Genomic DNA, 140,282 nt, shown 5'->3' with positions numbered 1-140,282 from the left:
CACTCTAAAAACATGTAACAGCACTCATTACATATATTTTGCAGACTATATGTTCATAGACAGGTCTATAGATGTATTATACTAGAAAGTAGAGCGAGTAGTTGTAGATCTTACTCCTCTCTGGAGGGTTGAATCCAGGCCTAAGGCAGTTCAAGAACTCATCAAAGCTCAGTTTCCAGTCTGCATTCTCATCAGAAAGCTCAATGAGGGCATCCACACACAGACTCCTGCAGAACACATATTTGATTGCATTTTTCAGTGCAATATTTTTCTTATATCATTCTGTTAATATCAAAATCATTTGCATGGACGCACGCAATCATCCAAAATTGTTACTGGAATAACTAGTTACCATTTAAAATAAAATTAAGTTTCGTATAATAGCTCTCTGTGGTTCTTTTTCATGTTAAAGGACATTACAGAATGTACAGTAAACCCTTATGCTTGGGATCAGTTTGCATACAGTGATGGCAAAGCTGAATTCAGAGCAGCCTTCAGTATCACATGATCCTAATATGCGAATTTGCTGCTTAAGGAAAATTTCCATTATTTACACATTTTGATATTTTTATGAATTTTGCTTAATGTTTGTTGAAACTGCGATACTTTGGTTCTTTGATGAATACAAAGTTCAAATATATATTTGAAATGGGAATCTTTTGTAACCATATAAATGTCTTTACTATTACTTTTGATCAATTTCATGCATCCTTGTTGAATAAAAGTAAACATTTCCATAAAAAATCATACTACCCCCAAACTTTTGGACAGCAGTATAACAGTGGTTTGCAGCATGTCTGCATTAACAAAATTAAAAGAATAAGCTCCAATTAATGTTCCTCTCTATTAAGCGTTCTACATTCAATCCTAATTCAATTAAAATTCTGAAGCATTACAATGCCTATGAAATATCTCACAGAGAGAGCTTACAAAGGAAGAAGGACTTCCATGTTAAAATGTGTTACAGATTGGACAGCAATGGACTATGTACTGAAATATTGTGTTTAACAGCCAAGCAATTCTGCATTTGTATTGCAACCTACAAACAGTGTTACGTATAGCCTATACATTGGCCATTGAACACCCTCATCTAGATATCAGTATCAGCACTGACCTTCTGAAGAACTCGTATCTGTCAGAAGACCACTAGAACAGCCACAGCGGTGAATCTCATGGGGTCTTTATCAGATTTACTAAATGATGGATTTTGTGCCCATTTTATTTGACCAAAATAAAATGCAACTTAAATGCTGAATGCATAGAGTAAAAACAAGCTGTATATGATACCAATATTTTGTTTTGTCTTTGTGAGATTAAATTGTAAGCTACTGAAAGACTTGCTTTCTGCTGCGGTCAGAGGACAGTGAGGTCATAATCATCAAGTTTTATAGACTAGCCCAGAGATATATCGGTTATCAAAAAGATTTTCAAAATCTTCAGATAGAAATTATCAGAAGCGGCTGTAAAGAAGAACTGATAAAAGTATTGACACAGATAGTGAGGAGTATAAAGAAAGTGTTCATAATAAACCTCACAAATGTAAACTGCAGGTCAAATGATTTGAAATAAAAAAAAAACATGACTGTGAGTCATATAAGATGAAGATGAACCAACAAGGGCAAGAGGACATTATAAATTTGATAAATTTGAGTATGCCTATTATGAAAATTATATTTGAATGAATGTTAGATTTTTTTTATAGATGTATTATTAAACTAATCTAAAATGAAGGTACACTTTTTCCACCATAAAAGCAATAATAAAAAAAAAAGTTTAAAAAAAGTTGATCAAAACTCACATAGGACTTAATGAAAAACCAAATACTACTCACTTTATTTTGGCTACCAAAATCAATAAGCATATTATAGTATGATTTCTTAAAGGGTTAGTTCGCCCAATTTGCAAAATTATGTAATTAATAACTTACATAAGTCCGGCGCCCCAGTCCGGCGCCCCTGTTCACAGCAGTTCAGTCAGTGTACTGTTTGAGTAAATGAATTAATCCGGGATATTGGTTTGTTTTAACTTAGAGGGAGTGTCAGCCATGTTAAAAAAGTTAACAGCTTAAGTCATTTGTGGATTAATGCGTATTGGAGACGCGAGCCATTTAAAACGATTCAGTTCGATTTGGTGAACTGGTTCAAAAAGATCCGGTTACATCGAATGATTTGTTCGCGAACCGGATATCACAAACTGCTTTGTTTTGAACTGTCTTACAACAGACACGGAAGAGAAGACAATGCTGAATAAAGTCATAGTTTTTGCTATTTTTGGACCAAAATATATTTTTTAAATGCTTCAAAAAATTCTAACTGACCCTCTGATGTCACATGGACTACTTTGATGATGTTTTTCTTACCTTTCTGGACATGGACAGTATACCGTACACACAGCTTCAATGGAGAGACTGAGACTAAATCTAAAATATCTTAAACTGTGTTCCAAAGATAAACGGAGGTCTTACTGGTTTGGAACGACATGACATTGGGTGAGTTATTAATGACATAATTTTCATTTTGTCTATCCCTTTAAGCATTATGCAACAAAAATATAAAATATAAAAAATAAATGCAATTTAAAAAAAATATTGAAGCAGAAAACGGGTATTTTAAATTGCAAAAGTCTTTGACAATATTACTGTTTTTACTGCATTTATGATCAAATGAATTGTAGCAGAAATGACTCGACTTTTGTACATATATATGGACCAGAATGAACTCAAAAAGACTTATAAATTAATCAGTCCATCGCTTCACTCCATATTCATTTATGTGTAACCCACACATTTGACTATCATGTTATAATCACTTATTGTGTACGTCTTTTAATAACTATGGGATAGCTTAAGGATACATAGTCATGTCTAGTATCTATGTAATCGAATCTGCTTGCTTGAATTAGTCCTGACAATCAAATATTTCTCAAATGTATCATAAATATGTTATCGGAATCATGTCCAAAATTATACCCTGCAAGAGCGGGTAATGCTTGGTAAAACATATGATTTATGATACCCCCGAGCCAAGACTATATCTGATTGGTCAAGACAACTTTTGAGGTGTGGCCAACAGGCCAGTTTAAATACTCAGGACACCATAAAATATTGCTTTTAGTTGTTAGGTTTGCTTCCTCTACTAGTCATGCCAGCTTTTAGTCTCTAGCTATGCTTCTGCTATTAGTCATGTGGCTTTTAGTCTCTAGCTATGCTTCTGCTATTAGTCATGTCTGCTTTTAGTTCTAGCCTTGCTTTTGCTACTAGTCATGCCAGCTTTTAGCTTTTAGCTTTGTTTCTTAGCTTTAGCTTTTAGCCATGTTGTTTGTCATCACTGTTCTTTGAGCCTGCACGCCTGCTGCTACTTAGCCACGATGAGAAGAAACACCACATAGTCTTGTCAAACTTTATTTCTTTTCTTTTCCGTTTGAGAGTTTCGTGTTCTGAGTTAAGTTTTGTAACGCCGTCTGAACTCGTCTGCACGACGTTCAACTTCAACCAGTGCACACAACTCCACAACTCTGCACCTTCAGCCAACAACAACCAACCAGCAGAGGTGGAAAGAGTACAAAAATATTCTACTCAAGTAAAAGTACCATTACATTAATGAAATTTTACTTAAGTACAAGTAAAAGTACCAGTCTAAAAATCAACTCAAGTAAAAGTAAAAAGTAGCTCATTTAAAGTTTACTCAGAGTAAAAATTACTTAGTTATATTTTAACAGTGGGAGGGAGTCAAAAATGGGACAGGCCAAGGGTGTCGAACTCAGTTCCTGGAGGGCCACAGTCCTGCACAGTTTAGATTTAACCCTAATTAAACACACCTGATCCAGCTAATCTAATCATTTAGGTTTATTTGAAAACTACATGATATGTGTGCTGGAGCAGGGTTAGAACTAAACTCTGCAGGGCTACGGCCCTCCAGGAACTGAGTTTGACACCCCTGGGATAGGATCTATTGAAAGTGAAAGTGAAAGTGACGTGACGTGACATTCAGCCAAGTATGGTGACCCATACTCAGAATTTGTGCTCTACATTTAACCCATCCGAAGTGCACACACACAGAGCAGTGAACACACACACACACACTGTGAGCACACACCCGGAGCAGTGGGCAGCCATTTATGCTGCGGCGCCCGGGAGCAGTTGGGGGTTCGATGCCTTGCTCAAGGGCACCTAAGTCGTGGTATTGAAGGTGGAGAGAGAACTGTACATGCACTCCCCCCACCCACAATTCCTGCCGGCCCGGGACTCGAACTCACAACCTTTCGATTGGGAGTCCGACTCTCTAACCATTAGGCCACGACTTCCCCCTAATCTCAAACTAGTTGTTTTTAATTAAAGGAATCAGTTATTTAGAATGATAAAACATTTGGGCTGTTACCAGGCAAATCAGTATCAACAAACTCATCTTTTAATGCAGAGGAAATGCAGAAGATTCATTGGAAGTGGCATTTAGATGTATTACACTGTTTAGTGCAGGACAAGAATGCATTTAACCTGCAGTTACAAATGCATGAATAATGTTTTGATATACAAGACATAAAATGTTGAATACTCATTTGAAATGATAAGAAATTAATTATTTAAAAAAAATCAAAAGATACTTTAAATGTGAAATTAAAATGGCCAGTATGTGTCAGCAAGTCACTGTTAATAAGGGAGTCATTGCGACTGAACCGAATCATTTAAACGGTTGATTCATTCAGGAACGAAACACTGTCACGTTGCTCAGAGACGCAAAACTTTGCTTTGGTGGCTGTGTTTGGAATTATTTTCTGTTGTAGAAATAGAGCTAAAAAGGCAATATGGTGTCTAAAACGCAAGTCTCTTAATTAACTTGTTTACTGAACTGTTATATATATGTATGTATATATTCATGATGATTTTTGGTGGAAAAGACGGCATTCTTTGTGTGATTTTGATTTAATATATGAAATTATATAAATATGTGAATTTTCTGCCCCTATATCTTCAATTTTGTGATCATTCTAAATGCACTTTAGGAGACTGAATCACACAGTGAAAGAACGCACTATAAATGCGCGCGCACATCATTAAAACAAAAAATATGATATTATCGCAGACGATATATATAGCACACTCCTCACCACTGTCTTTTTGGCTAATTTGTGCAAAACCTCTTGCTAAAATGTCAAAGCTTCATTTTAACCACCAATGTAACGATGCAATTATTTAGCTTACCTCTACATTCTTGCGAAGGATTTTATAAGCTGCTAGTTTGGTCTTCCTAGGCAAGTACAGCTTACACTGCATAATAGAGCATACATATGGCCAGGGGTTCACTTCATTCCCTTCGAGTTCAACTTCAGAATATGACGGGGTTTCGTTTTCAGCGGTGTCTGCACCACTAACGCCTGTTTTGACCGTCTGCATCTGTCTTGTGATTTTAGCGCCAGTTTGCCCTCCTGCCCATTATTTACTGACGTAGTTTCCAGGGAGCGATTTATTTTTATATTTTTATATTTTTTTTACTCAGTAATTAATGTGTTTTAAAATGTAGCGAAGTACAATACTTTAAACAAAATATACTTAAGTAAAAGTAAAATTACAGATTTATAAAATTACTTTAAAAAGTATTAGTACACAAAAAAGCTACTCAATTACAGTAACGCGAGTAAATGTAATTCGTTACTTTCCACCTCTGCCAACCAGGGCTTCCCAAGACATCACTTCAGCGACTACTGAACTTCCAGCCAATCAGCGACAACTTTACACAGGCAATGTACCTTCAGACATTTGTGCTGGTGTATCTAATATAATTTTAACCTCATTGAGGAACTCAATTCGAGGGTTAATTAAGTGATTGATGGTTGTTCATGTCTATGCAATTTAACGTATTGCTGTAAACTTGGGATTCCATATTTCCATTCTCTTAAACTCATCTTTCCCTAACTTTTGATCTTCCTGCAACTTGTATGAATGTGTGAGTGCGTGTTTATGTGTTAGATTAGTTTATATGTCTTAGATTTATCTAATAAAGCCTTATTCATATTGAAAAGAGAAGTATCTTGTGTTTTGTGCTTACAAGTTAATGTCTTAAACTGCCGATCTTGTTACTGTGCTAATTAATAGTGTTTTCACTATAGTTTGCATATTAATATCCAGTGCAGATTCGATGTTAAACGGCTCGTTCAGTGAATCGCAGGGCGTCTCAGTGATCAGCCGTGAAACAGTGATTCTGTTCAAATTCCCTTTAAAATCTTAAATGATTCCCTTTGAGCTAAATTGACCTGTTTCCCTTACAAAATGCAGCCTTGGTGAGCAGAAGAGGCTTTCGAAAATCTTACATAGCCCAAATCTTTTAACTGGAGTGTACATTATTATTTTATTTCAAGAGACTTTGTATTGGTGTGTGTGTGTGTCTGTGACCTGAGTAGGCGGTTGTTCTCCTCCTCAGCATAAGGAAACGTGACATTTATTGCAGTCTCATTATGTTGAATGAACTTCAAGAACTCTGTTGAATCCAGCTGAGCATCTCCGTTATCATAGTTCTGTTGAAACACGAACAGCATTAAATAAAAGTGTGAGACAGACCAGCATTTCTGAAGACAAATGCATTGTGTTCAATGAATCAATATGTTGACACACACACACACACACACACACACACAAACCTGGAAGTATTTGAGGAGGACATCTGAGAAGTTGGATCCTTTAGAAAACCAGCGGTCAGGCTCCACCTCAGACTGCAACCATTCAATCACATGACTTCTCAACTCATTGCGGTCCGTAAGGTAACAAACAACTAAATAATCAAAGAAACAGGACAAATAGGCACAACATGTTACAATTGCACTATACATCTGAAATCTAGGTAACTTTATGCCTTTTCAAAACATATTGACCACCATCTTTAGCCCAGTCAGACCCTATTAAAATAGATAATGAATAAAATGAAAATATAATCATTTGTTTTTCTTTAATGACTATATTCTATTAGTAATTTTAAGTCCTATATCACATATTTCATTCTGTCCAAACAAAACTGCTCTGTAAAAAAAAACTTGAGTATTGAATGTTATATGGTAGACTAACTATAAAAAGGCATAATTCTACCTTTTTCACAAAATATTGAATAATACACAACCTAACAGATGTGTGTTTACTCACTTGGGCTGTTGGTGGCTTTTTCCATTTTTTTCTCTAAACGAGAAGAGACAGAAACCAGGTCAGTGAGTTTCATCAACAACTGAAAACAAGATGCTTTTTCTGCAAAGTTCTTAAAATATCTTGCATATTTATGTATTCAAATGTGGCCAATTGTAGTGACATTTCTGAGAGGAAATGGCTGCAATTATCTAGGGTACAATGACATTTCCTGTTATAATCTGTGAGAGTGGTTTGTGGTGAAGCAGCTACACAGGTTATTTAAATGGAAAGGTCTGTTATATGTATTATGGTATTCCATGACTGTAACTATGCTTTTTAGACTTTATCTATTAAAGAAAACGCTATAAACTTGTTAAATGGAAAGCACATACACACTTACCTTCACAATGTCCATCATGGGCAATCTGGACTTTGAGTCCGGTGAGACAGGCATCACGATGCAGCTCACAGTGATTACGGTACGTCTTCCCATTATGGCCACAAACTGGACGCTTATGGGGTTTGCATTGCTGATCAAGACACACATAGACACACACTGAAATAAGTGTACATTTAAGATATCCATGTCATTTATTTGAGTTGTTCTCAACTAGTGGATATTGAATAAAACAAATTGGGTCACAGGTCTGTTTTAACAGAAAAAGTCCAAAAATGCAAATATGATAATTAACGATGTGCATATTTGGATAGCAAATAAATAAGCTTACAATATCTGATACGGTGTTTGTTGCAGGATGGTAAATTACAATTCTGCTTTTATTTATATACTTAAGTTTAAAATACTGTAGAAATGAAGCTTAACTGAATCGCCTGCAATGAAAAACGTATTCGGTATTGTGTATGTTTTTTGACAAAGAAGTTCAAGGGTAAAATATATATGAGAGTTGCCTTTAGAGTAAACTTGGTAGTTGGTTTTGATTGATCATTGGGTTACTTTAGTAGGCTACTAGTCTTGTAAAGCAGATTTGGCAACCCTGGTGTGAAAGAGCAGCATGTGTGGCTGAATACAACGACTCGCCTCGATACACAGACAGCTTGGCTCTCCTTTCTCTGTCACAGCACATTCTCTCCCAGCTCCACAGAACACATTGGCACAAACTTTACTTTTACTCCTTACCTCCTGCACAAAACACGCAGAGAAACAACAAAATGTAAGTAGGCCTACGATATTATATCACATCAAACAGCGTATGTAGTGACATTTAGTGTTGTACTTTGGCTCCAGCTAATGGTGAAGAAGGGGAAACGTCTCAGAAATTATATAATTTATTATAAGGACCTATAAATTCAGTACTTTTTATTACTTGCTTTTAAAGGGATACGTCATGTAGTCCAATTACTAAACGCCAAAGTCTTTACTAATCCCATTTTTCGGTAAAAACAAACCTGTATATTTGAGAAGTAACCACAAGATGGCAGGCTATACTTAATAAACAAAACCCGAACACTTATCTACTAATAAATGACAATCAAGTTGCTGTTTTTTTTTAATGATTTCTCAAATGATGCAGTTACACAGACCCTAGCCATACAAAAGTTAACGTTATGTATTCTTATCCACTGTGTTTTTACCTAGATAAACAGGACTTGCTCATTCACTCTCTTCAGACATGTGCTGCTCTTTTGTTGTGGCGTCTGATTGGTGCAGATGAGAGCCAGACCTGTTGACCTTTGCCATCTAATAGTGAGAGTGAGTAACAAAGAGTCTAACCACCACGACAATACACCAGCACATGCTGTCACTCACTAAACACACAAATAAAAGCAGCACCACAAACACACATATACAAACCAACTGCAACATCCGAATGTGCTCTGATCCTTCTTCAGGAAAAGCATGTCTACTAGTATACTAGTGAAAAACAGACGTTTTTGAGCTAACTCTTTGCAGACTTTCACCTCTGGCCAAAATGTTTTTATTTTATTGTTTAATTTATTTTATTTTATTTAAAGTGCAACCAAAAATTTATTAAATTAAAATTAATTAACCATTTTATTTTATTATATTATATCTTTTAGCCAAGCAAAGCACAATCAACATTACATATGTACTGTATTTTTAGTAAAAAGGGCTGTCAAACTTTTTTTTATTTGTTTCAATTAAAGTGCAACAAAAAAGAAAGAAAATTTTATATACGTTTTAATATAATATAATATTAAAACTAGTGATTCAGCATATATTCTACTATATATGCTGGCCTAGCATAGCACATTGTACATGACATATATGCTGTATTTTTAGTGAAAGAGTGGCATTACCTTTTCAAAACCCCCAGAGGAGGTACTCACCAGTGCAAGTGCTTACTTGCTGGCTCAGGACAGACAAATGTCCAGGAAGCTCCAGTACATGTATAGTTGGATACACGTTTACATACAAGCCTGGGGACATCTGTCCATCTCTACATGCCCTGTGACCCCTCAACTCTGACCTTTAACTTCTCACTGGGAAGACTCTGGGACACAATAGAATGGTAACCCAAGAAAGTGAGGAAAAGGGATTATGTTTTAGGGATCATGTAGGGTGGAGCAGCAAAATGTGAGCTCGCAGATGCTTCTCTCTCTCTCTCTATCTCTCTCTCTCTCTCTCTAACAAGACTAACATAGTTGCAATGAATATTTTACATAGAAGAAAAAAAAAAAAAAAAGAGAGAGTGAAGTGAGAGAGAGTGAAGTGACATTCAGCCAAGTATGGTGACCCATACTCAGAATTTGTGCTCTGCATTTAACCCATCCGAAATGCACACACACAGAGCAGTGAACACACACACACACACACACACACACTGTGAACACACACCCGGAGCAGTGGGCAGCCATTTATGCTGCGGCGCCCGGGGAGCAGTTGGGGGTTCAGTGCCTTGCTCAAGGGCACCTAAGTCGTGGTATTGAAGGTGGAGAGAGAACTGTACATGCACTCCCCCCACCCACAATTCCTGCCGGCCCAGGACTCGAACTCACAACCTTTCGATTGGGAGTCCGACTCTCTAACAATTAGGCCACGACTTCCCCAAAAAATAATAATTCTGGTTTTGTTCTTGTGTTTGTTTGTTTAGGATGCTCATAGAATGTACATTGGGTGCCAATAATATGCTCTCACTTTGGGAATGTGTCAGAGATTTCCAGTGGTTAGTGTGTGTGTATGTATGTGTGTGTGTGTGTGTGTGTGTGTGAAAGAGAGAGAGAGAGAGAGTAAATGTGTTTTCCAGTGATGACTCATAGTACCAAATATATGTACACCGAGAAAAACAAAAAACAAACAGACCTGTCCATTTATTTTGATCTGTTAACCGACCACAAAACCTTTATTTTTTTAGTTGAAATTGTATTTAAGTTTCTTGACCGGGGCAGATTTAAGATATTTCAACATCGCTGCATGGTTATTCTAAAATATGAAAAGTGGCATATTCAATTAATCTATTATTCTCATATGAGCATCCTAAACAAACAAACACAAGAACAAAACCAGAATTATTAAGCAGCACAACTATTTTCAGCATTGATAACGATAAATGTTTCTTGAGCAGCAAATCAGCATATAAGATCATGTGACACTGAAGACTGGAGTAATGATGCTGAAAATTCAGCGTTGCATCATTGGAATAAATTACATTTTAATATATAGTCAAATTAATAAAAAAGCACAATTTGTCAATTATTATTATTATGATTTTAATATAATTTATATTTACAGTATTTTAATCACCAGTTAACCTTGGTGAGCATAAGAAATGTCTTTTCCAAAACACTTACAGTATGAATGAGGAAATTAAATCCATAGTTTAGCATATTAATATTAAATAAAACATTAAAGAGCGATGCTGCCTAAAGTGCAGACACCGGAAGAGTCTGCCACTGATTCAACAGAACATTAACACCAATAAACTGAGATGAGTGGAAACCCCTTTCACACACATCACACAACTCCTGACAGGCTGTATAAAGCACACACACACCGAGCACTGACCTAAAACCAGAGGGCAGACGGCACATTCCTCACATTCCCGAGTGTGTCAGCTGAGATCGTTTGATGGAGCTCAGAACAGACAGACTCTGTAAGACGACACCACATTATTAGCGAACCGAAGTCTGTGTAGAATCACTGTACTGATCCTATCTTAAAAAAACACTGACAGCATTGCCTGTTCTCATTCTGGTTTATGTTTTGGTGCAGACTCAGATACACCAGCCCTTCACTCATGTGGATAAGCTGAACTGTGAGCACACGTTTGACATTCTTTAACACTTATGAGGGAACCACAATAAAACACTGCTCTAAATAAAACAAACATTTAACTACTTTGATTCTGACATGCTAGAAGTATGCAACAATAACAACGTGTAAGAGAAGATATGGCACTTTGTTAATGATAGACATTTTTCAGATCTGTAATATTCTGTGCCTCTGCAGAACTACACTAATATTTCATTGCAACATGCTTCAGTAAGTGCTAAAACACAGTGTGTGTGTTGCAGTAGTAGTCAGAAACATACTCAAATGTGTCAAAAACACAGGCACCACTGAAAACAATGAAATTACTCCATTCCCAAAACACATTTTTGAGAACAACATCCATATTTTCATCCTCTCAGACTTCCATACTTATTGATTAATGCTACTCGATTTTAATAGAGGAGAGTAGTGCACCATCTAGTAGAACACACAAGTCTGTGGTAAACGTGTGAAGAATTCTTAAAAAGTTAATGGACTCTTTGCACAGACTGTGATGACTCATTATGGTTGCTGTATTTTTTAGCAAAGCATTTCAATTCTTGCAGGGGGTCTAGGTCTCATACTTCTGTCTGCCTCATGTTTGTTCATGCACACGCACATGCAAGAGTAAATGTGTTTTTGATGTTGGGAGAATTGGCAAATGTATAAAGTATAAGCTGCAAAATGTCTGTTAATACAGTTTATGCTCAAGTAAAATAGGCCCTTTTCCGATATTGATGTGACTGTCAGAAGTAGCCCAATTGATCTGAAATCACCTTACCTTCAATACGATAATATAAACATGCTCATCCCTAACTTTTCTTAAGCATGCATAGTGGAAACAACCGATGAAAAATTTACAGAGATGGAAAAGTGGATTACAATATACAAAACTTACACTACCATAATGTTGAGAAGCAAATCAGCATATTAGAATGATTTCTAAAGGATAGTGTGACATTGAAGACTGGAGTAATGATGCTGGAAATTCAGGTTTGCATCACAGGAATAAATAACATTTTAAAAGAAATTCAAATAGAAAACAGTTATTTTAAATTGCAATAGTATTTCACAAAATTATTATATATTTTTTCTGTATTTTTGATCAAATAGATACAGCATTGATGAGCATAAGAAACATTACAATTCTTACTGATCCCAGACTTTTCAACAGCAGTGTACTTTACAGAGCACCTTAAAGGGACCTTTGCAAAAATAAAAAATCCATTGATTGTTGCATGCAAAACTGCTAGCATGAAAAATTTATTTTGTGCGCATGAAAATTTCACATAAGCATGCAAATGTTTCACATAAGTATTAAGTAGCTTCACATGCTCATGCTCATGAAATCTTTTGCTTATTTGCATGCAAAAGTCAGATTTTTTTATTTTTGCAAAGTTCCCTTTTGGTTTGTCACACTAATCTTTTCTGTGTAAAGTTGTAAGACTGTTTCAGACATAGTCCAAGCACTTGTGCTACTTCCGACAAACAGAAATAATGGATTTGGAAAGCCTGCTTTGAAGCATCCAGTGTAGACAGACAAAATTCAGCTTTCCATTACATAAATAAATTCCATTTTAAAATATATTGAAATATTTAATTTTATTTAATTAAGATTTTATATTTTTTATTTCATTTCAAATTGTAGTAATATTTTATAATGTTGTTGATTTTACTGTATTTTTGATCAAATAAATGCAGCCTTGGTGAGCATAAGAAACTTTTACATGATGTGTAGTTTTTTCATATTAGTTTCTTAGACTTAGTTACCACATTCCTACATAAAAAAGATCAATCTCTTCTGTAACTCTTTAACCATCTCATCATCACGCAGATGACACATGTAAAGTCACCTCTAAATATATACCCTCCACACAACTGCTTTTACTGAACACAGGAGCTTCATTGTGTGAGCCCTGTTGTTTGGTTCCTAATGAAAAGGCATGAGGTGGTTCATCATTGTGATGTGCAGATGTAAACAGGCCTGCAGGCACACACATGAAAAGACCAGCACATCTGCCGTGTCTAACTATGTGTCAGCACCTGAACACCACACAAGACCAGCAGAGTGATCACATGCCAGACTTCTGCACACGCACACAACACAGAACGGCTGTGCTTGTGCATCTGTGTGAAGTGTGAAGTGTTCAGAGTGAGTGTTAAAATGCCCTTATCCTGCCCGTATTTTAACGTCTGCTGTTGTTTTACTTTCCATTACTTCACATACCAATTACTTTGCTTTTACCTGCTAAAATAAACAACAGCTGCTTATTCATCTGCTAAGCCAAGACACCAGCTCACATCTGGCACCTGCAAATGCTGGGCTTACACTTCTTAAAAATGTGCTTCGGGGCTTCTGAGGTTACACTGAGTTCAAATGGTAACACTTTAGTATAAGGACCAATTCTCACTGTTAATTATAGTTGCTTAGTAGCATGCCTATTATTAACATTTTAGCTGTTTATTAATGCTTATAAAGCACATAATGTGCATGACCATATTATACATCCCTAATCCCACTCAATACCTAAATTTAACAAGTACCTTACTAACTATTAATAAGCAAACAGTTAGGAGTTTATTGAGGGAAAAGTTGTAGTTAATGGTTTGTTATCAGCAAGAATTGAACCTTAAAACCTGAAATGATGGTGTGACCATTCAAACTATTACCGTGAGAAAACAATCTATAGATAAATGGAAAAGGTGGTAATTTTCAGCCAGAACATTGTCCACACAGCACAAAATGCAATGCATAACTCAAAACATGGGTCAAATGCCTATTAAAAATGTATATGAAAACTCCTTCATATTAACGCAGTACACTTGGCCCTAATTACGTAAGTAACTCTCTCTCGAAATAGTAACCCTTTAATAAAATCTAAATTAATGAGAAAAAAAAACTATTAACATTAAAGCATTAAAAATGATATATGATTCTTGAAATTAATTTAGTGTTTTAATATCAGACATGCCAAATGAAATTCTCTGATGTCTTCATTCCTGGAATTATGGCTGTAATTATATGCAGTTATTCAGACTGACAATATGCAAAATTGAAAATAATGAGAAGTGCTCTGTTCAACTCCCCAAGAGACTTTTCCCTCTATTAGAGACCTTTATCCAAAGAACTCCGAAAGCTTTCTGTCTTACCTCTGCATAACAGCAGACAACGGAGAGGAGAATGAATGGAGAGAGTGTCCTAATAATCTGCAGAAATAAGTACGGAAGAAGATATATAAATGTGAAAACAATATAGAGTAGAAAGATATCAGATGTATTAGTGCACATATAAGGTCTGTCTCATGAAGCATGATGACTTACCATTATCAAGAAGTGAGTGAAGAAAGGAGAGATGTGAGGATCTGCTACACAGACAGAGAGAGAACTAAAGGACAACATTACAGAGTTCTGGAGAGATCCAGTGATTCACCCTCCCCCACACCCCAAACACACACACACACACACACACATTCCATACACTTGTATTGTTTTTATATACAGCAAGTTATAAATACTCACATTAAGCTACATGCACCCTAAACCCCCTTAACTCTATTTACTTTATTTTTATACTGTTTTTACAAATGATGAAGTCCCCAAAGGAGGTTGTAGGAGGTTTGTTAGATCTAGTTCACTTCTGAGTATAAATTTGTCCCCAAAAAGTAGGCACACAGAGACGGGCTATTCAGAGTCAGTAAAGCTTTATTGGCATGATTCATATGGATTATAATTGCCTACCCATTCAAATTCTTATGTAACAGGTTAAATTAAGTATAATGAATGGAATAAAAACAGAAATTCTATGTACATTTGAGTAACTCTGTCTTTCATTAAATTTCATAAACAAACATAATACTGCATTGTCATATTTAAAATCAATGATTCAAAGAAGAAAAAACGGGGGATGGGGGGGGGGGGGGTTCAGTCACCCTCTCTTTATAGTTATTTATTTGCATAATTTTCAAAAATGTTCAAAAACATGTTTTTTCTTTTCTTTTTATTGTGCATTCCAATTCATCTCAATCAAACTGCAGTCTGGTTATTTTAATTAGGTAAAAAAAAAAATAATAATAATACCATAAAACAATAAAAACTTGATTACAATAAAAAAACATGACTTTTGAAGATTAAAAAACAGTTACCTGTTTTTGCAAATAAACTTTTTGTATATTCAAATACATAAATTGGTTTTTATTGTAATATATTATAATAATGTAACTTTTGGCTAGCCGTCTAATAATTGTGGAATATATAAACTTATATATAAACTTGAATCTGTCCGGTATAGGAATAGTTCGCCCAGAATGTGAAAACATGGACATAAAACACTAAAAACAAAGAATAAAACACAGAACACGTTAGAAAAAATGTTATACGGGTTTGGAATGACACACGAATTTTTTAACTTGTAACTATTCCTTTAATATTCGTTATTTATGAAGCTCACCTTTTTAGGTGATGTGGTGCAACAGCGCCCTCTTATGGCCCTCTTATCGTGACCAATGAAAACAAACGGTGTTTTTGCACTGAGAACTCACTATAATGCGTTATTAAGACATTTCTTATTACTGAAACAAGATTAAAGTTACTTGTTTTAGACTAGTACAATCCTGTACAATACTGTACAATCTGATGTGGATGGTTTCCTCTGTGGTCGGTGATCTGTAAACCACTCATAGTACACTGAGTTTACCCGCTCTTTGTAACTTTTATTTTTTTCTCTTTTCTTCATCTTTTCAGAGACCTAAAAATAAAGACAGAGCTAGAATGACCTTTGGCATAAACACAGAGGCTTGAGGTTTGACAGCAAAACTGAGAAGTGTGAATCTGCTAAATTCATACCTCATTTAAAGAAACATCCACATCTGTGACCTTTCAAAACATAACCAATGAATAATCAATAATCAAGCTATCTGCATGTCTTTCTCTTTGTCAACGCACTGCTGTTCTTTTTATTTGCTAGAGCGATAATGTAGTAAAATAGGAAAATATTTTACCTCCTCTCCGTTCGGTTGTGATTTTTGCCTGTGTAATTGAAGAAGGAACCATTTTTCATTTTTGTAATGTTAAAGTGTTACATGTTGATTAAGCTGAATGAAGATTATGTTGGAAGATATGACTTACTTTTTGTTCTGCCGAATATAAAAAAAAAACAAGCAGATACTGAATACCAGGAAAAAAACAAAACTACAAAAGATGGACAACACGGCCAATAATGAAAAGTTGGTTAGATTGAGTCTATGAGAAGTACCTAGAAAGAAAGAAAGAAATAATTTCTAATAATGTCTATTCTCCACATGTAGCTTTTTTTCATCATTTTCATGCTATGACATTTATAAGAGCACTGAAAATTTTAAAGTTCAGTGTTAATGCAGTCATTTAATAAATGTCGGTCTTGTCTTCTGTCTCGGTTTAGTTCACAATGATATACATCAAGTCTCAGCTCACCCTCAGACTGATTGAAACCCATTGTAATTCATTCATCTGCTGAATTCAAAATGACATCCTACAAAGTAGCACGAGATTAGTAAAAAAAAATATTCTGCATTAATGTTTTCCTCTTATAGAAAAATAGGCTAAAACGCTTCTGCGGTGTAAATCGATGAAGACTGATATTAAAACTCACCCTCTGGTATCTGCTGCTTGCAGCTGTTAATACAGTGTGTGAGCGAGTTCTGCACGTCATGTTGCACTGTGGTTGGCTAAACTCACATTTCCTATCAGCAGCCTCACATAGGAAGTCCTCTTTATTTCACACCCTTTCAGAATTTTAATCTGAAAAGCTTTATAATAAACAAAACAAGACTTGAAAAGAAAATCCATAATGCTAAAACATAAAAGTAACATCAAATGGCTTTAAGTGTCACACCAAAAAATGGATCTGTTATAGTTGCAGTGAGCATCTTATCTTTATCATTTAATCCGTTAGCATCAGTATAGTTTTCACCTGTCTGTCCATAATGGCATCTTTACCCACGCAAATTGTTCTCAGACTGCTTTGCTTTGTGTAAGTTTTGTAACAGAAATGTTTTAGTAGAAATACAATAATTCACCAAATGACCACAAGAGACCAGCAAAGAGTCTCAGCTTAACCTTGCGAAATGGACTTTGGCAATACTATGGTACAATGATGCATCAGGAGGTAGTACCCTGGTGATTAACTAGTAGCATGGTTTCGATATTTTAAATATTTATTTATTTATTTTTATTTTTTTGCAAAAACATGATTTCGGTAAAAATTAAATAAAAATAAAATTACAACAATTACGTCAATTAAAACAAATTGTTTTATAAATAATTTATATGCATATTAATTCATATTAATAGATTTCATAAGCATAATGCATTTTCTACAAATTTAGAAATGTGGTTTAATATATCTTTTTTTTTTTTTTGTTAGATGTGTATGTGTGGGTAATCTGTATATGTAAACTCGCTTGTGTTGGAAAGACTTATTTTTCACGTTGTGATATTAATAAATACTGTCAGACAGACTTGTTGACCACACATTAACTTTTATTGACTATTTCCACAGGTTTCAACTGACAGTCATTTCTGTATAGGTGCGATAAAGGACTACAAGTTTGTCAAAAACAAGTGTTTTTTTTCTTCTTGTTGTTGTTAAAGAAATCATAAAGTGAAGTGAAGTGACATTCAGCCAAGTATAGTGACCCATACTCAGAATTTGTGCTCTGCATTTAACCCATCCGAAATGCACACACACACAGAGCAGTGAACACACACACACACTGTGAGCATACACCCGGAGCAGTGGGCAGCCATTTATGCTGCGGCGCCCAGGGAGCAGTTGGGGGTTCGATGCCTTGCTCAAGGGCACCTAAGTCGTGGTATTGAAGGTGGAGAGAGAACTGTACATGCCGGCCCGGGACTCGAACTCACAACCTTTCGATTGGGAGTCCGACTCTCTAACCATTAGGCCACAACTTCCCCCGTAAATGATGTGGGGAAAAAAGGCAGAAGGCATTAAGCAAAGTGACGTCTCAATACAATTTGCCATTGAAACTCAGTTAAGAACCAATGATCAGATTTATACTCGTCAACTCAGGATCTGATGTGTGCTTTTATGATTCGTCTGTGACCACAGCAAACTGTAGAATGAGTCCTCTGCTGCAAACTCTGTGGTAAAATGTGTCACAGTGGCTGTATCTTTTGCATTTCACAGCTCATGAAACACAAGCTTCTCTAAGAACAATCTCATGCTCTTATCTTATCAGTAACAGCCCTCTGTGTTTTATTGATGTTTCTGCTAACCAGTTCTGAGAAAAGACACAGTGAAGAAATGTTTATCACAGACACAATCAGAGAAGATAAACCCTTTAATAACTGCTTGAAAAACAATCTACTTTGAGGCTTTTTAAAAAGACATTAGTATAGTAGCTAAAGAGATGAAATTATCACTATTCCTCTGTTTATGTTTATGGATTTCTTTTTTTTTTTTAATTCTTCAATTTTATTTGACTTACTTGATGATAATTGTGCTATTTAGTATGGGTCTAATATTTCATCACCTCATGCAGTCTGCCCAAGCATCATGTGTGTTTTTGTCATTAAATAATATCATCCACATACAACATATAGTACAGAATATTGGCCTTTCAATTTTAGTTTCATAAAATTTTGTAGGTTCTGGAAAGGTTTACTTCATGGCAGCAACATGAAATAAAACTATTTTACATTCAGTCTTAACTAATATGAAACCACTGGCAGAGTAGAGAGGAAAAGAAAAAATTATGTTGACATACCTGTTTTCATAAACACTCATTTGACATGAATTTATACATTTCAGTAAATTCAGTGTTATGACTTTGGTAGCACTGTGAGAATGTTACAAACAAAGGGACAATTTAATTGGTCATAAGTAATCATTCAATAATATAATCAAATAAACAATCAAAAACCTAAGCTTATATTATTATTATTTTTTTTCTCTCCAAATGTAATACTTAATTTTAAGGCATGGTTTAACATATAAGACATGTCTCTGCTGAAAATGAAAAGTCAATAAGGGGTGAAACCCTTTAAAACATTTAGAATTTTGAAATATCATGGAGGACCAAAGTATGAAAATGTTGTTTCCAAAACATGAAGGATGTCAGACTGTCTGCGGTGACATGTCATGCAATGTTGTTTTATTGTCTCTTGCTGAACAATACTTTGTGCTGATTGGGCGTGATCTTTATCATCATCATCATGGCTGTATGTGCAGAGATACAAGAAAGAATGTGGCCTACAATCTTTTCTATGGCTAATGTAATTATTACAGTTATCGCTAGATACGCTCTACCCTACAGTTTATGAAATCCAGAGACTCTTAATGTAAGTCCAGAAATAAGGTGTTATGTTAAACGTATATCTTTTAATAAATACTTTATATTTTGCTACTATGAACGACATGTGCAACTATCAGCATTTGTTTCACCTCAAACATATCCATTACAGTACTATTCACATACAAATCAATAAGCTTGATTGAGTATTTATCATCATGTATGGTTGAACTTATTGAGGTGAAAAGGATGATGCCCTGATAGTTTTCTTATCTTAATAATAACAAAATATCACATATAACATTCAGCTAATGGCTAGTCCGAAAATGTAAACATCAGAATCTTACCTTCGAGTAAAATTCTGGATAGAAAAGACAGCACATATTTTGCTAAATCCCAACTCCTCCCCTACGCAGATCTAGCTGCTGCAGATGTCTAACTTTGGTTTGTTAACTTTTTGATAAAAACAGTACAAAAAATACTGCTGTATTAAAAAAAAAAAACTAATCAAGCTCTCAGGTTTCCGAATGAAAATTGCACAGCATTATTTTTTTTAAATCGTGTTCTTGCTCGAAATAAAGAGCTGGTATTATAAGCGTCGCCGCAGTTGCAGAGAGGCTCTCGTTTTTACTTTCTATGCTTTTTCCAATACTACAGTTGGTACTGCGGCACTTCTAATCCAGTTCTATATTATTTATACCGTCAAGTCATCTGACCTTGCCCGACTGCTGGCCTTGCTCAGGCTGCTGAGCGGCCGCGTGTCTTCTATCGTCTCGCTGGCTTCCACATCTGCTTCAACGGCCAACTCATCCTCGTATTCATCCCTGCGTACAACTCCTGCCGCAGCGCTTGGTCCTATCACAGTTGTCTGGGCGTAGGAAGGCAGCGTTTCGTCATACACCTTAGACACTTCTTTCTTAGGTGCGGTCGACTCGTCCGTTTTCTCCTCAAATGGCTTGTACGGAGCCGGAAGCCGGCCAGCCTCCATTCCCCCTAACTCAGTCAAGGGGAAGAAGTGTGACGTGGCTCTGTCCTCCTCCAGCAACTTGTAGCCTTTGGCTTTCTGGATTGAGGAGGAAGCTATGGAAGGCAAGGCCTTCTCGGCCGCCCCTGGACCCTCAACTTGCGGCCCCACTGGTTTACGGAACACAAAGTGGATCTTTTTCAGGCCCAAATGGCTGATTTCCACAAAGTTGAGGAAAAGCGAGACGCAGGCCACGGCTAACATGAAGATAATGAACACTGTTTTCTCTGTAGGCCTCGAGACAAAGCAGTCGACTGTGTTTGGGCACGGCCAACGGCTGCACTTGTAGAGCGGCAGGATTCGGAAGCCGTACAAGAAATACTGGCCCACCACAAAGCCTACCTCAAAGAGAGTCTTGAAGATAATGTGGCAGATATAGGTCCTCAAGAGAGTGCCCTCCAGACGAAACTTCTTGCTGCCTTTTGTGCTCGTCTCCTTGGCCGTGCGGACGCTTCCCTGATCGGGCGCGATCGGCAGCCTCTCCTCATTTATCTCTTGCTGCCTGTTGAGCTCAGCCTCCTCCCGTTCCTTTCGCTTCTCCTCCATGTGTACATGGTGGACAGCATGGCCCACGTACACCAAAGAAGGCGTGGAAACGAAGATGATCTGGAGCACCCACAGACGAATGTGCGAGATGGGGAAGGCCTCGTCGTAGCAAACATTCTCGCAACCCGGCTGCTGCGTGTTGCACACGTAATCCGATTGCTCGTCACCCCACACGAACTCGGCGGCCGTGCCCAGGATGAGGATTCGGAAGATGAAGAGGACCGTGAGCCACACCCTACCGATTACCGTTGAATGCTCATTTACTTCTTCAAGGATGTTGCCCAAAAAGCTCCAGTCACCCATGGTTGACTGTCAGCACTGCGGAGCAAACAAAAGAAAGGTTTGAAAGCGGGCAGAAATGCAAAAAAAAATAATAAATCTTTTGTATTGAGAATTTGGGAGTATACTTGATGTAGACTGTCCCAAGGAATATACTGTTGGAAATGTGTTGATAGAATTATTAAAAAAAATCACATTTGCAGCATTAGTTCTATCAGATCTAGAGATCCAGATCAGATCCAGGCATCTAGAGTTCAAAAGATAATCAAAACGAGACATGGCTTTTTATATCTTTTTCACTCAGTCTAAAAATGTCACAAATTCTTACATTTCACGCCGACTCTTTATAAAAAAAAAAAAAAAAAAAAAAAAAAAAAAACACCTCAAATTCTCTACAACAGAATCAAATGCAAAGTCAATGGTGCTCTATAAAGAACAAACAGCAATACAGATAAAGAGTATAAAATGGGCAACTTGCCACAGTAAGAGCTCCAGAGTATGTGTGTTCCCCTTCTCTTGGCACACTGTGGTGTGAAGTGAACTTTTTGCTCTCTGGTTCCCACCTATGGCCTCCAATCCTTGTCGCCCGAGTGAGCAGAAGTGAATCAATCCAGTCTGATGGTTGGTTTTTAGTTTGCTGCAATATTTAAGCTGGAAGCCAGACAGCCTTTATTCAGAGGGCGACACATGGTGACGCATAGCACAATAGGATTCACAAACACAAATGGGAATGTATGTGACACTGGTATTGGGAAAATTGTCATTTTAAAAGTGTAAACTTGACATGGTGCATGATTCTGAACATACATTTTTAGATTCAGTACATTGTCACTCGAGTTTGAACATTATCAATTAGATATTAGAAACTCTTGGTTAGTTTTTCCAGAAACATTTGTGCTTTGACTCACAGAAAGTGGTAAGGTTGACTTTATTCAAATTTGTTCATGTAAATTTTTATGGACATATGCTAAACCCATTACAGAAAGTGGTCACATCAAAATTATTTTTTTTAATATATATATAAATCCCAATAAAGCAAACATTTAAACATTTTTTATTTTATCATACATGGATAATAACACTGCAATCTGGCAAGAGGCCTTTATTTGTGACAAAAAAATGCATCAGGACATGACTATAAAAGGCACCATGTTATCATGAAGCCAATGTACACTGAAACCAGTTTTTTCCCCCTCATACATTACAATACTAGTCATCAAAAGCACATTACTAGTAATGTAAATATATAACAATTAACATTTAAATTTACATTTGAATAGTCAAATTTTACACATGCTTTTATAGCAATATAAAGCCAAAATAGTCTAATTAGTCAAAACCACAAGCAATAATCCCTCTCTGGACAATGCTTTGGCCTGTGTGGACCACATTTCATCCAACTGGAACGTGCTTTAGAAATAACATCATGGAGAAAGTGTTGCCATTTGTTGATAATGAAGAATGATGTTCAGCGGGTGGTTATGTGAGTGTTTGGTGGGTGGAGAATATTCTTTATATTAAACACTAGCAATTCGTCTTCAATATATCACAAGTCAGTATTAAAAATTTTATAGCTACTATAGACTAAGATTGACCTGATAAACCCAATGACCCTATTGCATTTAATATAGACAGAATGAAATACAGGAGCAGGAGGATCACCTAAAATATCTCTCCACTCCGTAATTGTTTCCAAAATTGTGTTCAGCTTCGTTTTTGCTGGTTTTAGAGGGGTTCTGGACACTAATCAGATCGGAAGACTAGCTGGCCAATTACTGGTAGATCAGCTTGGCCAGCCGTGTAGACCAGATTAAACCAGCTAAAACATACGGTTGCCATAAGCAGGGGTGTTCATTCCTGCTCCACGAGGGCCACTGTCCTGCAGAGCTAAGCCCCCTATCCTAATTACTAACATCTGAACCAGCTAATCAAGGTCATCCCTTAACTTAAAACTTCCAGTATAATTTGTTGGAGCTGGTTGAATCTGAAACCTGCAGGATATTGACCCATCTGGAGCAGGATTGGACACCCCTTCTTAAGACCATTCTAAAAATATAAACTAGTTTATGCTGGTCCATATGGTTGGCCAAGCTAGTCTCACAGTCTCCTCTAAAACCATCAAAAACCAGGCTGAGAGAAAAGAAGAGACCAGCAGGCCATCTTAAGCTGTTTGTTTTAGTAATCAACTGAACTTTTTGGCAACCAATATAGCCTGACAATAAATAAACCAGATATTCTATCCTATCCTAGTTCTCTTGCATAGACTTTTAGTCCTACACAAGTATCTCAACATCCTCTCCATTATGCATCTGAGTATGCTGGAGCAAACAGTCCTCATGTTAGCTTGACCCTGAAGCCTTCATTTAAAGGTGCTACTTGTTGATATTGCCAGCGCTGGCAGCCTAAGCCAGCAGCAGAGTGGTGAATGTGTGTTGGGATTTCAAACAAAGGCATGATGTCATGATGAAGTCCGCTGTGTCCATTAAACGTGCGCACTGAGCCATGAGCCCAGATTGTGCAAATGAAGCAGGCCCCAGGCTATGGCTAATCATAGGACCATCTCTCAAACAAAGTTATCTTACGCCGATCTGCCTACATGCTGTTGCGCCACGTTTCCTGCTCCTGTGGGACGATTTAGCTGACAGACATAAAACTACATAGGATACAGTGAAAGGCTAGCATTAGCATACAGGTAGCATTAGCCATTTCAGGGAAAGAGAAAAGGGGACACATCTCCTGTGCTCTCACTCTGTACACAAAAAAATGGAGTTGTCGCATAACTAAGGCAAGTTTAGTGAGACATTGTAGCTTTGCTTTGAATGACTGGGACTTAATCTCACTTGGGATGTGTAAACTACTAAATAACAGTAGCTTTTGCAAGGATAGTATTTTATATCAAAGAACCCTTGCTGAAACTCTGGTCTAAGCTGGTTTATACTTGATAGTGTTGGTCTAGTTGGTGGACTTCCGTAGCCAAATGGTTTACATGATATTTCCATTGGTTTATTATGGGAGTTTGTGCTATTTAAGTTAGTTTAGAATCCTGCAGGGAAAACTAATACACCATTCTAGAGAGCAACATCCAAAACTGAACAATGACTGGTCTTTCCTGATGACATGTTAAGTATTTTTACTGGTTGTACACTTAAAGGGATAGTTCTTCCAAAAATAAAAATTCTGTAATTAATTACTCACCCTCGTGTCATTCTAAACCTGTCAGACCTTCATTCATCTTCAGAACACAAATTAAGATAATTTTGATGAATTCCAGGAGCTCTATGACCCTCCCATAGACAGCAAGGGTATTGCCACAAACAAGGCTCAGAAACTTAGCCAGGACATCATTAAAATAATCCATGTGACATCAAGGGTTTTTAACTGTAGTTTTACGAGCTACGATTTGGGATACTATCACATAAGTAAACAACGTATGCAATGTATATACATGGATACATTGTTTACGTTCAGATCAAAGCACAAACAATGTAAAAACAGCGTATCTGTGTACAGTGCTGCTGACACAGAACAGCATGCGGAATGGTGCTGGGTGACTTGGAGGAGACAAATTGTTGAATAAAGTCGTTATTTTTGCTTTCTTTGTGCACAAAAAGTATTCTCGTAGCTTCGTAAAATTACAGTTGAACCATCGTAGCATGATATCCTTGAGCTCATCGGAATTCATCAAAAATGTCTTAATTTTTGATTCAAAGATAAGCAAAGTTATTACGGGTTTGGAACAACATGAGTAATTAATGGCAGAATTTTCCTTTTTGGGTGAACTATCCCTTTAATGTGTTTGTGAGCAATACCAACTGAATGTACCACATTCTCTCTATAAATCTGTAAAATGTGGATTTACTTTCTAAATATTTTTCCAGACTCACACTGAACTCCTGCATGGTTTGACAGTGGTTCCCATCCTCTTGTTCTTCCATGGTAATCCCCATTAATCTCTATTCTAGCGCCAGCCATTTGATGGATCCAATGTGGGTCTCTCTTCTCTGTTCTTTGTGCATGCCAGAGATACCAGCTACAATAAGGAGGATTTACCTGATTCAGTTCACTTCCATTCCACGTTGGAGACTAAAGAGTGAATGAAGCCTCACTGCAGACTTGTGATACTGTGAATGAGGTTATTAAACTATCCTTAATGTATCTCTGTACGCCACTTTCTAAAGTAGCACCACCACATGGAATACAATGGAGAACCCTCTTGGCTAACACCTTAACTACTGGGTTTGGTTGAGCCTTTGTTGTGGATAACAAACAACTTCGATGGGACAATGTCCAGTCTTTCTTGGTTTCTGGATGGAGCATTTCTAACAAAGGGCTAAACATCCATTAGTGTGGCTAAATGATTACCTCCAAGAGTCGGAATGACCCGAAAAAAAAGAAAAGAAAAAAAAAAAAAAGTCCACATACTTAGCATTGGGGTTTTAAATAGTTAATTTCACGGAAGCATGGTGACAAACAACCATCTAACCACACCCTGACCAAGAGCTCCAGCTTTCCATGGGCTTTTATGCATCACCTACAATACTGAATTGGCAGGAAAAAGGGTGGAGAAAAGGTGATCAATTGTTCTGTCCAAACTCAAAGGATATGGATATGGGACTTCCTGTGCATGTACACGTTGGTTAGGGTACAGCAAGAGGAAAGAATGGCCCATGGCAATACAATAGAAAAACGGAAGGCAGAGTGGTCACAAGTCACAAAGAGAGGCTAGAAGACTGGAGTCTAGTGGCCCTGATAAAGTAAAGGAGGTTAAAATGGGGCGAGGAGATCATCTTGACAATCAATCATGTTCATCAGCTCAAACCAGAGTTCACCGAGTTCAGAGAGCCTTGTTCTTCACAAGTCGCATGAAGTTGGCATGAAATGGAAATTCACAAAATTAAGTGGGATTTTGGGATGGAAGAGGGGCAGGGGTTTACAAATCAAATCTATTGCAAAAATTGTCTTTATCCAAGAATCACCCAGTAGATAGAACGGAGTACCTGCCCTACTCCTCTTTTACATTTCTATCTCACAAAATAGAAGAAAATATCTGTCGCTACTTACGTTGCATCACGGTTTTTACCTAACACAACATAAAATTATGTTGCAGGTCTTCTAATTCTGCTATTGCTAATTCAGTTGGCAGTTACATTACTTAAAAAAAAAAAGAACTTTACTCTTGAATTTCAGCAGGTTTTACATAAGATGTGCTCAAAAATGAGTTAAGGGCCTGGTAGATATGTCTTAATTTCAGAATGTTCTAAACTATAAAAGAAAATTCCAATTGAAAACGACCTAGGATCAATAAAACGGTCTAGAATGTTATTAATGCAATTCTTTAGCTAATGTAAATGTACAGATTGTGCTGCAGTCATTAGTAGTTAAATCCAGTTAATGTGGAATACAAAGAACAGTGCAGCAGAGTATTACCAGTAACTTTCTTACAGATTTGCCAGATTTTTTCTCACATTGCATGCAACAGTCGTTGCCATCTTTGAACGTGTGGCTGTTTGGCTCTTTTTCTCAGCCAGGATTCTGTCAGGGTCGAGTCAGATCTCTCTTTAGCACCAGGTTGTAGAAGGGTCCAATCTCTCTCAGGTGGTAACCCTGATGCAAGGGTGTCTCTATCACTTGGTAGCATTATGCAGCCTTTACGGTGTCCAGTATAAATAGATAGTTTAACACTCCCACATAGCAGATGTGCAAAAATAAAACTCAAACAATAAAATATAATAATAATCATTCTACCATAAGTTTGTGTCCATTGTCCATTAACAACAACAACAAAGTTTATTTTACATAAAAAAAACACACAAAAGAATGATCTGTGTTAATGAGATGAATTTATGTGAACTTACAAAAACTATTTATTCATCTATTAAAAATAGCTCGGTTCTTAGAAAGACTATCATCATTTGTTCACAGAAGGCTATATGTTTTTGTTTCTAATGCAAAGACATTCCTTTTAAAAAATGGCTATGGCATCTTAATACTTTTTGTTCAAGATTAACTGGACAATTCAACAGCCACTAAGTAACCCAGCAAAAAATGCATAAATAAATAAATTCACCTTTGCCCCTATAATCCTGAAGGTGAGTCTGAATGTCATATGTGAAAGAGTCTAAGGTATCAGCACAACCATTGTGATGGATAAGAATTTCAATAAAGATATTTGCTGAGTGTGGAAAGCTGCCATCTTTTCTCCATTGTTTTCCAAAAGGTGAATGCGAAAATAAACGTTGACACCAGAACACAAGAGCAGATGGAGACAGACACCAAGAGGTTATTCTGCTTTTTTTTTTGTCCGTTTCAGAAAAAGCCAACAATATCAATCTGAACACTGCCAATGATTTGTTTGCCGTTTGCAAAAGCCTTTTAAGTAATAATCCGCTTGGCTGTTAGGACAACAATAAAGGTCAAAATGAGGCATAGAAGTATGAAAACGAAAAATAAAAGAAAAGTTTGTCTTTTCATGCACGGTCATCAAGTGGATTAACACTGTCTAGGTTTCTAAAATGTGAGGGGTCAGAGCAGGTCACTATCCTTACAATGGTCCTCGCATTGACTTCAGGGTATAAATAAAGGATGGCTGAAATTCAACTGATATGACTATCACTTTTAAGTGCTGTTATCTTCTTAAATTTAATGAACATGTAAAGTGTGAGCAGAGCTGAGAAGAACTACCTTTGACCTTTAGCCGTTTGAGCAATATATAGTGATCTACATTATCATTTACTCCCCACACTGACCTTGTTTCAGGCTTATAGGTGGTGTAGTGTGGTTTGGGGACACTGTGCCAGAGCTAAATGAAGAGAAAGGCATTTTATCGCTGTCCGTATGACCAGAGCTGATGAGAGAGAGTGCTGTTAGTCACAGCAGTGTTGATGACAACTTCAAGTGCCACAGTCACACGTTTCCTTTAGTGGTTCCAGCAGCTCTGGAGACCCATTAAAGGAACAGAAGCAACATTCATTAGTTCTGTTAGTTATACTGATAATTCCAGGTTTTTTAATTGATCAGAGATCTTGAGACTGGTGTCAGAAACCGAAACAAAGGAAGCAAACTCCAGACTGATATAACTGAACAGTGGCCCAAAGCTAGACCGGTCACATGGTGGATCTCTTCAATACATCATGTGCCTGCATCACTCATATAAAAGTGAAGGATTATAAAAGAGATATTTGTTGTCGAGTTGGTAGTGTGGCAAGTTACTTTTTAAAAGATTGTGGGAAAAACATTGTAATCAAAGGGCTTTGTTGGATGAGTACGTCTTTGTTCTTATAGAGACCCAAAGGCACTTTTAATAGTTTGGCAGACATTGAAGTATCATGTTGATATTTGTAACAAATTTCTTAGTCTTGATTATATTGATGATACACTGATTATAAACAAAATATCAATTTAATAATATGAGTCAAATGATCCCCATGCAAAATGGTTTATCTCCAATAGTGTTCAAAAGCTTGGGGTCAGTTTTGTTCTGCAAGGATGGCTTAAACTGATCAAAATTGACAGTAAATACATTTATGAGTATTCATTTTTAAAATTTATTTTAATTCTTTACAATTTCTGTTTCTTTTTAAATTTTCTATTCATTAAAGAACACAGAAAAATGCATCATGGTTTTCACAAAAATATTAAGCAGCTTACCTGTTTTCCACAATAATAAGAAGAAATGTATTAACTTGCTTATGACTAGAAGCATATTAGAATGTTTTCTGAAGGATCATGTAACACTGAAGACTGGAGTAATGATGCTGAAAATTCAGCTTTGCATCACAGGAATAGATTACAGGTACTTCTCAATAAATTAAAATATTGTGGAAAAGTTCATTTCAGTAATTCAACTCAAATTGTGAAACTCGTGTATTAGATAAATTCAATGCACACAGACTGAAGTAGTTTAAGTTTTTGGTTCTTTTAATTTTGATGATTTTTGCTCACATTTAACAAAAACTCACCAATTCAATCTCAATAAATTAGAATATGGTGAGATGCCAATCAGCTAATCAACTCAAAACACCTGCAAAGGTTTCCTGAGCCTTCAAAATGGTCTCAGTTTGGTTCACTAGGCTACACAAGGGGAAGACTGCAGATCTGACAGCTGTCCAGAAGACAATCCTTGACACCCTTTACAAGGAGAGTAAGCTACGGACATTCATTGCCAAAGAAGCTGGCTGATCACAGAGTGCTGTATCCAAGCATGTTAACAGAAAGTTGAGTGGAAGGAAAAAGTGTGGAAGAAAAAGATGCACAACCAACCGAGAGAACCGCAGCCTTATGAGGATTGTCAAACAAACTTGATTCAAGAATTTGAGTGAACTTCACAAGGAATGGACTGAGGCTGGGGTCAAGGCATCAAGATCCACCACACACAGACGTGTCAAGGAATTTGCTGAACCACAGACAGCTGCAGAGGTATCTTACCTGGGCTAAGGAGAAGAAGAACTGTACTGTTGCTAGTGGTCCAAAGTCCTCTTTTCAGATGATATCAAGTTTTGTATTTCATTTGGAAAGCAAGGTCCTAGAGTCTGGAGGAAGGGTGGAGAAGCTCATAGCCCAAGTTGCTTGAAGTCCAGTGTTAAGTTTCCACAGTCTGTGATGATTTGGGGTGCAGTTATCTGCTGGTGTTGGTCCATTGTGTTTTTTGAAAACCAAAGTCACTGCACCCGTTTACCAAGAAATCTTGGAGCACTTCATGCTTCCTTCTGCTGACCAGCTTTTTGAAGATGCTGATTTCATTTTCCAGCAGGATTTGTCACCTACCCACACTGCCAAAAGCACCAAAAGTTGATTAAAATGACCATGGTGTTGGTGTGCTTGACTGGCCAGCAAGCTCACCAGACCTGAACCCCAGAGGGAATCTATGGAGTATTGTCAAGAGGAAAATAAGAAACAAGAGACCAAACAATGCAGATGAGTTGAAGGCCACTGTCAAAGAAACCTGGGCTTCCACCACCTCAGCAGTGCCACAAACTGATCACCTCCATGCCACGCCGAATTGAGGCAGTAATTAAAGCAAAAGGAGCCCCTTCCAAGTATTGAGTACATGTACAGTAAATGAACATACTTTCCAGAAGGCCAACAATTCACTAAAATATTTTATTTAATTTTTATTTTTTTGTATTGGTATTCTAATTTGTTGAGATTGTGAATTGGTGGGTTTTTGTTAAATGTGAGCCAAAATCATCACAATTAAAAGACTTAGACTACTTCAGTCTGTGTTTCACAATTTGAGTTGAATTACTGAAATAAATGAACTTTTCCATGACATTCAAATTTATTGAGATGCACCTGTATGTTTTAAAATATATTCAAACATAAAACAATTTTAAATTGTAATAATATTTCACAATTGTTTTCACTGTATTTTTCATAAATAAATGCAGCCTTGCTGGGAATAAGAGACTTTTTTTAAACTTTAGAAACCACAGATATAAAACAAATAAACGCAATTAATTTTTTAACATCGGTGTTTTGAGAGATGCCGATCTCAAGGGATTTCTATGAATTGTATCACATTAATTTTAAATGTTAAGATTTCTGAACCTAAAAAAATGTGTTGCTATAAGATACTGTGTAATGGATTAATACCATCCTTCTATAGGGGTGCATGATGCTAGTTTATAATAAAACAGGCTTAAAGCATTAATAATACCTGCCTATTAGGTTTTGATGGAGTTAGAGTTACATACTTGTGTAAAAAAAAAAAAAAGAGAAGAAAATTAACAACATTAAACCCCTGGAGAGCAAAATAAGTTCGCTTTTCAGTTGAGTCGTATGAACCTTCTAGAGCTCAAAATAATAATCAGGAGACCACAAGCCTGAGTCGAGTCCCTATTGTTTCCCAATACAATCTCACTTTCCTTCCTGATGAGGAGATATTCCTCCAACTAAAATAGAGTGGCAGTCCGGCATTGTGAGAGGAGATGAGGAGGAGGAGTAGAAGGAGGTGACCAAGGAAAGGGAGGGAAAAGGAGGTGGTACTGCTCTGGTGGCATTTCTTAACATGTCCTTTGAGTATTAGGGCACTTCCAGATCATCCATGACTTTGGTCGGCCTGCTATCAGCTGTTTCTGATTATCAGCAAGTCCGTAATCGGACGTTCCCTGACACTGAGAGGACAAGGACTGAATTGAAGACTGAATAGATAGGATTATTTTACACTAGATGTATCTGAAGAGTCATTCTGGGGTGAAACACCAGAGGTGAGCTTCTATAAAGACATTCATTTTCCATTCTCAAACCCAGAGACTGTGGACAGCTACAAAAACAACCACAGCGAGCCATTCATCAATTCCAGCTTTATCTTTGAAAGGAGACGACATACGTTTTGTCATCCGGCTTATTAAAGGGTCCATTTTCAGCATCAGTCTATGGAATATACAGATTGTGACAAGTGAACAAGATTCAATCTGTCTGCAAACAGCTTCGTGTCCACAACTCGACCTCTGTTAGGAAGATACAACAGGAGCTGCAGTTCAGTCACCTTATTTTCCACTGAGGTGTCAACATACCTTCAGCTCTTCAGAATCCTTACCAATAGGACAGCATCAACAGTCTGACTCCATTCCAGATCGTTCATCTGAAACACACACAATAATCACAGAACCATATATCAACGTAAAGCTTCGGCTGAAGTGTGAAGGCCTCTGAGGCTGGGTGACTGTCAGCCCGCCAAGAAGTTCTGGCAACTAATCACACATCCTAAAAGCAGAAGAGACAGGAAGTGTTCTCAGGTAAAGCGGCAGAGCGATCAAGAACCTGTCAAGCATCATCACTAAACTGCCAGCTGTTTACCCATCAGTTGATAGAGAGACAAACACACACCTGTCGGATCTTTATCAGACACCCATTGGTCCACAACCATTAAAGGTACGTAAACAATTATGTACAAACATTTAGTTTTAAAATATTATTAAATGAATGGAAATGCCTTCAATATTCCTGAAATTGAATGTATGTGACCCTGGACCACAAAAGCAGTCATAAGTTGCACAGGTATATTTATAGAAATAGCTGACAATACAATGTATAGGTCAAAATTATTTAATTTGCATATTATGTAAAGATCATGTTCCATGAAGATATTTTGTTTACCAGAAATACATCAAAAATTAATTTTTGGTTAGTAATCCCTAATCAATGCACCCTCAGATTCCAGATTTTCAAATAGTTGTCTCTCAGCCAAATATTATCAGACCTAACAAACCATACATCAATGGAAAGCTTATTTATTCAGCTTTAATTATGTATAGTTTAAAAAAAATTTTTTCCTCAGACATACATTCAAATAAACTCCTAACCCTTATTGAATCACGATTTGTTTAGAATCTTAACTTTCTGACATTAATCAGATTTTAAGGAGCTGAGGAATATTTTTGGCACCCAGTAAAATTCTGAATATGAAATTCAGTAGGTGTTTCACTTTTCTAATTTAATCTAACCTTGCAGACTTTGGCTGTGAATCAATATTAGGTCTCTCTATTCAATTAATATGCTGGGAACTAATAGGAAAAGCCTGATGAATAAACGGTTATGATGGTTCCCAGGAGAGCGTCTTTGAATACATCGACACACAATGGGAGCCTTGAACAGATGGAGGAGTATTCTGAAGGAGTATCCTATGACAAAACTCAATCTCTAAAGCTTAGCCTTGGTGCTCCTTTTGCTGTTTTTAGTTTTCAGATGTCATCAAGTTATTTCAGCCACGCTGTCAGCTGCATTAGATTGCTGATCACACTCTTATGCATACCCATTCTTCTGGAATAGCACCCGCATCTCATCTTCTGATTCTTGACTTTAAACCAAACTTGTCCATCTGTTCAGGGGATATACGAGCAGATAGCCAATTTTATTAATACATTTTTTGGAGAACCCATTTAGTGTAAGAGACCAATCCATCAGTGCCGATTTATCTTCAGGATTTTAAATCTAACTCTAAAAAGTCAATTTTTTTTAGATTTTCTGTTTGCATTGCTACTGACTCTGAATTCCATATCTATGTAGCTAGCAGGCTTTCTTGATTGTGCCGTCTGTCACAGTGCTGACCCAAACAGACAGGACAAGAGGCCGGAAGAGCATGGTTCTCTTCTTGATTGCTGTTTGTGCGGCTGTTTAGCAGCCCCCTATCTATCTCCAGATGCCCCTGCCACAAAAAAAGAAAAAAAACTCCCACATTGTTCTCCTTTCCTGGGGTAAACAAGTGGAGAAGGGAGTAGGTCTCACCACCTTCCTCCTGAAAGGTTCACTGACACAGAAATAGCGCTGAGAAATGTTCACATACAGTTAGACTGCTGATGTACAGTTTGCTGACCCATGACACACTTTTTGTAGCGACTTAAAATCCCTACAGCAACCCCCCCCCCCAAAAAAAAAAAACAGGTAAATGTTTATTTAAGCTCAAGATAGAATGAGATGAACAAATCATCAGTTATTTTACTGAATTACATTAGAATTAAGGCTCAACCAACTCATTAAAAAAACTTGGCCAAGTACATTCAGATCACATTATAGCACCTTTCCCGTGCTAAAAAACAAGACACTGAGCAAATTAAATGTATGAGCAATATCACACTCATAACAGAGCAATATGACTACATATGGACTTGGTTGTGATTTGGCCATAAAAAAATCACAGCGTGCCGATATACAGCCATATCTCATGGCTACGAGTATGATATTGCGTTTATGCAACAGTTTGATGATACGTGTGTGTAAATACATATGAAACCACAACGGAGTGTCTTTAAAACCCCTCTTTTGTGCAGAACTACTTCCTTCTGCCACAGATTCCAATCTCAGTTTGACAGTTTAACAGCTGAGCCCAAGCCTCTGTTATTAATTCGCAAACATCACTTTAGAAATAGTAACAAAAGAACATTCAATTGCTTCATTGCAAGCTTATTGTATAACTGTATTAAAAGCTCATTGTATTATGTAGATAGTATTGTGAAAGAAAGATGGACTGAGCGAGTCTGATTAATGTACCTGCATCTGACACAGCATTCATTCTTCAGCTCAATCTCATATTCACAATAAAACATTCATTTAAATAGCTGAGGGAAGTCTGCTCTCTTTCAAAGACATTTTATTAACAAACCACATATTTTAAGTCTAAAGTACATTCTTGTCAAAAAAAAAGAAAAAAAAAACTCTTAAAACTACATTCTGTGACACACACAAAAAAATATTATTTATAAAATGAAAGTGGATTTGCACATCCGCATGAAATTTCACTGTGAGAAATACGGCAAGAGGAGTGATACAAATGGTATGTGTCCCAAATATCACACTCCTCTCAGCCAATCTGATTCTAGGGCCAGAAAGAACAATATATAATAATATAATTGTGACGAGTGGGGCGGGGCCGAGGGACGTGGGAGCGAGTCCGGTGGAGTGATTGGAGATGAGCTACACCTGTTCGACCCACCGGTCTCGAGGCCCACGGAGGAGATGGAAGGATATAAAACTGGAGCGACGACAGTGAAGGACGAGAGAGGACCAGGCCTGGGCTTTATTTTAGGTTTTGGTTTTATTTTGTGCGCATCAGTCATCCGTGAGGGGCTGGTGCGCTGTTTTGTGTTTATTTTATTATTAAAGTTTCATTTGATTGTCCGCCGGTTCCCGCCTCCTTCTTCCCGAAGATTACGAAGGTTTAATGCATTACAGTGGTGCCGAAACCCGGGAGAAGGAGGGACGCGCTGCTGAAGATCCCTCGCCGCTGTGGTGAATCCGCGGTGTCATCGAGCAGACGAGGAGGATGCCGCCATGGACGCTCGAGGCGGTGGACTGGAGCGAGTTGCCGGGGACGGGCGAGCTCGCTGCCGGCCGCCCGCGTTGTGGAGGGACGGCTGCCGTCCATGAGGGAGCGGAGGAGTCGGCGCCGTTTGCCAGGGGGCCGGAGCCTGCTGCGTCCGTGAAGGAATCCGGAGGAGCAGGGAACGGGGGACTCCTGCCGGTTGCCCAAAACCGGAGGAGCCGTCACCGTCCACCAGGCGGCGGCGGAGTGTCGTGCCGTCCGCCGAGGGCCGTCCAGTGCCACCGCCACGCACCGCGGAGGAGATCACCCAGCTGGTGGAGGGCCGAGCAGCAGTGCATCTGGGAACCGGAATTTTTTATTTTTTTTCTCTCTCTCGTCTCTGTCGCTCCTCCTTCCATCTCCTTTTCTCTCGCCTCGTCTGTCCTACCCCCAGGTTCCCGCAGGTCCCCGTGAGCAGTCCCCCCCAGAGGGAGGGGGGGGGTGGGGGTGAGTAGAGCGCAGTCTCAGGAGTACCCCCCGGCCTGCGAGGGGCGATGGGGGTATGTGACGAGTGGGGCGGGGCCGAGGGATGTGGGAGCGAGGCCGGTGGAGTGATTGGAGATGAGCTACACCTGTTCGACCCACCGGTCTCGAGGCCCACGGAGGAGATGGAAGGATATAAAACTGGAGCGACGACCGTGACGGACGAGAGAGGACCAGGCCTGGGCTTTATTTTAGGTTTTGGTTTTATTTTGTGCGCATCAGTCGTCTGTGAGGGGCTGGTGCGCTGTTTTGTGTTTATTTTATTATTAAAGTTTCATTTGATTGTCCGCCGGTTCCCGCCTCCTTCTTCCCGAAGATTATGAAGGTTTAATTCATTACAATAATATAATATAATATAATATAATATAATATAATATAATATAATATAATATAATATAGCTCATTTATCAGCACGACTGAGATTCGACTTTAGGCACAAGGTAGTCTCAGCCAATACGTCAAGGCCACGGACCGTTGGCTAAACATCTGAAGCATATGGGACACAAAAGTGGAAACACTTCAGGAGTGTCAAAGTCGTCATCAGATTGGCTGAATTCTACAGGATTTTCACGAGACGTGTGTGTCGCGCTCTTTAACGTTCCACCTCGAAACAAAGATACCATGATGCCAAACTCACTCACGAAATAAGAAAGCTGTTGTGTTTACAACTGTGACGACTAGCGCTTATCAGGATCAACTAAATGCTGGATTTACAAAAGTATGTGAAATAATGTTCACGGCATAGAATCTTTAAAATAGTCTGAAAGTTCTTACACACAGGTCTGTTATTGTGGAAACATTTCCACACTTCGAAAAGTGACGATGAATGAAACGAACTGTGATTGGTTGTTTGACATGTCTGTCAAACGGCCTCATGGGTGGGCCTTGGCCAATGAAAGCATCCATAGATTCCAGACCTTCAGTCTGAAGGTCTGACTATGCGAGACTAGGCACAAGGCTGCAGGCTGTGGCCATGAATGCTGAACGGTCACTGACCCTTTGGATGCTAGTTTACACAACAACATTCTCACCTACAAACTCTTAAACCTACATTCTTTGCCACGACAGCGGTAGTATAGCGAGACAGAATTCACAGCACAGCACAAAAGTCTTTTAAGTGTGCCAATAACCTCTTTGGCCTCAGTGTCTTGAACCCAGCCAGTTTCCTTTCAAGTGCCTTGTAAGAGGGAAATTATATTGTTTAAGATTGTTTCCTTAAAGGGAAATGGAGCGAGACACACTTATATAGAGACTCTGCCACATTCAGTCTGTCTTTAAAGATGTGGTTCCCACATCTCATGCCAAAATATCATTTTGACCCTTCCCAGTCATTTTTGCCATCATATGTATATAGAGAGCGATTGAATTCACAGGATAACAGTAACAATAAAGCAATTTTTGTTGCAAATAATATTATAGGAATCAAGTTGTGTGTAAAAAATAATGAATAGTCATTTGGTCATTACCGTATGAAATCAGTTATGAAGCAATGAGCCTATTCTTCTGTATGTGACCTTTAGAGGAGGAAGTTGATAAAGGCTAAAAACCTCCCTCCTTGCTGAAATGTACTCTTAAAATAATGCTGGTGGGGCATCAAGGTCCAGACTGATAAACTTCTGGCAGATTGGATCTGAATAAGGTCTGTTTACACAGTGCATTTCTACAGTTAAATTTACATCTAAATATTTGTTCAATACTTCCCACAGACAAACTGTTCTTTAAACACACAGTCTAGCCCAGGTTCTCACGTTAAAGAGCTGAGAGTATTCTGGGCTAGCTCTTGCCATAAACTCCCTTGAGGACTGAGACTCTGATGCTAAACTTTGCATTAATCCAGAGGGAGAGTGAGCCAGACCAATAAAGAACATCATGCAGTGTAATTTGTACATATGTACCAACAAAAAAAATTAAAAAAAGTAAAATATCATACACATGATGTTTATCCAGCATCACCTTGTCCTAAAGGACAAATAGTTGTTGGATACTCATTGACTTCCATAGCATATAAAGAAATGCTATGCAAGTCAGTGGAGACCATGAACTCTTTGATTACCAGCATTCTTCAAAATATTTTTTATGTTCAACATAAGAGAAATTCAAACAGGTGTGGAACAACATGAGGGTGAGTAAATAATGACAAAAACTGTGCTATTTTAAAATATTGTGTGCCGAAGTCTTTAAAAAATGTAAATATAATGCAGCACCATGTTGCATTGCTTCGTTTTAAACACATTTAATGGATTATCATACACCAAAATGCTTAAACTTTATTGATGGGCGATGTTACTTTGTTAAAATATTCACAGTTGCTTTAAAACGATAACAGGAAATGATCAGCCATCAAATAGCCAGAAAATACAAATGCCACTGAATATGTACTTTGCTTATTTTTAGCTGTAGGTTCCTCAAATTCTTCCGTCTCCTTTTCCCAGACTCCCAGTACTTGAGTGTGTGGGAAAAGCATTGAATAACAGAAATCTACACGAGCACAGCCCAAATATACAGTCACTGCATGTTCGACATCTTTGTCCTTGTTTTATAAGAGCATGAGAAGGCACTAGGCAGTGCAGTATATGACTATACAGTCGTGGCCAAAAGTTTTGAGAATTACATAAATATTGGAAATTGGAAACGTTGCTGCTTAAGTTTTTATAATAGCATTTTGCATATACTCCAGAATGTTATGAAGAGTGATCAGATGAATTGCGTAGTCCTTCTTTGCCATGAAAATTAACTTAATCCCAAAAAAACCTTTGCACTGCATTTCATTGCTGTCATTAAAGGACCTGCTGAGATCATTTCAGTAATCGTCTTGTTAACTCAGGTGAGAATGTTGACGAGCACAAGGCTGGAGATCATTATGTCAGGCTGATTGGGTTAGAATGGCAGACTTGACATGTTAAAAGGAGGGTGATGCTTGAAATCATTGTTCGTCCATTGTTAACCATGGTGACCTGCAAAGAAACGCGTGCAGCCATCATTGCGTTGCATAAAAATGGCTTCACAGGCAAGGATATTGTGGCTACTAAGATTGCACCTAAATCAACAATTTGTAGGATCATCAAGAACTTCAAGGAAAGAGGTTCAATTCTTGTTAAGAAGGCTTCAGGGCGTCCAAGAAAGTCCAGCAAGCGCCAGGATCGTCTCCTACAGAGGATTCAGCTGCGGGATCGGAGTGCCACCAGTGCAGAGCTTGCTCAGGAATGGCAGCAGGCAGGTGTGAGCGCATCTGCACGCACAGTGAGGCCAAGACTTTTGGAAGATGGCCTGGTGTCAAGAAGGGCAGCAAAGAAGCCACTTCTCTCCAAAAAAAACATCAGGGACAGATTGATCTTCTGCAGAAAGTATAGTGAATGGACTGCTGAGGACTGGGGCAAAGTCATATTCTCCGATGAAGCCCCTTTCCGATTGTTTGGGGAATCTGGAAAAAGGCTTGCACTGAGAAGAAAAGGTGAGCGCTACCATCAGTCCTGTGTCATGCCAACACTAAAGCATCCTGACACCATTCATGTGTGGGGTTGCTTCTCATCCAAGGGAGTGGGCTCACTCACAATTCTGCCCAAAAACACAGCCATGAATAAAGAATGGTACCAAAACACCCTCCAACAGCAACTTCTTCCAACAATCCAACAACAGTTTGGTGAAGAACAATGAATTTTCCAGCACGATGGAGCACCGTGCCATAAGGCAAAAGTGATAATAAATGTCATGTAATTGTCGATAAAAGCCTTTGAAACGTATGAAGTGCTTGTAATTATATTTCAGTACATCACAGAAACAACTGAAACAAAGATCTTAAAGCAGTTTAGCAGCAAACTTTTTGAAAACTAATATTTATGTAATTCTCAAAACTTTTGGCCACGACTGTACTATCTAGGGCAGAGTTCGAAATAGCATACAACTAGCATTATTTCCCCCATACCTTAATGTGGCATTAAGTGGATATTCTGAATGCAGCCTGGGAGTCACAAAGTTACACTGTCTTCTATGAAAAATCAGGTTGAAATTGGGTCAAAGTCCAGCCACAGTGCAAAAGGCACTTAAACAGGCCTTAAATATGGTAACATTTTCAGTACGTTCCTAAATTTTACTACACTATATTATTTCTAAATAACATAGAAGAAACTAGCATGAACTTTTAGGGGATTTTCATTGGTCAATAAGACTTCACACTGACACATACTGGTGTGGATGCAATCTAACACAAAAACAAACAATTGGTTAACAATGTAGTATGCAATTATTGAAACGCCATATTTGCAGTTGTGTTAGAGCAGATAATTGATAAAGTGAGTAGAATTTGAGTGGTCATGTGACCCAACATGGCAGTCACCATGAAGATGGACCACCCTAACATATAATAAAGTAGCTTTTGTAATCGACGCATATGACTTGAATTACACTTCATCGAAAGTACTATTTATTTTATTTTGGAAAAAATTGTTAAAGTGGTTTAGAGCACCTCTAAGTCATTTACACCTTTTAGCTGTTCTTCAGCACACGACTTTCTCATGGATAACAGTATTTAGGCCAATGCTAATGAGAAAAGGCCAATGCAAGTAAACGCAAACCCTTCTATGACTGATGGCTGTGTATGACTGATTTCACACATAGTTAAAAAAAAGTGCCAGTGTACAAATTTTGGTGAAGTGTTAGCATATTAGCATTGACTTAAACTACTTCTATGGCAATTATTCAATTTCAGGTCATGGAGAATACTAGTCAATTTTAGTGTAGTTAGTTTAACCAAAAGTCATGTACTAAAACGTGGACAAGATTTCCGATTTTGTTCCCTTGATTTATAAAGTGTGCACACAGTTTATAAATCAAGAGAACGAATTAGTAAATTGTGCACATGATTTAGCAAATTGAGGGAATGAAAATGTACTCGTGTGCACATTTTAGTACATTGAGGGAATGAATTAATAAATAATTCGCCCGATAGTAGTCTTCGTAGTTTTCCATTTTATAGACGAAAAAAAATGCAGACATTTCTCAAAGTATCTTTATATTCCACAGAAAAAAAGTCACAGGTTTGCAATGGCATGAGAAAAAAAAATCCTTTTTAGGTTAAATGTTCCTTTTAAGTTGACATGTTTAATTCTTGACACCTCAATAACTATACTTTTGCCTCCTTTTGTACTAAGGTATAGCACAACAAGTATGCACAAACAGAAGACATCTACTGTTACAGCATACTTTACAGAATGTAAATGAGTAAACTATAAGGTTTCCCTTCATTCACAATATCGTTTATTTTTTCAGGCTCTTCGGACTAGTCATGGCTGACTGGAGTCTACTTGGGAACTTTCTAGAAGAAGTCCAGGAACATTCCACCTCAGTGGGAAAGGTGTGGCTCACCATTCTTTTCATCTTCCGGATCCTGGTCCTGGGCACGGCCGCCGAGTCCTCGTGGGGCGACGAGCAGGAAGACTTCACCTGCGACACGGAGCAGCCCGGTTGTGAGAACGTTTGTTACGATCGAGCCTTTCCCATCGCGCATATCCGCTTCTGGGTGCTCCAGATTGTATTCGTGTCCACACCTTCTCTCATCTACATGGGACACGCGATGCACATTGTCCGCAGAGAGGAGAAGAGGAGGAAAGAGCAGGAAGAAGAAGGAGCGCAAGGAGACAGAGATGGAGAGAAGTACCCAGAGGAAGACAAGAACTGTGGGAAGGAGGATGAAGGTGGAGGTGGGAAGGTGCAATTGAAAGGAGCTTTGCTACAAACATACGTACTCAGCATCCTCATCCGCTCTGTAATGGAAGTGATCTTCATCATAGTCCAGTACATGATCTATGGAGTCTTCCTCAATGCGCTCTACGTGTGTAAGGCACTTCCGTGTCCGCATCCGGTCAACTGCTACATCTCGAGACCTACGGAGAAGAACGTGTTTATTGTGTTTATGCTGGTGGTAGGGGCTGTATCGTTGTTGCTAAGTATCGTAGAACTGTATCATTTGGCGTGGAAGCAGTTTAAGGGTTGTTTGCAAGGATACAAGGCTTCCAAACAGCGACCGAATACACCTTCAACCGTGGCTGCAGTCTCGCCAAACCAGTCCACACCCAACCGAGCCTGCACTCCACCTCCCGACTTCAACCAGTGCTTGACATCTCCACCATCTTCGCCTACCATACAGACACACACACACTCGCTTTTACACCCAACCTGCCCGCCTTTTCACGACCGACTGGAGCACCAGCAAAATTCGGTGAACATGGTCACTGAACGCCATCGAGGTCAAGACTACCTAGGGGTCAACTTCTTCAGCTTTTCACATACACCTACAGAGAAGCCCAACTCATGCGCCTCGCCTTCGTTTCTAAGCGGTGATTTTGTTGAGGACAAGAGAAGGTTTAGTAAGAGCAGCGGGACCAGCAGCCGCATGAGACCGGACGACCTTGCAGTGTAGCACTAAACGGTCACATCTGGAAAAGGGTCTTCTAGTGCGACTAGTCATAAATCTGCGATATGATTTTGCACTTGACCTAACATATTTACTTTATTGCTGTCTGATAGACTGAGCCAGAAAATTCACAGATGCACAAATGTGAGTGAGTGATGCATAAGGAAAACCATAAAAAAAAAAAAAAAAAAATATATATATATATATATATATAGAGAGAGAGAGAGAGAGAGAGAGAGAGAGAGAGAGAATCTGGAGTGAGGAGCTCTTGAACTTAGCCCAACTGTGTATACTTAGCCTGAAAATATGAAAGAAAAAAGGAATGTAAACCAATGTTGTTGTTTTAACCTTTTGCGGTCATATTTCGAAATCTTTTTGTTAAAACAGATATGTTTGTTCTTAATTTTATGAATCAGATTTTTTAAATGTTAGTTAAGTTTTACATACTCCAGTAAAGATAAAATAAAAAACTAAGAATGTCAGAATACATCTATACACACACACACACACACACACACACACACAAAACCCCCTACCACTTTAATGTCAAATCTAACCAATCACGTCACTACTACCACTAGATGGCGCAATCATTCTCCACTACAATACCATGCTAGCCAGTAGATTAAAACATACATTCATCAGAATGCTCTGTGTAAGTCATATGTTGTTGTTATCCTGACACTTAAGTGCTTTACATTTTGTGCTGGTGGATAAATGGGGACCAAATTGAACTAGTCTCCTTGCAGATGGAAAGCACTCTTCACTGTCAGTTCAAGAGCAACATGCTGAATCATTATTGCACCACAGCAAACATGCATTTTGAAAGAATTTGATGAAAGACACTGAGGTTGGAATAGGACTGGTCCCCTTCCAAGAGAATGCAGCCATGGTCGGCCAAGCATGAACTCACTAGATAAACAAATGAACAACTATCATCAAAAACCGTAAGTGTAACTGAAAATATTCATAACTTAAAGCTGCTAATATCTGAAGTGAGAATAATACACACTGAGGTATGCCATTTTTTATGTACTTTGCCTGTAATTCTGCCATATGCATAAGCAGACTATATAGAATCTGAAAACGTAATTTCTTACATTTTACATTTAATAATTTGTTAATAATTTTGATTTAAATTACCAATAAGAGAGTAGTCCAAAGATTTTGCATAACAATAATAATAATAGCAAAATGGAGATTCTCCATAAATCCAAAGTACTCCCATATTTGTGATTTACATGATAATTTTATGCAAAGCAAATTGCAATACAGGTAAAATGCATTGCTCAAAAATGCCCAAGATTGATCATCTTGTGGAATGTACATTACATTACAATTCTAGTGCCAAATTATATCTTTAAAAACTTAATACAAAACCAGATTTAATATGTGAAACACTGCCAGTATACCAATAATAACGGATTCCAAATAATCATATGTCTAGGTAGCTAAAAAAAAAGTTTTTTTAAAGGAAAACATAACCTGCCACTAGGAGGCAGAGGAAGACCATTAGTAGCCACGCGATACACACAAAGGCATTGACACGCTTTATACCAAACAATATATTTTATTTGTCGTCCAACACCACAGCCCAGCCTTAGGAAGTGGTTCAGTACCAAATTCAATGGAGTTACACATGACGAGCATCAACACAGGAGGGGCAGGGACAAGAGGACAACCTATTAGCTTTTTTGTTTTAATAATCATTTGTTTTCTACAAAAAAAAAAAAAAGTAGGTATAGAAAGAGCCCACCCTCTAGCAGCTCAGCTGTTGTCAGCGCTGCACTGTATAGCTGTACACAGCTAAGCAATTAAACAAAAAACAAAAAAAATATTTTCAATGTATTCCGCAGTGGTGGCAAATAGCGACAGCATGAATGCCTGAAAGACACGGATATGCAGACGGCAGCCTGAGCGTCACTGCAGAACAGAGTGGTGCTGGTTTATGGGGTTCAAAAATGCCCCTCCACAGTCACCCTCACCTGTACCCACACCAGCTTACAGAGTTTTCTAAAACAGGAACGGGAGACCACACTGCATACATCTGATTTCTGCTCCTACTTTACAGTTAATTCTTGTTTGTGCTTTTTTAATAATACTATGATCTGTACGAGGTCTTAGTTTGGTTTTATCATACACTGGAGTAGCAAAAAAAAATTCAATTTAAAATATTCTGTACGCCCCACAGTACACAGTATTTTGTGGTGCTGTTATATCACCTACTGTCCACGCACAACCACCTCAATCCCCCCTTTACAAAAGAAGATGAAAAAAAAACTATAGAAATCACTGGTAGAATCCCTTTAACAACACAAGTACAGTACACACATACAAAGAGCATTTCCTGTTTGGAGGGAAGTGATGCGATAAGATGTAAACATATAGCCAAGACGGTGCACCTTGTGACAAAATGTTCCTTAACTTTTCCACTTTTATGTCTATTCTTTCAGTTCTTGGACTTTTTTTTTTTTTTCAACAATCTTTCCTGGTTTCCAACTATGTATAAAAGTACAATGAAGCCCCTAAACGTTCATACTTGGTTTGCTGTTGACTTTATATGTGGCATCTTGTCCACAGTGTCAAACAAATATTCTCGTCACGAGTCGGTCTTGTAAATTCCATATACATTCCCAAGTTATTGAAAAAAAGTCCCTTCCAAACAGTGCCGGACCTGAGCCCAACTTTGAGGAAAGCACAATTAGCTTCTCGCACTTCCACCTGTTAAAATGACATTACCATTGTAGAAGATTCCCTGTGAACACATCCATGTGTATGTGATGGATACCCATCACTTTGCAACCTATAGACCTTGTTCTAACCAGGTGTCAGGGTGTTTATGTGCACAGAAAATGTCCCATTTTCCACACGTATCTGCTTGATAACAGAGTTTCTTTTTGTCTTTCATTAGGAAGGTTTTTATTTCACTGGTTACACAGTTTCCCGACTGTTCATAACCGTAGTGGAGGCTCAAAACATTATATTCCCAGGGTTTCCTGGTCCAGGGTTAAATCCCATGCCCATGTCTGCTGCCATTCCTCGAGGCCTCATCTGAGAGGGCATCATCATAGTCTGCTGAGGACCACTCATCCCTTGTAGTGACATCATCATGTTAGGAGAGCCCACAGGGCCAGGGTGGTTGTACATTGGCCGTTCCTTTCCTTGCATCATTCCAGGGCCTCCCATCATTCCTTGCTGCTGACCAGGAGACAACATTCTGTGCTGTGGCCCCATCATGCCCTGACCCATGAAACCTGGGGCTCTCATGGGGTTGTGGCCAAGATTGCCCATGGGCATGTCCTGTGGTCCCATATGTCCAGGACCAGGAGGACCACCCATTCCCTGCATGGGGAGGCCCATCCTTGGATTGCCCTCACCCATCATCCCCTGCATGTGGGGAAAGCCAGGTGGGCCAGACGGGTGTGGTGGCTTCCCACCAGGGGCGTCTCCACCACGAGGGAAGTAGGACAGTGTCTGGCTAGGCTTCTCAGAGGGGATAATTCGAGAAAGGTCAAACTCTGGGATACCTGACGCACCTGGTCGCATTACCTCATGTAGATCAGAGTCATTAAAGACACCCGGCATGTTATTAAACTCCTGGCCTCCTGGAGTGTTAGGTTTACACATAACTGGCTCACCACCAGGTCCATGAGGCATATTGGCCATCCTGCCCAGCGGGCCCCCTTCTCCCTGGAAACCCATCCCATGAGGGAAGCCACCCTGGTGCCCGGGACCATTGTGAGGAAAGGGGACATGCTGTGGAGGTGACTGTCCTGGAGGGAAACCCTGTCCTCGGTGAGGAAGACCCATACGCCCCTGTGGCATCATCTGGTTGTTGCCCATGCCAGGGTCTTGGGAGACTGGGTTCATCATCATACCATGAGACATCATGCCTGGAACCATAGGCCCAGAGTGAGGAGGCATATTGGGGCCCATGGGATTGGGCGATGGCATCTGGTTTGGCATGCCATGCGAAAGTGGCTGGGAGACCATAGTGTTCATCCCCATTGGACTGAGGGAAGGCATGGGGCCAGAAGAGTTGGGTGTCATCATTCGAGGATGACCTGGGTGATGGTTCACACCCATACCTACAAAGAGAACCAAATGATTTTGAATTAGTGGAAAAGACCTCCATTAAATGCCACCATAACCAAATCCTACTGCATTTTCATTAACTCTTATAGACTTTACCGGGCATGCTGTTGTTCATAGATGGCAGGTTTGGCGATCGAGCAGGTGGCGAGTCATCGTCGGAGCTAGCCACAGTTTTGATCGCATCATGGTAGAGGGGCGTAGAACTGGGCATTGCGAACTTGGACATGCGGGACATCATGATGGAAAGAGGATTTTGAGATAATGTTGGCTCTGGGGGCATTGTATAGGGGCTGCTGGATGGAAGACTTCCTGGCACATTCATGCCACCTGGCTGACCGGAAGAACTGTTGGAGGGAGGAGCTGAGGGAGGAGGATTACCACCTGAGAACAGAAGACAGAGGATGTGTAGGATGATGGAAGAAAAGCTTTTACCAATGACATTTTGTTTGACACCTCTAAGGTCAATAGCTGCTAAACTAAAAAGGTACTGCTGTATCAGTATAATTAGCAGGAATAATTCAGAGCACATGAAAAGTGCCACTAAATATATTCTTGGACCATGTTCTCAAGAGCTTAGCTGAGCTAAGAAATGATTCTACGATCTACTTGGGTGTAAAATGCATTTGGGAAACAGAGCCCTGGTTATTTAGATGATCCCTTAAGACCAGGGGTAACCAACCCTGCTCCTGGCGATCGACTGTCCTGTAAAGTTTAGCTCCAACCCTAATCAAACACACCTGCCTTTAATTTTTAAGTAATCCCGAAGACCTTAATTAGTTGTTTCAGGTGTGTCTGATTAGGATTGGAGCTGAACTTTGCAGGACAGTCGATCGCCAGGAGCAGGGTTGGTTACCCCTGGTCTAAAGGGATCATCTAAATAACCAGGGACTATCCACACAAAAAAAAAATGCTACATACACTAGTGGTGGGAGAAAAAACAGAATACCGCAATTCTTTTAAAATGATTTTAAAAAAATCGATTGGTTTACCCGAGAATCAATTTATATTGAATTATTTAACTTTTCCTAAGAGGTAGTGGGGAAAAGTTACAGCTTTTATTCCAACAGAGGGAGAAATGTATAGGCTGGTTTGACTTGAAGCTGCAGTACGCAGAACGATCGGCATATGACATCAAAGCACTGCAAAAAAAGATCTGAAAGCATGCGGAGCCGTCTGCGTGTGCAGTGCCGCTGCATTATTATGTCATATCCATTTCAAGCCAGCATGAGATAGCAAAACCATGACGGAGACCAAGGATCAAACCTCTTATTTCTGCACCTTCACATTTAAATCCCAAGTGTGGAAACACTTTGGATTTTACACACTGCTGGGAAAACATGACTATGCAAAGTAACATAGCACTTTATTAATTTAAAACTTAATTTTTTTCTACTCATTTTGGTGAACATTTGACTGTTATATTCAAGTGCAAGTTCAGGGTTTTGGCACTTGAAAGTTTTATAGTTTAAGGTTCTTTAAAATATACACAGTGTATGCTCCTGAAATAAAAGTTCAGAAAGATGTGATGCATTGTTTTTGTTAATATGACTCATATACTGTCTCTTTTAAGGGTATTATCAAGTATTTTCGATTGTCTAGTCTTTAATTAGCAAACAGAAATCACAATAAATTGTAATATCGAATCGCAATAGTTATATAATCGCAATACTTAATCGCAATTTATATTGAATCTGCACACAAGTATCGGGATAGTGTTAAAGCGGTAGATTAGTGTATTGTCCTAGCCCTAATGTACACTGCCTAAAAAGTAATTTTGTATAACATACATAATGAGTAATAAAGACCTCCGTTTAGGCAGGAATTTGTATTTTACCTTGCTCTACATTGCCCATCATATTTGGTGACGTCATACTAAGGGGAGGCTTGTTGTTCTGAGGGATTCCCGGGCTTTGCATGGGTGGCTTGGGTGATGACGTCCAGCCAGGGGAGGGGACAGGAAGTGAAGGAGATTTCATATGGACGGGTGATGCCCCTGCTGAGCCCATCATGGGAGGAGACTTAATGGCTGCTGCTGCTACTGCTGCCGCAGATGGTCCGCTTAGCATACCAGCCAGCTGGGATGGCGTCTGTGGAGACTTGAGGTTACCTGATGGTGAGCCCAGCATTGGCGACTGGACCTGCCGCAGTGTTGGTGACTTTAGCGGGTTGACATTGATGTTGGGCGAATTAGCCGGGCCAGACTGAACATTCAGGTCTGAGGGCTTGCGACTCATATTTCTCTGGCCAGGCAGAAGCCCTGAGCTGTTGGGAGCTTGGTTCGGTGGTAAAGGAGGCATGTGACTAAGACGACCATTTCCACCCATACTGCCTCCTCTTTGGTCAGGTCCAAAGGGTGGCTCGCCTCTGGGACCTCTTGGATTTCCAGGGCCTTGGGGACCCATGCCAGGGAATTGTCGGTTGGGACCCATGTTGAGGTCTCCTGCATGGGGCTGGTCAGGGAAAGGAGGCCCCTGCATTATTCTCTGTGAAGGAACAACACTGTCAGGCATTGGCCCTCCACCTTGCCTCATCTTCATAATTTCCTCTGGACTAAGGTTCATTGACGGATCTCTCATCTTAGGGGGCATCATCTGAGGGCTAGGACCCATGTTTACATTGAGGTTTCCAGGTCCCATACCAAATTCATTCATGTCTCGACCAAGACCTTTCACAAACTCCATTCTTGATGAGGGGCTCATGGGACCATCACCTGGCATTCTGGGAAACATCATGCCACCTCCATTTCCAGGTTCCATGGGTCTTTGATTACCCATCATTCGATTCATCTCCATCATCATACCAGGCGTCAGACCCATGCCTTGTTTATCACCCATACCTTGATGGAACATGGCTTCCTGTACAGACTGAGGATTAGGGAATCTTTCCACCCTCCCACCTGGACTTCCAAACATACCTTGCCCAGGAGGGAATCCCCTACCATCCCCCATTTTTGGCATATCATCAGGCCAGTTCATTCCAGGTCTGGGCATAGTATTAGGCCCTCCCTCCATGTCAGGGTTCATCATGCCAGGGAAGCCAGGCATCCTCTGCATGTGTGGATGCATCCCTCTGGGGCCCATGTTCATCTGGTCAGGGAATGGTTCAGGGCCACCAGGGCCCCACACCTCTCCAGGATTCATCTGGTAGGGTGGTGGTGGACCTCGCATCATTCCTCTAGGTCCACCCTGATGAAGCATCATGTCTCCTATTGGCCTATGCTGCATTTGTTCCTGTTTGCGCTTCTTCTCCTCATAGAAGTCTTGCTGCAGTTTTAGCCAGGCCATCTGCTCTGGGGTCATATGGTCTCCATGCTCTCCACCAGGACCTGGATGCAAGTTCATAGGTCCTGGACCTGGTGGAGGGGGTCCAAGATCATCTGGAGAAAAGGGCATGTCTCTAGGACCAGGCGGACCAAAGGGAGGCCCATCTGGACGTGGGCCTCCTGGACCACCTGGCTTCCCAAGGCTTTTTGACTGAGCCATCATGGCTTGGAGAGGACCTTGTTCCATTTTCTTGGGTCCTCCTTCCATCATTGCAGAATTGGGCAGGAGTCCACCCAAGTTCCCTTGGCCCATGGCAGCCATGTCCTTATCATCTGGGAAGAGCATACGCTGTATATCACGTAAAGTCTGTAAGGAACGTTCCCTGTGTTCAAGTTGCTCTTGGGAAAGGCCCTCAGGGTTTTCCCCCATGCTAGACATGATTTCATGAGCCAGCTGCTGGTGATGTTGAGCTGTGAGCTTGGCATCTACCCCTTTAGGTAAATCTAGGGATGGAAAGCTCTGTTGAGAGCCAGAATTGGGAGGCTGTTTGGAGGCCTGGCTACCAGGTGTCCCTGCAGAGTTGCTACCATCGTGGGATCCAGCACCATCCTGTGGGCTACTGCTGGGGAGGCTCTTAGAGTCCATACCAGCTGAAGGTGCATTGTCTGGAGGCAGGCTAGTTGGTTTTGCCCCCTGGCTTGGTTGCTGAGGTTGGGTGGGTTGCGCTTGAGGTTGTTGCTGCTGGCCCGGCTGCGTTACTTTAGAGGCTGCTTGGTGGTTCTGATCACTGGCGAGAGATGAGGGCTGTTGCTGGGACGGAACTCCTTGCTGTTTAGTGTCACTTCTGAGGGATCCAATCTGATTGTTCTAAAACGGACACAATAAAATAGACATTTTTAATGTGTCTGTGAAAATCTTGACATTTAGTAGGAAACATTCTTAACATTTAGTGTAATCACAGTTCAGTGATACCCTTTCTTACCAGGGGGAGCTGGGGCTTTCCACCCTTGCCATTAGAGATATTATTTGTGTGGTAAGTGATGATGTTGTCTACATGTCCCGTTATGACTGCATCTGCTGCCCTGAGATGGGAAGAAAATAGTCAGAGTCAAAGCTTTGCATAACTCTTCTGACCAAATACAGTATTCGCTTTAATTTCTAATTTAAAGCTGAAGTGTGCATTTATTTTTCACGTAAAACACTTTTGCCAATCCCAGTTTAATATGTAGAAGAACAGTTTATTTTCTTGTAAGCAATCTGTATCTATGGCACTACTGTAAAATTGCTGTTTGTTTGAGCATGCTAAATAGACAGACAAAGCAACACTGGCTCAAGCAATTTAAAAACTTTTTAGCAATCCTGTTCAGTGATGATAATGGTTCAGCTTTATTACCAAACATATTTATTTCACTCCCATTACTTTAAACACTAATAATGAGTACTGTGACTGTCCATGCAGCGGGCCATAGCCACATTCACACCATTGCTAGAAAAGGATTGACAAATAGTCATACAAAAAATTGACACTGGGCTCATTCCGATCTATTGTGATTGGCAGAGCAATTATGGCACTGTTCTGTGGGAGACTTTCGTTATGGTCACAACATCTGACAAAGTTTCTGACACATCCTGTCACTAACATTTGGCATTCTAATATCTGCCATCTAAGGGTCTAGTTTAAGCAAACATGTTGCTGTCAGTGCTCTTTCATCTTTTGCCATTACTACTTTTAGACATTTCTTAGCTCAGCAAAAAGGAAATGTGAAAGAGAGAGATAGTGATAGAGGGATTTGTTTCTTTGAACTGACAAAATCCTGGCACTATGATTTAACAGAACAACTGCATTTTGCAAAACATTAGCACACATTCACAATTATATTGTGACAAGCACCATTTATTAAGAACAATCGGGAAATCTTTACTTGTTGGCCATCTCTGTGGTGAAGACGTAAACAACCTTTGACCCTGGTTTCTGCCCACTCCCCAATTCAGACGCTGTGCTCTGTCCTCCAACTGTATTATGAGTAGGTGTAGAAGCAGAAAGAGCAACTGGATCTGGCTTTATGTCAGCAGAGTTACAGTCTGTGCAAAACATAAGAATCATTACAGATATAAAGCACATAGCATAAGCAACAAGATAACATTTTGGCAATCACTATTAAGTGACGCTTTTTTGCATTAAGACAATGTACATAATGTCAGTAGTTTGTAAAATGAACTAAATCACAAATGCATTTCTTATCATTACATAATAAATCTGTGCTGCCAGGTGACAATAATTACCATTTCATACATAAATTTAAAATTTAAATTAGTTTTATTATAAATGAAAAACTAGATACTGAAATCACATACTGAAGAATCCTGCGTCGTCGTCTTCACTCTCTCCCCCAGAACACCAATCTGCACCGCTGTATGGCAACCGTCGCTCTCCAACGCATAACCTTTTCGCTCTACTGCCCATTTCTTTAGAGAGACAGAAGAGTAGGATTACCATGACGTTCATGAAACAGTCATACAATTTCTATTGCTGGGAAGTCAATTACTAATAAATTGTAGAGTTCTTTCTCAAACACAACGGTGGATAGAAAATGCAACAAAATCACCAAAGGCAGTGTACTGCAGTACCAGGCTAGGTTTAGTCTTTGTGAACAACAGTCCTCTTAAAATTTTACATCAACATGAATACAATGTGCATTTCTATTCATTATAAATTCCACATTTGTCTGGAAAGTGCTGTGCTTTCCTTTGGCATCCTCTCCTCATGCCATGTTGACTAATCTAGGCTGTCCTGAAACTTTTAAAGGTGTCCCAGATGGCTTAAAATGAGCTTTGGACAACAAGAGCTTTGGAATGCACACAGTGCTCTCTCAAGAAAAAAATTTATAAAACAACATAGAAAATTCTTAGTCACCATTAAATGTCATGAAACCACAGGCCAGTTCTCAAAGTTTTAGAGAAGTGAAAGTACAATAATTGTATGCAACCCATCCACACACACGTTTCACCAATTATGTGGTTAAAAGTTTCAAAAATTCAAATGCACACAGAAATGTACAGTTAAATAAAATCCAAGACAATGCACATATAGCACTTTGTAGGTTTAATGCTCAAAAACACAAGCAATTTTATATCTACAACCTAAAACACAAGAGTTATAAATACATTTTTTTAAATGAAAAAAAAAAAAAAAAAAAAGTCTTATTTTCTACTGCAAATGCTTGTCATATTTGGTCAGGTTTTCAACATTTATGGCCAGTTGTGCAGCCCACCAATAACATTATGGCATCCAGGAGTTAAAAGGAACACCTACAACAAACAAAACAGCTGACCTCCAGTGAGGAGGAAGAAAGAAAATAATCACTGACAGTGTGAACAAGGTTTGAAAGAGACAATACAGTAGCACTATTGTTACTGTCTATCCAGCTGGTTAGTTCCCAGACCACAATATCTCACTGAAACTAGGACACAGTCGGGACTCAGGTCAAAAGGAGAGATATAAGACTTCCTGTGTACAGACAACACACGCTGCTCAAACGGCAAGAGCAAACTCTCGACAGCTTGAACAAACACAAACACGCATGCCAAACAGACTTACAAGCTGTCTCCCTGTGAACATACAAGAACATTGGTACACAAAGAAAACCAAACAGGTTGCTACTGAACAAGCCTTGTCTGACTTGGACAACAACATCAGCATTTAAAAAATTTTAACATAGACTGACAGATTTTAAAGTTGCACATCAAGAATTATCAATGAAGAAAATTAAATGGGGAAAAGCTGGTTTAACAAATAGAATCTAAAACAAAAGAACAATAAAATGCCTGAGGCTCACAATGAAATATGTTTATGCAGAGGCATTAACAACCAGCAGGGGGACCTTCAGATTGTCAGGAACACCAACCTTAAAAAAAGCAAGGTGCCCCCCCCCCCCACTCAGCAAACCAAATGGTTTGTTCCCTGGTGTTCTTAAACCAGGCCTATCCTGTGATGCTGCAACTAGAAAACATACAGGGGTGTGAATGTCTTCATGCACCACTACAGCCCTGCCAAACAAACAATTGCATACATGTGACAAGAAACCCAGCGAAAATGTGTGGCCCTTGGGATAAGGTGTGTGTTGGCATCATGGGTCATTAAAAGGTCATTCACAATAGAGCTTTGTCATATTCTATATACGGACACAAGACCGAATATGCATCCAGAGTAATCCACCTTTTCATTTAAATTTCTAACATGTATTTTCCATTGCATCTTATTGAAAGTTGCATCTTTTTGACCATCATGTGTTATATAATAAAAAAAACAAAACAAAACAAACAAACAAACAAAAAAGACCATCTTGCATTCTTGATACGGATTTTAATCTCATTTATTTGGACTTGCCCCATCAAACAAAGACATAATTATTAAGTTTAATAATTTTTCCTCTAAGGTATTGTAAATTCATCCAATTATAATAACAAAATAACCAGATACTGCCAAACTTGTAAGTAAAAGAATTCCCTACTGTGGGAGGGCTGCATAATGTAACCAAGTGCTTAAGGGTTTAGCGACAATAAATTAAAAACTACTGTACTTTGCAATGCTGTAACCACATTTTAAGCATTGGAGGCAGTACTTTGAAATTTGGCCATTAAATAATAATAACAACAACTATTTGGTTGACCGCTAGTCTCTGTGTTATGCAGGTTACAGTGCTACAGTACATGGACCTGATGTGAGACAAATATTCTTACTTGGAAGTTCAGCCATAACATTTTTTATTTTTTTTGGAATAAATTAATTAATTAAACAGAAAGGGGGAAAAAAAATGTTTCCTGAGAATGGGCCTAATGCAGAAAACTGATGTCCATTCAATGTCAAAGCAAGGTGGTAACAGTATCACTCTGTACCACAAGATGATCGTAATATTCAAGACATACAAAAATAACTGCACATCATGAAACCGCTCAATATAATTACCTGACCAATATAGTAATGCAAGATACTGGAGATGCCTAAAACCACACTAGATGTCATCTAAAACCATAGTGGTAAATGATCCCTTTAATGAATGATACATTATGAAATCAAAGGTCTCTGAACCAGCTTCATAATTCAAAATGCGTATGAAAAACAAACAAAAAACACATTTTATTTTACCTTTTTGGTCCCCTTCATTGTTTGGCGTTCCTGTATCCCTTTGTTCGAATGACTCCACTGAAGTGCTTCTCTCTCTTTTAATCTTGCCTTTTGCCCCATTGCCTGAACTCAGGCCTTGTCCATTTTTGAGTCCCATACTCCCAATGGAGCCTTGGGGACCTTTGGGTGTGTGGCTTCCACTCAGCGACTTGGGCTCACAAGGAGAAGGCTGTGATTGGCTGCCGGCACCCCCTTGCTTTCCCTGGTTGGGCAGTTTGGAGTCCATCTGTGCGGCGCTGGAGGGCGACATCACGGGTGGCGACCTCACCATGGCCTCCTGCTTGGATTTCGGACTGCTGAGAAAAGCAAAAGGAAAAATGGGTGAGATTGACCAAGGGCACACAGTTTGGATGGTCAAGATCAATGAGGTCAGCACTAATAAAACATTGGCACTGCTGAACAAAGACAACAATTATCATCTAAATATATATATTTTTTAAATCAGACAATTTTTTTAATTTTAAAAGTCATCAATAATATCCAAATTTGAGAGAGTCTGGGGCCTATTAATGGTTACGTAATTTGCCTTATTGTCACTACATCATGCATTTGTTTATTAGGTACAATGGTGTTATCATGCGTTTACGTGTTACAAGCTTTAATGTGTAATTTTACGTGATAATTTGAGCATTAGTATTGCAAACTTTATTGAAAAGGTTTTATACATTTCAATATTTGTTGAATATTTAACAAAATTTACACTACCATTCAAAAAGGTTAAATAATTTTTAATCAGTACTTAATTCTTTTGAAAAAGTTTCTTATGCTCACTAAAGTGCATTTATTTAATCAAAAATACAGTGAAAACAGTAATGCTCTAAAATGATATTAAATTTAAACAATTAAACTGATATATTTAATAAATCAATTTAAAATGCAATTTATTCCTGTGATGCAAAGCTAAATTTTTTGCATCTTTACTCCAGTCTTCAATGTCACATGATCCTTCAGAAATCATTCTGATATTCTGATTTGGTGCTTAAGGCTCATTTTTTAATATTTTGCTGCCTAATATTTTTGTGAAAACCCTGATAGATTTGAGAAAACAATGTTTCTGCCATTTCCACTTTGACGGTGGAAAACCAGCGGAATCCTATTAACTTCCCTTTCTTTGGTAAAGAATACCAGAAGGCCAGAATAAAAAAGCGGAGACGACCAAGTCATACCTTAGCAGCTGACTGACCGATTGCAGCCACCACACCCTAAAAACATGCCAGTTGATAATAGGAGGGAAATCTTGACGTCTACAGGTGACGCAATTACAGTACTCTCAGCGACCTTCTGTCCTATCCTTGTTCTTTGTTGGAAGACTGCCGGATTAATATTTAATCAAAACTCGTCAAACCAGATCCCCCCACTAGCCTCCATCTATACTCAAAGCAATGTGTCCTGCGCCTGGATACTGGGGAAACCAGTTACACGCCAACGGTAAGGGCTGGTCATTGTTGGACACCTTTGAGTTTGGCAGTAAAACTCATATTCTTGTCTATTTTGCTTGAATATTGGATACTTATGTCAGCCTTAAAGCACAAACTGCTTTCCAAAAGTGAGGTACTGGTTTCACAGGCCATGGCCATGTTTCAGAGCTCTGTGCACAATGTAAAATATTTTCCAGCATTCAGAGAACATCCAAACGCGTTGGACAGCAGCCGCAAACATACACAGAATGGGTTGTGATTAGGCCATGGGCCACAGCATTCACTGAAGGACTCCCAGGAGCATCACTGCCGACTCCTTAACCAATTCCAGATCTGTGAATCAGCAAGAGCAGCCATTTTGGAACCAACGTCCAGAGGGCGGGATGTACATGCTCTGGCTGAGCTCAAGTGGGTCAGTTTCTCAAATGCTCAATAAGGTTCTGGATGCTTTCCATGTTCACCGCTGCCTTTAGGGCACACTTTGCCCTGCACTTATGCCACAGTTACTTCAGCTTGCACTAGTTTGCTGTCTATAAGAGACAGCTCAATGGCCATAAGGAGGATGGGAATTGCGATTAAGTGGGCAGAAAGTTATTTGCTGGTGTGGTGCATCTCCATTTGGGAGAAATTAAAACAACAATTACTCCTCATACACTTAAGAACAGTTTAATATAAGATAGTGGTGAATTAATAATATCCACAATTGTTTCTGACTGCATTAAAACTGTTTGTTTAGGCACTTACCCAGGGAAATAAAACTAGGGATGAAAAAGACAATACCGTTAATTTTATTAAAATTAGGGATATGCAATACTACATGAAATAAGAGAGCTTAGACATCAATGCAACTGACATGTTCAAGGCCCAGAAAGGTAGTAAGGATATCATTAAAGTGGCCAATGTGATAACAGTGGTTCAAATGTAATGTCATTTCATGCTAAGCTGAATTTTCAGGATCATTAATCCAGTCTTCAGTGTCACACGATCCCTCAGAAATCATTCCAAGATGCTGATTTGCTGGTCAACAAATATTTCTAATTATTCCCAATGTTGAAAAGAGCTGCTTCATATTTTTTATAAAAACCATGATACATTTTTATATGAATGAATAGTTTAAAAGGAGAGCCTTTATTTGAAACATACATTTTGTAACATTATGAATGTCTTTACGGTCACGTTCAATTAATTTAATGCATCCTTGATAAATAAAAATATACATTTCTTTCAAACTGTAGCGTATGTATAGACATACAGCAGTACAAAATAATAAAACTTTGGTTTCAAGGAATAGCTTGTGCACATGTACAGTTCTCTCACCTCTGAGTGTTAGCCGATGGAGAGTTCCTCACTTTGGGGTTGCTGGAATGCATTGACGTCAGTCCCAGTGCGACAGAGGCAGGAGCAGTAGAGTGCTGGTGGGGACTGGGGGTGTGTGTATGTGTGTGGGAGTGTGTGTGTGTAGTGCTGGGCGTAGCTTTGGCCCGGGTGCTCCGGGGCCCAGTATTGGGGGTTGCGACAGGGCTGCTGCAGTCCTGTCCCTCCTCTTGCCGTTCTTTGGCCCTCTCCTTCTTGCCCGAAGCGTTTCCTGTGGTTCCGGTAGCTGCGGTGTTTGCCGTGGCTGCTGCTGCTGGTCTCTCCTCCTGCACCTCCAGCATTCTCTGTGTGGGCTTGTCTGGAGTCTCCCCGAGGAGCCCTCACAGCCCCTGGCCACACTAAACACAAACAAAAAAAGCAAAGAACAGTTAGTTTAGTCAGATTTGTTTTTTTTTATGTTTTTGAAATATGTCTATTTTGCTCACTAAGGCTGCATTTATTCAATTAAGAGATACAGTAATATTGTGAAATATTAGTACATTTTAAAATATCTGTTTTCTATTTGAATACGTTTTAAAAAGTAATTTATTATTGTGTTGCAAAGCTGAATTTTCATAAGGATATAAAGTTCAAAAGAACAGAATTTATTTGAAATGTAAATCTTCTGCAAAATTATAAATGCCTTTGTCACTTTTGATCAATTTTATGTACCCTTGCTGAATAAAAATTATAATTTCTTGCAAAAACAAGTAAATGGCAGTGTATATTAAAGTCTACTTTTCTCCTTGCATTGCCACACCTACATTAGCTCTGAAGCAACTAACTCCAAGTCACATTTACTTGTTTGTCCACCTGTGCAGACATGTTCCATAACTGTCTGAATAACTAGAAGTGGCTATTAACATTCAAACCGAGTTACAGCACCATGAAAACCAAGCAAAATTACCAACACGTCCAAGTCAAATTACTCAAAATAAATAAATAAATAAATACCAGTCACGCCAAGAATATAATCAAATTTCAAGTCACTGCATATTCTCCAAAACACTGAAGTTCAAGGTGAGAAAATGTGGAGCTGTGAATCTGCCAGGCAGTGGCCATCATCCAAAACTCACTGAAGAGTCAAACTGAAGGCCACCAAAAGAATGAGTTGTTGAAAACAAGTGGCCGTGTAACATCTCAGGATGGAGGCGTGTGATAGACTGAAAAGAGTTAACTGGTGGATTTTGTTGTTTTCAAAAGAACATCATGCTGAAAACACGGTTAAAGTGAGGAGAACCATCATGCAAGGCTCTGTAATAGGACCGGAAAACTTGGAAATCCAAGCATGGAATGGATGGAACCAAGAGTGGAAAATGGACAATACTTTGAAAACATTTGGCAAAAGTCAGTCTCATGACATACTTGGATTTGTTATACATTGACTTGCTGATCTTGGTCCGAACTGTTGCGCTTTCCAGTTTACCATTTCCTCCCTCACTGCTCTCAAACTAGGATGAATAATCACCTTTTTGCATGAAAGCTACATAGCACATAAACGGTTAAAAAGTTTAAGGTCAGTATATTTTTTTTTTACACTTTACAGTATGCATAACCAAGAAAGGTATTATAAATATTGTAATAGGATTTCTATGGTAGTATTAAATAGGTATTGGGTAGTATAAGATAACTACAAAGGTTAAGGTTATGTTAAGTAGCTGGTTATTACCGAATTACTGTAGCTGCTATAAGAACTGTAAAATACCAAGAAACCGTTTGTGACAATATAGGCCTAGGTTTATTTACCATTTCAAATCAATGCTTTTCTTTTGAACTTTCTAGTCGTTAAAAAATATATATATATATTTTGCACAAAAAATATTAAGCAGCAAGACAGTTTTCACCATTGATAATAATAATAATAATAATAAGTTTCTTGAGCAGCAAATCAGCATGTCAGAATGGTTTCTGAAGGATCATGTGACACTGAAGACTGGAGTAATGATGTTGAAAATTCAGCTTTGCATAACAGGAATAAATTGCATTTGAAAAATATATTCAAATAGAAAACAGTTATTTGAATTAGTAATACGGAGATAAACTTTTTGATCAAATAAATGCAGACTTGGTGAGCATAAGAGACTTTTTTCAAAAAAACCTTACCAACCCCAAACCTTCGAATGGTAGTGTATATGATTACCAAAGCCCACATCTGATGTTAAATCAGACAGTATATCATAAATGTAAAATAAATTCAGATTACATGTGTAGAAAGAGACAGAAAGAGAGCACAAGAAGCACATAATATGCACCACCTTGTAACCCAGATCTCTCTAACAGAAACAGCTGTGGTTGAGTCGACAACTCAACTGATAAGTGACTAGAATTCTTTACACTTGACAGTAATGTACAAAAATCACAGGTGTGGGAATGATTAAGTTTGTCTTTCAGGGTGTGCTAGTGCTTCCGTGTGTACATTAAATTGTGTTAACATGTGGGGAGATTCGGTCTTTGTGCAAGGTCTAGCTTTCATAAGATATGAGAACCCTCTCAAAAGCTGCAGTGTCAGACTGCGTTGTCATCCAGAAAATATTCAGGACAGCTTCCAAAACACTCAAGTGATGTCAGCATCTCGCATATTCCCTCTTAGCCTAACAGTGAGCACTGAAAGACAGTGCTACCTCAACACCAAGACTCCATTTTGGGGATTTAATATAATTGTACACTTAACCCATAAGCGCTTTCATAAAGTGTTTCAGAAAAAAAAAAAAAAAAGGCTGGTTTGAATTAAATAAGGTAAACAATCATTAACAAAACCCACCATCTTAACCCAAATGCAATCCAACTTAAAAAACATCAACATCAAAGCATATTGCTCACACAATTAAAACAATATCAGCAGAATAAAAACTCCTTAAATCAACTAACAACACAAATTGCGTTTCATACTGTGATTTGCGGCTTATATGCAAAACAGAATTTTTCGTATCATTTCTCCAGTCTCCTTTGTCACATGATCCTTCAGAAATCATTCTGATATGCTGATTTGAATATCATCAATATTGGAAACCCTGGAAATACTGTGGTAGCATTTTATTTTCAGGATTTCTTGATGAATTAAAAACACTTTAAACCACCACATCTATTTAAAAAAGAAATTCTAACATTACAAATGTTTTTGTCACATTTCATTTCTTTCTTAAAAAAAAATTGTACCAAACTCAAACCTTTGTAAGCTAGCGTAGCTGTTTAATATCACAAAAAGGAAAAGGCAAAGGGAAAAGGTAAAGAGAAACGAGCATGTCAACTGAGGCAGCCATTTCATTTTTTGGTCATTTAAAGCGTGGTTTCCTTGCATGGCCCCTCTCTCCTCCTGAACCCACACTTGCATTCTGACATTCTCAGATTTCAGCGTTCTCCGTGTGAGAGGCCGGTGCGCTGCTCCGGTGCCGAGCTCTAATGGCGTACAGCGGCAGCAGCATGGCCGACCGTCAAGCCTTCTTCAGCCCGCCACAGACATTTCTCTTCATGCACGCACACCCACAAACACCGTTGCCAAGGCAACCCGACCAGCAGGCCCTGGATCTACAACAGCCTCAAAAACACACCCGCACCCACCGATCTGTGCCAGGATTTACAATGCATGTGCACTTAAAGCTACAGTGTCGTTAATGTAGTTTACTACATTTCCAATGACACAGAGGGCTGGAATCCCAAGATCTACTAGAATGGTATAAAAGGGTCAACATGGATTGGCTTTTGAAAAAAAGTTCTTCCTTTGAAGCATGCACTTTAAAATTCCAAAAAATTCCAAATGATTTGGGTCTATATCGATCTCACGTTGACTTGAAAACAAAATAAACAAAAAAGATAAATTAACATTCGATTCTGACTCCAAGAAGCCTGGAACAACTAAAGGGAGAAAGAACGCACGTGCATTCAAGCACAGACATTTCCACTTCCTTCTTAGAAATGGACAAACATTCCAGAACGCTCTTAACTTCCTGTCCAGCCTTGAGCGAGCGGGACAAGAAAAATGTGAAAACAGTGGCCAGTTTGACAAGATACCCAGTGAGATCTGGGATAGACCGAGGAAATAAATACTTATTTAAATTGGCGTATAAATATGAAATGTCAAATAACTATTTAAACCACAGCTTTAACAATGCAGTCTGGGAATATTCAAAACAAAACAAAACACAAAGCAAAACAAGATAATTAACAGAAAAGTGTTACTGTTTCAATAAATAAAAGCAAAAAGTACCTACAAATATATTTTTGTATGTTTAATTATTAGTTAACATAAAAGTTTGGAGGTAGAGAAAGAAAAGACTGGATATATTCACACTAATGTTTTGAAAATAAAATAAAATGTGCTTATGTTTTAATAGATAAACGCAAAACGTAACATCTTTTTCAATGTATTATTGTTATTAGTCAACATAGATATTTTAAAAGCTGCAGACAGAGAAAGAAAAGACTGGGAATACTGACACTATAATGTTTCGAAAATGAAATAAAAAATTAAATTTAACTGAAAAATAAAAAAGTACAAAGATATTTGTATTATTGTATGTAATAATATGTATTATATTACTATGTATCATGCTATATTGTCAAAAGGCTGGAGAAAGAGAAAGAGGAAAGAGCTTCAAGTGCTTGCTTCAAGAAGCTTCACAAGTGGATCAAGTCTGTTCACTATGGATTTGCACAATCCATTACCACCAAACTGGTGCATCAGTATCAAGGTGCTCGGGATGCGGCCGGCCGTCAGTGCTGCTAAAGGGGATCATCAGGAACGCAAACAGGAAAATAGAAAAATAGCAGGAGGTGTGTGGTGCACGCAAACAGCCGCGCTGGACGCCACAGAGCCGTGAGGCTTAAATGACTATATGAACTGTGTAATGGGCTGTTTACGGCAGAGGTCCTGCCACCCTTATTCAGTTAAAGCAAAGCTTCCTAAACTCCATTTCCATTTTGCATGGCTCAGGGGCTGTATACTCCCACTTATAAATCCTAAAGACAGTGTGCATGTGTGTAGGAGACGTGTGGGCCCAAACACACACGCGTGCAGCATCATGATGAAAAGGATTTCTCATATTTTTCCTCACACAGACAAAAAGAGCTGCTATAACCTTGTAAAGCCATTGCCTTTTGGTGGAAAAAATAAATAAATAAGCATGCACACACTAAAGTTGTCGTTTAATGCAAGCTGTGGTTTTCCGTCCCCAAATCCTAGTCTTTACCAAAAAAGACAACATATGAAACTGGTATTATATTGCTATTAGATGTAGCTTCTGTTAATACAATAAAGACAGCTAAAGAGACAGCTAGCATGATTTACGGCTGGATATAGCAGCCAGAACAAACAGTCGACATAAAATCCATCAATCTGAACCACTCCGAGTTAGATGGTTACACAGAAATGTCTTCATTCCTTTGTATAAAAAAATAAAAAAGGCCAGACATATGCATATCCAATTTATAGTGCACAAATAATCGATAGGAAACAAGTCTAAACTGACCGTCTGCTTTGGCCGAGTGCCTGCAGTGACAAAGACACAAACAAGCAGATCTGCCTGTCATTTGTAGAATATAAAACAGCAGCAGGGCTGTCGCAGACCGACTAGGCATCCAGATATTCAAGCATTCGGCGAACGCTTTTACATAAAACAATCAGCAATGCATTCAAACTATACACAGCGTTGCTTGAATCAAACTCATGACCTTCGCATTGCCATCTCCAGATTTGAGCTTCACGAATGTGTCTTCATGTATAGACGCTTCTCAGACAAACCAGCAAACATCATATTGTAGTATGCGTAAAGGCAAACAAGGTGAATACATAACGCTCTCTGCGTACACCGTGATACGAGGCAAGTGTCCAGTAATATGTCCACACTGAAAGCATGCAACAAAAATCACCAGGCAAATCTGATGTGTAAAATATGGGCTAAACTGTGTGAACAACAAAATGTCCCTGTTTTAAGCAGTGATGACAGTAATGAAAGGCTGTGTTGTTATTGTAAAGGGATAGTTCACCCAAAAATGACCAAAGAGTTCATGGTAGCCATTGACTTTAACAGTATGGGAAAAAATTACTCTGTAGGTCAATGACTAACGTGAAATGTTGTTTACCAACATTCTTCAAAATATCTTGTCTTGTGTTCAACGGGAAAAAAAACTGCAGATTTGAAATAACTTGAGGGTGAATACAAATTAAACAAACATTAGATGAAAAACCTGAACTTAAATGAAAATGTGAAATTTTGCATTGGCAACTAACTGAAAATTAGGAAGTACTAAAATTACTAAAACTGAATTTAAAATAAAAATAAGTGACAAAGAATTTAATAATTAAATTCAGAAAATATTAATGTTAATTAAATGTTAATGAAAATGTTAATTCAAAATATTAATAAATATTCTAACAGTTCATAAAGTTTAAATAACACTGCCTAGCATTAGTAAATTGAAATTTATAAAAAATAAAACAAAGTGATAAAAATGACATTACAACAAACTAAAAAAATTCTAAAATGACCAAATTACTGACTGAACTACTAAAAGTACTAAAACCAAAATTAAAGTGAAAATAAAGTGAAATTTGAAATTTAGCAACATTAAATATAACTACATTTCTCAGCAGCATTATAGTAACAGCTTCAAAATAGTGGTGTGTGTTTTTAACCACATTAAAAGTATAGCTTGCCACACTGGTTCACACTCTGATTGACACTGACACTCAAAAGTTGAAAAGACAGGGTTTATCACATCATGCCTTGTTCTGAAATGGTTTTACACCAAAGAGATGCTGCAGAGACTGGTTCACCATAAACACGGCACACTTATGAACTGATAATTAGTCTATTTATCAGCTAGAAGGACTCAGTCCTGCACCTGCAGATTTTTCTTCTAGCAGAGATGTCTAACACACCTGACTGTAATTTGTAAGTGAACCAAAGACCCTGATTAGCTCCTTCAGGTGCACGTTTAATTCAGTCACAGCTCAAGACTGAAGAGGGCAGATCTATCACATCTATTCTATGCACATCATAACACCTGTATTTTAAGAATTTAACTATACTTAATAAAAAAAAAAACTAAAGTGAGCAATATGCACAAGTAAGGATGTCAAACATACTTGTATCTGGGTAACATGCTGATACCAAAAAATATCTACAATATCTGTAGTAGGCAGATAAAAGTAAACGGGTAACTTAGATTGAATAAGTCCTCTACGTTATAAAGAAAAGGAAGAACTTTTTTAATAACATGGCCTTTCTCAGTCAAACCAATCAATATGACCTTAATAAATTATTTATAGCTAATAATCATCCAGTAAATACTATTCTAGTCATTTAATTATTGCTTGAATTACATTGGTTTAACTTAAATTAGTCTTTAAAGAGCAGTATACATTTATCATTTAGCATTTTACTTTGTGTTATCAGAATCAAATTTACCCACAGATGTAAAAAAATAAATAAAAAATACAAATTCACTACAATTTAAGCTGATGACAGAAGCAATGGACATCATCCAAGTAATCACTTTTTACAAAGAGAGATTGCACTGCTAAAGTAAAGCTGTAAACAATTCAGTTCAATCACTTCAAGCTCAGTGCATTCTGGGAGAAAAATAAATCAAAGGTTGAGTGCTGAAATGTGCGTGCCATCAGTCAAACCAGTCATAACCCAGCATTATTAGTTCAAAGTAAATTAATTATGGGCAGAGTTTTATTTCTCTTAAAGACAAAAACTCTCTCAATTGATAAGAGTGAACGCTGAAACAAAGGACCAAAACAACTTCCACTAAATCTCTTCAGAGCCCAAAAATAAATTCTGGACTATAATTATTGATTTTAGGATCCATAAAGAGGTCCAGAACATTTTTGATCATAACCACTAAGTTTCACAGAGAGCCAGGAGGACTCATCAATCCAAGTTTCTGTCCTGAACCTATTTCATTGTAATGGTCATTGCAATTTTAATACAACTCCTGTTCAAAAGCTTGAGCAAAGTACACTTTAATTCAGCAAAGATGGTTTAAACTGATTCAAAATGATAATAAACACATGGGTAATTTTCCAAAAAAACATATCACAATGATAAGCACACGTTTTCAATAATGATAATCATAAGAAATGTTTCTTGAGCACCAAATCATGATAGTAGAATGATTTCTGAAGGATCATGTGACAATGAATTGTAGTGTATGTCACACATAAATACATCGCAGCTGCTGTTTGACATGAATGCATTAACAAAGGCATAAAAATAAGCCATGGAAGATGCACTCACCATGTCCCTCTGTGTCACGATATAGCTGTGGCCATGACTGCACTGACTGCAACAGAACTACGATCTGAGAGAGACAGAAAATACACATTTATTAAACACACTCTGAGGGCCAATGTAACACTGCCAATGAAATGCTTTAAGAGGCAAGAGCAGTGTGTTAAAGCCAGATCTGCAGAATAGACTGAGGTAATGGCTTGATTAATAATAAATGGGTGAAGCAGGTTTTGATTGAATGACACTTGTTTGAGAAGTGTATCATTATAAAGAATTTTCAAGCTTGTCAAACCCGCTCCCACGCTCACACTATATGCTGCAATGTACCACAATGAAACCTGTGAAAGAAACCGCTCAACCAAATCACCATTTATATCATTTAATACCTGTATGATTCCCCTTTTTTCATTTAAAACTAGCATTCAGCAGCAGCTTTGAAATGTCAATTGCATCAGCACATTTTCAAACTTAGCGGTCTGATGTCAATGACAGCAAATGCATTTGGTCTTGTGTTTTTAAATGTGAATTTGAAAGTGGACACCAAGAATTTCTGAGGTACCTATATTTTCATACTTTTTTTCTCTCGTTTCTTTATTTTAATGTATTTCCTACTGTTTAAAGCCTTTGGGGGCTGTGAGATTTTTGTTAATCTTTTTTTTTATCCTTTTTAGTATTTTTTGTTAAAATTACTTTTAATTAATACACTTTTTTTGGCAATGGTGCATTAGATCAATATAAAGTGACAGCAAATTTCTCAATGTTACAATGTTATTGCAAATAAATGTCCATCAAGAAAATAAATATTCAATAAAGGATATCTGAAAATATAGCTTTGCATCACAGGAACAAATTAAATTAAAATAAATTAAATTATATATAATATATAAGACCATTTTAAACTGAAATAATATTTCACAATTGTACCCTTTTTTCTGTACTTTTGATTAAATAAATGCAGCCTGGTTATTGTTCAAAATCTTTCGATCCGGTGCCAATTTCGATACCTCAGTTTCGATACCAGTTCCTAACGATACTTTTTTCGATACCATATGTTTTTAAATCCATTTCAACATCAACACAAATACATTAAACACAAAACTTTTTTTTTCGCCTTAAAACAAATTCTGGTAACACTTCACACTCAGGATAACATTATTAATACAACTGGTTGTGCTTTTTGGATAGGGGTGTGCCAGCAGACACTCAGGATTGGTATAAATCCTTACTTGGCCAAAATTAACAAAAAAAAAGAGAAACCTTTTTGCCATAACATGAACATATTATAAATAAATAAATAAACAAATGATATTGTGTACAGGCTAATATTAAACCAACTAAAATGCAAAGGAATGTAAAAAAAACCTTTTTAATGCAAAATCAAACTGTATTTGTAGCAAACCCTTAACAATAAACCCTGTGACTGCTCTGTGGCACTCATCTCATCTTTGCGTGGACATTTTCCCTCTAGCTGCCAGTGTGAAGGGATTGGCACCTGCTGGTATTGTCTTCCTATTCCTAACATCAGGGTAGACCGGTGCAGAGGCTATTGTGAAGGGGGAAATAACAGCGCTAACGCTACAGCAACCGACTAGCAGCACAAGCTAACATACAAAAAGTGCTGGTAACATACATAACTGCTGGTTATATATGCTATATATAATTTTGTATGTGACGAATAAAAATCTTGAATCTTGAATCTTGGTAGTCAACGTCATGGGGATGCATTCGATTTAAGTAGTGAAATTTCAAGTATATAAAAAAAAGCTTCAAGTATAACTCGTTTGAAGTAATGGTGCTTCATATAACATTATCCAGAGAAACAAATGTTAATGATAAATCCCCTGTTATGTTTGTACTGGCTACTGTATACAGGCAACCAGGGCACCATACAGACTTTATTAAAGAGTTTGGTGATTTTACATCCGAGTTAGTTCTGGCTGCCGATAAAGTTTTAATAGTTTGTGATTTTAATATCCATGTTGATAATGAAAAAGATGCATTGGGATCAGCATTTATAGACATTCTGAACTCTATTGGGGTTAGACAACACGTTTCAGGACCTACTCATTGTCAAAATCATACTCTAGATTTAATACGGTCACATGAAATTGATGTTGATAGTGTTGAAACTTCATATAACCAAAATTGTAAATTCTACTTCTTGTTACAAGTATGGAAGAACCATCACTTCTACCACAAAAGACTGCTTTTTAAGTTATCTTCCTGATGTATCCAAATTCCTTAGCATATCCAAAACCTCAGAACAACTTGATGTATATGGACTCTTATATCTCTAAAAATATCTCTTTTCTAGCACTTTAAATACAGTTGCTCCTTTACGCTTAAGGAAGGTTAAGGAAAACAGTTTGACACCATGGTATAATGAGCATACTCGCACCCTAAAGAGAGCAGCCCGAAAAATGGAGCGCAGCTGGAGGAAAACAAACTATAGGTATTTCGTATTGCTTGGCGGGAAAGTGACCTATCCTACAGAAAAGCATTAAAAACTGCTAGATCCGATTACTTTTCTTCTCTTTTAGAAGAAAACAAACATAACCCCAGATATTTATTCAATACAGTGGCTAAATTAACGAAAAATAAAGCCTCAACAAGTGTTGACATTTCCCAACACCACAGCAGTAATGACTTTATGAACTACTTTACTTCTAAAATCGATACTATTAAAGATAAAATTGCAACCATTCAGCCGTCAGCTACAGTATCGCATCAGACAGTGCACTATAGACCCCCTGAGTAACAGAGGAACACTAATTCTCTACTATAGGAGAGGAAGAATTGTATAAACTTGTTAATTATAGACCAATCTTGAATCTCCCTTTTCTGTCCAAGATACTAGAAAAGGTGGTATCCTCACAATTATATTCCTTCCAAGAGAAAAATGGTATATGTGAGGATTTCCAGTCAGGATTTAGACCGTATCATAGTACTGAGACTGCCCTCCTTAGAGTTACAAATGATCTGCTCTTATCATCTGATCGTGGGTGTATCTCTCTATTAGTTCTATTGGATCTTAGTGCTGCGTTTGACACAATTGACCACAACATTCTTTTGCATAGACTTGAACACTTTGTTGGCATTAATGGAAGTGCATTAGCATGGTTTAAATCGTACTTATATGACCGCCATCAGTTCGTAGCAGTGAATGAAGATGTATCATATCGATCACAAGTGCAGTATGGAGTACCTCAAGGCTCAGTACTAGGGCCGCTACTCTTCACGCTTTATATGTTACCCTTGGGAGATATCATCAGGAAACATGGTGTTAGCTTTCACAGTTATACTGATGATACTCCGCTCTATATTTCTTCGCGGCCTGGTGAAACACACCAATTTGAAAAACTAATGGAATGCATAGTCGATATAAAAAACTGGATGACGAGTAATTTCTTACTGCTAAATTCTGAAAAAACAGAGGTGTTAATTATAGGACCTAAAAACTCTGCTTGTAATAACCTAGAACACTGTCTAAGACTTGATGGTTGCTCTGTCAATTCTTCGTCATCAGTTAGGATCCTAGGTGTGCTATTTGATCACAATCTTTCCTTAGAAAGCCACGTTTCTAGCATTTGTAAAACTGCATTTTTCCATCTCAAAAATATATCTAAATTACGGCCTATAATCTCAATGTCAAATGCAGAAATGTTAATCCATGCATTTATGAGCTCAAGGTTAGATTATTGTAATGCCTTATTGGGTGGTTGTTCTGCACGCTTAGTAAACAAACTACAGCTAGTCCAAAATGCAGCAGCAAGAGTTCTTACTAGAACCAGGAAGTATGACCATATTAGCCCGGTCCTGTCAACACTGCACTTGCTCCCTATCAAACATTGTATAGATTTTAAAATATTGCTTATTACTTATAAAGCTTTGAATGGTTTAGCACCTCAGTATTTGAATGAGCTCCTTTTACATTATAATCCTCTACGTCCGCTACGTTCTCAAAACTCAGGCAATTTGATAATACCTAGAATACCAAAATCAACTGCGGGCGGCAGATCCTTTTCAGATTTGGCGCCTAAACTCTGGAATAACCTACCTAACATTGTTCGGGAGGCAGACACACTCTTGCAGTTTAAATCTAGATTAAAGACCCATCTCTTTAACCTGGCTTACACATAACATACTAATATGCTTTTAATATCCAAATCCGTTAAAGGATTTTTAGGCTGCATTAATTAGGTAAACCGGAACCGGGAACAGTTCCCATAACACCCTATATACTTGCTACATCATTAGAAAGAATGGCATCTATGCTAATATTTGTCTGTTTTCTCTTATTCCGAGGTCACCGTAGCCACCAGATCCAGTCTGTATCCAGATCAGAGGGTCACTGCAGTCACCTGGATCCAGTACGTATCCAGACCAGATGGTGGATCAGCACCTAGAAAGGAACTCTACAGCCCTGAAAGACAGTGGGGACCAGGACAACTAGAGCCCCAGATACAGATCCCCTGTAAAGACCTTGTCTCAGAGAACCACCAGGACAAGACCACAGGAAACAGATGATTCTTCTGCACAATCTGACTTTGCTTCAGCCTGGAATTGAACTACTGGTTTCGTCTGGTCAGAGGAGAACTGGCCCCCCAACTGAGCCTGGTTTTTTTTCTCCATTCGGTCACCGATGGAGTTCGGGTTCCTTGCCGCTGTCGCCTCTGGCTTGCTTAGTTGGGGTCACTTCATCTACAGCAATATCGCCGACTTGATTGCACATAAATGCACAGACACTATTTAACTGAACAGAGATGACATCACTGAATTCAATGATGAATTGCCTTTAACTATCATTTTGCATTATTGACACACTGTTTTCCTAAAGAATTTTGTTCAGTTGCTTTGACGCAATGTATTTTGTTTAAAGCGCTATATAAATAAAGGTGACTTTACTTGAAATTCAGGGGCGGACTGGGACCAAAAAGTGGCCCTGGACATTCTGGCCCACAGCAGCCCACCACATCATAACGCAAACGCCCCTGTTTTGATGTCATTTATTAATTTAATATTTAAGTATACAGTTTGGGGATTTTAACCAATGGGGCAACTGTAACTATATTGAAAAAAAAAAACAAAAAAAAAACAGCAGCTGTTCATTTAGAGACTCCTAGTGAGTGATGCATGCTCATCAAGACACAAACATTCTCCTAGAACTCACACTTTGCATTCAGTTAGCAGATCCATACGAATCATGCATGAAATAGAAGTTTATAAACTCAAACGATAGCTTTATGTGCTGTACAGGTGAACTTGAAGTCTTTATTTATTCGAGATAATCTTTAACTCTGTAATACAAGTTCATGATCCGATGATTCTTTTGAGTCAATTTTTTAAAATAATTATTTTGTTTGTGGAAACCAGTGTTTCACAAACTGGATAGATCTGAGGTGCAGAGCTCGCAAAATCGTTAGCCCCACGTCCCGGGGCTATTGTGTTTTCCAGTCCGACTGGCTATCGTGAATAGTAATGTGAAATTCCCAACTTGATTCGCGTTGTTCACTCGCTTGAAGGGGTGAGACGGAAAGTTTCAAACGTAGTTGATCGTTTGCACTTGTTTCTAAATCTTGCTGATTCAAGCATTTTAAACGATTCGCGCACGTTCAGAGCTTGCGCGCACTCATTCAAAGCACGCGCTGCAAGCAGCATTTCAGACAATGCGCGTACGGAGAATGAATTCATCTTTCGCGTATCGTAACTTCTGAATGAACATACACACACAACTATCTCAAAATAATTGTCTCTGCAAGTATTCTCGTAAACACAGTCGGTTATGTTTTAAGTGAACATATACAGTGGCCTGCAGTTCAGAGAAATTCGCTGTACCAGATAAATCTGTCTCTCTCTCTATTATTTAGACGACGTGAAAGGGGGCGTGTTTCAAGATACGCAATGGAGTACACCAAACTAAACAGGCAGGGAGGGCAAAACACTCATCCAAACAAATGCTTAATTAAATTGGTGGTGTTGCTGGCTTTGGTTGCAATACTCTTATCGCATATGTTGCACTTTGCTGACTCGGCGTCCACTTTTACACTTTAGACCTCTTTGGCATTGTAAAACGGAAACGTTTTGAGAAAAACAACTACACTTGTGTTGTGTGACTGCGAGTATCTTCAGAAATCCTCCCTGTCACGTCACGTGGTGGTGGACAGCCAATCACGGCGAATTTAGGTCCTTACATGCACGTATGCTACAAGCTCACACAGACACAGCCGCTTGGCAAAAAAAAAACGACCACTTGGCTTTTGGAACCGAAATTTGGGCCCAAAAGATAAATAATTTTTCGATACTCATATTATAGTTTTTCCTTCGATACCATTAAGTCATCGAAGTTCGGTACCCAGCCCTAGCCCTTGGTGAGCATAAAATACTTTTCATTAACATGCATGAACACACACTATTTTTTATTTTTTCACCTTTTTGGAGCTTTTCAGCCACCAGGCACTGTATGCATCCACCACATTAAAAAGAGCAGCATGAACATTCTACTAAATATTTTATTTTGAATTCAGTGTTAGAAAAAATTGCCTTTCAAACCTGACAAGCATAGTTTGAAAAAAACAGCACTAAAATTAAAGTCTCTGGAACGAGCCCAAACGCAGTGATCTAGACATGCATAGGTGCAGTGACCAGGTGAGGAGCTCTGATCAAATCAGCAAGCGTTTACCTTTCAATTCAAGAGAAGATGAATGAATGAGAGCGAAAGAGAAAATGTGAATCTGTGTGGGTGTCCTCAAATATAATAAACTCATAGAAATAAGACATGAAAGAAGTTTATCAAAGGTTCCAGGCACTGATGCAAACACGTCGCCCACAGTTAAAAACTGAGCTTCAAAGCCCACATTCAGACAAAAAGCAGACAATACAACGTTGTAAAGAAATGATGCATTGTTTTGTTTCAAAGTGACACTCTAAATCCCATCAGAAGCTTCCTCGTTTAATGAGGTCACTTCCTACTCCAAACACGAGCTGATCTACAACCAGCTTCCTCTTTCCCCAAAGTCATAAAAACAGTCTTCATGCATTTTAGACATCTGATTCAGTCCAGTGAAGATTAGGACTTTTTGTACATGTTTTAATTGGATAGAATAGCAGCAAGTGTGGTATTGTGAGTTAAAGTTACCTTGTCGATACATGTGCACGATTCATGAGGCCTCCTCTACCACATGTGTGGGTTTTTAATAAATGTGAGCATCAATATCAACTAAAAAGGCATATAGTTGGGTCAGCAGAATATTATACCAAATCAAACAGGGAGAAACGGTGTATCGCCACATGAGAACCATTCCTCTGTTGTTTCTAACGGTGAAATGATTTCTCCTGATGTGACATCAATTGGCCATATCATCTGAGGAAGTCACATTCAGTACGAGCTCCACTGTGATGTTAAGCCACGACCAGAGACCGAACGAACTTGAATGTGTCTTGGACAGAGAGAGTGAGAGACAAACACTGACCTAATGTGACTGCAACAGCAGATTCGGTGTATGAGATAAACACATCAACAGACTACTTTATATATTATCTGCTACACAAACAAACACAAAAACTATTTTTCCAGACCCCAAAAAAAAAAAAAAAAAAAAAAAAAAAAAAAAAAGAAAGTTTCTCTCAAAATAACAAATTCGGTGGTTTACTCACTGCCTTATTTTTTTCCAGACAGATAATGATTAAAATAAAGCTATAAAATAAGCATGAATTAAAATGAGCGAGTATAAAATAAAAGCAATTTAAAAAAAACAAAATACATCAAGGATATTTCTCTGTAGGGCTGTAGCTATCGAATATTTTAGTAATCGAGTATTCTACCCAAAAATTCCATCGATTAATCGAGTAATCGGATAAAATGTGTTTTTGCTTAAAGTGCAATATTAATTATGCAAGAGAAAATAAGACTCCTGGGTCTCTTAAAATGAACAGCTAAGTTTCCTTTTTTAGAAAAAAAAATCTTTATTTTTTAAATGCATAGAATGTTATTTTGACGGGTTGACGTACCTTTACAGTTCTGTGTATGTGATACTACAGTCTATGATGTGATATATGACTAGTTTTACTCAAATCAAATGGTCAGATGCTCATGAAGTGACTGTCAGAGCAGTTCTGGAGATGTTATTCATGTGTTCACGTCCTTAATTAGTGAGACAGCAGACGCTGAAATCACCGCTAGCATCACGCGCGCTTCAGTGTGTGTGTGTGATAAAGGAAGTCGCGCTTCTGCTCCAATCATTAACACAGACACGCAGAACATGTAGGATTCATATTTAAATAGACTGTTACGGCTTAATATTTACAGATATTATTCCATATCGTGATTTGTTGTAAGTGTAATGACCTATTTTGGATTAATTCATTCAAAATTTGGCAAATTTCGTGCCATTCCGCGTTAAACTGTAAATTCCATTTTTATGACTGGATTCCGCGATTCCCTCCGCGTTTTCTGCATCGTGGAAATCATAGGGCCCTAGTTGTGGTATACCAGCTCTATCTTGCAATGGACACATGCCACGACGTTCTCTTTACGTTTGCCCGCGCCCTCAAATCAAAACACTGCTGACTCCTTGCGTCTCCTTCCACTTTGTGGGTGACGCAAACGCATTGTCACATTAAATCATTGCGAAAGACACCTGACGTGAGATTTAAAATAAATTAAAAGAGGCTTCGAGGCAGAGGAATTTGCCTCTATCATTTTTTGGAATAGAGTTACTCAAGGAATCGTTTCAGCCCTATTTCTCTGCCCTATGGGGTTATTAATACCAATTTTCATTATGGAGCAGTTGTTCCTTTAAATCTGCTATGAGCTCATAAACAACACTCATAACTTTTTAATAATCTCACAAAACACACAACATTTATGACTTTCCTTGCCTTCCCTTGTTTTCTGTCAGTCACTTCGAGGTGATTGTTGGTTTCCCTCATTCAAGACCTAAAAACATCCTTCAGCTCGCCCGTATCTACGCCCAGGATTATGTTATAGTAAATCTTTTTAACAGTTTTATAGTTAAGTGCTAATTAAAGGCTTACGCTGTATCCTCATTGAGCTAGGTGACATCAGACACACACACATTACAAGACGTACCAAAACTGGCTGCCGTCATGAGTCTGTCAGATATTGCTGCCTCAAATTACAGGTTCTTTTGTGTGCAAAACACAAACAGTAGACAGTGACGCAAGCAGACATGGTACGACTTAACCTTTTGCTGTACGCCGCTTTCACAATAGCATTCCACACATGCTCCAACAAACCAGTTTATCGGTTCAGAGAGGACTGGTGAAGAAACCTATATGCTCCCCTGCTGCTGAGAGGCAATAATTCCCTCTCTTTCTAGTACTGTCAAACAAAAATAAGCCTACTATACCTCTCTGGCCCTCACAAAGGAAGAAGAACTTATTTAGGGCCAACGGGGGACTAATGCAACTGATCATTTGGAAAGCATAAAAGGTATTGCATATATGATAGGATGTCTGATTCCAGACCAACACAGTTGCAAAATAATAATAAAAAAAAAAAAAAAAAATATATATATATATATATATATATATATATATATATATATATATATATATATATATATATATATATGTGTGTGTGTGTGTGTGTGTGTGTGTGTGTGTGTGTGTGTGTGTGTGTGTGTGTGTGTGTGTGTGTGTGTGTGTGTGTTGAGTAACTATTTTTTGCTAAAGTTGTTAATGTTCAGGGAATCACTTACATTACGGTTCAAATGTTTAAGGTCTGTAAGATTTTCTTAATGAATCACTTATGAATACTGCTTATGTAACATTTCTCATTGTCAATGTTGAAAATGTTATGTTGCTTAATTTCTGTGGAAATACATATTTTAGTATTCTTTGATAAATAAAATGTTCAAAAGAATACAATTTTATATATAACTACATACATATATATACACACATATACATACATATTATACATACATCACTAGCTAATAACTGCCCAGATTTTTGTACTTACCACAATGTTTCAGAATTCACACAAAATCAAGTTAAGTAAAGAGTACAGTAAAAGGGATAGATCACCCATAAACTCAGATTGTCTCATAATTTTCTAAAACTTTGTCTGGCATGAAACACAAAGGAATACATATTCTATATATTTAGATAGAAATGTCTAAGCTTGGACATTATGATAAATGTTATTTTGTGTTCTGTGCAAGAAATAAAAGTTTGGAACAACAGGAGGATAATTTACTGTCATTGGTCAATCCCCAATTGGCCAAACAAAAGACTAAAATATCATCCAAACCAAATCATTGGCAAGAAAGAGATCTACAAGGAGATCAAGAAGCAAAGAGAGAGATTCAAAGCATGCTCAAAATAAAATAAAAATAAACTAAACTAAACTTAAACTAAGCTAAAATAAAATAGCCAGGATATTGCCTAGCCTTATAGCTCAAGATGCTGAGATAGACTCCACCATCCATGCAACGATAAATATATGAAAAGTGCCATGAAATGGAAACTAATATAAAATATACACACACACAGACATATACATACTATTTAGAAACATGAACAAATCAAAAAGTGTTAATGATGGTATTGTACAAACGTTTCACTGATGTTGAGATCTTAAAGTGCATATATGCTTTTTACATCAGGGTTTCTTAAACTCGAACCAAGCTCCCCTTTCATTAACCACAAACAGTGTGATTTTTGTCTTTCAACTCAAAAACACGGTTTCATACAATAGCTGCACATGCTGTTCCAATGCTCAAATGCCTATTTCTACCAGGAGTGCGTCTGTTTCCTCCACAGCGCCTGAACATTTTCCAAACGCATTAGCCGTAAACTGTGCAGGCCCGGGCTGAACCCGGCGAACTTAAAACAGTAGACAAATGTTCAGTGCCTCCATCCGTTCTCCTCCTCGCTCTCTCTAAATGCACACTGCACTCTTGGCCGAGTATGTTCCTTTGTTCAGTGGAGTGTCTGTGTCTGTCTAGTAAAAGTGAGCTCTCCTGATCTGAGACCACCGCTGGCATGGATCAACACTCGCTCCTGTGTGTATGTGTGGGTCTGCAGTAGAAGGCTCTCCTGCTTGGCTACCAGAGTTGGCATGGTGTTCCCGCTCCCTAAATGCAAGACTAAACTCCTGTTTCTGTGTGTGCTGTTGGCATCTACAGGCCACCAAAGGCCTGGCGCCATGGTGACATGATGTCAGACGACCAGCTGGTAAGAAGAGTGATGTGCACTGGCACGTAAGTGTGTGCACGTGCATGCATGCATTCACACACAACCGGAGAAAATGAGCACACTCTCTCTCTCACACACACACACACACACACACACACACACACACATGCAATACATGTGCACAAATGTACAGAGTACCACTATACATTGTAAAAAAAAAATTGTCGGTTGCCTGAAGACATTTAAAACACAAAAAGTGCAACAGAATGGAAGAAACAAGAAGAAAACTGAAAAAAAATTATTATATAATTAAAACGATCACCCCCCCCCCCCCCCCCCCAAAACAATACAACAAGAATTGTTGCTTAGAAAATGAAACTTGAAAAATAAATTAAAAAAATAATAAAATGTATCTAGCATCTAGAAGTATTTTCATAGCAAAAATGAAAAGAATAATAAATAAGTAAATGAAATAAATAAACAGTTAGAAATAGACAAAAAAAAATTTTTTAATAAATTAAATGTATAGATTTTCTGCGGTTGACACTTCTATAAAAATCCTTTAAAGAACTTTCTGGGGGAAAAGCCGTCTTCCACAGGAGAAAAAATATTTTCCAGTTTGGAACAACATTTATCTGAACATCATCTCTTGACCCGCAACAAAGAGAGTATAGACTACTTCACATTAACTACCAAAACACTCTCATAATTTGCTATTCAGTTTCATATAGATCCAGATTTTCAGGACACACACACACAGAAAAACACAGACAGACGTCCAACAAAATGACTGTTAAATTCGGGTCCATTTAGCAGGCTGGCACACAAACCCCCCACACACACTTCTGAACTGGCACACAGATGCTCTGGCCCGAACTGCTCTTGGCTTGGTGGGTGCAAGCTGGCACAGCTGGACCTCTCCATATCCCACAGAGGTTGAAACTGTGAACACATACACCATAAATGATACAGCTTTAGGTCAGCAGTGCCCCCCACCAGTACCATATCATTACAAGAGGACTGAAAAAAGACAGATCAGCCTTGTTAGCACATGAGATTATTTCTAAAGGAGAAAATGAGACGGGAAGCCATAACAAATCATCAATAACACCTTTCCTCAGTAGACTCAAGTGCAGTCAATACAGTAAGCATAGTGTCAGAACTGTGATGTAACTGATGGCTCACTGCATCTACAGTGACACTACAAGGAAGTAAAATGTGAGAACAGTCCGTTTAATTATTGACAACATCAACCGACCCGAAAAAATATATTCCTTACATTCTTTAAATGTTATGTGATCTTTCCCAATCATTCTAATACGCGAATGTTATAACAACAACATGACCCGCTTAAAATGATTAAAGTTATTAACATAACTGATATTCAAAATGCTAAGCAAGCGCTGCTTTGTTTACATTTCGTATATCTGCGTTTATCTTGTATATCTTTGTTTCGGTTTCTCCTATTGAATGAAGAATATATACTATTAACAGCTGCTGATATGAACAGCTTGTTCCTCTCAGGCATGCGCAGAACACACGTGTCAGTTTGCTGTCGGCTGTCGTCTGTGCGTTGTGTTCCAGCGCAGCTTTTTGGTCCGACGCGAGGCAACAACACCATCGGCTTTCGTCAACGCTAGTTCTTTGAAGTCAGCTTGGTGTGTCGCGGCCTTTAGAGCATTCGTCAACCAAACTGAATCAAACATTCAACAGCCCTGTGGTATAAAGGAAAACATTAAAGAGTTTTAAGTTGTGACCAACACATCTGATGTGTCCAAAATAGTTTACCCTTTAAAACTTACTCCTGACTATTAAAAAAAAAAGTAACGTTCTAGATCAGAGGTTGCGTTTGACCAGGGTAGATTTCTAGAACCAGGACTGGGCACATCTTTTCTCAGTAGTATGAATATGTACAGTATGAGTGAAATTTGGATGTACGATATCTGCCATGTTGCCATCATCACGAGATCTACCAGTGTCAGCTGTTTCGCTACTCACAACTCCTCTCTCTTGGCTTCATGGGAATCATGTGCTAGAATTAATCAACTGCTTAAAGGGATAGTTCCCCAAAAATTAAAATTCTGTCATTAATTACTCACCCTCGCCTCATGTCGTTCCAAACCCATAAGACCTTTGTTCATCTTTGGAACACAAATTAAGATATTTTTGAAGAAATCCAAAAGCTTTCTGACCCTGTACAGTCAACAATGCAACTGACACGTTCAAGGCCTAGAAAGGTAGTAAGGACATCATTAAAACAGTCCATGTGACATTAGTGGTTCAACTGTAATTTTACGGGTTTTATCAATGACACAATTTTCATTTTTGGGTGAATTATCACTTTAAGATTCCCATCCCTACTTTTATAACTGTCCGCTTGCCACTCATAAATACATGGTGAATGAGTAAGCCAAGACAGACAAGATGGTTGGGGGCTTTGTCTACATGACTCAATATTACTCCACAATCCCACTGTGCAGTAGCTTGAACAATATTACAATACAAAACAAACAAACACCATCTGTACAGAAGGTAAAGGAGCATCCCTGATCCTAATACCTAATTCCAAAAATAAGCTTGGCAGAATAGCAAGTGCACTAAGATTAGCAGAGCAGTATGGTTTCGCGCAGAGATTAAAAAGAGTCTTTTTAGTAAAAGCTGCTCTGGATGACAGCTGTGAGGGTGGACAGATGGTGCGCTGGCCTGTAGGGGAGAAGCCAGCGAGACTGTGTCAGGACAGGGTTACTTGGTCACCAGTGAGAAACCACGAGACCAAAAAGCTCATTTCTGCAACACAGCACCCAGCGGCCATGATTAGCATTTAATGACGCTTGCATATTGAGAGCACTACACTCTCAGATGAATATGGTTACGAATACTGCTAGCCAGCAAAAAAGCCTAAAAAGTAGAGACTGCTGATGCAAATATGGTTACAACTACCGTTGACTAAATATTTGCTTTATTTTTTTTTTTATGTATACTGGCAAGAAAAGTAGAATAAAAATAATATGAATACAAATGCTTCTGTATGTCAAAGAAAGCATCACTTTAGGGTTATTTATCACTATGAAATACGATAATAAACTGACAATTGTACATAATGACTAAGTGCAAAAATTATTTCTAGGATGTGTCTAAATTTCATACTGATATAAAAAGCTTTTCAGTTAAAAGAATTGATCATATGTGTGCACTTTACCGCTGTATAAATGTGGTTAGCAGAAGGTAGAAGCTCTCTTCTTTCGCTTAAGGCTACAATTTGGCTAACAGAATTGGTGAACTGCAGGTCGATTTAATGCTGCCAAATTCTGTCTGAGAACAGACAATGTTTACACTATTACACAACACTCAACTTTTAATCTGCAAATTTAAACTACAAATTAAATTTAAGGCCATTTTCTGTAATGTTTAATAGACATACTCCCCAACACACTAACAGCAAACCAACTTTAATAAGGTCAAATGAAAAGACTGAAGAAAATCACTCTCACAAAACCATACTATGGCACAAAGATGATATCAGGCATTATTTAAATATGGTACTGAATGATTACTGCATTCATATCAGGGTTTCCGTTGTCCGGTAATTGCCGGACATTGGCCGGGAAAAAAATGAAATGTCCGACAATTAAATCTCGCCGGTCAAATTGTCTGAGTAAAATTGCCTAATAATCCCATTCATGTCTGTGAGGCCTACGCTGAGTTTCGATAAATTAGGATGAGATGCGCTCCAGTTCACGAGCAATGCAAGTGGCCGCGAGGGCGCCTGCATGATTAGGCCTATCGTCTGCTATATACAAAACGAAATTCACTTCAAAAAAGTCTTTCTACAAAACAAAACTTAATTAAGTGGTCAAAATCATGTCTGACCCGCTCCATGTCTCTCCATATTGTGCATCCTATCTTACTCGTGCGGTTCACTTTTCATAATCAACAAATTAAAAAATAAAATTATAATATTTTAACAAATATTAAACTAAATAAGCGTATTTAATGGCTACAACACATATAGTAGACCTAGAATCTCTATTTGTACAAATTGCTGCACATTCATTTCATTCTGAATTTTGCACGCATACATTGAAAGGCATTTGTTTGTGCATGCATGTAAAACATATCAGCAACTTTTATCAAGTTCACTGATAATTATGCGTGCATTTATGAATTATTATCTTAATCTATAATGAAACAAGGACGAAGCATATAAACTGCATGGAATGGAATGGATCGCAAATAGATCCGAATGAAGAAACGAACCATAGTAGAAAATGTTTTTTTCCGTCTATTTGAAAGTTAGGCTAATAAACATGTTGCATTCGGCGGCCTGATTATGTCATTTTTTACATTACATATCCTGCCTCCAGTTTTCCTCAACCTGACTAATTAAGAGGCGATACTTGACCGGCATATCATCAAAATGTCCGGAAAACGAAACCATTTTTTTCTAGCGGAAACTCTGATTCATATATCTTGTTATTTACATCCCCGTTTAAAAATGAATAGCTAAAAATAAAAAAAAATAAAAAGTTGGTCTACTAGCCTGGTCAGCTGGTTTAGCAAGCTTGTTTTAGAGGGTTTATAAGAAGTTTTTTTTTTAGCTGGTCAGACTGGGAGACCAGCTTCACCAGATATACCAACCACCACATCCATCTAAAACCAGCATAGGCTGGTTTTAACTTTTTTTTTCAGTAGGGATAGTACTGCAAAGAATAATACAAAAAGAACAAACAAACCAGCAAAAATAATACTATACTGCATTTTGGTAACACTATGAGGTAAACAAACACAATGCAAACACAGGTGTAGGCTTCTGTTTTTTCTAACACAAACTGAACTAAATTATAATGAGTTCAATCTTTGCCAGTCTACAAGACGTAATGCATTTTAGGCCCTCTTTACAACTTCAGTCTCAGGTGATCTGATTACAAGAGGTCAGACCTATACATAAAAATGCATTCAGAAAGATTTGTGATCAAACTGTAGTGGGAGGTAGTCCACATACCATTTACACTATGCACCCTGATGCAAAACTGCCTACTCCTCTGTCAATCGACCAGTGCACTCATCTGTCAATCAAGCAATGGTTTTAAATTTAGCTATTTGTGTGTAACTTAAATAGAGGTCTATCAATGTACAAATATCAGTTTCTGAACCCTAAAGTTGACGAAATGAAAATGCAACTTATTAATTTTTAAATGCATGTTACTAATCTAATTGTGAATGATTCATCCATACATGTTTTGAATAATTGAGCTCTTAATTTTGAATCAATTCTAAAAATCACAGACTTCACTCCAGTGACATGCCAGGCTTGTACAATCATTTAATCTGCTCAAACTCCACCCCCTTTTTTTCAATCTAACATAAGCTTCTATTGACATTGGTCTCCATCCAATATAACCAAGTACCTGCCCTACTTTATTCCTGTTTCACTCAGATGTACATCACAATACCTAAAAAAGATCTGCCTCTACTTCCATTACATCACAAAGGCCAGTTATAATGCAAGCTTGTAATGATTTATATTCTCAAAAATAAGAAAATAAATCTAGTTAGCTCTATGCGACAAGCAAACAGAGTCTAAACATTTACACATGCAAATCCTATTTTTCCAGGAGAAACCAGCTCATTTTAAACAAGCATCCTGCTTGTTTGCTTCAACTTTATGCAAAACAAGCATTTGGAATTTTGGTCAAAACTTTTCCAATGAACTCGATGCTATATCAGATTAACCTACAGGTTAAACTGCGACCATTATAAACTTAAAAAAAAAAATAATAATAACCTTTTAGAAGTTCGGCAGTGATAAATGACACTCAATTTAGTGAGGTAACCCTGGCAACAAGACAACCAATAAAGAAAAGTAAGACCAGCTCCAGTTAAAGGGCAGGATTTCCGCTGTGGCCAGTGGGGTTTATAAAATCCTCCTGCACATTTATCAAAATCACCTTTAATTATGAACTGCAAAGGAAATGCAAACCACAAACTAACATACACAGACCTGAAAGAGGGGATGGTACTAATCAAAGAGCACACAAACAAACGGGCAAGTCATCGCAAAGAATTCACACAAAACCCATTTCACAGACAAACAAGAACTATAAACTCTTCTCACCATACTGGTTCCAGACATACAGTGACAACATTCAGCTCAACGCACACACATTAAAGAGCATTTCATTAGCACTGAGAAGGACAGGCGTAAAGGCTGTACCCGTGATTACAGGTTGGCAATTGGTGTGTAGGTGTCTGACGCTGTACACGGACAACTCAACTTTCAGGATCACCATTCAGTCACACAAAAACTTTAACAGTTCTTTGCCATCAAAAGTACACAAACCTCATTCAACACTGCCAGACAATAACATAACTATATTCTAATTAGTAGTCTAGAAACACTTCATACTTCACATCCAGACAATCATCAGCATTCACTCATTTACTCACAAGTCAAGTACTTGCATTTAAAATTGCTCAGTTTACTTGTCAATTCACTCAAATGCTAACACTATGAAACAAAGAAGGCCTATTTGCATTTAAATGCATTGCCATACCAGACATAGATTCAAAAAACAGCTGCAACAAATTATTTTGATAATCGATTAATCTGACTATTATTAAAATGAGTAATCGACTTTATTATTTCACAGATTAATTAGCAGGCTTTTTGATTTTTGCAATAAGTTAATATATTGAATTAAATCTTTTCTAACTAATAAAAAAAAAAAATCACAAGTTCTTCAACCACACTGGTCAATACATTTTATTGCAGGCTCTTACGTTAGGCTAGATCATACAAATATTTGACAATAAAAAAAATGTGTCACCATCATCTATAATGACCAATTCATCCCTTATTCAAACAAACACAATAAATATAAACATTTTATAAATTTCAATTTTGAAAAAAAAAGCCTAAATTTTACATACAACTCTATAAAAGATTATTTAAAGGGATAGTTCACCAAAAATGTTTAATTCTGTCATTAATTACTCACTCTCATGTTATTCCAAACAAGTAAGACCTTCATTCATCTTAGGAACACAAATAAAGATATTTGATGAAATCCGAAAGCTCTCTGACCCTCCACAGACAGCAAGGGAACTACCAGAAACAAAGCACAGAAATGTAGCAAGGACATCACTGAAACAAGTCCATATGACATCAGGGGTTCAACTGTAATTTTAGGAAGCTATGAGATAATTTTGTTTGTTTGCTAAGAAAACAAAAACAACTGCTTTATTCAACAACTCTTCTCCTCATCCCATATGCAGCGGCGTTCTACCATTCTGGAGAGTATCGTATGACACGAATGCGCTTGCTTCAGATTTATGTTAATAAACATGCGTGTTACGTAATGCAGCAGCACAATGCACATGTATTGTACATGAATCGGAAACAAGCACGTGCATCCTTATGCACTCCACAATAGTTATTTTTTGTTTTTTTTGCACAAATTAGTATTCTTGTAGCTTCATAACATCCAGGAAGAACCACTTATGTCACATGGACTATTTCATCGATGAACTTGCTACGTTTCTGTGCCTTGACCATGGTAGTTACCTTGCTGTCTATGGGATTTCATCAAAAATAACTATATTTGTGTTCTAAAGACGAACGAAGGTCTTAAAACGACATGAGGGTGAGTAATTAATGACAATTTTCATTTTTGGGTGAACAATCCTTTTAAATGTACTATGCGATAAAAACTTGGGTTTTTCTTGGGTCCATCTTACAAATTTTTTTTAAAGTTTGTCTCATGAGATAAACATTTGGGCAGACCAAAAACATACATTTCACAGACAAGTTTGAGCTACAACATGGATATTTTCTTTTTTTTTTTGGGGGGGGGGGGGGGGGGGGGGATGGTATCGGGGTCCTTCACCCTCCAATGTCTCAGTCTAGTTTGGTCTATACTGAAATAATGTATTCACCCAAAATTAAAATGGCATTTTTTTTTTTACAAACTTATATGAACTTCTTTTTCCAGTGGGACACAAAAGAGGATATTAATCCAAATGTCTTAGCTGCTCTTTTAATTATAAATAAAAAAGTACTGGAAGATAAACAATGAAAATTATACATTAAATGGGTGAAGGAATAGTTTAAAACAAAAAAAAAACTTGTTTTACTTAATTGATTATTTCTGAGAATTCGTGTTTTTAAAACCAACATAAGACTAATAAGTTTATTCATGCATCACAAACACAATTCAAAGAAAAACGGCTACAGTTATTGTTGGCCAAAGGACAGTAGGTTGCTAGCATCAGTCACCTTTGGGCATTCCACAACTACAGCCAAGCCTGTGATACAGAATACCAGCAATATCTGCCAAATATGAGAGTGGAACAGACACTGAAAGAGCAAGACACCAAAATTGCATCAGAAGAAACAATCAAATCGTTGTTTCCCATAAACTTTCTCCCAAACTCACTTTCAGTAATTGGCATGTTTAAATGCAGCGGATAAATTCCATAGGTGCTTTGTATCATCTATACAGCGAAAGAAATTCAAGGTGCCTGTGTCTTATTAGACTTGGGGGTGTACTTACACTAGGCGTTTTTTAACCGTTTTTAAAGCAACCATGCCTAGTGTGAGTACACTCTTAAATTATACTTTCATAAAAATAAAAATACAGAAAGTTAGTGGAGTGATGTTTGCCTAAGCAAAGCTCAACAACACAATGCTAGGGTGATTTTTTTTTTAACATGTTGCTACATGGACTGGATTTTTACACATTTATGCACCAGCAGGAAATCCACAGTTTTACTTAAATGAATACAATGAAAACTGTGTCATCATTTACTCACTCTTATGCCAAGCCCTTATGATATATTATGGGGAAATTTTAAAGAATTTACTTGTCATTCTCTTCCATGCAATAGCAATAAATAGAGCATGGTGTTTTAAGCTTCACCAAGAATGCAAATGACCTAAATCTCTTCAAGCCAACATTAACAGCACTATTCTTTTAAATGAATATTTTGCATGAATTTGTTGAGCTGGTACACAAAACCGTGCTGAGCAATTCATTCATAAAATAGATTCACAAAAAGAACTAGCAGTGAATAACGACTTCAATTTTGGTTTGTCTGACACAAAAAATAAAATAAGAATTGGAATATAGTGCATGATTACTTTTATGATGCTTCTACTTCCTTTTTGTCTCCATTAATTGTAACGGCATGGAAAAATGTAGCTAAAATTATCCTCAAATTTCTCTATTTGTGTTCGACGGAAAAAAGCAAGTTAGGAATCTTTGGGTGAACTATTCCTTTAAAACCAATAGAAAACTATCACTCTTGCCTTTAGACAAACTCATCCATAATCTCATGCATGAGAAGCAGTAATGCATTCTTATACTTAAATATACATATTCTATAGGGCTGCAACTAACGATTATTTTGATAATCGATTAATCTGTCGATTATTTTTACGACTAATCGATTAATCGGTTTATGTACTTATATTTTAGTTTTTTCCATTTTTTCCCCAAGTAAATTATTAATAAATGGTCTTTATCATTCAGCATAGATTTAAGAGATTTTAACCATTTTGCACTGTCATATCCTCATCAAAAATATACCTGGAGTTGTTTTATTGTGTTAGTAATCCTGTCGAACTCTTCTGCAATCAGAACACTGACCCATACTCTAGCAAATTTCACAAGGAGATTTAAAATAATGTTTTCACCATGGCAGTCCTTAGAGCTCCTAAAGTAGTTTAACATCCCGAACAAAGCTTATAAAGGAATCTTTCAGAACATATTTTCACGAAGAATAAGGATAAAACAGAATAAAATTGCAGTGCATTGTATTTTATTATTTACTGGGAAACAGCTTTATAGCTTTTGCTGTGAAATTGTAAACAATCCTTCAAAAAAAGTGCCAATGGCATGAAACCTGAATGGAACTCACAATTTAAAGTAAAATCCATCAGAAGGTTGTCCAGAAAAAAAAATAGGACACACACAAAAAACCTGCTGTGTGAAAAAGAGCAGTGAATACTTAGAAAAAAAAGTGCATTTCAAATATCTACATTTACCTCTCTCATTCAGTCATAATTAGGCTGCACGACTGAATTTTGAACTGGTAAACGACAAACTGATCACAGAACATGTTTGTAAAGCTTTAAATGTTAACTGTTAAAAAGCAATGTTATCAGCTTTTATGACTAAACATTTGCAAACAACATTGTACTGGAGAATCTGCACAAATGAAAGTCTTAGGGGCCGTTCACAAATCGCGCCTAAAAACGCGTGGAAAACTCTAGGCGCACCGCTTTCTCCTTCTTTCCAAAGCGCTCGCGCAGAAGTGCCCGTGAGGTGTCTGCCTTTGCTAAGCAACCATGACGTGCTCTCTCCTTGAAGACGCGGAAATTTCAGCAAAGGATAAATGGATTTGCAGCTCAAATAAATCGCTTGCAGTAGCTCTGCTACTAAATTTATTTCAAAATGGAAATCCATATACAACTATGATCAGCTGTTCCTTTCATCTTGACTGAGCCTTTAACGTTGTTACGGGAAAGGATGAAGCTGATTGGTTAGTTCTTGTCACATGACACGCGGAGCGCTTGCAGCATTCTGAAAAGTTGAAATGTTTTTAACTCGATGCGGTGCGGTGTTGGAAATAACGAACTTGAGCGCGCAAAAGACGCGATATGTGAACGTCCCCTTAAACAGTGCAGTAGTGCAGAGTTTACAGGTTACTCTTCTTTTTTAAAGGCTCAATGTAAAGTACTCCCACATCACGCTGAATGCTGCAGACATATAGACATCATATGATGTCTATGGCTGCAGAGACGCTGCTCGGGAAGCACGTGACATAAAACAAGGCCAGCTATTGGCTATTCGCTACTTCTCCTGTTGTACTGGCTGAGTAAAACCTCCGGTGGCTCATTACTGCCACACTTTGGTCACCGCAGATTTGAAATATGCACGAAATGAGCCGCTTACGGCAAATAAAAGTTATTTAGCAACGAATCGATGACTAAATTAGTTGACAACTATTTTAATAATCGATTTTAATCGATTAAATCGATTCGTTGTTTCAGCTCTAATATTCTATCAATCAATATACCATTAAAATCAATCTAGTAGGCTGCCTTGCTCTTAATGGACTCAAATAAATAAGCAGGGTCCCCCATCATCCAGTTTGATGGTCCTGTAAAAGCATAACTGATTTTGGGTCAAATAATGTTGTTGGTCTTTCTTTGCAGTATTAAACCAACAAAGGTCTTAAATATGAAATCCTACATTTCAGATCTGTGTAAAACAATACAGTGCCTGCATTGCACTATAGTTAACTTACCTTGAACACCCCTCAGGTTTCAGAGTCTCCCGTTCTTCCTCATCTGAAGCCCATGCAAATAATTTCCACTGTAAATAGCGTGATAAAGCGCCTCTTCTCCCGTAGATTAAACCAGTGAGCTCAGAAGATCACAGAATCCATCCGAACACCTGTGGAGAAGAAAAGAAGTTCAGAGGCAGACCACAAACATACACATAGCCACAGAAGATCTGAAGATTGCACCAGTAGATGCTTGACGATGGTAGAGGCTGTTGTGTGGTTTTTCTAATTTGAGCATTTATTCTTAGATGTCAAGTAGAATTGTTTGCACTGAGATTATGTGCAAGTCATAAAAGTGATGATGAGATTCCATGGAAAGTGCAGGAACAAGGGCAAAAACAGGAAGCAATTTTTGTAAGCGAGGTTCCAAATAATGCCAATGCAGTTCAGTTCAACATCATTCAGCGGCAAGGAACTAAGATCCAATAAATAAAAACCTATCACAGTATGCAGTAGTTCAGACAATTTGGTATTGGGCTTCTCTTTATTGCACAGTGACTTGGAACATTATTGTTGAATGCTGTGGCGAGGTGAAGCCAAACGAATATAACGCTTGCTGCCAGAAGAAATCCAAGAAACATAAGAACCCCCCACCCCCTTCCAATCATTCTAACAAACTTCACATGCTAATTCTTGACCAAACCAAACCTACGGCAGCAATTACATGACTCACTTTGTGGATAGGTACAACAAGAATTCCATTCTCCAAACACACACTCTACTCTGATAGTTCAAAAAATGGAGGAAGATTTCCCTCAGGTCTCATATATGCTGTAGTCTACAAGAGTGACAAAGTACGTTCAAGGTTCAGAACAGAGGAAAACAAGCATTACTTTAGCACACTGTAATATTTCTTTAGCGATTTTATAAAAATAAAAAAGACCATCCAAAGTGATGCTTAGGCTCCCACACACACAGTTAGTTAAGTTAGAAGAGTTTATTTCTTAACCTAAACAAAACGCTTCTGTATCTTAAAGGTCAACCCTTAACAAGAAATACACTGTAATTTGTTACCCCTTAATAGCATACAGTCAGCAATTTCGTACACAATCTGAGCACTTACTCCTGCCTATAAAACAAATTTGATGCTAATAATAATAAACAATTCTTCATTAATATTTAAATTGCAGACTTAAGCCAAAGTCTCACAACACTACACACAAGACCAGTCTTTAATGTCCATACATAATGAACTAAAAGTCACTTAAGTTCAAACTAGGTTAACCAAAGGTTGTAACACCTATAAATAAAGCATTCAAAGTTACATATGCTTGGGCAAACCACACCCAGCAAACATGGGTTTCCTTTTTAACATTATCTCAAATATGCAAAGCATGAGAGTTACTTGACTGTGACAACCTTATCTAAACTGCACACAATTCAAGCACCAAAACTTCCCAAGGTCCAACACATTTTGACTATCTTCTGAAGAAAATGTAGTTAAAAAGCACCTTGGCTGCTTGTGTTTTTGCTCATTTGTTAAACACCCTGCTGTGTGCAGGCCTGGCCTCTCTCGAGTAACCCAACACAGATACCTGCACACAGAGGAAACTAATAAACAAAACACCATTTATATCTGCAGTCGAGTCCAGTATCACGTTCAGCTAGACATAGGGTTTCAAAACGAGGGTTTTAGCAACAATGTAAGAAAAGCAAATGGGGCTTGATGTAACAATGGGAGAGCTGTAAAAACACGCAGCTGCGGCCTCACGAACTTCCTTGTAACCTGCTGGATTCTCTGAAGAGGACAAACAAAAAACGAGGAAAGTTGTGGAAGTAAAGACGTCTACGAGTTAAACGGAAAGGTTTAAAGTCTATGAGGACGGTGCATAGGGAGATAAGTGTTTTTAAATGAACAGTTGAGATCTGTAGCGATTAAAAGTAGGTATGAGAAAGGGAAAACCGCGGGGTGGGAAAACAAGCTTCCTTTAGCATCTCCAGCCATAATGGCATTTGCAAGAAACTTATACGTGCCTTCATATGAATGCATGTTGATTAAGAAAAAAATATATATGTATGTATATATATATATATATATATATATATATATATATATATATATGTATGTGTATATATATATATATATATATATATATATATATATATATATAACACAGTCGAATTACATTAAGAGCACTTGGATTATTTATAAGTGACGTTTAAAAGCAAATAATCCGAGATAAGTCATTCTTTGGGGTTTCCCAAGTAATTTATAATTCAATAGGGAGCCAGGCCAATCGAGCATGGAAGAAAAGTACGAACGAAAGCAAAACAAATCTTACCCATGTTGAGCACGGCAACAGCAAATACTCCACATAAAGCTCTTTGCCCATTGCAATTGCTACAATAAATCAGGGCTCCGCCAATTCCATTCCCAATGGGAAAAAAGTGAAGTTATTCCACAAGCGAGCGCAATCCCCTCATTATAATCCTAGAGGTATCCCATTTTCCAAAGAAAAAAATGCAAGAGCATGGATGCCTGAGTCTTCTCGCTAACAAAGGGCAACGACAATCCTAGGTAAAACCCTAAGAATCGGTGTAGGGAAAAATCTCAGCTCCGGACTACAAATGGCCAAACGGCGGATCCAAGACGTCCCAAACTTGTGCAGCCCTTTTTTTCTCTCTCTCTCTCTCAAATAAGTTGTTCCTGTTTCGTTAAAGCTTGGGGGAGGGGAGCTGTTTTATCAAGCTCCTGGCCAAAGAGAGAGAGCGAGACTCAGGCTCTAGTGTGTTAGAGAGCCACAAGAATAAACGCTTTAAATCAAGTCTGCAGTGTATTAGTAGAGCGAGTGATATGCGTTAAAATAGCAGTGGATCAAATGATAACCTCGGTTGGCTGCAGCGACACAAAGATCTCTTCTGAGAACCAACGCCAGTCCTTATAGACAATATATATTTCTTCCTATATTAATCGGCATTATATGTTTTAGATTCGAAAAGGATACTCTATTTCCTTTATCCTTTGGACTGCTCTCCTTTACAGTGGTTGGAAAAAGCCGCTATATTTTAATGGTGAAAAGTGTGCGGTTGGAAAAACACAGAGGGGTGTCCGATTCCGCGCGACGCGGCTTCGCGAGCGTTTCCGTCTCCCCAAAACGTGCTAGTCGCAGCCTTTCCTTATGAAACCAGAGTGATTAAAATAGCTCACGGCACTAACATGGCTTCCCCCATCAAAGATGAGCGAGTGCTGCTGATGTGTGCTCGCCTCCCCCCTTTTTGATCCGGCCGGATGGTTCAGTCCATATTGTAATAAGTAGCAATTCTAGGTCAGGTTGACTCGCCATTGAATATATAGTGAGGGACGGCGGAGATCAATTCGAGCGACTGTGCACTGAATCCAGACGACATTCTTTGTTATTCAAATGTGGGTAATGGCTAATCAAAGCCAGGAAGAGCTCACTGGTGTAGCAAGGACGTGTTGAATCCTGGTGTACAGCTGTTTTGTTGAGACTGATACATTATTGTGAGGTAAGAGAAGGTGTCAACAAATTATAATCACATTCCTACCATTTAAGTGATGTCAGATGATAGATAAAAATGAATCTCGTGAAAACACTGCCTTCATTACATTTACTTACAAATCAAAATAAATAAATTATTAAAGTTCTAATTATGAATGCACAACAAAGGAAAAGAGCTTCTACATTTAAACTTCTATTTCCTTTCGCCAAGTTTTCCTTTCTCTTTGGAGTGTTGCAAGCTCTTGGCGAAAAAAGAATATCTGTAAAGTTGCAAAGACTAAAGTCTCAAACCCAAAGAGATATATAGTCAACCACACCCCCCTAAAACTGCTCATTCTAACATGCCCCCACATGTCTACGTCAAGATGTGGGAAGATTTGCATAACCCCACCCAAATGTTCACGCAAAGAAAGAAGGTGTAACTTTGATTTTTGCTGTTGCCGCTGACCACAGGTTGTGGAGACGCTGTTTTATTGTGAAAGCGAAAATACTTTGTTTAGTCTTCCAAAAGAGGACACAACTATAAATTAGGGGTGTGCACGGATAGTCGAACATTCGAATATTCGTTCTGCTCTAATTATTGATTCTCTATGGCATATTTGAAGATGTATGCAAGCAAAAAATAATTAATGAATTAATAAGGGGCCGTTAACATATTGCGCCTAAAAACGCGTGGAAAACGCTAACCGCGCCGCTTTCTACGTCTTTCCAAAGTGCTCGGGCAGAAGTGCTCCTGAGGCGTCTGCCATTGCTAAGCAACAATGACGCGCTCTCTCCATGAATACGCGGAAATTTCAGCAAAGGATAAATGGATTTGCAGCACAAAAAAATCGCTTCCAGTAGCTCTGCCTCTGCTACTAAAACGGGCGCGTCGCACCGCGTCCGCGTGCGCATCGTGACCGCGTCGCTTCCATTATGTGCGCACATACTGCGCGCCTACATTGGAAATAACGAACTTGAGCGCGCAAAAGACGCGATATGTGAACGGCCCATAATAACTGCGATCTTCTACAGTACTTCAAATATGCCGTGGAGAATCACAGAAAGTGACCGAATTCAAGAACATTGTTGTGGCATCTCTCAAGCAACGAATAAACACCGCTAACTTGGAGAATGCAGTGAAAACTCCTCTTCTCGCGTCTCCCCTAGACCCTCGGCACAAACATCTCAGGTTTCTCGATGAAAACATGAGAGAAGTAAGAAAAAAAACTTTTTTGAACATTATCAGAACATTTTCCTTGATGCGAGTGGTGCGTATGCAGCCGCCGCCACCAACGATGAAGAGGATGCAATGCCCACTCGTCGGAAAAGGCTGAGCCAGTTCTTCAGCGATGATTACAGAGAGTCCAGCGGAGACGAGTGGGAACAGTTCTTGCTGGAGCCATGTATTCCACCAGATGAGGATCCCATTCAGTGGTGAAACGAAAACACGAAGCGCTTCACAAAACTTATTCGCTTAGCACACCGTTATTTGTGAGTCCCGCCAACGTCTGTGCCGTCAGAGCGCATTTTCTCCGCAGCCGGCCTTATTGTTAACAGACTAAGGAGCCGTCTTTCCCCCGATCATGTTTACATGCCCGTATTTTTTTATGTAAGCTTGTTCAAAATGACGGAAACAATAAATGTTGCTGAAAAATAACGTCTGTGTCATTGAACTTAATTTAAATAAACGAATATTCGAATATTCGTTTTTTGTGAGCTCAAATATTCGAATGTGATATTTGCGGAAAATGCCCATCCCTACTATAAATCAGTGGTTAAGTTGTATTTACAACACTGTTCCAGAACAGTTCAACTTAAATATTCAGATATGTGCTATCCATTCTATGGAGGACTGTTTCCTGATCCTGGGAGAGTAGACTACAATGCTGGCTGGTCTGACTCACAGTCTGTAAGTATGTTTACATATTTAAAGGATTTGCCACTGATGATTCAAACGCGTGTTTTGAGCAGTGTAGACTGTAGAGTAACGCTTGTTGTTTGTCGTTTCTCAGATCACAAATGCAAAAATTTGGTTTTGAAACATATATCATTACACCAAATACACAAAATAATGTTTTTTTTTAGCAACATCATATGAACCCTTTAAATCTTAATTAATAGGATATAATTGTATTTGTGTTTCTTTTTATTCTTTCTTCAGCAATGAAAATGAGATTTAGGCCTATATCTGAAAAACTTGAGGGAAGAACTGATTTAATGCACAAAAAAAAAAGTCTATGTGAAAGTTTATATATATAATTTCCTTTTTTTATGATTGTAGGGTAAAATATAACATGTTCTTGACAAGTTTTATTAAAACACCTATGGCCACAAGTAATATAGCATTAAGAAATCTGCATTTTTTTGGTCCATTTCGAGGGCACATAGTTAATGTCAAGCACCCTCCCATCGGAATATACCACATGTCCAAAAGTCTTTCCCAAAATCTTCTGCTGATCATGTGTTTAAATGTCATTTGGAGACACATAATCCTTATATCACCCCGTTCCACTGAGACACTTCGGCAACAAAAGCTCATATAGAAGCAAAACCAGAGAGCGGCAGAATACAAACAGATTTCATAAGTATCAGCGCCAGAGCAGAAATATATTTATGTATTTAAACAACAATAAAATGCTATTTATTTGAGCCTGAAATAGAGAACTAGAGTGGACTAAAATACATTTCTCTTAATTTTAACGACACCAAAACAATAACTAGTGTGTGTGTGAGTGCTCAGAGCTGACAGTATCTGTTGTTCACACTACAGAATATTAAATGCTGAGGAAAAGGAGAGGTGAGACTCATGGGATTAAATGCATTTGCTGGCAATCTAATCCTGAACTGTCACTACCACCAACAAACCCAAGCGAATCCACAACCCTGTTTTTTTTTGGGAGGGGGGTGGGGGGGGGGTCTAAAAACAACAGCACAAGCAATTGCTTTCTCGGTTTTTACCCACTGCTGAGTCCCGAACTGGGTCCCCCCAGGTAACAAAGGAGAGGAAAACCGACGATCTGTTGCCTTTTCCTCCAGCAGTGATACGTACAAACAGTGCTTCCCTGCTGATAGAAAGGAAATGTATTAACTCTCTTCCAGGAGAGCAAAAAAACATGACAGTGTCTTAGTAGATTATGAAGCTTTTACCTCTCCGCTCTATGAAGGAGAGAACAGGGACAGATGACACTGTTTACATACTTTAGTGAGCTCAACTGAGCTTTCCTGGTAAATACAAAACACTGGCATGGAGTCAGTGTTATTTTAGTATGACTAATAAACTCTTATAGTCCTTATTAATACAAGGTTCCATTTGTTAGCATTAGTTAACTTATGCTAACAATGAAAAATGCTTACTGATCAAAGTTAATGTTTAATTCAACGAGCTATTATTAAAAACAAATGGTGTATCTCTTAATATTATTTAATGAACCTGAGGTTATATAATTATTATCTAACAGTAACAAAGATGAACAAATAGGCTACTGTAACAAATGTAATACTCACTGTTGGTTAATTAATGAGACCTATTTAGGGATACCAATATAATATACCAACGAAATATTTAGAATATTGTAATTTTTTTGCTTTTTATTATTTTATTTCAGTTAACTGTTTTATTATTAAAACCTTTAGTTTAATAAACAATAATAATCTCTGTACATGCATAGCTCAAAAAAAAGAAGTTGTAAATAAAACAAAGACTACTGAGTACATTTTACAAGAAGACAAATTTTCGTTTTTTATGCTTCAAAATTTCAATGTGAAGGTAATTTGAGTAGTTAACTTCAAACATCTGTCATTACACTGGCTGTGTTTTATTTAGGTGGCCTGTTAGCAGTTTAATCAACTTACTCAGCAAGACTCTTCTTGATAGAGAAACTCTCTTAATGTCTGTTATAGTGCTCCTTTGGGGCAGTGACCCATCAAATCCAACTTGTGTAACTATATGCCTGTCATGTCCCTGTTTTGGACATTACTGTTGAATTGACACAAGTTTTGTTGGATGCTCTGATGATGAGGATGAAGATGTGTGAGGAACATAAGCCCCTGGAGGCATATGGCACAGGTGTGTCAGATGTTCTACACTTTTTTTTTTTTTTGGTCTATAATCACCACTTAAATTTGTTTGTTCTTTAACTGTCCCTTCTTCTCTTCCCTCTATTTTCCCTCTCATTTTGTTCATGCATGGTTCCCTCAGCGTCAAATATCAACTGCTTCATCTGCATAAAAACGCATAAATTTGTTTTGAAAAGAACAATTAACATGTCATCAACATGGCACCTAATACCAAACAATTTAATCAAGCACCATAATTAATTTGATATAGCGTATCAAAGGCTGAATTAAAAGAGAGATATTAAAAATTATTTCTGTGTAATTGTCGTTTACAAAATTAAATAACACATTTACTTGAACTTGAGCAAGTTTTTTTATTTTTTATTTTATATTAATTAGGGGGGAAGTGAAACGCTTGTGTGATCAAGTGTGCAGTTGTTTAATTTTTTCAGTGCTACCAGTGTGAGTGAGTTATGATATCTCGTCAACTTTTGGCTGAAGTTTGAAGGAAAGATTTTTTGGCTGAAGTTATATCCGTCTCGCCAGGACAGAAGATCTTTCGACTCTGCACAAACGTCACAGCAAAACAACCTTCCTTTGCTGGGCCCCCACTCCTACTTTTTAATTTATTTCTACAATTTTGGCAGCGTGCATAGCTTAGTCGCATCATCCATCCTTGTTTGCCCCTCTCTCTCTGCATTTCTCTAAAGTTTATTTCCTTCTTGCCACTCTACCCTCCTTCTCCCTTCAACCTCTATCTCATTCATCTCTGTGTTACACACTCTGTCACTGTAATAGGAAACATTTCTCTCAATCCTTGGTAAACACTTTTAGATTTACACAAAAAGACTCAAGAGCAACGCAACATAAATGCCCTGTGCTTGGTATTTTGTACTCTACCAAGTTGCAGTGGTTAACAACATGAAGAGTTGAAGGTATTATAGGAGGGAATAGACATGTATTAGTCATTGGCCCTCAGCCCATCCAGCCCGTCTCATCCAATTTCATACTTTTTTCTTTCTATAGCCATTCGAACACCTTTGTAGATAAAATTCAATTCAGTAGTTTTGGTGACAGTCACAACAGACATAGCATTCCAGCACCCACACAAGTCTCTCTTGGCCTTTGCCTAAGCCATGAGATGTTATCTTCTACCTGTCTAACACAAATGGATGTGCTTGTCCCCCACTAGAAGGTGAGGACTGGACCACCAAGGCTGTGTTGATAGGGGGGTTTACACATGTCATCTGTTCAGGCAGGTATCCAGTCATTATGCGTTTGTAGTTCTGCACGCCAGCCCCTATGCCACAATTCAGATGCAGGTGTCTTCTGCCATCTACACTTAGAGACACAAATACCTCAACACACTGCACTCGTGAGTTTCTGCGGACACGAATAATTATCTAAAACTGATAAACATTTACACAGACTGTAGCTGTTTGCCTCCTTCTCACATTAACTATTGTCTCTCAGTGTGTATGTGAGTCTCAGAGGGTGTTTACTGTTATGTAGCTGTAGCGGTTTGTGGTCATCAGGGCAGCTGAGGAGGCCATTGTGGCGTTTGCTAAACAGACTTTGGTTTTCTTCACTCAACAACACATTTATGCCCACATCTTTTCTCTCAGTCAGCAACACGAGAGCGGTTTAAAGAGCTTTACTGTTTTTAATAGGTGTCCTTGATGTTCCCATGGATCTAATACTCAGAGGTGGGTAGTAACGAGTTACATTTACTTCGTTACATTTACTTGAGTAATTTTTTGGGGTAACTAATACTTTTCGGAGTATATTTAAAGATGGGTACTTTATACTCTTACTTGAGTAAATTTTTGGGGAAAAATCTGTACTTTTACTTCGTTACTGTGGGCGACGCTCCTCTCGTTACTTTATCTTAATGCAATAAATGTTATAATGCTTCAGTTTATTCCAAACGCGCCGTCTACTTTTCTCTGGGCAATGAGCGATGCCCATTCGCGAATGATTCATTCTTTTGAGTCAATTCTGTTCAAAGGCTTGATCAAACCAATTGGCAAACGAGTGAATTGGTTCATGAATCAGTTTGAATGAGTCGTTCAGTTCCCTGCCGCACGCGCTGAGCGTCTGAAGTGGTTCACTCGGAGTTGTAACGTTTAAGAACAGAAAGAGCGTTGAAAACGTGGCTGGAACTGCACTGAATTGAAATCTGCAAAGGTTATTATTTGCTAGCGATGGAGATCCTTATTAGATGAACACCTCGTGTGCTGTCTACTGTTTAACAGGTAATAACTTGGGCTACATTCGATTACAGTACACGATACCACTGTGACATTAGTTTGTTGTACGTGTGTGGCTTATAAAAGAGGGGAGTCAAGTTGAATGCAGCTTCCAAAAGACAAAAAATAGCCGATTAAGATTTTATTAATTTTAATACAATCACACTGGTGCAAGTACGTTCAGGGAGTCATATTATCAGCTGCTAAATTCAGATCTGTGATTGCTTGCTGGCGCTAGCCAGAGATAGATGCGTTTATACAGCGCTGCGCATTATAACCAATCACACATGATTCTTTTGAGCTTATTAAAGCATTGGCCAATCAGAGGCGTTCAGATGAGTCATCGCTAAAATGCCGGTGCTTCCTTCACTCGCTCACTGACTGAATACCTCTTTCTGGCGAATTCTCTCGCAGAAACAACAAAGTGCAGATGTGTGTACGAATCTTTAATTAAGATATTGATTTCACAGTGTTAACAGTTTCAGTGATTTTAATTGGAGTTTCTGAGAGTGATTGAAATCTAGACTGTCAGTGAAAATGATCTTTAATAATGTAGATGTTATTTGCTCTCTTTCTGAACAATGAAAGATTAGTAGCAATATTTATATCACATTAACTTTCAATGTTAAATTCACATTTAATATAAAGTCAGTCGTATTAAAAATATGTTATGGCATGACACCTATGTCTGTTACTTAAGTAAACAGACAGGGTTTTATAATAAATTACATAAATTGGAGTAAAGGCTGATGAAATATATACATTTATACACGAACACATACATTACATACATTTTATCTATATATCTAAATAAAAATAGGCTCAGTATATATGACCCAAAGTAACTAGTAACTAACTACTTGAGTAGATTTTTTATCCAATACTCTTTTACTCTTACTCAAGTAACTATTCAAGACTAGTACTTTTACTTTTACTTGAGTAAATATTTCTAGAAGTACTTTTACTTGAGTACAGTTTTTGGGTACTCTACCCACCTCTGCTAATACTGCACCTAATCACTTGGATTAATTAAATGGTAACCACACACTAGAGTGCCTAGTGGTTAACAGTCTGAACTTGTAACCTAAAGATAGCAGATTTAAAGCGTTTTGGACAATTGTGTTGTTTTCATGATGATGTAAAATAGCGGTTTCCAGTTCTTGGTGTTATTGTTAGCTCAGAGTAAAACTATTAAAACTGTTTTTTTTTTTAATGGAAATAAAGCTGAAATAAGATAGAGAAGAAAAAAAAGAACTTACAAACAAATTAAAAGAAAGAATAACAGTAATGCTACTTTAGCAGCTAAATTAAGCTGAAGTATTAAAACTAAAACTGAAATAACATTTTAAAAATAAAACTATAAAAAAGCACATCACAATTACTAAAAAACTAAATGTATTAAAAAAAGAAAGTTAATATTAATAATTAAAAAGAAAATACATGTTAAGAAATGATACTAATCAGAATCAGAATCAGAATCAGAATGAGCTTTATTGCCAGGTATGTTCACACATACGAGGAATTTGTTTTCGTGACAGAGCTCCGCAGTGCAACATAACAGCGACAGAACAAAAAAACACAATAAGGAATAAAAAATACAAAAAAATACAAATAGGTGGGTAAGGAAAAAAAATGTTATAAATGTTAATAAATAAATAATATAACACTTTTAATATGTGCAATTATCTTTTTCTGTCATTTTTTATAAGGCCTGGAAATCAGCAACGTTTCAATCCAAACGTTTTAGAAAATAAACCTTTCAAAAGTTGGTATGGTTTCAAAATATGAAATGGTAACCATATTGTTAGTAGTTCACCCCTAAATTTTCTCATCAGTTATGTCGTTTCAAACCTGTTAAAGTTTATTTTTAATGTTGAACACAAAAGAAGATATTCTGAAGAATTTTGAAGAACCAAATACGTAGTTGGTCCCCATTGGCTTCCGTATAGGGAAAGAAATACAATGGAAGTCAATGGGATTACCAACATTCTTCAAAATATCTTCTTTTAGTTTCAACATTTGAAAGAAACTCATACAGATTTGGAACAATATGAGGGTGAGTAAATGATATTTTTGGGGGGGGGGCTGAACTATCACTTTAATGAACTACAATCTGCAATTTTTTTTTTCATACATTCATGAAAAATTATGGATGGATGGATGGTAAATACATCAACGGTGGAAAGAAAACTGCACTTGTTGAACCATATATTGGGGTCTTTAAAGTATACTCAGAAAAATGTTGACTCTGTGAAACACAAATGTACAGTACATCAATACACATTAGAATCAGTATAAGTGCCTCCCTGCAGATCTGGGAACAGCTCTCGAGAGCCCCTCCATCCCATGGACAGCATGAATCAGCAAATCCTGGCAAACAGGCCAGTCAGCTCGGCTGCCAGTCAGTCACTAGGTCATCAGGCCAACCAGCCGACCAGCCAGCAGGATGTCTATATATATATACTGTGCCGAGCAAGCGTGTTGAGTCCGATAAATAATTGAAGAGTGCAGTCATTAGCCTAGATTATTTAGCTGAAAGGCTGGCTTCAATCCACTACAATCAGAAGTCATTACCTCACAAGTTTATGGGGAAGTCGTGGCCTAATGGTTAGAGAGTCGGACTCCCAATCGAAAGGTTGTGAGTTCGAGTCCCAGGATGGGTTAATGTGAGTGGGTCTGAGTGGGTCTCATGGGTCTGAGTATGGGTCACCATACTTGGCTGAATGTCATGTCACTTTCACTTTCACTTCACAATAAGCAGGAGGAATATTTGAAGTTATGAGCAAACACCTGCCAATCAAACAGGGAGGAATAGATTGTGCCTGATGCTGGTGGAGAGAGAAAATTACAGCAGTGCACACTCATTGAAATGCTGCTAGAAAAGAAAGCTGTAAGGTTTATGAAGCATACAGCAAGACCAGAGAAAGATATTCCTCCCAGCCACCCCTGAAACAGTCTGCTCTCTGCTGCTGGGCCCCTCGACCCACTTGGAGGATCGCCAGAACACATACATACAAACACACTGTCAAACCCACAGCACATCCAGAATTCCTAAAAAACATACACCAAATCTTGTTCAAGCACAGAAAGGCATACATGCACACACTCAAATTCGAAACTATTTACCGGAAGTAAAATTTCAGATAACAGATTCCGATTAAAATAGCTTTAATTCACTTGTGAAAATTTGTCAAATTACGGTAAATGTGTGTAAAGTCAAAGTAACAGCAACAAACAGTGTGTTTAATTGGGAAAACTGTCATGGAATATTAGAAAATGAATGTTTTTGGTGAAATAAGCTTTATCTGATATTATCAAATGACACTAGGGGAAAATACAATTATTTTTTTAATCTATGCTCTAAAAAAACTAACTCCACAAATGCAGATAGTGAATATGACTTTCCCTTTTTCTTTTTTCCGCCCATCTCTCTCTCCTGCAGGTCTCTGTCCCCTTGATAAAGAGCGGTTTGAATATCAATGAGGTTTATTCTCTCCCGGGTCTGCAGCCAGCTGTTATAGAGTGAGCACCATTCTCCTGCTATTTTGAGGCAAGATACGTAATTAAAAAAATCAATACCTTCCCACGAAACCTTTTCACTATAAACAACCAAATTGACCTCTTTAAAGCACATCCTGGTTCACTTATACGCACAAATAGCGCTAAACACCAATAACACCAATCCTTTTCCGTGCTTATCTTCTTATCCTTCTGAATCCATGTATGTTAAAAGCAATAACCAGACAAAAATGAGACAAAAACTTTTTGTAAATCTGTGAACTGTATGTCTTGTGCGTTTGAGATGGGGAGTAGCACCCCTGCAGTTATCGCTGGCACTTGAAGCTCGGACATATTCGTCTGTTGTGACAGCGACAAGACGTGGAGATGTCTGTATGCAAATAAGATGTAAACAGACCATCAGGAAGCCATCTGTGAGGCTGGAACTCCCTGTGGGGGCGGGGCCTCTGTAGCCAGGGAGACAGGCAAACGAATGAAAGTTCACAGCATCAGTTAGGGTCACCATCAGTGTAGACCTCTGCCGAATATAAACAGAAGTGTTACTACCTCAGTCTTTGGCCGTTTAAGGGCCACACTGACATGGCCGTGAATTAGTGTTCGTTTAGTGCTTACAAATGAGTCCACTGTCTACTATGCTCTTCACACACACAACGGAGAGAGCTTGGCCAGGCCCTTGTAATTAACTATCCTAAACGAGGAAGGAAAAAGAGGTTGAAGGTTTATATCTACAAGCTTTGTGTGGATACAACATGCTGTTCCATGAGCGCTGATAGAGGTTGTCCTCTCATTCTGACCTGAGTGGTACTGCTCTTAATAGACAAGTTTAAAGCTAAGTAACTTAAATACATTTAGTGGGAAATAATGTTGGGTGGGCTTGGATCTGCAATTGATTGACTGATTGTTTGATTGAAAAATGGGTGTTTAGGAACAGAATAAAGTTATGTTGTCTTAAAAATATCATGGCAATTCACAAAGCATTTGACTTCTGTAATATGAAGTTCTGACTTAAGACAGAATATTCAGTGAGGAATAATTTAAGAATATTAAAATAAATAAATAAACATTATATATAAGACTTATACAAGTAAACATTATATATAGGAATGGAATAGAAGAATTCCTAATAGCTTGTAATGTAAATAAATCATATATTTATAACAGTAAAGCAAACTAATTACATAAAGAGCGTATAAATATTAGTTTGCACTCTATATCTCCCAATAGTAGCTAAATGTAGACAAGTTTATACAATCAGAAATAATTTTCTAATATATCTCTATTAGAAATAATGTTTTAATCAAAATGTTTTGATCATTGAAAATAAAAAAGGTTTTTGTTGCAGAATAGCTTTCAGGGAAAGCTTTTGTTGAATGTTGCAAAATAAGACCAGGAACAATTATGAAGTAAATTTCATATAGTCTTTAGTTTTTAGTCTGTACAATAGCAAATTTGGTTCTTATTATCTAGCTACAGAGGTCCAGCAGTCAAGTGGAAATGGATTAATAATCACATTTAAAAGCAACAGAACTTGACCCAAAGTCCACACTTCAGCTATTAGAACAAATTCTCAAATAAAAAAAAAAGAAGTAAACACAAAATAAAATACTGGAAAGCATTTGTGGTTTTGGTGCTCAACCTGGTCAGAAGTCTTTTAAGAGTCTCTGTGTGTACATGTGTGAGCTGTGGAAGTTTTTGCTGGTATCACTGGAGCTTGTTTCCTAAACACACAGGCATAGTGTTCCAGCAGCACACCCTCTCATGGAGGGAACAAGCTAAAAATATCACACACACACACACAAGAAAGACAAGACACTCTCTCTCTTTTACACATGCAAAGAGTTCTTTACCCCCCTTTTCAACTACTTAGTGTTGCCACAAATGCCCTCTTAGCACCGAATAAGACCCAAACCACAAATTAGTATCATTATTTATTAAAATCATTAGTTCTAGTAAAGTAATAATAGTATACAGTTCAATCTTTCACCTCAGCCTTCACATATAGTTTTTCTCCCCATTTGAATTAAGCACAGCACCTTGACTCAACCTTGCCCGAGGCTCTATACCTCCCTAGACCAGCAGATGAACTGCATAGACCACCAGCATTACATTATTGGGTTAGAATTTAACACCATATCAGGTTAATTGATTAATTTACTGTATTTCACTTTATTTATAGACAGGGTTTTATATCAAGGTACATCCTAGCTTTTATATGATTATTGCATCTGTAATAAATAAATAATTTGTTCATCCAGAAAAGGAAAATTGTGTCTTCATTTTTTCCAGTCCCGCATCACTTTCTTCCCTCTGTGGAACACAAAAAGCAAGATTATGCAGAATGCCTGAGCTGATCTTTGCTATATGACAAAAAACAAATAACAATGATTTACACTTTTGAGCACTCGAAAGGAAAAAAGCACCATTAAAATAGTCTGTATGAATGTTAATGTATATAAATAGTTTTTGCAGCCATACATAAGAGCTTCATTTGAGGAACCAACCAACATGTTTGTGCTTGAATGATTTTTTGATGCATCATGATTGGTCATGAAACATGCAAGAAGCACTTTGCGGTCACTTTGTGGAAAAATTCAGCAAATAACTCAAATTTCAGCCTGTTTCTCACATATCATAATTTCAGAATGCTGCACACAGCTCTTGACCTTCTGCTAAACATCTATAACTGTGTACCACACAAGGTAAAGTCATACAAGTCTGCGAGGACATGAATCGGAGACAGTGATTACAGAATTTCATTTTTAGCAGACTATCCATTTAACTTGTTTTACCCCCCCTATTTTATTTCCCCTTGCATCATGACTGGTCAAGAAACATGCAATAACCAATCAGTCATTAATATCAAACCAGGAACATTTCAAGTTGAACGTCAATGACTTTCCAGCAAATGACAACTTAAATGTTCTGTTTCTCACACAAATTCTGAACAGCTCATGAAAAAAAATAAAATAAAATACAGGTTTGGAGTGGCAGATTAATGTCCGAATTTCCATTTTAGGGTACGAAAATAAATTGAATCCTTTAACAATACTTTTTCAACAACAGCCTAAATGAAGTGTTTTAAATTTCCAGATTGTGATGGGTAATGGTCCGAGCTGTGAACACAGAAGTTGTGGGCTCAAACTCAAGCAGTGTTGACCCAGGAACTGAGAAGTGCTATGATTTCAGCCCCATTCTGTCACCGTTCTTCCCTGGAGCGTGACACTTCCTCATGCTCCGCCCCAGGTTGTTCCAGAGGGTCTGTCCTGACAATTAGTGTAACTGAAAGTCACTTTAAATGAGAATGTATGCGCTACAAAGCTGAGGGACTAAATGGATTGCCTGTTTAAAATCCACACAGACCATAAGAGGTTTGAAATATCATGTTAACATTAAACTGTGCTCATAATGTTTTATGCTTCGTATCCATTTCTAAATACCATCCCAAGCTCATTGGAAACAACATGTCTATGGTGATATTTCATCAAAATTATATTATGTTGCTTCCTGCGCATTTTGTTACAATTTCAAAGTGGAATACCCAGTGAGTGGTGTTAAAAGCATCCAAAATGGATGAACATGAATCTGGCGTTATTTCATTCCGTTTGTTGTTGTACATATTGTGGCAGTTCAGAAATGAAATGTCCAGTGAGTAGCATTAAAAGCTTAATTCTCTATAGCATTTGAAAATAACATACCACTACACTAAACCTAACTGGTAATGTTAACAGAAAACACATTTGCTGAAGCAACCAAGCCATTTTAAACTCACTTCTATACCTGAGCCCTCTGCATTGCAATTGCAGAGATGTACCAGGTGAGCTACCAAGCAAGTTTACCACACCAGAAAAGCTGTACATATGGATTTGATTACATGAAAATTATTGTGGGAGGAACCCTACCTATTCATAATTTTCCTGAATGTATAGAGTGTTTTTGTTTTGAGTGACTTTATTTCAGTGCTTTTGCAAGCAAATGCAAAGTTTCTCAGTAAACGCAGAAGTATTGGGAGCAAACAGAAATATTTTTTGGGGGTGGTGGATGCAAAGGTTTTGGAACAGAATGTGGATCTACTAATTTCAGCTACAGTGAATTGTATGTATATGAGTTCTGCAAAAATGTAGGTAGTGGTAGTACTATAGCATGAGATTCTGTAAGTGTAACAAGCACAAGATCGAAGGGCAAAGGTTTGGAATATCGTGGAGGAGTCATGGAATTGAGTTTGGAAAGCTGGTCTCGGATCAGTGCCATGTTTAAGTGGGGCTGGTACTTTTGCATGCATGATAAATTCACCTCATTGGCCCAAAGCTGTCATCAGAGACGAGGAGCAGTTCCTTACAGCTGGCCTAGCTAAAGAGCCCCCTTTTCTCAAAATACACCAACAAACGCATACGGGACACATATAACACAACCTCATAATACACTCAAACCCATTACACTGTGTGCACACACACTCAGCTACACTCATAGAGCAACACACACCAACAATGTTTACATCTAGATTATACCCCCTCCCCTTGAGACCCATTCTACATTCCTTCACCAGACTCCCTGCATTCCTGTTCAGCCGAGGAGGGGGTCTGACCGACTTTCCCCCCTCTCTCTCTCTCTTTCTCCTTTTTCTATCCTTCTCTCTTGGCCTTTCTTTGTCGTGCCCCTTTCTCCTTCTCTCCCTTAGTAAGAAGTGTGTGAGGCAGAGAAGTAGATGGGGAGGAGACAAACAACTTGTAAAACAGCAATGATCTGTGCTGTCAGCTAGAGTTGTGTGATTTAGAGTGAATGTGTGTAATAAAGATGGCTGCAACAACTGTAAACAGGAAAGAAAACACCCGAGGCTCTGTACCAAAACCTAGCAAGCTGTCTCATACTGCCTGCATTGGCATCTGTGTTTGACCAATTTGAAACACTCTAGGCTGACAAAGGCTCACAAACTATTGATTTCAGTAGTGTTTTTATGTTAGCATGGTGCTAAGCTAATCAGCATAAAATACACAGAAAGATTACTCTATTTTTATAAATGCATTGAATAAAACTGATTATAAGTGTGTTTATAATCAACATTTCCAACAGTCTTGTTTTACTGAGCTTATCCCAAAGCATTATGGGATTGCCTTCTCTGTTTTCTAGGTGTTGAAACGTAGCAACAGATTCAACATGGAGCCATACACACACGCATGTTGTGAAAGACATAAGAATAAGCGCCTGTAGCAGTATTGTCCCCACTGTTTTCAGTCTGGTTTTCCCATCTGAGCTGAAGCTAATTCCAGTGAAGTGTTCTTCTCAGGGAAGCAGCGGTAGACTTTTCCCCTCCTTCTGTCCTAACACTCCCTGCTGTTCATCCAGTCTACAGCCTGATTGTGTGCTCAGCTCACTGACTCTTTTCTAGGAGCAGACCCGCTGTGTTGTGTGTGTGTGTGTGTGTGTGTGTGTGTGTCATGAATCAGTCTCTCAAGATGGTTTTGTCTTCGGCTGCACATAACAATTCATCAGCAATACTTGGTGAAAATACACACACACAAACACACACACAAGCGCATATAATACTTGAGACTTACTTTAACATTATAATACCATTTTACATACATACTTAGTTACTGTTGCTATGTCCGACCAGCCATGGCACCCTCATGCCACACAATGACAAAAAAACTTGTCTTAGATACACCCTACATTTAAAAAGTTTGGGGTCGGTAAGATTTTTTTGTTATGTTTTAGAAAGTCTCATATGCTCATTAAATGGTTAGTTCACCCAAAAAAGAAAATTCGATCATTAATCACTCACTCACATGTCGTTTGAAACCCTTAAGACCTTCGTTCATCTTTGGAACACAAATTATGATATATTTGATGAAATCTGAGAGCTCTCTGCATAGACAGCAAGGTTACCAAGATCATGGTCCAGAAATGTAGTAAGGACGTCGTTAAAATAATCCATGGGACATCAGTAGTTAAACCGTAATTTTTTTTACTATTTTGTGTCAGCATCATCACGCGCATACATTGTTTATGCACAGTTCAAAGCATGCACAAGATTTGTAATGCTCTCCAAAATAGTACCAGGGTGTTGCAGATGAGACAAATTGCTGAATAAAGTTGTTATTTTTGCTTTCTGTTGCACACAAAAAGTATTCTCATAGCTTTGAAAAATTATGGTTGAACCACTGATGTCACATGGATTATTTTAACAATGTCCTTGATACGTTTCTGAACCTGGGAACATTTCAGTTATGTTGCTGGGAGTGTCAGAGAGCTCTTGGATTTCATCAAAAATAGCTTAATTTGTGTTCCGAAGATGAACGAAGGTCTTATTGGTTTGGAACGACTTGTGGGTGAGTAATTAATGACAGAATTTTCATTTTGGATGAGCTATCCCTTTAATACTAGTTAAAAAGAAACAGTTTTAACTGTTTTCTATTTCATTGTATTTTAAAATATAATTCATTCCTGTGAGAAATGCTGCATTTTCAACAGCCAATATTTTTGCCTTCAGTGTCACATGATCCTTAAGAAATCATTTGATTTGATTTCATTATGATTTGCATTTCTTGTTACTATCAATGTTGAAAACTTTTGTGGAAATCTGTGGAAACCATGATACAATTGATTCAAGATTCTTTGATGTATAGAACTTAAAATAAAAAAGAGTCAATTTAGTGCGACATTAGGAACATTTAATTAACCTATGTTCACCTGAAAACACAAGGCGTAGTGCAACGAAACAGAAAAGAAAGCAAGGGTCTTGAGACATGTTTTTAACAGTTGAATATTTCATTTTTTAACTTTACTTGGCGCCACCTAAAAGCACGCCATTCATGTGCGAGACACTTAGGTGCAAAGAGGGAGGTGTGGTGCAACAGTCAAAGGCATCCGTCTTGTGCACGTTTACGTAGAAAGACAATTAAAACTCGCCGGGTTCACTGAGAATTGTGGTTACTAGATTACTAGCACTATACAGTATTTACCGGAATGCAAGATGAGTGTTATGAGTGTCCATCGTCCGGCAGAGTCCAGCAGGTCCTGAAGCGAGAGCTGTGTTGGTATGGTAACAAGAATATCAGCGGAGGGGGAGGGGAGAAACGCAAGGAGATGAGGAGAGGTGAAAGAAAAAGAGCAGAGAGACGTGAAAAGCAGAGGTTAGTTGAGTTCTCTGGGTTTCAAACAGAAATGTCTCTCTTTACTATCCATGACCACCTCCCCATGTCTCACATAGCCCTTATTCTTTCTCTGACATACTATCTCACTCTTGCCTTGTCTTCCTCTGTCTTTCTGCAGTCACTGCCACTTTTGCCCTGAACACTGTTTGCCTCATACTCCTATTCATGTCCTCTCCATACCAACCAGTGTGTGTGTGTGTGTGTGTGTGTGTGTGTGTGTGTGTGGTGGCCGATTCCCTTCTGAGAAACTGAAATGTCTCCTCAGTGCACTATTTCTGTCATCGTACTCCCCTGCTGCAGCGGTAATAAGGATCCGAGTTGTGAACTGTGATTCCAGCTCCAAGCAAAGCTTTAATCCAATCCTACAACAATTCTTATGCACACATGTAAATTGAATACCAGCTCTTAATAGGTTTAAATTTCATTTTTATGTAAAATATGACTAACCAACAGTTTTTCAAAAGCCTTCGGCTCTTCAGTAGACAATATGAGCCTTACGCTAACTAAACAAATTTTCTCAATGGCAATGAAGGGTTTTGATATATACCCACTTATAACTGACTAAACAGATTTGTTGTCTTTTCTTTGTGCTCTCTTATGCATATGTGCATAATAAAACCACCTGTCCGAAACAAACGTGTTTGCATTCCCTCCAACACTCGATCAAGCTCAAAAGCGATATTACAGTTCATTCAGGGCTGTTTTGCTATGCTCTGTGTTGTCTGGCTCAGTAACAGCAGCAGTTGCATTTCCCCCCACAGTGCTGAGTGATAAGTCGAGCCACCAGCACACAGCACTGTCAATCAGAGACGTAATGGCTCACGAAAAGGAAGCCATTTTGAAAATATCACTAAACACAGATACTTTATGCTCTTTTTTTCAAATCCTCCTGGGAAGTTCCTGTCTGACGAAATCGTAATTGTGGCGTCCAGTGAGTTTTGACAGAATAAAAATAAGCAAATGTAATATTTATGTTTGTCAACCAAGGGAAGCTTTTTTTTTTGAAGAGGAAATTTCATAAATGTTTTGTTTGTTTCTCTCATTCACATTTCCTTACAATGATAGGATGCTTTTTATTTTTGTTTGGTTGGACATGCTTGTCACTTAATAAACTAAACTAATGAGGAGTATTTTCTGGCTAGCTTGATTTCTAAAACAGGTGTTTAAACTAAACTGTACGATTAGCAATCGTCCCTTATTAGCTTCTGCTAATTCGCATACCTCCAATTTGTAAATTCAGGGCTCAAGGATAATCTCACTTTGGTAATTAATTTTTTGTAGTGCTGTTAAAGTTGTTTTATGTTTTAAATATGATCATTATGAGATATGACATAAGGAAGCATTGAGCGACAACTGCTTATATAGAACATATACAGATAAACGTTTAACTCCCTGACTAGCTTTAGCAACATCCAATTACACATTAATCAAGAAAGCCATTTAGTCTCATTAAACAGCAAAATGGGTTGCTGACCTAAGGTAAAGAGGAAAAATATATGCAAAGATTAATTACATTCCCTGCCATTTGTCTTGGCATTTCCATGCATCTTTAAATAAGCAGAAATGTGAGACTGTAACTTTAAACCAAATTCATGGTCACTTTGTTCTCAAAACACTACTGAACAGAACTACTTTCAATAACAACAACAGCTCATGAGCTTTCATGAGGAACCAGTTGACCTGCATGTAACTGCAATCCATCACTTGTTAGTTAGAGAATCAATGTGCTGTCACTGTTAGAGTCTGTACTGAAATATGACCGCAGCCCTGTCAGCGTCTGCGTTGGCTACTGAATAGCTCGGAATTCATAGAACACGTCTTATTCACTAATCATGTGTGAATTTGAGTGTCTAAAACCTGTGTGCAAATGTTTTCATGCGGAAATCAGGATTGATATGTTTACATTTAGACTTCTTATAAATGTTTTGAGCTATATGCATTAAATTAATATATATAACTTGATTAATGATGTGAATTTCTGTAATTGAAATAATTATCATTGCATTTTTTTTTTCTTTACACCTGGACACTGTACAACATTCTGGAAACTTGAATAGGAATATGAAACAGTCTCCATTTTAACATTCTAAAACCACAAATAAAAATTCCCTTAATTATTTTTGGCACCAGATAAGATTCCTCAAATTCCTAAGTGTCTGGACTCCATTTATCTCGCTCAAGAGATGGATGCTGGCAGAAAAGAGAGAGAGAGAGAGAGAGAGAAAAAACAGGACACTCCTGTCCTCTCGTTCTCTTAAGAGTCACAGGTCCTGACAATACAGCCTCTGTTCTATGAGGAAGATCTCAGACCAGAAGAAAGGCACTCAGCAAGGAAATAAGTAAGCAATACTCATGCCATAAGTACTCCATCTGAACACTTGCCTCTGTTTAAGTCTAAATAACAAGGATTTGTTGCATATAAATACATATTTCCACACCAAAATAAGAGATTTTAAAATAAATAGATGTACTACATGTTTTATTAGGAAAAAAATCGCTAGCAAATATACTGCAGTTATAACTATTAATTCATGAACATTTTATTTGAACTGGAAATCAGAGGCTAAACTCATCTTAGCTCTATTAAGGTCTTCTTAGCAAGTTTTAAGTACGATTTTAAGCTAGTTGCGATCCCCTTCCTGTGTGAGAAAACACAGACCCAGAGTTTTCCCTCTTGGTCGCCCACAGTGCAGCCACCATGTGTGCGTATGTTTTTCCTCACACCTGAAATCAATTAAGCCGTCCAACAAGATGAGATACCCTACGAATTTCTTGCCACACTAAATTTTAAGCGTTTAGCTTCTGTACACCAGCTCCATCAAACACACTTCTCTCAACAGATGCAAAAGTTTGGGCGCAAGGAGTAACTCATTAAATTTACTGAAGCAGAACCATTACAATGACCTGAAATCAATATAGTAGTCTCTCATAAAACAGCTAAAGGTGTCCATTCTGATAGGAAATCTGACTTTTGACTGCTGTGAAATAAGTAGACAGTTAAATAAATGGTATTTTTTTGCTGCAGTTCAAGCTACATCTTTGGCCTTTCACTGGGTAAATGGGGGATGGGGAAACTGGGAAAGCTGTGAATGAGAGCGAAATCAAGAGAGATGAGGGGAGTTTCAGAGACTGGGGTGAGTCATGGATATGGAGAGAGACAGTGTGAGGGAGGCGTCAGGAGGACCAGTGTTTATGTGTGTTGCACAGTTTACTCAAGCATGTGTTTGTATGGGAAGAACATATGTGTGAATGCGCGTGAGTGTGTCGAAGCCCAGTGGTCTGAAGCCTGATACTGGCCCCCCGTATGCAGCTGCTCCCTCTGTCTGTCTGTGACTCGCTCGCTCTCTATTTTTTGGCTTTCTCTCAGCGCTGTAGGATGACTGGCGGTCACAACTATGCTTTCTAATTTCTGGGGGATCACGCAACTGGGTGAATCTCACGAAACCTCTTAGAAACATGTCTTAATTCACCCCAAGATCAAAAGAAAGAACATGTGTTTTAAAGCCAAGGTTGTGACATTTTTCATGAAAACGTGAAATTAGAATGGACTATTCCTTCCAGTATATCCTTCCTTACTTGTGATCTATTCAGTCATGCAGGTAATTATCAATATAAAAATAATATGACATAGTATTTTATTTAGCCTACTTATTCATAAAATGCAATCAAAATATGCAACGCTCCATTTTATTTATTCATTCATTTCCAGTTTTTGTCAGTGGTTATTCTTATAATACCATATTTATTTATTTTATTCATAAAATGTAATCAAAATATGCAGCACTTCATTTTACTAATACATTTATTTAAATATTTAATTAGTAATTCATATTATTCTCAATGGGTATTCTCATGAATTCAGTATTTATAGCTTATTTGTAATCTTGAATCAAATTTTACAACACTTCTTTTTATTAATTTGTTTAGCTAGTTAGTTAGTAATTCCTATAATGGATTTATTTAGTAATTTCCATAATTCTTATTGGTGACTCCCATTAAAGTAATACAGTATTTTGTTTATTTATTCACAAGCGTATAAAGGCAGTAAAACAAATACTAACATGCCGCATGAATAATTCAATATAATCTAAAGTGTAAATATAATAATTTTACATTATAGATTTTTCTAAGATAGTGAAAATACTGGGGCTTAACTCTCATGAAAACAATGATGCAACGCAATACAAATAAAACTCTCCACTTCTCTTTGAACAAACTAAAAATGTCTTGTTTATAAAATGTTGAATTATGGGTGTGAAATGTGACCCGGGCACGTTCTTGACAGCTTTCGTGCGATTCGCCCAACTTCAGGGCACAAGAAAATGAAAAACACACTCAAGACAGACAAACAGAGGAAGACAGAGATAAAGCGAGAGAGAGCGAGGCTGTAAAACAGAACCCACTTGTTAACAACCATATTACAAACAATCTCTCCACTCATGTGAAAAAGAATAAACAGGCCGTATCAGCACAAAGCGTTTTCTGAATAAGAGCTCATTCAGCATATGAAGTACAGATGTGCTCAGCGAGAGTAAGGGATCACAAAAGAGGAAGACTGTTGACAAGGTGTTGCACGAGGAAGGAGTGGTGGAGGAGAGGAAAGAGAGCGGGAGGAAAGCAGCCAAGTTGGCAGGATGAATGGAGAGTGCAGAAAGAGGGTAATGTGGGAGTTTGATAAATTGTGTGCGTTTTCAAGTGTGTGGGTGTTTGTTTGTTTTGTTTGTGTGTGTGTGTGTGTGTGTGTGTGTGTGTGTGTGTGTGTGTGTGTGTGTGTGTGTGTGTGTGTGTGTGTGTGTGTGTGTGTGTGTGTGTGTGTGTGTTAGTGTCTTGCGGAGTTGTGCACATGATACTCTGAGTGTGTGTGTGTGTGTGTGTGTGTGTGTAGCTTGAGGCTGTAACACAGACACAGCGCTTTAGCGAGTCTAGCAGCAGAGACGGACTGGAAATGATTTTTGCCTCTTCACACTGGTAGAAGCTGCTGGACAGTCTCTCGGTAAACATGCCTGACTGGTTGCCAAAGTATATGTGTGTTAGAAGCAGTGAGAGAGCGCATTTGTGTGGTATGTGATGTGACACGTGTCCTCAAGCACACACACAGCGTTCACCTACGCTCCTCCCGATACTGTACCTACCCTGTCTTTTTCAAAACATAAATATTACAGTCTGTTCATATGCATTGTTATTAACCACTTGGACAAAGCCCTCACACATTCACACATTCCTCATCAATCACTGTGCAACAGGCATGAGTAATATCTCAAATCGTGCAGTTTGTTGAGGAGAGGTTCACTATGAGTTTACTAAATGATCATGAATTAACCGGTGATAAAATAATTATTCCTAAAATGAATAATTATGAGATGTGATAAAACACACACAGCGTAGGATACAGCATCTTCTCGAAATGATATTAACCGCACAGAAATTTTACTGTGTTTGTGGGCAGGCAAGTTGGCGACATAAAACGTGGGCGGACATTATGCAAATGTGTTACTTTGTAACGTAGAGCCGTAACAGAATAAGATTCTATTTCCTGACAACTCGTTTCAGCAATTGCGAGTCGACTCTTTTTTTTGACAGATAATAACTTTATCTATCCTGCACTGTCGGCTTCACAACTTTGCAGATAGTTTATGTTCACATACAGCTACACGACACACTGCAAGAAAGGCAATAGTCAAAAAGGCATAATAGGGGCACTTTAAAGAAGGGACTATATATATACACACACATACTCTGCATATAATTAATACAATTTAATATTAAATATATATATTAATTTCTAAAAATTCTTATGTGTACATATAAATCATTATACAGTATATGTAGAATAAAAATATTAACTGTATATATAATTCATTACATAATGGACCCAGATTTACTGCAGTTATTTACATCTAAATAATCTTTTTAAAATGTAATATATTAAATATATTTAGAATCCGTATATTAAATGCAACCAGACATATATTTTATACGGAAATTAATTTAATTTGAAAATACATATACATTTTATATATATGCACACTGTATAACTTCCAACAAATCAGAGCAATGACAGCTCTGCAGATTAAAAGACTGTTTAGGATTAACAGGGTCTTGTGATAATTCCACATGAAATAATAATGATTTAAATACATTTTGATTCATAAATAGTAATTTCCCTGTGTTTGAGTGTTTGACAGTGATGAAGTGAGACTGAAGGAAAGGTGAAAGCTGTCTGTCATCGCCATACTAACAAAAAGGCACAACATTTGAGATTCTGTTTAGCCTCTGATTTTATTCTGTTTATACTAAGCAGCTTTTCTTGAAGCAACACCATCTCTCACTCTACCTGCAGTGTGTGTGTGTGTGTGTGTGTGTGTGTGCGCGCTCTGACAGCATCAACACACCTCTGTTGTAAATCAGCAGCAGCTGCAAGCAGCGATCACGCGAGTCTGTCATCAAATCAGATGGCGTCACCATGTGTCTACACGGCATGGGCCACAATCCCCGGAGTGGGAGCTACGCAGAACCAATGACCCTGTAAAACTGGACAAACGAATCAGTGGTCTGAGTCTAGTCACTGTCGCTTTATAATCAGAGGTCTTTAGTAAATATGGGCTGCTTCTGAAACTGCAACAATGCATTTATTGTCAGTATAGGCTTCAATTCCAAAATGTGCATCCTTTGCTGCCTGTAATATCCCAAATCCTGTGTGTAAGAATAAAGTTAGTGCTACATTTGTTTGCTACATGATTTTAGCGCCCACCCACAATCCAGTTTAACCAGTCGTTGTCTATATTTCACTAGGTGTACTGAATTGAAATATTTATCTAAAAAATTGCATTCAGGACTTTTCCATTTTTGATCTGTCCGTGCTGTTTATTCCTCATATTTCATTCATGACGCAGGGGCTAAAACTTCACAGACAGCATTATTTTAGACCATTAGTTTAGACCAAAAAATGTGCTTCTGTTTCGAACACGTCAAGATTTATGCACTGAAAAGTCTGTACTATAATAAATAACTCTACTCTGCTCACTGTTTCAGAATATATCCAAACTTGAGCCTCTTAGCATCAGATTAAACGTTTCACGTTGTTAATAAAAATTCATATAACAGTGTAAGTTGGGCAGATAGTGTGCCCAAGATAGAGAAATCATTTTCTTTCTGTTAATCTCTCTCTCTCTCTCTCTCTCTCTCTCTCTCTCTCTCTCTCTCTCTCTCTCTCTCTCTCTCTCCTGGTCGTGCTCTGGCTGGGTTGCTATGGGAACAACAGCAGACAGGTTCTCACATCCCCTCCTTCAGATTCTTCCTGGCTCACTCACCATTTATATTCATGCACAGCAGCTCCATAAACACACACACACACACACACACACATACACACAAACACGTACACAAACGTGCAAAAACATGCTTAAAACAAACACGGCGTCACTGAGCATGCACACAGACACACACACACACACACACATAGCTATAAACGCACTCATAAATACACAATCAGACCCCCGTGCTAAAACACTATCGATTCTCTACTGGGGAAGTGTTTGTGTTTGGATGAAGCATTAAACCACACTGGCAGTACAATTCTGACACACAAAGCCGATAAACACCATCAGCTCAATACAAATGTGCATTTGGTTTGGGTTTTCAGGTTTAATCAGAACTAATGAATGCAGGGACGAACTAAAAAAAAACACAGATTTTATTGTTCAGGCATGTGATTATTACAATAAAACACAGCTGACTAGAAATATGGAACACCGGTGATGGAGGTTTAGGTGCGATCAAAATTAATACCATTAACACATTAGCCAATGCGCACGCGACAGCAGAGGGATGGATACATTTCTCCTCCTGTTCTTCAAAATGGGGTTATTAGAATCGAGGAGAGTAATAATGCATGTGTGTGAGAGCGATAACAGTTTTTCGTGCTCTTCTTGAGCTCATTCAGCAGGATAAGCTGAATCTTTTTTTCTCTGAATGGATGGAGGGGGATTGATATGTGGAATAACATTGCCATCTCCCTCACTGTGTCTATACTAATAAGCACAATAATGTGCACAATAGCTAAAATGCTCATGCTATGATCACATTAGCTGTTGCCTTAAGTATAAAGTGCAACAGCAAAATTACAAACATGATTTGTAAAGTTAAATTAATGATAAATGATAAATGTATTGTTAAATAATAATTTTATTAAATCTTCACAAATTGTGTAAATATGTGCCAGCCCGAGGAGGTGGGCTTCCACTCATCTGCTCAAACATCTTTGGCAGTTTTTCCCTCTTCCAGCTCACTAGGGGTTTATAGGCTACTATTCATTACAAAGCTGCTTTAAAACAACATATATTGTGAAAAGCTCTATGCGAGTTGAATAGTCGCTGTGCATTAGCATAAAGGTGACCTCTGCTCGCTTCTCCAACGGTCGCTGTTGCTTGTGTCACCTCAAATCGCCAACCTTCACTGCAACTGAACGACTTCCAGACGCTTTGTCGCTGCAAATCGGCATCTAGTATAGTTGTGTTGTTCGCTTTCAGAGTAGACGGGGTCTCTCTCTCTCACCATCATTCCTATTTTCTTAAATCTATCTCTCTCTAACACACACACACTTCCATATGAATGTTGATACTGTTCCAAGAATACTAACCAGGCACTGAATGTCTGTAATAGACAGCACATCACTGCCTCGGAGATTAAGACGGACAGAGAAAGTGAGAGGTGGATCGAGGTAAATGAAGCTGATTCTGTGCTGAAGCTTGAGCTGTGTTTTATTCCATCTGTCTGTGTGTGTGTGTTTCAGCCCGTTACATCAGCCAGGTTTCCTACCTGCACAACAGCTCCAGCATATGCCATATTGTGCACACACCATTAGAGAGTAACCGTTAACGAGATTCGTAGCTAATAAGAGTCAGCCACTGGATTTGATGAATAGTATGTTAATTTCTTAGTCTCACAATCTCCCGTGCTGATTTTTTATGCATTTCGTACATGCACAGCCACAGGAATTGATATGTTTGTAAAGGTCTCGCTGTCTTGCTGCAGTTTCTAGAGTCAGATTCTGTTCTTTATTGCAGCTTACAAGCCATAGTCCTGCATGCTGAAAAATACAAGTAATATTTGTTCATCTCCTTCTTTTTGTTTTTTTTTGTAAGAAATTTGTACTTTTTCTTTTGAAAGGATGCATTAAATTGACCAAAAGGAACTTTAATGATTTCTATTTCAGATAATGCTGTTATTTTAAACTTTCTATTAATTAATGATCTTGAAAAAAAATATGTTTTATGATATGTAGCGGAGCTGTTCAACAATGATAATAATAAGAAATGTTTCTTGAGCAGCAAATCATATTATCATATTATCATGATTTCTGAAGGACACTGAAGACTGGAGAGTAATGATGCTAAAAATTTGGCTTTAATAAACAGGAATAAATTAATTTGTAGGAAATATTACAATACAAAACAACTATTTTTATTTGTAATAATGTTAAATAGAATTACAGTTTACTGCATTTACTGCATTTATATCAAATAAATTAATCCTTGGTGACCATCTAAAACTGCAATAACTGCAAACTTTTAAATGGTAGTGTTAATGTTTTTGTAAGAAAATGTAATTTAGCCTATTCAAAAAATAAATGAATAAATGTATTTGTTGTGCCAGCAAGATATAATGCTGCTCTAGATTCTTTTGGAAAATGTCCTTATGCAAACAGTGAAGGACAAAATCAATGCACTAATTTGTACTAAATACAGACACGCAAAAGAGCTCAAGTCTTTCCCATTATCTTTCATTTTGTCACAAACACGTTACGTTTCAGTGTTTGCATGCCATTTCTTTGATTAAACAAACAAACAAACAAAAGTCAGTTGCTCCCCCTCTTCCCGTTTTCTTGTCTTCTTTTCTTTTCTCTTCTCCTTCTTTTTGTGTCTGCAGCATGGAACCCATCTGGGATGGGCAGCTATCGTTGTCATGGTGACGCTTTCCACCGGGGCATCCGATTGGCCGGTGGACACGAAGCAGTCTCTGTCTGGTTTGAGTCCTCAGGGAAAGCGGTGGGGACGGGCGCCTCATGCAATGCAAATATGACACCTTTGAACTGACTGGGTGTTATAATTTTGAGTCATTTGGAAAATGAAAATGTGGAGTTTTTATGCGTGAACACTGCAGATGCGCTTGTAGCTAGCAACTCGCACAGACAGACCAAAAGTCATTTCACTAATGTCAAATAAGGATTCGTATACATAAAATGCTAAATTTTACAGACAAAATCCCTGAGTGGATCGTGCCTGAATGAATCACTGTGTTCATTTTAAACATCATTTCCCTCTTGAACTCTTTAACATTGTATTATCATAAAACTTACAAGGCACAAGGTGTCAGGTTTAACTTACATGTTCAGATGCCAGTAATGTCTAAAAAGGGAAAGTTCAGAAGACTTTTGCATAACCTGGGAACACAACTGAAGATATTTTGAAAGAAACCTTGAAGATTTCCCTCCTTTTGAAAGTACAATCAAACAAAACTTCATTTAAAAAGAAATCAATATAAATTGAGCAGTTTCATCCAAGTCTTCTGAGGAGACAAAACTGCTTTCTATTAAAAACTGATTACATTCTTTCCCTATTTTTCATATAATTATTGATAAACGCTCAAAGCTCATCAAATATGGCAAACGGAAGCTCAATCTTGCTTGCTTGACGATGACTGAATTTTCATTTTTGGGTGAACTGTTCCTTTAAGGCTCATTCGGGTGATGAATAGAAAAAAAATCAAAAACCTCAATATGGCGACTAGTAACAAAAGGTGCACTTTAAAATTGAAAGAGAACATTATTTTTCATGGAAAATCTGACAGCATTGTTGTGATAAATGTATCAGTGCCATTACTGACAAATATTACTGCTGATTTAGAATATGAATTAATTCTGTGTAGAGAATAGCTGTCTGATGGTGTTACCAATATGGCCGCCGAGTAAATTAACTAGCCTTGAAAAGGACTTTAGCTATCGTAAATCAGTGGGCACAAAGAGCTGTAAGCCTTTCACTGAACTTTGTGCGACTTCAATTCAAATATTGAATAATATTGAATGGAATATTGAAGAACAACTCAAGTGTGTTTCCGAGCAGAGACTTGTCTCTGTGGGAGAGCTAAACTTTGACTATTCTCTGTGTTAGCATAGAGGGAAACAGCACAATGACAGCCTGCAGAGTTTAAACGACTTCTGAGGGGAAATTATTTACTTTTCCGTTTTCTTGTGAGAGTGAGTGAGCAAAAGAAATCAAGAGAGGGGAATGCTGAAGAGAGAGGGAACGAACAAGCGGCGGTCTTTGATGACGGCTGCTGATTCTCCAATACAGACAGAGACAACTGAGGGCTTTTTAGCTACTGTGGAAGCGCTATTGATTGCACTGCCATACTGCACTGAGCTGCTCTCAAAAAATGCTTTGTCTTCCTTTATTTATCCAAGCCAAGGTGTGTGTGTTTGGGGGCCTTCAGGATCGTGTGTATGTGTGTGTGGTGTGCGGGTGGAAGGAACACAGAAAAGTGTGTGTGTGTGTGTGTGTTGGAGCTGATGACAGAGCGTGTGCATGTGTGCGTGTACATTCACATGCATCTGTACAAACATGCATGCTAGGACAGAGAAACTAATGAAAGGAAAGTGTGGGTGTGTTTGTGTGTGTGTGTGTACATGGAAAGAAAGCAGAGAAGAGTGAACTACACTAGGCATGAGGTCTTTATTTATACCCTGAGTCTCTTTATCAACTAAATGTAGTTACAGACAGGTCTACACAAACCTGCACCCGCAGAACTCTGCGAAAGCACTGCAGATTTCCACAGACTTTGTGTCATCCGTAAGGCTTTGCGTATCCTCCACCCCTTATGTGTTCATTAACCAAACATTCGGCTAATCTGATCCTTTTTTCAGCTGCCAATTAGAGCTCCATTTAACAATGATTCTGCATATTTTTATACACTGTACAAAAAAAATATATATATATATGTATGTATACCATGTATAAAAGTAGAAAACAATAGAACAATGATGGCAAAATGTTTACATTTTTGATATAAAATGATATGGTAAAATTACATTCACCTCATCTCCGCCAAAATAAAATAAACACACAGCACACACTTCCACATTCTGAATCTCTTTTTCTCTTTATCAATCTGTCTCTCTCTCACACACAATTACACAATTTCTTCTCAGCATTTTCACAAACGCTGATTGAAGGAAAAGGACGCCACACACACACACACACCACTAATCTCCATCAGATAAAACAGAGCCTTAAGGTGCTGGTGCTAGCTGATCCCTGTGCTGAAATGCCATTCAATGACCTTTTATCTCTCTCTCTCTCTCTCTCTCTCTCTCTCTCTCTGTCGCTGAAACCCTGAAGCTGTTTGTCTTTAGAGGACGTGAAGACTGTTCCTGTGCGATTATGATTATTTATGTCCCTCTAAATTAAACATATACACATCCCAATGGCGTGTGGTGGACTTCTGAAACGTATTTCACCATTACACCCCTCATATTCACGCCATGTGTTAGGGCCTCAAAAAGAGTACTTACATGCACATTAAAAGTTTGATTTCACTTGGACTAAAGCAATAATCCATGTTTTTAAAATGATAAATAAATGCCATCTGGAATCATACCTGTCCAGTTTTTCTAGAGTCAGATTAACAGAGCTAGATATTGCAATTGTAGCTCTGCTTCATCCAGTATTTATGTTAATCAGACTACAGCTGGCCTCAGAGTTGTGTGCTTGCTCTGAAGACAGAGGTGATGTGCGACACAAAATCAATACTTAAAATATTCTCCCATGCATGTGAAATGTATAATTGTACACACAGTTTAAGACATTAGCTATGTTTCCATAGCTAACCACCTATTTTTATGCGCATTCTGGAATAGCGCATAAAAAAAAAACGCTGGATGGAAACGCATAGATGCGCATAAATTCAAAAAATGTGCATAAAACATTTCTGTGCTCAACTAAGTTGGATACATTTCTTACTGGTAAGAAAAAACGTGAATAAATTACAATGGAAACAGTTTTACCAGAAAAATTATTTAATGCGCATTAAAAAAGACATGTGGCTTTGCAATGGCACAGCATAATGTGGTGGTTTTGTCATTCTAAAATGCTTGAGCAAAGTGCTTCGTTGTAATTAACTCCCAGAACTGTGTTTCCAAACAACAGGCTCTGAAAATAAGATAACATGACTAAACTTTTTCTGCACGCTCTAATGCTCTTAATTTATTGCATACAAAATTGTTTATATACAGTGTTGCCCTCTACTGCAGCAAATAAAATTGTTCTTCATGATATTAAGCAAAAGTTAATCAGGAAGTGACGATTTTGTTCTCTTCAACTCACTGGATGGAAATGACGTTTATAAATATTATATTTATTTATTAATGTTTTTTATGCAATATTCCAATTTTGTCCACAAGTTTAATTCATAACTTTGGATGAAAACATAGCTATTGTTCCAAACATATATGATTTACTTTCATTTATGAACACATAAGGAAGGTATTTAAAAAAAACAGTTTTTGTCCCTTAAATAAAAATAAATAAATAAAAACACTCTAGGCCCAATTGAATCTGATTATAATGACATTTTCTAAATATATTCTATTGTGCTCTGCAGGAGAAAGAAGCTCAAACAGGTTTGAAATGACATTAGGGTGACTCAATTTGACAGAATTTAAGTTTTTGAGTGAACTATTCCACAGCAAAGCTCAAGGGAGGCAAAAGTTGACGCCTCCCTCTGAAAATGTATCTGCGAGTGCCTCAGTTTGGCGCTACTTTAGAAAAATGATATTTTAGCTCATATTTCGCAATATTTTCTTTGTTCTATTGTTGTACTGACTGTTATACATTTAAAATGCCCATGCCACACCTTAACATTTGCTGTCCAATAAGTGGTAGATAAGCTGCGTACATATCTGAATGATACTGTGTATGTGTTGTCTGTGCTTTCTCAGAGGAGCAGTCACCAGTACAGCTGCACAGATGCTGGTGTGACGTGCTAGACTGAGCATAAGCACTGCTGCCATGCATCACAGCACACACACGCTTATGACTGTGACAGCGTTTCATAGTGAATCTGCCAGAGGGTATTCACACTAAACACAGCTGCTAAATATAAATCTGTAAGGTATGTTTGTAAATCGCGGACAAAATAGCGACGTTTCCAAACGGTGGTTAATGTACACTGCTCACACGCATGCCATCTGATGCTTGCGCAGGAAATGCAGTGTCCAGCTTGGCATAACCAAGAAACACCCACCCACATACACATGCAAGTTTTCTCAGTGAAGGCCAACTGGTATAGTTGAGTTGAAAAATAAGACCCCGGTGAATGGCAGTTCTAAAGACCTGGTCTTCACACTGCTGGAGTATAATAGCTGAGCCAGTCGTTTTTCACACAAATACACGCACACACCAGAGATAATACCACTGTTGCCATGGGAGACAAGTCCTAAAGGTATTTGTCTGCAAACGCTGCATTGAGAAGTGTTTCGGAAATCCATTCTCCCTGACTGTCCGCCTGAATATTCATCAAGACGATGGCTGGACGTGGATCGGTTTTTGCTCTGGAATCACATTTTGAACGAGCTCGCTAGAAGACAGACGATCAGCACGAATCAGACCTAACAACTGTGTGCGTGCGTTATGATGTCATCATGATGAAGTACTGTCACGGAGAGCTGACAGACAAACAGTTCACAGAAAAAGATCATTCTGGTGTCATTTACTCACCTTTCTGATGTTTTAACACTTGATGAAATCGCATCAGTGATGAAAATTCTAATTCTAATAGTTCTAATTCTATTTGGGAAGTAATCATTTTGAGCTATTTGCAAATAAAGTTGGGTGGGGGAGAGGTCAATGTCTATGGGGGTCACTGTCCTGCATGGAACCATCAATGTTGATGTAGAACCTTTATTTTTTAGATTGTAGGAGAAAAGCACCATAAATGTAGCCTCGAGTCTTCTCACCATATTTTATCTGCATTTGTAGAAAGTTCCATTTCAAACAACATTTACGGTAGGAGAATATTTAAATCATGCTGTGTGATTTGCGGTAGTCAATTTACTGGTATTTGCACTATTATTTAACAGCCCCCAAAAAAGCATGTCTTAACCCATTTTGCTAATTTGTTGCAAATAAGTAGCTAATTTGCATTGCTCTTGGTAGGCTGGTCATTATGTAAATGAGCTGGATGCATGTGTTCTTTAATTTGCGCACCTGCAGAACTTTCCACTCCCATCTACACGTTTATTGTATTGAGGTCTCACGCTAATTTGACTTTAGTAAATCTGGCCCTTGAAATATAATGCAGAAGTCACATGAACTGCTTTTATGTTGACTTGTCACCATAACATTCCAGTACAGAAAAGAACTACATCTTCTTTTGTGTTCAAAATATGAGGGTGAGTAAATGATAACAGAAATTTCATTTTTGGCTGAACTTTTCCTGTAAAGATGGGCATATACAGGCTCTGGTCCAAAATCTAGTGAGCTGCATTGCATGTCTACTGCCAACAAAGGCATCAAAATTTAAATCACACTATATCATGCATATAGCATTCCTTACATAAAATGCACGGGAATCAACTTGAGTTTACAAATTGAGTTTATTGTGGCAAATTCCAGTAATTTCTACAGGAATCTGTGAGATTGTCAGCTTCACATGAGGGTGAAAAGGATCCCCAAGCAGATTTTGCTCATTTTCAAGTTGGTCATGTTAATCGGCGACGTTGACTGTTTGGTTTGAAGGTGACTTCTGTTCTGTGTGAGCAAGACTTCATGCATCGCTACATTATTGACAATTTTGTGCACAAGGTTTCTCTTATGTGACCATACATTAATATTGAACATTTCTTTAAGCATAAACACATGCACAAATACCGGGGAATGTTTTTTTTTTATTATTTATACTGATATTTTTCTCTACTATCTTGGATGTCATTTTTTTACAAAGCTTGTTGCAGCTTATTATTTTATGTTTTGGATACATACCTATCCCTTAATATGTAGGCATCTCACTGAACCAACTGTTGTGTTTCTGTAGCTAAAACAGTAGAGCATGGTCTTATAAAAACACCAAGGTCAAGGTTTGATTCCAAGAATCCATGAACTGCTACAGTGTATACCTTGAATACATCTATCAAAATCCATATAAAGTAAATGAATGCACTGTATTTTTGAGGTGCAGATTTCTAATATTCTTTCTATATACTACTGAGCAGCTCCCTGATCAGAAGTGTGTTTACAGGAACAAAGTATTTAAAATCGAGGGGGTTGGGTTGCAATCACGACCGAGACGTGAACACACACACACACATGGTGTATCTCATTCACAGGAGGAGTGTCATTAGCATCTTTCCCGAAGCTTCCATCGGCCAATAAACGCTAGCAGTCAAGCAAGACTGCTCTAAATTCATCACTCTCTCGCCTTCTCTCTATATCATCCCCATATTTCTCTCTTTCTCCCCTCCCCATCCCTTCTTTCTTCTTTCTCTCTGTCTGTAGATGTGAGCAGTGTGCCCCCTGATGAGTCACCTCTGTCATCAGAGCACTGCAAAGGGAGAGACACACACACACACACACACACACACACAGACAGACAGCATCTCTTCTGCAAGGTCTCACCCCATCCTCAACCCCCACCACACACGTAACCAAAATCGACAGACCTAAAGATGAAAATTTACATTTTTATCTTTTTTACTCTTTTTCGTTTACTCCACCTATCTGCCCCTCCCCGTCTTTCGCTCCCTCAGAATCAAATTTCTAAGATCCAAAGCGTATCGAATGTGCGGCATTTCTTTGTGCACTGAGGAGAGGAGAGGAACAGTGATGCGCTCTCAAATACCAGAGGAAGTGGAAGACTCCCCTAGCAGAGCAGCGAAATTATGGAAATAGCTAAATAAATAATACTACGGCTGGCAGTTCCCTGCTGCTGTGACTAATCAGAGGGTGTGAGTGTGTGTGTGCTGATTTGGGACCTTCTGCGAGACACACACTGTGGCAACATTGCCGAAAAGGCCTTTCTTCTCTTAATTTGTGTTCACATTAATAGTGGTGTGAATTCAGTTCTTTTGGTTTAACTCAGTGTGCTATGGAAGCATATGGGTTGCAATATTCAATTTGGGATGTAATATGCAAAATGACAATGCAATATGTAAAATGACAATGCATTTCTGTATTTAAATTTTCCAATAAATTTGTGCAACGTTTGGTGCAAAATGAAAATTAAATTACATAATTTTCATTTGCCATTTCATACACCAGTTTTAATATGTAAAATGAATACTAATTTGAACGATTTATAAGTTGCAAAATTAAAATGAAAATGTATTACAGAAATGATTAGATATGTATAACATGTTCAAGCAAAAACTGTGGCGAAATTATCATTTAAATGCTATTTTTCTTAAATGCATTAACACTCACAGTCAAGACACTTACGATTGCATTTTCATTCAATGTCCCACAATGAATGTAGCAAAATTCAATATACACATTGAAAATGCATTCCGAGCCGATCACGTCTCCGCCCCCTCTAATTATGTGCCCAGCTACATCTGATTTAAATATTATGCTAATTAACAGTGAGCGGTGGTTTCAGACATTACAGTGCTTCACTCGCACTGACTCTTATTCTGTCTGAAAGAATGAAAAGACCGAGCTGAAGGCGGAGCGATTCGACCAATCAGATGAAAGGAGCGTTTCAGCCCCGCCCACCAGTGCGAATGTAATATTGAAGCCATAAACCGAAATGATCAAAACGTACACGGACCAACTGTCTTGTCCATGTTCTCTCACTTGAATCCTCTTCTTGAGATTTGAGTCTCAGACCTTCTGCAAGCCCCGCCTTGTTCACGCAGTGATTGACATGGCGGGAGGGGGGCGGAGACGTGATTGGCTCAAAATGCATTTTCAATGTGCACATTGAATTTTGCTACACTCATTGCGGGACATTGAATGAAAATGCAATCGTAAGTGTCTTGACTGTGAGTGTTAATGCATTTAAGAAAAAATAGCATTTAAATTATAATTTTGCCACAGTTTTTGCTTGAACATGTTATACATATCTAATCATTTCTAAAATACATTTTAATTTTAGTTTTGCAACTTATAAAGTGTTAAAATTAGTATTCATTTTACATATTAAAACTGGTGTATGAAATGGCAAATGAAAATTATGTAATTTAATTTTCATTTTCATTTTGCACCAAACGTTGCACAAAATTATTGGAAAATGTAAATGTAAATACAGAAATGCAACAATTTGGTTTCTATGTGGTTGAGATTAGCCCCGCCCTCTGTGGAGTCTCATTGGTCCAAAAAAATGCATGTCAAACATTTAATATGTGATCGTGTTCGTTTTGTGCTCTGTGAGGCCAGAATTAAAACTAAACCTATTAAAAATCAATCTGGGTACTTTAAATAAAGTAGAGACAAACAAATTGAAATACTAGATGAAAAAATGCTGCCCAGGCACTTACCTGAAATAAGTATATGTACTAAAATTTCTAAAACAAAAACTAGAAATAAATATAAAATGAAGCAGAATTTAACATTTGTAACATGGAAATTCCTTAAATCACTTGCTTGTAAAACCATTCACACTGAATCCATACATGGTCTGAATTTAATGTGAACTGAATGACTTGTAAAGGAACAAGCCATTCATCCATACAAAATATAGTTCTTATCGCAAGCAGCCTAACAAAAGTACAGCAACTACTTTTCTGAAACAGAGTGAACCCTGAAACAGAGGTACACAGCAGAAGTAGGAGGAGGAAGATGACAACAAGGGGAAATGAAGACCACCGATCCAGCTCTTCCGTTTGCTCTCGTCAGCCGGAAGGATTCTTTCCTAGAGGCGTGTTGAAATTGGATTTCTGTCACCGCGGGAGAAGCATGGAGGCTGAGCACGGCAAGTAAAAATGGCACTTTAAGCAAAAAAAAAAAAAAAACCAACACACAGGATGAACCGAAACGACATAAATGAACCCAATCTTCACCAACCACTGTGTTTATTCCTCTGTACAGCATGGCAGTTAGTTGCCAAGTTAGGTGTTCATTTGATTAATTTTAGTAAACTATTTGCAGGTATCTGTTGACTATCATTATGACCTTTCAAAACACATCAGTTTTTTTGGCTTCACTGAACAACATCACACCAGAAATCGCACTTAAAGCTTTCAGGTTTTTAGCCACTTTGACATAAAACAATTTTAAAAAGTGCAACTGACAGTTTTTCATTCATAACGTCTGTTCTGGGAAGCTCAGTAAATCCCTGAATCACACTAAACTCGAATACAAGAAGCTGCAAACTAGCTGAGATCCTTTGTAAATGTATAATGACTCACCAATACAGTGTAATACTGGATCTTTTAGGTCTACAGAGAAGAATATTAAACTCTTAATAGGCCTTCTTAGGTAGTTTCAGACTGATGCAACACTGAGACACTAAAATCCACAGAAACCTAGCAAGCCTTTCCGGTCTCAGACACGATAGTTAGACATAGCCAGACTTCTGGCTATTGGCAAAAGTCTGCATCACTTTGCAGTATATTCTGACAAAGAACCACCCACTTAGACAGGAAGAGAATTTCTGTACATGAAAAATAGTCATCATAATTTCACACAGTCATATATATAACTCTGCTCTAGTTTACTTGATAAAAGTGTCTAAAACAAAACTTTAAACACTGGCTTCCACAAATCCAGCAAACTTTTAATGCTCCTAAAAAGTATCAACACTGTATAAAACCTTTATACTCTTCATACAGCCAGACAATAATACTGGAACCTTGGGTTAAAATATCTTGCCATATATCTTTTTCCAATGTAATTTAAAAGCATAGAGTCAATGAACATCTATAACTGAGATAACAGATCTGATCAAAATTGCTAAATGCTAAACAATATTATGCTATAACTACAGGTTTGAAAGTCATTTGGCTAAATGTGCAAACCTTCATTAATGGCATCAGCTCTCAGAAAAGCCCTTGACGTTAGAACTTGAGTATGTCAACACAAGACCAAAACCTGCTTGAATCAGTGATGACAATAACAGGATACTTGTTCTACTGCAATAACACAAAACCTTCTGTTTGAGAGGAGCCTTTTATCATTCAAGTCCCTCTTCCACTTTTTACGCTAATGTATTACGCACTGATGGGTGTTTGATACTACTGAAGCAATCTGTTGATTGTTATCAAGTATCTGTTGAGAAGATGAGTCTCTCTTAGATGATGAGGATCCTTCTAAAGTAGGAGGAAGAGAATAATAAACGTAGAGAAGGAAAAGTGAGAGATTCAAAGGCAAAAAGGCATAAAATTGATTTTCGGTGCTGAATGCAGTTTGGTCAATAAATGCAGCATAAGAGGCGTCTTTCAAAAACATTTAAAAGTCTTTCCAAGCCAAAACTTTTGAACAATACTATATAACCATAATAATCATAATAAGACTTGTCATACTTTATAACTTAATGACTTTTTTTCAAATTGAATTAATAGAGCAGAATTTGGTTTTATCTAAAGAGGTTTGATTGCATTGTGAAAAAAGGCTTTGATAGTGATTGATTAATATAATTTTTAATTTTTAAAATTTGATTATGTAACTGTTTTTTTAATTAATTTTTAAGTTTTAAAATAAAGTGATTTTAAAGTTAATAGATGAAATATGTCCAAGAAGACCAGCAACTGATAAAGAAGGTAAAGTGAGTCAGTTTTCATTTTGTATTGTTTATATAGGAAGGAATGTAAAGAGGGATAGAGGGGAATATGATATAGATTTAGAGAAGAAAAGAGGGAGAAAGAGGAAAAGATATGCAAGGGAAAGGGAAGGTGGAGGTGTTGGCATATCGCTGATGATTACACAGTGTCAGTGGAAATGTGCAACAATTGGACACCATGGCAACAACAATTTTTACACACGATCCAGGGAGGTGATCTGCTTAGAAGATAAGTGATCTCACTTTTTCTCAAATTTTCTCACCCTCACCATCCCTAAACTAGTTTCTTTCTCTTCTCTTCCTTCTAGGAAACCTCAGTCTATCTTTTCTTTGCGAAATTAGTCTACTGTTAACACACACACTGGGAAGCCGTTAGGTTTGTACTGTTCAACACTGAAATACAAATGAGCATTGGTTGTTTCCAAAACTGGTTCGAAAATGGTTGCAGGTTTAACCGCTGAGACGGGAGCCAAGATTGCTCTCCACCTCCAATCACCTGATGTCACTGGCCCTTGAGGGAGCCCTCTGCCAATCGATGCAATGCACTCAGTAGTTATATCCCAGACCTTTGGATTTGAATGCTTATGTTTGGATGTTCTGGTCTGACTGCAGTAACCAGAGCCAAAATGGCTCCAGGTGGAGTGGCCATGACTTGAGCCAAAATGGCAGCCAATGCAGCATGTCTGGCATGTTGCGGAGGGTCTCTGGTCTTAATGGGGAAGACACGGACAGTCAGGACAAGGCTTTTTTCTCATGAAACTGGCCCTGAATGACTTCTCTAGTCTCAGAGACAGATGGTGAAGTTATTAAGGAGAAAGAGCGAGGAAGAGAAGGAAAAAGAGAGAGGAATGAACACCAGGGACAAACTGTGTTGCCAGCATGTGCCATACACAGGACGATTGGTTGGCATACGTTAATGAAAACTGGTCCCTTGTTATCCAAACCTCCGGAGCATAAACACAGTAGCATATATAGGGACAGCAACAATGTCACTAGGGTATTTGACCCCCCCCCCCCCCCCCCCCTCGTCCTCGTCCTCGTCCTCTGTCTCTCCTCATCCTCTTCCCACCATTTCATCTGCCTTCCATCACGACAGAAGCCAAAAGCTGCATGGTTGACTGGGCTGGTCAGTGAAAGACTGTACAGTCCAAAGCAGGAAAATTGATCTCCATTTCAGCTATAGAGCTACCGGGGACTTTTTCCTTCCTGGCTGGAGAAGCCTGGAGAAATTGCTTGGCTTTAGCCATGGCATATTTTTCACCACTTTGGGCAAAAATCCATGTCGATTACGTAGCCAATCGATGGCTTGCGTCTCTTGCTCAGCGGTGCTGCTAAACGCATCAATGATGAGCCCAGTGTGGGCGGCAGAGCTGGAGAGACAGGGATGGAAAAGAGAGAGGGAGAGAACGAGAGGGAGACAGGCAGGGAGGGAGAAAGACAAGGAGCTAAAGAGGGAGACTTACAGGAAAAGAAAGAAAGTGAGAGGGACATAGACGGGGAGAAAACAAGAGTGAGACAAAGAGGGAGGGAAAATGAGAATGAGACAATCAAATAGGGAGCAAATGACAGTAGCAAGAGAGAAAAATAAGGAGGTAAAGAGGGAGGGAAATTGACAGAGGGAAAATAAGTGTGGGATGGGGAATAAAGGATAGAGGAGGATACACAGGGAGGAAGGGAATAAGACAGACAGGTAGAGAGGGAGATGAAAGATTGAAGAAGACAGTGAGAGACGGGAAATGAGAGTGAGATGAAGAGAGACAATAAGAAAGGTGAGAGAAAGGGAGGCAAACTGAGAGGGGGCAGATAGGAAAAGATGAAAGTGAGACAGGCAGAGAAGGAGAACAATAGTGAGATAGAAAATAAAAATTGAGACTGATAGGGAGGAAAGTACACAAGCATGAGATAGACATTAGGAAGTAACATGAGTGAGACAGACAGGAAAGGAAAAGAGAGGGTGAAAAAAGTGAGACAGACAAGGAGGGAAAGTGAGAGTGAGACAGACAGAAAAATTTAGAGTCAGACAGGCAGAAAGGAAAAAAGAGAGGGTACAAAAAGTGAGAGTGAGACAGAAATGGAAAGATGAGAGTGAGACAGGCAGAGAAGAAGAAGAACAAAATTGAGACTGATAGGGAGGAAGGTAAACAAGAATAAGATAAACGAAAGTATGACAGACAGGTAGGCGAAATGAGAACGAGACAGTAGGGGTAGGAAAAGACTGGGAGAAAAAAAAATAAGACTGACAGGGAGTAAACGAAAGCAAGACAGAAAGGAGAGGACAATAGAGAGGACAAAAGAGAGTAAGACAGGCAGAAAGGAAAAGCTGGAAAGGAATAACGATGAAAGCAAAGGAAAACAAGAATGAGACAGACAGGGAGGAAACAAGCATGAGACAGAAAGGAAAGTAAATCGAGAGGGTGAAAGAAAGAAAGACATACATTGAGGGGAAATTAACGTGAGACTGTTGGAAAAGAAAATTGATACTAACAGTGAGGAAAATAAGCAAGGAAAACTAAAATGAGACAGAGAGAAAACGAAAGGGAGACAAACTCGAAAGGAAAAATAGAGAGGATGAAAGAAAGTGATACAGGCAGAGAAGGGAAGAGACCCCGAAAAAGTAGGAAAAGAGAGAGGGAGAAATTGAGACAGACAAGAGGGGAAAATAAAAGGAGAAAGAGAGAAAGACAGACAAATATAGCAAATACCAGCAGACAGCAAGAGAAACTTTGAGAAGAAAATGAGTGAGAACCTTTTAACTCTTTCCCCGCCATTGACTAGTTTGGCTTTTCATGTTTTCACTGTTATACACTCGGGGGCACTATTACACATCTTCTGAACGAGTAAAAAACCTCCCGAACAAAAGCACACATGAATTGGATGGAGAAACGAGCTCTCTCTCTCATGTAAAAAGATGCATATTAAAAATATTGCGATCATCAGCAATAAACAGCATAAGTGAAAAAATGCATGCTCATGTTACGTAAATGTTGATCCAGGAAGTGGTATATGTCTGTGCAAGCATTGGAGGTGTTAATGGAAGCGATTAACTGGATTTTTGTTTTGATAATCTTACTGAATATTATGCAAATGTAGTTTTTGATAAAAATGTGATTTTCTCATCCTTTTTGCTCAAAACTATACTTTTTATGAAAACTAACTATATTCAAGTGTTGATAAAAAAAAGAATAAAACATATTTTGTTTAAAAGTAGAGGCTCTGATCTTTATTTTGTTGTATTGCATATTCAAATATTCATACAGAAAAAATTACTGGAGGCCATCCAATTTTAGTGAAAATCATCAAAATCGCTGGCATTGGCTGGCAACTTTTTTCAAAAATGCTAGCGGGGAAAGAGTTAAAGAGACAGACAGACAGAGAAAAAGACACTTGATGCTTTCTCTTCCTTAAATCAGTAGTTTGGTTTCACTGTGTGTGTGTGTGTGTGTGTGTGTGTGTGTGTGCGCGTGTGCGTGTGCGTGTGCGCGTGTGCGTGTGTGTGTTTTTATTTTGTGTTTGTGTGTGTGTGTGAGTTGCCTGATGTAATCGGTCGTTGGAGTGTGCGGGCATGTCTTGTGTCACTAGTGGAGCGTAGCAAAAGCTGTGATTTACAGGAGGCTGTGGGGGAAGCTGAGAGAGAGACAGACAGACAGACAGACAGAATACTCGTTAGAAGTATGAGGATGCTGTGACAAGAGCATCCAAACCACAATAAATGACATCTCTATTGCCATCTCTCATACTGAGCTCATGCACAAATACCCAAATGCTCTGAACACCCACAATGTCCATAATAAACATACACACTCCCATAATGCACTTTAAATGCATTTTATTATATAACTGATGATTATCACTAAGTTCGGTCCAAAAAAGCACAAATGCAGCAGCTAGTCGATGACAGTGCCCAGCTCCTACTGAATTATTCACATCGTTGTGACACGGTGTTCTGAGCAGATTTGCTCCGATCGGCGAACGGACGGTTGTGACATCAACACTCGACCTGAACCACACGTTTGGCATTCTGCTAGTGCCTGACATGCTAATCTGGCTAGCCTCCTCCTAACGTCTGTCACGCTAAGGTAGCCGCCTCCTCTCTCGTTCTCTTCGCTCTCCTCCTCCATGACATGAATACAAATGTGCTTTAAAAAACCCAAGGCATCATCCCTCTGCACCCCACCCCCTCCATCTCTCCCTCCATCCCCGCATCTTTGTGTGATAGGCACCTCTAAATGAATTTGCAATCATCTCAGTGGCTAGGCACACAAGACTAGTCCACATATTTCCACCTATTCAAAAAGATATTAAAGCGGAGGATACACTGGAAGGCGTGGGTGCTCAAAAGGGGGATGCTTTACAAATTCAGAGCGATTCGAAATCTTTCTCCTTTTTTTACAACACGAAAATCCTGCTGACCGAGATGCGCCTCATCTCCAATGAAATAATGAAACAATTATGACCATGCAGACACACATCCCAGAATTAACTAAACTGTCATCTAACTAAATGTGTTTTATGTTTGCTGTGAGTTATTAGCCGTCCCCTTAACACACTCATAATTTATGCATTGGATATTTGACAACTGTGAAAAATAAATCCATTTATTTCCTTTGCTTCTCTCTCTGGAGGCACATCCCTCCATACTACTGAATAAATCCCAACCCCTCCCTCCATTTCTTCTTCTCCTCCTTCGGTAGCAGATCTCCAAGTCCTCTTATTCCTTCCATTTCTCAATCTAAGTCCTGCAATCTTCCTCCCTCATTGGCACATAGAAATACAGATAATCTGAAAACTAAGCTGGTTTACTGGTCTAAGCTGGTCTCCCAGCCTAATCAGGCTGGTTTAATAGGGTTTTCAGGTGCTTGCCAAGATGTAGGTGACTTTGTTTCTTCAGTAGAACACAAACAAAGATTTTTGCATTTTGCAGTCTGTCAGTCATATAATGGAAGTGGATGGGGATCATGGCTTTGAGAGTCAAAAAAACCTGGCTAATGACAATACATTGATGTGTAAAGACACAAAATGATCAGTCAGTGCAAGAAACTGAACAGTATTTAAACTGTTTGAACTGTCCTGAGCACATTCTCAACAGCCTGCACATGAGGCATCTTCATCTTCTTTTTGCTTTACGGCGGATTGCAGACTTTTAAGTGCATTCCCGCAACCTATCTCTCAGGTGGATGACTGACACACCTAATTGAGATTGTAAACAGAGTGTCAATGGTCCATTTGAGAGATAGGTGGTGGTAATGCACTTACAAGTCTGCGATCCACTGTAAAGGAAGAAGAAGAAGACAATGCATCATGCACCGGCTGTTGAGAATGTGCTCAGGACGTGCTCAGAACAGTTCGAACAGTTCAGACATTGCGTGAATCAGAGGTAAAAAAAACTATATAACTATATAAAAACTATATAAATACTGTTCAGTTTCTTGCACAGACCAATCATTTTGTGTCTTTACACATCAAAGTATTGTCACGAGCCCCAGGGTTTAATTTGGTTTGTGTATGTTTTTTTGACTACTATCCACTTCCATTATATGACTGACAGACTGCAACAGTTTGTGTTAAAAATCTTCGTTTTTGTTCTACTGAAGAAAAAAAGTTACCTACATCTTGGATGCCCTGGGGGTAAGCAGATAAACATCAAATTTTCATTTTTGGATGAACTATCCCTTTAAATTTGGTAAGGCTGTAGACCTGGTGGTTGATCAGCTAAACCAGATAAACACCAGCTTGGCCAGGGAGGGAGACTAGCTAGATCTGATTAAACAAGCAGATGTCATACTGAATAGACTTCTTTCCCTCACTGCCTTGTTTCCATCCACTTTATGGTTGGAATATTCCATGTCAGACTTTGAATGTAAGATGGCATTTGGTGGCCTTGGTTTTAGGCATATAATCGTTAAGATTATGGTTTGTTTAATAGGAATAGGGCCAATAAAGACAATATCTTGTTCACCTCTGTTTCAAATCATGAAGGAGACAACTGACACTGTTGCTCTTTACCTTTCTCATACCCTCTGTCATGACCTCTTGCTGCCAAGCATAAAACAAACATACAAACAAAAAAATGGCAGGTCAGGGAAGCTTCTACATCAAAACGGCAGGATACATTTCCATTCCTTTATTGGCATGTATGATGCTTTAAAACATCATTAATGAGCTTTTACAAAACCACTTTAATTTTTATTCCACTTGACTCTCAGTTTGCGTGTAATTGCTATTAAACACAGGGGACATATAACCATTATGTTCACATCAAATGAAACACAATTTTCATGTTCCTATGTTCCATCTCAAACTTCATAAAAAACTATTAAAATGTATTACTGTAAATATTTGATCATGAACTATTGTATTACATAATTTATAAAACTATAGCTATTTATAGATACAAGGCCCATTGAAGCCATGGAAAGGATTTAGCATAATTATAGTGGTCCTCAACTACAGCAATACAACAAAAGCAGTGGACTTTTCATGGTAAAAGTCACTGAAAAAACATGGTAAAACACTGTAACGTGGCCTTGTTTTTACGTTTACATTTATGCATTTTAAAAGGCGTTATTATTCCAAGCAATTAAACAAAGAGCCAACAATATTTATAATCTACAATGCCAGATTTAATAGAGAACTAGATTAGGAAGCAAGGTAGATAACTGCAGAAATTAATGTTTTAAAAAATAATGGCAACAAAGAAAACTGTTAAAGGTATTTTTTTTTTTTAATAGTTCTAACTGTTCTATAATCTAACTGTTTATGGTTACCAAGCAAATTATCAACTTAATATAGAATGCTCAACCACAACTGTGCATTTATCAGACTTTTATAGTGGGTTTGAGCATGGCTCATCCAGTCCGAATTTACAATCAAATTTTTTAAAGCAAGATTTTTATAATACGTGATCTGCATATTTCTGTAAAAATATTGACATCAATTACTAGCCAAAATGTCACCAAAAATTTTTCTTAATATTAAACACTGACCAGAATGTCCTCTGGAATTGGAATTACAGCTAGGGAAACCTGAGTTACAGTAGTCAATCGTAGACCATTATGAATTAAAAAAAATTTTAAAAATTAAAAATGTAAATATCTTGCAATCCTGGGAATACACATTACTGTTGTTTCATGTTGTACATTTTTACACAGTGAAATGTGCATGAACAGAAGTCCAACTCTTGAACATGATATGTTCATAATTACAATTTAAGCAGTGCTGGATTAGCATCAAGTGAAGGCAGAATATATCCTGCAACCTATGGAATACAAGATCATCATTGGAACATCAGCGCTCATAACTCCAAATAAATACATAAATAGTTTTGTCTTTTCCACCTCAGCAGCTGGTTTATACACATCAATCAGCAATAGAAATTTTTTGAGTGACACCGGAGACGATTGGATAACCTTTAGCATGAGAGACAGGCAGAAAGAAACAGAAAATCACTGCAGCTTTTCGGAACAGTTGGTAGTGTAAAAGCAGTCTGTTACCACCATGAAGGGCACAGACTGAGAACCCCCCAGGCAGAATAGAACCGCCCCCCAAACACACACACACACACACACTCACACACACAAGGCTCCAAACATTGCACAATTCACCTGACATAATTCACATTCAATCCTGTCATACAGAAAGAGAAAAGCTCTTGTTGCTCTGCAGCTATCACACACACAGATGAACCCGCTCCTGAATAACCAGACAATAATAAGAGGAGAGGAAAGGAGAGCAGAGGAGGTTTACACTGGCATGGAGGGCAACTCATCCAGACTATCCAATGACACATTCCAAACCATCCACTCCCCCATCACTCCCTGCCCTTTCCATACAACCCTATATCTTTTCAAGGACTAAGAACCCATCCAGGAATAACCACAATAATAACAGCACGCCATTTGCAGCCCCAACTTCGGCTCCAACTCTGGGTCTACTCATTTTCACAGACCCATCCCCTCGAACAAAAGAAAAAGATAAAGTAAGAAAAGGTAAAAAGAGAGAGTTATCTGATGCTGAAGAAAAAGATACAGTGTACTCACCCCCTCTCTTTCTCTATCACTCTATCAGCCCCAGTGTACGAGCGTCTCCTCCTATTTCTCTCGCTTTTCTCCCTTTCTGTGTGCCCTCTCACACACAGCGGCCATACAACAACACATTCAGGATCATTTGGGTTTTCATCATTTGTTTCTTCTCTTATTTCTCTCCAGGCTTTTGTACCCCTCCCTTTTGTACCGTGCTGGCCCAAAAAGTGCACACACATCCACACAAAGGGCTGCTCTTCCCTGCAGTCCCTGGTCCCCTTCAGCATCTAGACACTAGGACAACATCAAAGCAACTTGGGGGGAACACTTCAGGGGCCTATTGTCTCCAGTCTGATCGTTTTTTCTTGCCTCCGTTCCCCCCTTCGCTTTTGACGCCATTTGGTACGGTCCAGGCATTCAAGCCAAGCAGCTTTCACACATGCAGGGGAAGCTTGTCTCAGGCAATTGCTGACAAGCTACAAACAAGGCAGCCATCCCCCTTCACTGTACACATACACACACACACACGAGTGTGTTAACAACTCGTTCTCTTGCTGAGACTCAAGCCCTCACTTACGAGCCGCTGTTGAACCCGACAACATCATTCAACAACTTGTGTATCTCTATCTCGAAGTGTGAGCATCAGCTTTTGGGAAGCTACATTTAAAGTGAATTTGAGAGCTTTAATGTAGTTCAACCACACTCAAGTTTAGTTTTTGGCAAATAAGCTACACAACATCTTACTTAAAGAAAAAATGGAGCGATATAAAGAAGAATACTACATGAGAGCAGCACATATCAGTTAAGTTGACAGCATCAAACAAATTATTAACACTAGGGCTGTAAAGGTTAGGCTATTAATGCATGCAATTAATTAAATGTTTAACTGTGTTATTTATTTTTTATATAATGCTATAAGAAGATTTCTTAAATTTCATACTATAACTGTTCTGTCATTTCTAAAAACTGGAGGTGTGGTGCGAAAACATTTTAATTAAACATTTTAATCAGCCTAGTTAATACATAGTAATACACATTAACTAAACACCAAATAAAATTAAACAATGGATTAATTTGAAAAAAATTGAACTGGAAACAGTAGTTCTAAACAGCAATATTTAGTTAACTAACCATGCATTTCCCAAGGAAAAAAAGAAGAGAAATGCTCAACTGAGTACTTATTCAAATGAGTCTTTTGAAAGTACTGAATCAAACCTCCTATAACACATCGAAATTTCTTGTAAATTTCACAATTGATTACAAAGAAGTGACGTAAAATTAAACAATTAACATTTTGAACATTTGTACCTTCTTCATTCTATAGTAACCTTTATTTATAACTTAGAAAAATCACTTTTTACAGTGAAGTGCTTTGTCATGCAACTTGTTGGAAAAACTTATTTAAAAAGCTGATTAGAACAACTGTAATTGATAAATTTCTGTCCTTCTAGAATTATCAATAAATGGGAAAATTACTGTTTTTAAACAGGTTTCCACAAATACTCCCACATCTGCCATTGGCCAATAAAAGGATAGCCCCGCCTCAAACTCACACCATTGGCTGAAATGATTATTTTGCTTCTTTTTTTTTTTTTTTTACTGGCCCTCCATAATATTCTGAAAATATTTTATAAATTAGAAACGACACATACACATCTATGGACTATTGGGAGGCTTATGGGATACAAGAGCTTTCTCTTTCTTCCTTTCGCTCTTTCTCTCCATCTCTGTTACTTGTGTAGCTCTCAGGGAGTGAAAAAACAACACATGAGAGGGGAAGAGGGGGACACGAAAAGTGAGAAGGTCTCATCTGGCTTCTAAAGCAGTAGGCAGAGAAAGAGAGAAACGGAGGGTCATGGGGCCACAAAAGGAGAGAGAGAGAGTGAGAGTAAGAGGGAGAGAGAGAAGGGAAAAAAAGGGTGATGTGAGGGTGGGGGGAGGAGGATTAAGGAACAATGAATCCCAGACCCCAAACTGAGGGCTAAGAGTTCTCAAGTTGTGGGCCGTTAAAATCATGTCTCAATGTGAAGACCTCGTCATGCTCCGACTCAATACAAACATTTCAAAACATGCTTGTTTTCAGATCAAGATTCACTAGAGGAGTCTTTGTCAACTTTTTTTGTCTTCTGAACTCCCAGCTCAGGGAGGCTGTACTGAATGCCATTTAGCATAATCATTAATAATGTTTATCCTTAGTAATTTGCTCCTTCAAAAAGAAAAAAGTATGAAAAAAAATATACTTTTGAAAAAATTTAAATAAATCAAGTGCACTCACATGAGATCATAAAAGCAGTTTTATTTTACATGGAGAGGGTCGCCTCATGGGGGCTGCCATATTGAGATCAAATGTCTAGCCAAAAATCACTTAATGACTATTTTTTCTCATACTACAGGAACATTGTAAAATAAATAAATAAAAATTGAAGTTGTAAATAAAACAAGTATTATTGCAGTATGTTTTAAAAGAAGATACTATTTCAGTCTTTATACTTCTTAAACAATTCTACGTTTATTTCAGCATTACTTGTCATTCTTTGTTATTCATTGTTAAATTCACTATCAATTGTTTTTCAACATTCTAAGAAAAAAAGCTGTCACTGTGGCAGTACCTTTTCAAAAGGTGAACTTTTGAACCGTTTAGATACTAATATGTACCTTTAAGATACCATTATGAACTTTTAGATACAAATGTATACAAGAGGCTCCGCCCCAGTGACAGCTTTTGTACCTTTTTTTCTGAGAGTGTACAAAATTGTTTTTTAAAACAGTCCAGAGCCGCTTTCACACTGAAATTCTGGATAATACACAGGTAATGTGTCCCGGCAATTGTTTCTGGATCATTCATTTTTGGTTCATT

The 140,282-nt window shown here is 38.1% G+C and overlaps 4 protein-coding genes and 1 long non-coding RNA gene across 9 annotated transcripts in view; 1 reads left to right on the top strand and 4 right to left on the bottom strand.

Annotated features, from left to right (window-relative positions):
- Window positions 1-14,756, bottom strand: part of LOC132143161 (follistatin-related protein 1-like) — a 15,467-nt gene extending 711 nt beyond the window's left edge. The window contains exons 1-9 of the mRNA XM_059553306.1: window positions 14,658-14,756; window positions 14,487-14,543; window positions 8,145-8,246; window positions 7,506-7,635; window positions 7,127-7,159; window positions 6,631-6,761; window positions 6,386-6,507; window positions 115-227; window positions 1-4 (exon numbers count right to left, since the gene is read on the bottom strand). The exon at window positions 1-4 is cut by the window's left edge and continues 107 nt beyond it. Of these exons, the coding sequence (XP_059409289.1) occupies window positions 1-4; window positions 115-227; window positions 6,386-6,507; window positions 6,631-6,761; window positions 7,127-7,159; window positions 7,506-7,635; window positions 8,145-8,246; window positions 14,487-14,543; window positions 14,658-14,735 (770 nt within the window). The 5' untranslated portion in view covers window positions 14,736-14,756. The remainder of the gene's footprint in view (window positions 5-114; window positions 228-6,385; window positions 6,508-6,630; window positions 6,762-7,126; window positions 7,160-7,505; window positions 7,636-8,144; window positions 8,247-14,486; window positions 14,544-14,657) is intronic.
- Window positions 14,757-15,733: 977 nt separating this feature from the next.
- LOC132143160 (uncharacterized) lies at window positions 15,734-17,188 on the bottom strand. Of its 2 annotated transcripts, XR_009434207.1 has the most exons (6): window positions 16,963-17,188; window positions 16,785-16,842; window positions 16,461-16,587; window positions 16,334-16,361; window positions 16,179-16,208; window positions 15,734-16,080 (listed from the first exon to the last, which is right to left on the bottom strand). It is a non-coding gene; the product is annotated as an uncharacterized LOC132143160 (long non-coding RNA). The 2 variants fall into 2 exon arrangements; XR_009434206.1 differs by having other exon boundaries at window positions 15,734-16,361.
- Window positions 17,189-19,419: 2,231 nt separating this feature from the next.
- LOC132143938 (gap junction alpha-8 protein-like) lies at window positions 19,420-22,078 on the bottom strand. Its single transcript, XM_059554590.1, has 2 exons — window positions 21,952-22,078; window positions 19,420-21,512 (listed from the first exon to the last, which is right to left on the bottom strand). The coding sequence occupies exon 2, from the start codon at window positions 21,495-21,497 to the stop codon at window positions 20,319-20,321; it is 1,179 nt and encodes a 392-aa protein (XP_059410573.1). The 5' UTR covers window positions 21,498-21,512; window positions 21,952-22,078; the 3' UTR covers window positions 19,420-20,318.
- Window positions 22,079-31,497: 9,419 nt separating this feature from the next.
- On the top strand, window positions 31,498-42,338 carry LOC132143936 (gap junction alpha-5 protein-like). The gene is made up of 2 exons (XM_059554589.1): window positions 31,498-32,345; window positions 41,020-42,338. The coding sequence occupies exon 2, from the start codon at window positions 41,036-41,038 to the stop codon at window positions 42,167-42,169; it is 1,134 nt and encodes a 377-aa protein (XP_059410572.1). The 5' UTR covers window positions 31,498-32,345; window positions 41,020-41,035; the 3' UTR covers window positions 42,170-42,338.
- A 1,888-nt stretch (window positions 42,339-44,226) lies between these two features.
- Window positions 44,227-137,742, bottom strand: LOC132143935 (B-cell CLL/lymphoma 9 protein-like). Of its 4 annotated transcripts, XM_059554587.1 has the most exons (12): window positions 102,103-102,178; window positions 101,888-102,007; window positions 88,185-88,333; window positions 65,721-65,784; window positions 57,442-57,836; window positions 54,668-55,002; window positions 51,877-51,987; window positions 51,444-51,603; window positions 50,504-50,603; window positions 48,093-50,388; window positions 46,355-46,639; window positions 44,227-46,251 (listed from the first exon to the last, which is right to left on the bottom strand). In XM_059554587.1, the coding sequence occupies exons 5-12, from the start codon at window positions 57,777-57,779 to the stop codon at window positions 45,134-45,136; spliced, it is 4,743 nt and encodes a 1,580-aa protein (XP_059410570.1). In that variant the 5' UTR covers window positions 57,780-57,836; window positions 65,721-65,784; window positions 88,185-88,333; window positions 101,888-102,007; window positions 102,103-102,178; the 3' UTR covers window positions 44,227-45,133. The 4 variants fall into 4 exon arrangements, with proteins under 4 accessions (XP_059410570.1, XP_059410569.1, XP_059410571.1 ...); XM_059554586.1 differs by lacking the exons at window positions 101,888-102,007; window positions 102,103-102,178 and adding an exon at window positions 137,444-137,742; XM_059554588.1 differs by lacking the exons at window positions 101,888-102,007; window positions 102,103-102,178 and adding an exon at window positions 91,051-91,837.
- Window positions 137,743-140,282: the final 2,540 nt, after the last annotated feature.

This window comes from Carassius carassius, chromosome 7, assembly GCF_963082965.1.
Source record: "Carassius carassius chromosome 7, fCarCar2.1, whole genome shotgun sequence".
Classification (NCBI taxonomy): domain Eukaryota; kingdom Metazoa; phylum Chordata; class Actinopteri; order Cypriniformes; family Cyprinidae; genus Carassius; species Carassius carassius.
Note: the sequence above shows the minus strand (reverse complement) of the source record. Positions and strands in the feature narration are given on the sequence as shown.

Bases quoted from the DNA above. Each gene is read 5' to 3' on its own strand.
- LOC132143938 (XM_059554590.1), bottom strand. From the start codon at position 21,497: ATGGGTGACTGGAGCTTTTTGGGCAACATCCTTGAAGAAGTAAATGAG.
- LOC132143936 (XM_059554589.1), top strand. From the start codon at position 41,036: ATGGCTGACTGGAGTCTACTTGGGAACTTTCTAGAAGAAGTCCAGGAA.
- LOC132143935 (XM_059554586.1), bottom strand. From the start codon at position 57,779: ATGCTGGAGGTGCAGGAGGAGAGACCAGCAGCAGCAGCCACGGCAAAC. The intron at 55,003-57,441 runs GTGAGAGAACTG...TGCTTTTCTCAG, and splicing joins CCATCGGCTAACACTCAGAG to CAGTCCGAAATCCAAGCAGG. The intron at 50,604-51,443 runs GTAAAGATTTCC...TTCCCATCTCAG, and splicing joins ACCACAGAGATGGCCAACAA to GGCAGCAGATGCAGTCATAA.